Source organism: Pristiophorus japonicus, chromosome 6 (assembly GCF_044704955.1).
Source record: "Pristiophorus japonicus isolate sPriJap1 chromosome 6, sPriJap1.hap1, whole genome shotgun sequence".
Taxonomy (NCBI): Eukaryota; Metazoa; Chordata; class Chondrichthyes; family Pristiophoridae; genus Pristiophorus; species Pristiophorus japonicus.
Window position 1 is genome coordinate 100,953,926 of NC_091982.1, and position 144,179 is coordinate 101,098,104.

A 144,179-nucleotide genomic window follows, 5' to 3' on the forward strand; every position below is an offset into this window, starting at 1 on the left:
CTCAAGCAACTAAATAACTTAAAATATTGAGCAGTTCAGATTGTATACAGCCCCTTGGAATGAATAGACTGACCATTTCTCAACACATGCTTAGTTGCTATATGAACCATATGAAACTTATGCTGGGAAGGATATTTTTGAGCACTAGTTTTTCCCCCATTGCTGCAAGGGAAGAAAGTTGTCCGAGCTCACGTGATAACCAGGCAATCTCTCAAACAGTTCTACCTGCCGGGTGGGTAGACAAAAGAAGTAGAATTACACAGAAATAAAGAGAGATTTTGTCAACCTTGGTATGAGTGCAAACTACTGAGCACAGAATACCCTTGAATATAAACTGTTAATGGTCTCACTGAGAGACCGAAGAGTAAGGGGAGAAGTGGATCTCCAGGTCAACAGGGTCTGGTTTTAGCAGGAAGTTCTTTAAATAAGTAAGTTCTTTACCTTTAACCTAATTTTAATTGCAAATGCCTTGAATAATCTCCAAATATCTGTGTGTCAAAATAAACAAAATTATTGCCATCAGAAAGAGTACATAGATCATTTGACGATTTGAATACGAGGTTGAGTCCACTTTCTTCTTCAGGGAGTTTTCTTCGTATCACTTTAGATTGTAACTATGGCAATGCCCAGTCAACAATTTTTTCCATTTTTCTTACTGGTAAGTATTAGTTTGGATGATCTATGTATTTAAAGAGTAATAAAAGAGAAGGGCTAAAAAAAAATTATTCTATTCTGTGTGTAAAACAGGAATGATGTAAGAACGTAAGAAAATAAGAAATAGGAGCAGGAGTAGGCCATTTGGCCCCTCGAGCCTGCTCCACCATTCAGTAAGATCATGGCTGATCTGATCGTGGCCTAAACTCCACTTCCCCGCCCGCTCCCCATAACCCTTGACTCCCTTATCGTTCAAAGACATTTTGAAGAAAGCAAGGGTTAAGTCGGATGAACTACTTCCAATTAAATGATCTTGTTCGTATCTCCTACCATCCTCAGCCATTTATAGCTGAACTTTCCCTCTTTAGGCTCCCTCCCTTGCCATGTACCCCGAGAGGGCAGGCCGGTGATTTGTTCCTGGGGGTTCTGCGCATGCTGTACATAGGTTGGCCATTCGAAGGTATGTGCAACAGCCCAATTGGACCACATTCAATTTTCCTTCTCTCCCTTAATGAAAGCATCTCATCCAGCTAGTCCAGCTTAGACCAAAACCTCACCATGTATGCAATTGTGGGTGAGAGTTCGCAGCCTCGCCATAACATAACATGCTCACGCACCAACATGCTACATCACTGGACAGTGTGCTTACAGTTTCTATGACCAGCAGCATGGCTCTCTTGAAGGCAAGTAAAATTTTAACGCCAGCTGTAAGTAATATTTCAGCTTCTCCAGGAGAATAAACATGACAGAGAAAACACAAATGAATTTTATTTGATTGCAAAGATGAAAAGACCAACCTATGACTCAGCTTCTTTTTTGAGCTTGTGTTATTCGACATACATCAGTAGGTTTTTCGATTGAATGCTGAAGTCAGGTTCACCAACTGCATTCTTAAAAGGAACGAGTATTCATAAATATTCGCAAAGACAAAAAAGTCATATTTAGGTGGAAATAAGTCTCAAGTATTATTCAGCAAAGTCAAAGCAAATCTTAAATATTATTCAGCAGTGTCAATCTTACTGAGGCAATGGTTATATTTTGAGCATCATAACCAGATTCGCCTATTTAAGTATAGTAGGCTGAGTCTGAGCATCTACTTGCATAACATTATAGCTGATGCATTGCGACACAGCTCACTGAGAATTGTGTGGCAGATACTGAATCACTCCTGATTCGCACCAGGGTAGTTTGGGTCAGGAGTGAGAGAGGGAAAAATAAATTGCAAAATATCACTACTGTGAATTAAGGATGTGCTGTAAATTTACAAAGCAATTGTTTTGAGAACTAGGCAAATCCATTTATCTTTTGAGAATCACTGATTTTTTTTGCTGCCCAGGGAAAGGATAATTAACTGCAGTGAAAAGGTCCATTATAGCTGCAGGATATCTAGTCTAACCATTCTGTAATGAAATATACAGAAATAATTCTCATTTTCAAGCACCAGTTTACTTTCTTACCATTTCTGAAGGGAGGACTCGTTGGAACTGAAAAAATACATCGGTACAATTTCTGGCTAGCAGATTAAGAAATCTTTTGAAAGAAAGACTGCAATGATATGAACTCAGGGCGTCCCAAAGCGATTTATAGCCAATGAAGTACTTTTGAAGTGTGTTCACTGTTGTAATGTAAGAAATGCAGCAGCCAATGTGTGCACAGCAAGGTCCACACGCAAAGAGCGATGTGATAATGACCAGTTAATCTGTTCCAGTGATGTTTGTTGAGGGATAAATATTGGCCAGGACACCAGGACTAACTCCTTTTTGAATAGTGTCATAGAATCTTTCACATCCACTTGAGAGGGCAGACAGGGTCTCAGTTTAACATCTCATTTGAAATATGGCAACTCCGACAGTGCAGCACTCTCTCAGTACTGCACTGAAGTGTCAGCCTAGTTTATGTGCTCAAGTCTCTAGAGTAGGATTGGAACCCACAACCTTCTGGTACAGAGGCAAGAGTGCTACCACTGAGCCATGGCTGATACTTGTTTTGAGGAGCGCTAAAGAGTTCATCCAGTTAGAGAGTGTCTTAGGGCTTTCATTTGTTTTTGTCACAGTGCTAATGAATGTGCCATGACATTGCACATCGAACTTAAATAATGAACAATGTTGATTATTTTGATATTTCCGAAAGAATATCACATCGCTCCACACATAGCGACTGAAAAAAGTTAGTCATATTTAGGAACATAGGCATTGCTAGACAGAAAAAAAACAAGGCTCACCTATTCGCCTTCTACCATACTAAGAGTCGCATGATACAACAGCAGTGGACTTGTTCATAGAAACGAGAAACTAGGTGCAGGAGTAGGCCATTCGGCCCTTCGAGCCTGCACCACCATTCAATAAGATCATGGCTGAACATTCCCTCAGTACCCCTTTCCTGCTTTCTCTCCATAACCCTTGATCCCTTTAGCTGTAAGGGCCATATCTAACTCCCTCTTGAATATATACCACATTGTTTATATACACACAGTGAGAGGAAGGCAGTCCTGCCCAAACAGTTTACCTGGAAACTTTCAGTGTTACGATACACCAAAGACCGCCCTAAGTGGAGGAAGAGCATCCGGGAGGGCGCTGAGCACCTCGAGTCTCATCGCCGAGAGTATGCAGAAACCAAGCGCAGGCAGCGGAAGGAGCGTGCGGCAAACCAGTCCCACCCACCCCTTCCCTCAACCACTGTCTGTCCCACCTGTGACAGGGACTGTGGTTCTCGTATTGGACTGTTCAGCCACCTGAGAACTCATTCTAAGAGTGGAAGCAAGTCTTCCTCACTTCCGAGGGACTGCCTCTGATGACGACACGGGGTGAATAATTACTCACACTTGGCCTTTATACGATTAAATAAATTCAATAATCATAGCAATCAATAGCCATCAATTAGTCTGCAACAGACCCAGAAATGACACAAGGAAACCTCCAATGGTGGAGAGCTTTTGGAACTATAGGTCCAAAGTCACCTGTTCCTCCCAAGCTTGCTACACTTGTCATGTCATGTCTCAAATTACTCATATACTGCATCCTAAAGTGTTCGTTTCTGAAATAAATCTATCTCAATTGTATTTGAATTAGTCAATACCAGCAGCTTCCATCATCTTCCTAGGAAATCTGTTCCATAGATTGACCCCTCAGTCTCTGAAATATTGTTTCCACTGATTTGTTTTGAACTTACCCCTCTTCAAGTGCTCTGGTTTTAATGTTCTGGGCAAGGTGGGAACAGTTTGTTCTGGTCTACATTATCTAGTCTATTTAAAACTGTAAAAACAGCAGTCAAATCACTGCTCAAACTTCTCTTTTCCAGTGAGAACATGGCCAATGTACATAATCACTCCTCATAATACAATCGCTCCATTCCTGCAATCATTTTGGTTGCTTCTGTATCCTTTAATTAGCTGCAATATCCTGTATATTTTAATGCTTTGGCTGAAAATAAATAACTTTTTCATACTTATTGTTGAACGCAATCTGCAGAGAATAAAAACTGAATCCACTCACCAAGTAGATATTAAATGACCTTGTAATTAAATGCCGGTAAATCCAATATACTGTGGGGGATAAAAATAAACAGAAAAGGAGATGGTTTGATTTGGTTCAAATGTAAAATGTAATGAATTTTAAATGATGAGGAGGACAAATATCTCTAATTTGAGAGTTCTGAAATCATGAACACAGATAGTTGTTTAGCACATAAGAACATAAGGAATAGGAGCAGGAGTAGGCCATTCTTCCCCTCGAGCCTGTTTCACCATTCAATAAGATCATGGCTCATCTGATCTTGGCCTCAACTCCACTCCCCTGCCCACTCCCCATAAACCTTACCTTTCAAAAATCTGTCTATCTCCACCTTAAATATATTCAATGACCCAACCTCCACAGCTGTCTGGGGCAGAGAATTCCAAAGAACAGAGGGGAGAAGGACCATTTATCTGTTAAGTGCTAATCACAATGCAATGAATCAAAAGACTCAAAATATGTGCAGCTTAGGAGGCGAGAACACTAAATAATGAAAGCGGCCATTTTTAAAATTTACCATAGCAGGAGAAGCCGATGGATTTATTTACGTCCAACAGAGAGAACTAGCAGTAAAATAATAGATTTAATTTGCTTCAGAAGTAAAGTGTAATGAATAAGAATCAGCAAAATTCTCCCAGGTCTGCATATAATGACCTATAACTAGCCAAACGCCTTCAGATTTGAGTTCTTGTAGAAAGCCAACAGAAGTTCCTGGAGACAGGCTTGAAATGGCTTGGGCTGGTGAGAATAGAAGCATGGCAGTGCCACCTATGGAGGAAACGTGCATTGCAAGTGTTACCCATTGCAACATTAGCAGTTGAAATGAATGTACCGGGGATTACAGGAGCATTACTGAAGCAGTGTCAATTGTCATTATTGTAACAAACACACAACAATGTCAAGGATTTGATATATATTATTACAGATAGTTAGATTGCTAGTATATCATTTTCTGTACTGCATCAGATTTGTTCTCAATATAAAACAAAGGGAAATTCCCTTCCTGTGGACACAATAATTAGCAATCACGATACCAGCATTTGCAATCCCTCTGGGAATATTATGCAAAATTGTTATTCCACTTGCTACATTTATGACCAGCCCCCACCCCCTTCAATTTTAAATGACAAATTATTATTTAAGTAAGGACATACTCAAATTGGGGTTTTAACTGTCATGTCACATGCACAAAAAGACGAGGATATAAAGGGAACATCACCGAGCACCAGAGCTTTAGACGAGGCCAGAAATAGGCATGTGGGAGACGTTGGGGGTAATTATCCATTTCAGCGCCCAGGTCATATCCAGTCGGAGCCGACCATCCAGTCCTTGTAAAAGGCGCCTGATTTTTGCTCCATTGAGATCAATAGAAGGATCATCAGGCGAGTTCTAGAATGGGCGAGGGACCTGCTCCATCAGGTTACCAACCCAGGCAGTGAAGTTCAAAATGAGCCATGGTAACAGGAGTAGGCCATTGAGCCCTCGAGACTGTTCCGCCACTCAATGAGATCATGGCTGACTAACTCCATATGCTGCCTTTGGCCCATACCCCTTAATACCTTTGGTAAACAAAAAGCTGACAATCTCAGATTTAAAATTAACCTTTGATCTAGCACCGTTTCTGTAAGAGAGTTCCAAACTTCTACCAGCCTTTGTGTGTGGAAGTGTTTCCTATTTTCACCCTGAAAGGACTGGCTCTAATTTTTACACTATAACCCCTAGTCCTGGACTCGCCAACCAGCAGAAATAGTTTCTCTCTATCTACCCTATCTGTTCCCCTTAATATCTTGAAAACTTCGATCAGATCACCCCTTAACTGTCTAAATTCTAGATAATACAACCCTAATTTGTGTAATCTCTCCTTGTAACTTAACCCTTTAAGTCCAGGTATCATTCTGTAAACCTACACTGCACTCCCTCTAAGGCCAATATATCTTTCCTAAGGTGTGATGCTCAGAACTGCTCACAGTACTCCAGGTGTGGTCTAACCATGGTTTTATAGCACTGCAGCACAACTTCTACCCCCTTGTATTCTAGTCCACTAGATATAAAGGCCAGCATTCCATTAGCCTTTTTGATAAAAAAAAACAATTTACCTGTTCATAACATTTTAATAATCTATGTGCCTGGAACCCCAAGTCTCTTTGGACCTCCACTGTTTTTAGCTTTTCACCATTTAGAAAGTACCCTGCTCTATCCATTTTAGGTCCAAAATGGATGACCTTACATTTCCAAACATTTAAATCTATTTGCCACAGTTTTGCCCATTCACTTAATCTATCAATATCGTTTTGTAATGTAATGCTTTCATCTACACGGCCTACAATTCCCCCTCTCTTTGTGTCCAACAAATTTGGATATATGACTTTCTATGCCATCATCTAAGTGGTTAATAAATACTGTGAATAGTTGAGGCACCAACATAGATCCCTGTGGGACACCACGAGTCACATCCTGCCAATTTGAGAACCTACCCATTATCACGACTCTCTGTCTCCTGCCGCTCAGCCAATTTCCTCAACAGGTCAATAATTTTCCCTCAATTCTGTGGGCTTCCACCTTAGATAACAATCTCTTATGTGAGACTTTATCAAATGCCTTCTGGGAATCCATATAAATAAAATCCATAGATATTCTCCTGTCTTTAGTCACCTTTTCAAAAAATTCAATTAGATTTGTCAGGCATGGCCTACCTTTCACAAATCCATGCTGGCTCTCTCTGATCAACTGAACATTTTTGAGGTGTCCAGTCACCCTATCCTTAATTATAGACTCTAGCAATTTCCCGACAACAGATGTTAGGCTAACTGGTCTATAATTCCCTGGTTTCCCTCTCTCGCCATTCTTAAATGGTGGAGTGACCTGTGCAATTTTCCAATCAAAAGCAACGGTTCCTGAATTGAGAGAACTTTGGAAGATTATAGTTAAGGAATCTGCAATGTGCTCACTTACTTTCTTTAAAACCCTGAGATGGAAACCATCTGCTCCTGGGGACTTGTCACTCTTTAGTGCCATTATTTTCTTCTTTACTGTTATTCTACTCAGGTTAATTTTATTGAGTCCCTGTCCCCGATTCAACATTAGTTTCCTTGGAAAAAGCCCAATTATACTCCAATGTTGTTGTTGTTCTGACCAGCAACTCCTCTTTCCTTTCTTAATAGGGGAAACCCAAATTTGAATGCCTTGATTGATCATTTACATTTTCGAGGATCAGTCCTTTCATAAGACATAGCGAATGGAATAAACTTACATAAAGGTACATTTTCTCATAGATTTTTACTGGTGTTATTAGTTTACTGTTATCTGTCATCACTGCCAGCGGGAAAGTATTAAATTGGCCGTCCATTTTACATGCCATCCGATCTTACATTTCATGGACTTCAATGGAAAGTAAAATGGGGCCGAGTGTAAGATGGGTAGGAAATCCGATCCCATCAGTTTCCTGCTCGGCAGGTGAAAATAAAATTACACCCATTGTATTTGCATTTCAATTTAAATTGAGAACTATCAACTCATACATAAATTCATTGTGAACACAGTTTCTCATGCAACGATGTATTGATAAATAACCACTGCAGTGATGACATATCCAAGTCTAACCTATCCCATAACTGAACGAATAATGACAGCTACTCAAAACGCAATCCATTGCAAGACCAACGGTATCCATTTCAACCTGGAGAGGCTACAAAAATGACATTTTTAAAGTGGTAACTAAATCGAAACCTAACTTAAGTCATTGAAGCACCCTGGTTGTATGTGCGAAGATGGAAGAAAAATTGCAACCGAGCTTATTATTATTTTAGCAGCAGAGGCAGAGAGATCCAGCTTCTGAAATGTTGTGTTAAAGACTTTTTTAAGTGACAAGGCTTCAAACTGTTCCAGACATAGTAATGGGAGAAGTGAAACAGCTCCTCATAAGATTCTACCTAACATAAAGTCTGTAGGACATGGTACTAGCTCCCCCTTTTATCTAACCTCTTCATGTATTAAGGATCTACTGGTTGTAACATGTCTATGTTGTATAGACTTGGGTAATGTCCAACAAAAGCAAATAATTTGTCCTCAGATTATCTTACTGAGGATGTGTGTTACACCAATGGATGGAGATTTCCATCAAATGATGACTGGTTGTCAGACATGAGTGGAACTGCTACTATGACAAGGATGGCAGTAAGGTATCTGACTGCTCTATCTCAGCTTCACGGGATCATAAACAGATATCTATCACTCTATCAAATGTGTTTTGTACGATGTTTCTGCAAGATCCTACAAATACCCTGGGAGGACAGATGCACCAACATTAGCATCTTTGACCAGGCCAACATCCTCAGCATTGAAGCACTGACCACACTCGATCAGCTCCGCTGGGCAGGCCACATAGTTCGCATGCCAGACACAAGACTCCCAAAGCAAACGCTCTACTCGGAACTCCTTCACAGCAAACGAGCCAAAGGTGGGCAGCAGAAACGTTACAAGGACACCCTCAAAGCCTCCCTGGTAAAGTGCAACATCCCCGCTGACACCTGGGTGACCCTGGCCAAAGACTATCCTAAGCGGAGGAAGTGCATCCGTGAGGGCACTGAGCACCTCGAGTCTCGTCGCCGAGAGTATGCAGAAGTCAAGCACAGGCAGCGGAAAGAACGTGCGGCAAACCAGTCCCACCCAACCCTTCCCTCAACAACTATCTGTTCCACCTGTGACAGAGACTGTGGTTCTTGTATTGTACTGCTCAGCCACCTAAGAACTAATGTTAAGAGTGGAAGCAAGTCTTCCTCGATTCCGGGACTGCCTATGATGATAATGATGATTGTGGATAAATAGAAAATCTCCATATTACCAAAGCAAGTCAATTTCATAACAAGTCAATGCCATGATAGATCAAAAGTGAAACTATCCCTCAATAATAAATGGGGCGAGCATATACTTTTGCTGAGGCATGACAGTGACATATTAAGGAAAGTGAGGGAAAGTGAGGGAAAACAGGGTGCAGCAGAAAACTGCAGCGACCTGGGGAAATGGGAAAGATTGGGGTAAAATGTGAGCTTAGTTTAATATAGCCAGCTCCTGTAAATACTGAAAAGTAACATTTTCCACTTGAATGAACTTACCAGATTTGGTCTCAAGGTCCAACATGATCAGTTGCTCGAGGACCTGTAGTAAAGTCATCTCTAAATCCTAACAGAGTTGCTCATTGCGAGTGGGCATAAATTCAGAACAAATTTCATAATGCATATCGTTTTAAAACTTGAGGAGACAATAAAAATTACAGATGAGTCAAACCACACAGATGAAGATATGACGTCTGGTACGATCATCAGGCCCCATTTTATACCCAACTGCTAAAACAATACTTATTTGGTAATTACTCTCATGCAGTCGTACAACAACAACTTATGTTTATATAGCACCTTTGACATAATAAAACATCCCAAAATGCTTCACAACAATGAAATAATGTTTTAAAAATTGACGCCGAGCCAAATAAGCAGATGTTTGGGCAGATGACCAAAAGATTGGGTGAAAAGGTAGGTTTTAAGGAGTGTATTAAAGGAGGAAAGAAAGGTAGAGAGGCAGAGAGATTTAGGGAAAGAATTTGAGAGTTTAGGACCTAGGTAGCTGAAGACATGGCTGCCAATGGTGCAGCGATTAAAATTGGGGATGTTCAATTGGCCAGAATAGCGCATAGGTCTTTTCAAAAAATTGTTCTTGAGATGTGGGCATAGCTGGCAAGGCCAGCATTTATTGCCTATCCTTAACTGCCCTTGAGAAGGTACTGGTGAGCTACATTCTTGAACCGCTGCAGTCCTTGTGATGAAGGTACTCCCATAGTGCTGTTAGGGAGGGAATTGCAGGATTTTGACCCTGCGACGACAATGGAACAGCGATATATTTCCAAGTCAGGATGGTGTGTAACTTGGAGCGGTGGTGGTGCTCCCATGAGCCTGCTGCCCTTGTCTTTCTAAGTGTTAGAGTTTGGGAGTTTGGGAGGTGATGTCGAAGAAGCCATGGTGAGTTGCTGCAGTGCATCTTGTAGATGGTACACACTGCAGCCAAGGTCCACTGGTGGTGGAGGGAGTGAATGTTTAAGAAGGTGGATGGGGTGCCAATGAAGTGGGCTGCTTTGTCCTGGATAGTGTTGAGCTTCTTGAGTGTTGGAGCTACACTCATCCAGGCAAGTGGAGAGTAATTGCCTGACTTGTACCTTGTAGATGGTGGAAAGGTTTTGGAGAATCAGGAGGTGAGACACTCATCGCAGAATATCCAGCCTCTGACCTGCTCTTGTTGCCATAGTATTTATGTGGTTGGTCCACTTAAGTTTCTAGTCAATGGTGACATCCAGGTGGGGGATTCGGCGATGGTAATGTCACTGAATGTCAAGGGGCGGTGGTTAGACTCTCGCTTGTTGGAGATAGTCATTGCCTGGCATTTGTGTGATGTGAATGTTAGTTGCCACTTATCAGTCCAAGCCTGAATGTTGTCCAGGTCTTGCTGCATGCAGGCATGGACTGCTTCATTATCTGAGGAGATGCGAATGGCACTGAACACGGTGCAATCATCAGCGAACATTCCCACTTTTGATCTTGTGATGTAGAAAAGGTCATTGATAAAGCAGCTGAAGATGGTTGGGCCTTGTACCATCCTGAGGAACTCCTGCAGCAATGTCCTGGGGCTGAGATGATTGGCCTCCAACAACCACAACCATCTTCCTTTGTGCTAGGTATGACTCAGCCAGTGTAGACTTTTCCCCCTGATTCCCATTGACTTAAATTTTACTGGGGCTCCTTGATGCCACACTCTGTCAACTGCTGATTTAATGTCAAGGGCAGTCACTCTAACCTCACCTCTAGAATTCAGCTCTTTTGTCCACGACTATATTGAGGTCTGGAGCTGAGTGGTCCTGGCGGAACCCAGACGGAATGTCGCTGAGTAGGTTGTTGGTAAGTAAGTGCCACTTGATAGCACTGTCAACGACACCTTCCATCATTTTCCTGATGATCGAGAGTAGACTGATGGAGTGGTAATTGACCGGATTGGATTTGTCCTACTTTTCATGGACAGGACAAACCTGGGCAGTTTTCCACATTGTCGGTTAGATGTCAGTGTTGCAGCTGTACTGGAACAGCTTGGCTAGAGGTGCGCTAGTTCTGGAGCAGAAGTCTTCAGCGCGACAGGTGTGATGTTGTCGGGGCCCATAGTTTTAGCTGTATCCAGGGCACTCAGGCTTTTCTTGATATCACATGAAATGAATCGAATTGGCTGAAGACTGGCTTCTGTGATGGTGGGGACCTTAGGAGGAGGCTGATGTGGATCATCCACTTGGCAATTCTGGCTGAAGATGGTTGTAAACACTTCAGCCTTGTGTATTGCACTCGCATAGTGGGCTCCACCATCATTGAGGAAGGGGATATTCATGGAGTCTCCTCCTCCCGTTAGTTGCTTAATGGTCCACCACCATTCACAACTAGATGTGGCAGGACTGTAGAGCTTTGATCTGATACGTTGATTGTGGGATTGCTTAGCTCTGTCTGTAGCATGCTGCTTCCACTGTTTAGCATGCATGTAAACTCTTGTTGCAGCTTGCCCAGAATGGCACCGCATTGTTAGGTACATCTGGTGCTGCTCCTGGCATTCTCTTCTGCACTGGTGATTGAAACAGGATTGGTCCCCTGGCTTGATGATAATTGTACAGCGAGGGGTATGCCAAGCCATGAGTTTACAGAATGTGATGGATTACAATTCTGCTGCTGCTGATAGCCCATAGCGCCTCATGGATGCCCAGTATTGAGCTGCGAGATCTGTTCTGAATCAGTCACATTTAGCACATTGGTAGTTGTAATGTATTTGCTTCATGGGTTCTTTGCTTAAGAATTCATAGCAACATATTGCTATTAAGAGCTAGTTGGTTCATTTTTCTAGGCCACTCAGAACTCAACAGCTCTACAACTCTTTTAGTTCTCAACAGCTCTACAAACCTGTGAGCATGCTCACAGGTGCATACATTACTGTAGCGCTACACATGATGGAGCATGTCCTCAGTTTGAAGATGGGATTTTGTCTCCATGAGGACTGTGCGGCGGTCACTGCTATCAAAGCTGTCATGGACAGATGCATGTGTGACAGGTAGATTGGTGAGGATGAGGTTAAGTAGGTTTTTCCCTCGTGTTGGTTCTCTCACAACCTGCTGCAAGCCCAGTCTAGCAGCTATGTCCTTCAGGACTCAGCCAGCTCAGTCAGTAGTGGTGCTACCGAGCCAATCTTGATGAACATTGAAGTCCCCCACCCAGAGTACATTCTGCACCCTTTCTACTCTCAGTGCTTCTTCCAAGTGGTGTTCAACAGGGAGGAATACTGCTTCATCAGCTGAGTGAGGGTAGTAGGTGGTAATCACCAGGAGATTTCATTGCCCATGCATGACCTGAAGCCATGAGACTTGATGGGGTCTGGAGTCAATATTGAGGACTCCCAGGGCTTCTCCCTCCCGACTGTATACCACTGTGCCACCACCTCTGCTGGTGGGAGAGAACATACCCAGGGATGGTGATGGAGGAGTCTGGGACATTGGCTGTAAATACAAAGCCAAGGATCCCATATGCTTTTAAAAAAAAAACTGCCTTATCAACTTGTCCTGTCACCGTCAAAGATTGCTGTACGTAAATCTCCAGCAAGAGTACAAAAGCAAGGAGGTTACACTAAACCTTTATAAAACACTGGCTTGGCCTCAGCTGGAGTATTATTTCCAATTCTGGACACCACACTTTAGGAAGGATGTCAAACCTCGGGGAGGGTGCAGAGGAGATTTACTCAAATGGTACTAGTGATGAGGGACGTCAGTTATCTGGAGAGAATAGAGAAGTTGGGATTGTTCTCCTTTATGTAGAAAAGGTTAAAGGGAGATTTAATAGACGCATTCAAAATCATGAAGGTTATTGATAAGAGTAAATAAGAAGAAATTCTTTCCACTGGCAGAAAAGTTGATAACCAGACGACACAGATTGAAGGTTATTGCCAAAAGTGCCAGAGGTGAGATTAGGCAGAAAATGTTATACAATAAGTTATTATGTTCTGGAATACACTGCCTGAAAGGGAGTTGGAAGTAGATTCAATAGTAACTTTCAAAGGTGAACTGGATAAATACTTGAAGGGGAGAACAGTGCAGGGCTATAGGGAAAGAGCAGGGGAATGGGGCTAATTGGCTAGCACTTTCAAAGACCTGGCACAGGCACCATGAGCCAAATGGCCTCCTTCTGTGCTGTAACATTCCATCATTCCATAAATTTAAAGGTGTGCATTGCTAATGTTCTTTGTAAATTTGGAGATAGTGAGAATGCCACTTCTGATTGCTGTAGGCTGTGGATTTAGAACATCTCCTTTGAACAAATTTTCAGAGGAATGACAGGGGTAATATTTCAACTGTTTAACTTTTACGTTCATTTACCAGCCCATGAAAATCCACCAGTGTAGGTTTAATATGGCAGTAAATATTTTATGCCAATGAAAATTTAAAAAAACCTAATTGAGGCAGTTATCAAGGCAGATCCATTGATTTAAGTCAAACTACATATTTCAAATTATGATATTGTTACTCACACCAGGCCTCAACTATGCTAGCAGAGCAAAATGGATATAATTGAACTAATTTCTTCAATATGACAAAATAACACCCATCAATTAAAGAAAACAGTCTTTGTGTGAAGTGCAGAGAGACATTTCAGTGTTGGTACTATGTGAATCCATGTCATCATTCGTCTATTTAAAGCAAGGTCGTGGAGTTTTTGATACTAACTGAGAAACTGTCATCTATGCTTCATTTCACCCTTCTGCAACTGGAAGATTTGTTTAGATGCAAATATACCATTTTGGGATTTGATCGACAGTTTCTAAAAAATGTAAACAGATCAAGTTCTTCAAAATATGGTCACCTTTACACTTTAGTATTTACCACCAGGGTTTGATGTCACATCCATTGACATAAGTCGTTCTCATCACTGAAAAGATAGAAATGAATTCATTTCAACTAACATCTATTTAGATGTCTTAGCAAATTGTTGTCAGAATTTGCAGCATTCCCACCTGAGCCATAAAACTTTCTAAAGTGCCTTCTCGCCCACAAATCAGAATATTGCTCCCTTAGTACTAGCAATTAAAATGTGATGGAATCGTGATATCTCCATGGCATTGTCAGCCCTGGTTATAATGATAGAGCCATGGTAACTGCTTAATTAGCCAGGGGCAAATAATTACACAGGATATCATTTTTCTGTTTCTTTTCATTTCCTTTTTTTAAAATGGTTATGTGCATTTATTTTTCATTAGCCAATTTACACAATCCAGTCTCACAGACATGGCCAATCGAGACAAACAGGTTTGAATTTTGCTCATTCCATAGCTTTTGAGCTAAATTGCGTGAACTTAAATTTTTTTAAATGCCCAAATGTGCAATTAGAATTTTGAAACAAATTGTTTGATTTCAGGTTTATGACATAATGTACCGAATAAACATCAATGGTGCTATCAAAGAAAGTTTAATGAAGATCGATGCTATAAACAGCATTGAGACCTTCACAACAGGAAATGGTAGTGAAGAGTCTGTGGAAATCCATGATTTCAAAACTGTGAGTATTTTCTGTTTCTCCCTTATCTTCCAATTGTCTTCAATCGCAAGTAAAAGTAATGCAAGTCATCATCATAGACAGTCCCTCGAAATTGAGGAAGACTTGCTTCCACTCTAAAAGTGAGTTCTCAGGTGGCTGTACAGTCCAATGTGGGAATTACAGTCTCTGTCACAGGTGGGGCAGACAGTGGTTGAAGGAAAGGGTAGGTGGGGAGCCTGGTTTGCCGCACGCTCCTTCGCTGCCTGTGTTTGTTTTCTGCATGCTCTCGGCAACGAGACTCGAGGTGGTCAGTGCCCTCCCGGATGCTCTTCCTCCATTTTGGGTGGTCTTGGGCCAGGGATTCCCAGGTGTTGGTGGGAATGTTGAGCTTTATCAAGGAGGCTTTGAGGGTGTCCTTGAAACATTTCCTCTGCCCACCTGGGGCTCGCTTGCCGCGTAGCGGTGCTGAGTAGAATGCTTGCTTAGGGAGTCCCGTGTCAGGCATGCAAGTAATGTGGCCCACCCACCGAGGCGTACGAAAGCATGGGCCTTACGCTAAACATCCATAAGACAAAGGTCCTCCACCAACCTGACCCTGCCACACAGCACTGCCCCCCGCTCATCAAAATCCACGGCACGGCCTTGGACAACATGGACCAGTTTCCATACGTCGGGAGTCTACTATCAGTAGTGCAAGTAATTAATACACAAATTGGGAAATTTAAGTTAGCTTAGTCAATCAGAAGATGCTAATTAACACAACTTTATTGTAGGCAAACATAATCCATTTATTCATGTGAAAATTATTTTTCTTTTGGCATCTACACAAGTAATATTCTCAATCGCAATTGAGCAGCACTCACATACTGCGCCACTGTCTATGCAAGTGAGTTACAACCTTAAACTCAAATAGCAATAAGACATTTTAGAGAATATATAAATATATATCTGTGATATAAATAGAATATCCATCAAAGATTTCCAATCTGACCTTGACAACCCACTTGTGATTTTGTTGCTTGTGGGTTATGCTGCCAGGCGACCCGTTTAATATTTATAATAATCACCAATTCTTCACTGGAATCTGCTATCCATCTACTTCGGATTTTATGCAGTAGTTCAGATAGATTATTTTAAAAGTGCTCGCACAGAATATAAAGTTGCAGTTATAATGATAAACTTTTAAATGGCAATTGTTATTGATTGAACACCAGGTTAAACAGAAAAATTAATCAAACCCGGGGCTAGGTACTATGTAAATTAAATGCCAATCAAATGCCACATTCTTCCGTTAATGAAGCTATGAAAAAGTAGACGAGCATCAAGAATGGTAGAATGTCAGGAGGAAGTGGCAATAGATCAATTGTCCATGCTCAGAGTTTTTTTTTTGAAGTCTCTCAGAAATAGGTGTTTGAGCAATATCTAAAAACATCTTCCTCTCAGTTCCTACCTTGCGATAGGATTACAAACACAGCGAGTTGTAAGTACAGTGAGAGCGAGTCATTAGTTCTGGAGGCTCTGACCATGAATAGGGTGCAACAGCCATTGCTGCACATGTTGTGGTGGAGCACAAGAACAGAGAGGTCTTCAGCAGGGAAGAAATGGGTGGTTCATGGATTGCAGCAGGTACCACGCTAGGCAGCAAGTCCACCACAATAGAATCCGCTACCCAGCAAATTCTAAGGAGGTGGAGGTTTGCAAGAAGGACTATAATTATGGTATGCCACTTGGTCCACAAAACACTACAGAGACAGTCACGTAAATGCACTACAAATGGCAGAGTAAGTCACAACATCACTAACAAACACATTCTACAAGATGGCTCCAACACAGAAACTGTCATCATGTGACTTGGCCACATGACCCTTTTATTATTTACATCAGTAGTTGCATTAGCACAGTAGTTCACTAGATGGAGCAGTCATCATCATCATAGGCAGTCCCTCGAAATCGAGGAAGACTTGCTTCCACTCCTGAAGTGAGTTCTTTGGTGGCTGAACAGTCCAATACGAGAGCCAGAGACTCTGTCACAGGTGAGACAGATAGTCATTGAGGGGAGGAGGGTTGGGACTGGTTTGCTGCACGCTCTTTCTGCTGCCTGCGCTTGATTTCTGCATGCTCTCAGTGTTGAGACTCGAGGTGCTCAGCGCCCTCTCGGATACACTTCCTCCAATTTGGGCGGTATTGGGCCAGGAACTCCCAGGTGTCAGTGGGGAAGTCGCACTTTATCAGGGAGGCTTTGAGGGTGTGCTTGTAGCATTTCCACTGCTCACCTTTGGCTCGTTTACCGTGAAGGAGCTCCGAGTAGAGCACTTGCTTTGGGAGTCTCATGTCTGGCATGCGAACTATGTGGCTTGCCCAGCAGAGCTGATCGAGTGTGGTCAGTGCTTCAATGCTGGAGATGTTAGCCTGAATGAGGATGCTGATGTTGGTGCGCCTGTCCTCCCAGGGGATTTGTAGGATCTTGCAGAGAGATCGTTGGTGATATTTTTCCAGCAACTTGAGTTGTCTACTATACATGGTTCATGTCTCTGAGCCATACAGGAGGGCAGGTGTTACTACAGCCCTGTAGACCATGAGCTTGGTGGCAGTTTTGAGGACCTGGTCTTCAAACACTCTTTTCCTCAGGCAGCCGAAGGCTGCACTGGCGCACTGGAGGCGGTGTTGGATCTCGTCGTCGATGCCTGCTCTTGTTGATAGGAGACTCCCGAGATATGAGAAGTGGTCCACGGTGTCCAGGGCCGCGCCGTGGATCTTGATGACTGGGGGCAGTGCTGTGCGGTGAGAACAGGCTGGTGGAGGACCTTTGTCTTATGGATGTTTAGTGTAAGGCCCATGCTTTTGTACACCTCAGTAAATACGTCGACTATGTCCTGGAGTTCAGCCTCTATGTGCGCAGATGCAGGCATCATCCGTGTACTGTAGCTCGACGACAGAGGTTGGGGTAGTCTTGGATCTGGCCTGGAGACGACGCATGTTGAACAGGTTCCCACTGGTTCTGTAGTTTAGTTCCACTCCAGCGGGGAGCTTTTTGACTGTGAGGTGGAGCATGGCAACGAGGAAGATTGAGAAGAGGGTTGGGGCGATGACACAGCCCTGTTTGACCCCGGTCCGGACGTGGATTGGGTCTGTGGTGGATCCGTTGGTAAGGATCACGGCCTGCATGTCATCGTGGAGCAGGCGGCGGATGGTGACGAACTTTTGGGGGCATCCAAAACGGAGGAGACCCTCGTGGTTGACAGTGTCAAAGGCCTTTGTAAGGTCGAAGAAGGCCATGTATAAGGGCTGGTGCTGTTCCCCTAGTGAAGCAGTAGTCCACTAGGGGAAGCTATATTACACTTCTCCCTCCTTATTGAAGTAATCATAACAAAACAATCATCATACATAACTTGTATGGTTATACACAACAAAAGATATGGACTTATTTTTCTATTTTTACAAATCAAACTTAATATTAGTTTTTTTGTTTTGAAGAGGATACCGTCGCTCTTGAACAGAACTTTTCAAACTTAGTGACGAACTTAGACCCATTCTCGGCTGAGCCTGAGGAGAGTTTTTCTCCTTGGACAACCCTTGCTCTACATTTGGACTCTCTACAACTTCAGACTGTTTGTCTGCCTGACTTGGACTCAGGCTGAAATTCTGATATTCTCTTGGACTTGTTTCTGGTACATCTGATGTAGGATTTGCTACTGTTACTCTACTTGTAACAAGACAATCTGACTCATCAGAAATAATCGAATCATTCCAACTTTCAATTCCTTCCATAACTGTAGGTAAAATATGATCAATGTGAACAACATAACCTTTCTATGATCAAACATCTTGACCAAATATGTTTGAGGGCCACATATCTTCACAACTCTTCCTGGTAACCACTTTAAACATTTAAGGTGATGGTTCTTCACTCTAACCTTCTGATTCAATTTTACACTTCTCTCTGTTACTCTACCTCTATCATGAGTCTCTTTCTTAATTGTTTCTCTTCGACTGACAATCCCAAGTTTGGCTTTAACAACGAGAACCTGGTTCATGGCTGTCATTTGAGAAACAACTCTGCTGGTGTTCTACCAGTAGTTGTATGAGCAATGAGCAGTATTCCAATAAGTAATCAGAAAATTTACCAGTTTGTGTCAATGACAACTGTTGTTTCTTTGGAATTGGATCCAATATTTGCTTGATGGAGGCACGTCTTACAATGTGTACTGTGCGCTCTGCTGCACTATTTGAAGCAGGGTGGTATGGTGGAACTTTAGTATGTTTCACACTGTTTCTGCTCATGAACTGTGCAAATTCTGAACAAAATTGCAGCCCATTATCAGACACAATTTCTTCTGGAAAGCCATATGAAGAAAACAATCTTTGCAAATGATCCAGTGTTTTACTTGTTGTTATTTTCCACATCAATAACATCTCTAGCACTTCGAATGACTATCAATCACAATGAACAATTGTTGTCCTTCTAGCTCAGCAAAATCTACATGTAACCTATGCCACACCCTGGCAGGCCATTTCCATGGCTGTAATGGGACTGATGGTGGTTTCTTGCTTACTGATTGACATGTTGTACACTGACTAATGATGTACTCTATATCTTTATCTAAACCTGGCCACCATAAGTAACTGCATGCAAAACTCTTGGCCAAGCACATTCCCAGGTGCTAGTCATGAAGATCTCCTAATAGTTTGGACCTGAATTTATTTGGAATAACCACTCTTGCACCCCACATGATACAATCTTTATCCACTGATAATTCATTCCTACGAACGGAGTATGGATGAATATCTTTCTCTGTTATATGGTTTGGCCAGCCATTTGCGATGTAATCATACACCTTTGATTTCACTGGGTCACGTTTCGTTGCTCTACCAATCTCTTCAGCTGTGACAAGCAGTTCATCAATGTATGAAAAATAGAACACTTCTTCCCTATTGAGTGTAACTTGCGATGGGGATGGCAACCTAGACATAGCATCAGCATTACTGTGATCAGCTGATCATCTGTACTCAATATCATACATATATGTTGACAAAATCAAAGCCCATCTCTGCATTTGGGCTGCAGCTAATGCTGGAACTGGGGAATTGCTGTCAGAGGCTTATGGTCCGTAAGGATAGTAAACATACAACCATACAAGTATTTGTGGAACTTCTTCACCCCAAAAATTAATGCCAAAACTTCCCTTTCCATTTGCGCATAATTACACTCACTGGCACTGAGAGTGCATGAAGCAAAAGCAATTGGTCTTTCCTCCACACTATGTAGTACATGACAGATCACTGCCTCAACTCCATATGGAAAGGAGTCACATGCTAGCTTGATCTCCTTAGGTACATCATAGTGAACAAACATGGTACTCTCTACCAATTTGTTTTTACACACCTTGAATGCTGTGTCGCATTCTTCTGACCACTTCCAATGGATGTGTTTTTTCAACAGCTCATTCAGTGGATGTAACACTGTGGCCAAATTTGGTAGGAACTTCCCATAATAGTTCAAAAGACCTAAAAATGATTGAAGCTCAGTGACATTCTTGGGAGTGGGTGAATTTCTGATTGCATCCAGCTTTCCTTTGATTGGATGGAAACCATCTTTGTCGACTCTGTGCCCTAAGTACTCCACTGAGTTTTGAAATAACTCACACTTGCGAGCAGTCACTTGTACTCTGTGCTTCTCTAGCCATTTGAGGACTTCATTCAATATGTTATTATGGATCTGCCTGTTTGGTGCTGAAATTAGTATGTCATCTAAATAACATACTACCCCTTCAATATCTTGCAAAATCTGGTTCATCACCTCTTGGAATATGGCGGAGGCTGAAGACACTCCAAATGGTTGCCTGTTAAACTAATATAGGCCAAGATGAGTTTTTATGGCCAAGCATGACTTGGACTCCTCATCAAGCCCAAGTTGTAAGTAAGCATTTGTCAGATCTAACTTTGAGAAGATCTGGCCACCTGTCAGAGTTGTGAACAAATCTTCTACATTTGGCAATGTATTGGGTAGAATATCCTCTAGAACTTGGTTTACGGTTACTTTATAATCACCACACAACCTTACCTTACCATCTGACTGAGGTACAACAACAATGGGTGTAGCCCAATTACTTAGATCTACCTTAGAGATAATGTTCTTAGTCTCTAGTCTTTAGAGTTCTTTCTCCTTGATTGTGTATGGTACGGGATGTGGCTTTCAGTAAACTGGTCTAGCAGCCTTCTGCACTCTAACACTCGCCTTGAAGCCTTGGATCGGATTGCCTGTTTCACGGAATACCTTCAAATATTGCTTGATAACGTCATCTTTCGATGCAAATCTTGTTTCCACACAAAAAATCTCATTCCAATCCAGCTTCAGTGATCCCAACCAACATCTACCTATCAAAGCAGGCTTTTCTCCTGCAACTACTATGAGAGGCAAGCTCTGAAACTGATCCTTCTATTTCACCAGTCTGGTGATATGTCCTACAACAGGAATTTGCTCTCCTGAGTAGCCTCGCAGCTCCATCTTTGATTTCTCCAGTCGAAAATCACGTAACCTGTCGAGATATAGTGATTCCGGTACTACGCTCACGGATGCATCAGTGTCGATTTCTATGGGAATCCTGGTTCCTGCAACGTCTACTTGGATGTCGATACATCGCGAATCGTAGTTAGGTACCCTCGTGTTCCTGATGATGTGTTCTCCAGAACCTCCTTGTCCTGTTGATTCTCTTCAATGTTATGTAGTCTCTGGCAATTTCTACTTCTCGCATTAAAAGTTGGTTTACTCTTCAGTCGGCATGCCTTCGCAATATACCCAGTTTTCTTGAAGTAGACACATTCTGCCTTCACATAAGGACAGCTTTGAGTAATATGTTGTTCCAAGCACTGATAGCACAACTTCAATGTACTGTTACCTTGGCCAGTTGCTGAGGCCTTGGGGCCCAACTGCCTTTTACTTTTAACCTGCAGGCGATTCACCTCGGTTGTCTGACAATTGGAAATAGCGCAAAATTCTCGGGATTATTGGTCAGCCATATCCTTCAACATAGTTTTGTGACAAGCTAAATCAAAAGTTAAGTTAGGGATTGTCAACAACTTTCTTCTGATTTGTCCAGTTTTAATCCCACAAACAAAGAGGTCATGCAATGTTCATTCCTGAAAGTTTCCGAAATGACAGTGAATGGATAGCTTTTTTAAAGCTACTATATATATTCACTGATACCCTCATCGTTTAATTGAGCTTGTATTCCAAAACGATAACTTTCAGCAATTTCCAGGGGCTCAGAACTGTAGTGCTGAGAATTTCCGTCAGTGGCATGTCCTTCGGCTTGACGGGAACAAGCACATTTTTCAGGGTTTCATAAACCTCTGGGGCCTGCTTCAGTCAATAAAATAGCCTGTTTCCTTTCTAACACCACCTGGTTATGGCTTTCATCATCGGGGCATTCGACGATAGCCTTTGACAATAGTATTTATGGTGAATAACATTTCCAGCCACTCCATATACACTCTGAAAGTCTCTCGATCATGATGGAACTCACCTCAGCAACCTATTATTCCCAACAGTATGGCCATCTGGACTCTGGCAATGTCAACAGTTCAGCCAAGTGTGCTTGTAATTTACCTTGGATTTTTAGCTGTTCTGCAAAACAAAGAACCTCTTAAAGTCTCTCTGTCAGTTGGTTGGATTATCCACCAACAAAAATTTCAGCTAGGGAATCCAGAAATCCTATCCTCATCACCAATGTGATATGTTCTTATGACATCACTAACAAATACACTCTACAAGATGGCTCCAACACAGAAACTGTCATCATGTGACTTTGCCACATGACTCTTTTATTATTTACATCAATAGTTGCCTTACCACAGTAGTCCACTAGGTGGAGCAGTAGTCCACTCGGGGGAGCTATATTACAACTACCTCCGGGTGCTTCTACAGGCTACAGGTCATTTATGCAGTGTGCCTCTCCACTAAGGAGGTAACTCCATCACCACATATACTGCTACATACATTTCAGCAAAAACCAAGAGTATTGAAAATAAAAGAATCCTTTCCTCATATAAGGGAAGTGAGGATTGAGACACAGTGACTTGACTTATGGAAATTGCTTCCTGCAGTATAGTGTCATTTGCAAAGCCCTGTTACTTTCATCCCTATGGCCTTAGTACAATTGATACTCCCATTGACCAGTTCTTCAAGTGAGCTCTTAATTGGACACGATTATTTTCCTTTAGCCATAATTACAATCATAGTATGGCTATTTGCCTTTTTTTTTACTGTGGACTGCCTGGGGTGGATCTTGACCTACTAGTGTAAAACGGGTGACGGCAAATCTCCCGATTTCTATTTCCACTGACTTCAATGGAACATAGAGCCTTTTATTCCCTACAGGGTGAAAGAATGACAGACTGAAATATATAAGAAATAATCCTGCAATCTCATACAGAGTGCTATGATTATGATAACAGGAGGAGCAGTAAAAGGATTTGGGCTGAAATGCTGTTGTCCCATCTCTGTCCCACAATCCCTTCAAGCAAAGCTTCCCTGATGGGAGAGAGTCATAATCATGAAATTACCTCTGCAGTAATGACATTCTCTCCTGGAGACCTTAATAATATGGGCTCAGTGATCTATAGTCGATAGATCCCCTACTGCCTGCCCACCCCGCTTCTTCTAATGCGGCAACTGGCTTTTCCTTTAAAAGGGTAGTGAGGATGCATAGATTTCAGCACAAACCAAGAGTACTGCAATGAGAGGCATTCTTTCCTTTAGTAAAGGTAGTGAAACACCATGACTTGATTCATGGAAATTTCTTCCTGCAATAACTTCCCTCTCCCATCATGACACTTATAATGTCATTTGCAAAGCCCCGCTACTTTCATTCCTAAGCCTTACTACAATTATGTTAACATTTCTCTGCCTCAGTACACTGTATTTTGTATATTTTTTTTACAACATTCTCTTCTATAAAAGTCTGTGCTCTGACTCTGCAGTGCCTTTCAGTGCTCCTCCTTAAACCAGGCATCTTGTTCCTGACCTGCTGCCAAGTCCTCTGAATGGAAAGGACAGCGTTGACGCCATTAGGAACACATTACCATGGTTATTACATGAGTGTCAGCTGTGGCTCAGTGGGTAGCACACTCAACTCTGAGTCAGAAGATTATGGGTTCAAGTTCCACTTCAGGAACTTGAGCACATAAATCTAGGCTGACACTCCAGTGCAGTGTTGAGAGAGTGCTGCACTGTCGGAGGTGCCGTCTTTTGGATAAGACGTTAAACCAAGGTCCCGTCTGCTCTCTCAGGTGGATGTAAAAGATCCCATGGCACTATTTCGAAGCAGAGCAAGGAAGTTATCCCTGGTGTCCTGGCCAATATTTATCCTTCAATCAACATAACAAAACAAATTATCTGGTCATTATCACATTGCTGTTCGTGGGAGCTTGCTGCGCGCAAATTGGCTGCCGTGTTTCCCACATTACAACAATGACTGCACTCCAAAAGTATTTCATTGCTGCAAAGTGCTTTGAGATGTGAAAGGCGCTATATAAATGCAAGTTCTTCTTTATTATTCCCTTCTTTGTCTTTGGGTGACTGTCCTTCCCCACCAGGAACGTGTACTGTGCTCACCAGCACTCATAGAGCTTCCTCACTGAAACCGGCTGTGCACTGCTATCGTTGAGTCCACAGCTCGATTCTCAGAAGTTGTAGTAGTCGGGGTGGAGGGGCTCACAAGCTGCCTTCACTACAGGCACATCACGCTTAGCTGCCGCTTACAAATTTGCAACTCGCGGCCAACACGCAGGAATGCTGCGCCCTACCATTAGCTCATACATTAAAATGTTATATATTAAAAGAAAGCATGCGTTACTTATTTTTTTTGAACTGAGCAATGTAAGGCCAAAGTCTTTATCCTGAACGGCACAGAATGAGGGGAGAATGCAAACAGAGCTGAGTACCGCCACATTGTTTTTTACTATTATCATATTCTTCTTTTAGTTCAGCGCGTTGTGCCAGGTATTGTGTCAAGTTTATCATCTATAACAACAGGCTGGGGAGGAAGCATCAGGCATTGGTGTGCATTTATGTTTGACTAATAAAAAACTGTTACCAGCAATGTTACTTTCATATTTTTTCTTTTGTTTCACTAACATATCACGTCTGTACAGCATGAAGAACAAATTATATTTTTTTTTAGGGACTAACAGGGATACGGTTCGCTGGAGGAGAAAAATGCTACATCAAAAGCCAAAACAAAATTATTCTTCCCAATACCGTGCCCATCAAGAATGATGAAGAATTGATTAGTCTGGTATGTATGAAGAGATGCCACTTTCTGAAGTATTTCTTTTGAGGTACAATAGCTGCTTAACCCTTTCATAGTATGTCCTCGAATAAAATGAGGAAAATAACTAGCTTTAATGACTAGTTTCTCTGGGTCCAAGTTTCCACAAGAAAAAAAACGGGCGCCCCTCCAAACTGGACGCCCGTTTTTCGCGCCTAAAACGGCGACTAAAAAAATCCTCGGTATTCTCCAACTACTTACAGGTCCTGTGGCACTCGGCGCAGCCAGCACGAGCTGTGGGAGGGCGGAGCCAGGTCCCGGCGCTGAAAACAGTGCCGGGACCTCTGCACATGCGCGCTACAGTCGGCACGCAAGTGCAGTAGCTCCAGGCGCCGAACTGTGTGGGAGGGGCCCGAAGCACGCAGCCCCTAGCGTGGGGCTGCGTGAATAAGGCGCCTCCCACGGCCAACTCCTGCTCCCCGCCCCCGACAAGACCCGACACTCGCTCCTCGCCGACCAGACCCGACCCAACACTCGCTCCCCCCGCCCCCCCGCCGACCAGACCCGACCCGACACCCGCTCCCCCCCCCGACCCGACCCGACACCCGCTCCCGACCCGACACCCGCTCCCGCCCCCCCCCCGACCCGAGACCCACACCCGCTCCCCCCCCACCGCCCCGACCCGACACCCGCTCCCCCCCCCGCCCCTCCCCGAGACCCGACACCCGCTCCCCGCCCCGACCCGAGACCCACACCCGCTCCCCCCCCACCGCCCCGACCCGACACCCGCTCCCCCCCCCGCCCCTCCCCGAGACCCGACACCCGCTCCCCGCCCCGACCCGAGACCCGCTCCCCCTGACCCGAGACCCGCTCCCCCCCTCCCCGACGAGACCCGCGACCCGCTCCCCCCTCCCCCTCGCCCCGACCCGAGGCCCGCTTCCCCCCCCCGACCCGACACCCGCTCCTGTTGCCCTCCCCCCCCTCCCCCCCCTTCCTCCCCCCCTCCCCCCCTCCCTCTCCCTCCCCCCCTCCCTCTCTCTCCCTCCCTCCCTCTCTCTCCCTCCCTCCCTCTCCCTCCCTCCCTCTCTCTCCCTCTCTCTCCCTCCCTCCCTCTCCCTCCCTCCGTCTCTCTCTCTCCCCCTCCCCCCCTCTCTCTCTCCTCCTCCCGCTCAGCGACACGAACGGCTGCAGAATTCTCCCTGGCTGAAGCACTTTCACACAGGTAGGAAGATGGTTTATTTAATCTTTTCTTGGCTTATAAATGTTTATTCAGGTTGGATTTATTTGTATAATATTTGTAGAAGTATAAATAAGGATTTATTGTCGAATTTAATGAGTTCCCTTCCCTCCCCCTCCCCCCCCCACCTCGTGCTGGACGCCTAATTTGTAACCTGCGCCTGATTTTTTAATGTGTAGAACAGGTTTTTTCAGTTCTACAAAAATCTTCACTGGCTCCATTCTACTTTAGTTTGGAGTACATTTTCACTGTGGAAACTTTCAAATCAGGCGTCAGTGGCCGGACACGCCCCCTTTTGAAGAAAAAATTCTGTTCTAAACTAGAACTGTTCTACCTGACTAGAACTGCAGAAAAAAAAATGTGGAGAATTGCGATTTCTAAAATAGTCCGTTCTCCACCAGTTGCTCCTAAAAATCAGGCGCGAATCATGTGGAAACTTGGGCCCTCTATTTCTACTTTATTATTGTTTCGAAATGCCTGGAATATTATGTCTGCAGATGGATTTTGACAACAAAAACAAAGTGAATGGTGCCAAGCTCTTTGAGCAGTCGAAGGGGGAGCCATTCAGCACTTCTAAATACTGCAGGTGTTCAATATAATGGCAAAATACGTTCAAAAATGGTTGAACAGATCATCGTTTCTGTAACTATGCTGAGACTGGTTTATGTGAATGTCACTGAATCCCACACAGATGCAGACCAATAAAAACAAATGGTTACCAAGACAACCAGCTTAATTTTGTTCCCAGCAGGTCTTAGGAGGCTAATAGTGGTCATGCATTTCTGGACACTTGTGATTTTTCAGCTCTGCTCATTTAGAATATGTAAATGCTCTCCTAGTGATGTTTGAACATTCGAGCAGACATCTTTGTAGCTCCCATCTGTTTCAGAGACAAAAGAAAATAACATGGGAAGTGGAATAGGGCAGCTTTGCTTAAGCCGAAGGTGAAGACACAGTGTCGGGACAGAGTGAAGGGAATTTTACTAGCAGATTGTTACATTCTGGATATCCTTAACCTAATGCTTATCTGGGTATTCAAAGTGGAAAATTGTTCTATTCCTCAGCATTAACACTTCTCAGGAAAATTGTTTTAAAAAGTGATTTTTTTTTCTTGTCCCACACATTTCGCACACAGAATAGATGTTGGACAACAGTGCATCAGTCCTCTGTCCTCCTTAGACAAGTGAAGGAACTTTAGAATTTGCAGCTATATTGTTCTCTGTTTGATAAAATACATGAAAATAATGCAGATTTGTGTTTAACTGTACCAATTTATTTTTCTGGAAATACAAATCACACCTCAACATGCTTTTATCTCCACTAACTTTTTTTTTAAAAAGCTTTTTCATTCAGGTTTGCTTGCTCTTGTTTCTTTTTAAATTTTTCTTTGTATCTGCTCCCTGTGTCTTTGTGTCTCCCTTCTTTGGGACCTCAAATAGTAACCAAATCAGTACTGCAAAACTACATGCAGGAGTAGAAGGTTCTGACAGTATTTTGCTCCCTGTAGTTTCACCAGGAACCAAGATTTGTTATCATACCAAATCCATCAGGTACTTAAAACAGCTACAAACCACAGGTCAGCCATGGCTCAGTGGGTAGCACACCTGCCCCCGTATCAGGAGGTTATGGGTACAAGTCCCACTCCAGAGACCTGAGCACAAAAATCTAGGCTGATACTCCAGGGCAGTACTGAGGGACTGCTGCACTGTCAGAGATGCCACCTTTCAGATGGGATGTTAAACCAAGGTCCTGTCTGCTCTCTCAGGTGGTTGTAAAATAGCCCATGGCTCTATTTCGAAGAAGTGAAGGAGACTTATCCACGGTGTCCTGGCCAATATTTATCCCTCAATCAACATCACGAAAACAGATTATTTAGTCATTATCACATTGCTGTTTGCGGGAGCTTGCTGTGCGCAAATTGGCTGCTGCTTTTCCTACTTTACAACAGTGACCACACTTCAGAAGTACTTCATTGGCTGTTTCTTTTCTTTTTAGGTTTTAAACCAAAGTTTGATGTCACCTAACCTGATTTAGCTTGATAATTACATTTTTTATCCTACTCATGCTGGTGCCTTGCATTATAAGCTTTGACCTTTCACTTGAACAATTTCCCACTTTTTTGCCATCTTTTGTACATTCTACACCCACAGACATGCACACGCACATATACAAACACGCACATATACAAACACGCACATATACAAACACGCACACATCATTGTCTGTCTGAAATAGTTGTCAACATTGGGAAAATTGCATGTATAAGATTTACAGCTATAATTCACATCACACACACACAGACATCTTGGCTATCCTCTGCTGAGGTGCCACAATTGGGCTGAGGTGTTGGGGGTGGCGAGTAAACAAACTGTCTCTCACAAGGTCGTGGATGTTGGGTCAAATTACATTTTCAAAACTAAGATTGATAGATTTTTGTTGGGTAAGGGTTATCAAGGGATATGGATCAAAGGTGGGCAATGTAGTTGATCAACCATGTTCTAATTGACTAGTGGAACAGGCTTGAGAGGCCGATTGGCCTTTTCCTATTCCTGTGTTGTTATGAAGTCTTTTAACCACATAAGGAAAGACCCCAAAGAAGACAGTGAAAACCAATGGTAAACATCAATAAAAGGTACAAGAGACAGCTCAGCATTGCATTGGATGATTGCACTTGAACCCATGAAAAACAAGTCTCTATTGCCTTAGCTGCAGTTTTCTTGGTTTTCATAGAATCATAGAATAGCACAGCAAAAAAGGAGGCCATTCAGCCCATCGAGTCTGCGCTGACTCTTCCGAAGAGTAATCCAGTCAGTCTCACTTCCCCTGCTCTTTCCCCATATCCCTGTAACTATTTCTCCTTCAAGTATGAGGTTAAGTCCATTCCAATTCAAAACAACTCGTTACATAAAATCTTTTTTCGTCATGTCACCTCTGCTTCTTTTGCCAAACTCTGATTATCGGCCCTTCAATCATTAGAAACAATTTTTCTTTATGTACTCTATCTAATCTCCTCTTAGCCTTCTTAAAGAAAGGTAACTTCGATGGTATGAGACGTGAATTGGCTAGGATAGACTGGCAAATGATACTTAAAGAGTTGACGGTGGATAAGCAATCCAGACATTCAAAGATCACATGGATGGACTTCAACAATCCCTGTCTGGCATAAAAATAAAACGGGAAAGGTGGCTCAAACGTGGCTAACAAGGGAAATTAGGGATGGTGTTAAATCCAAAGAAGAGGCATATAAATTGGCCAGGAAAAGCAGCAAATCTGAGGACTGAGAGAAATTTAGGATTCAACAGAGGAGGGCAAAGGGTTTAATTAGGAGGGGGAAAATCGAGTATGAGAGTAAGCTTGCAGGGAACATAAAAACTGACTGCAAAAGCTTCTATAGATATGTGAAGAGAAAAAGATTAGTGAGGACTAATGTAGGTCCCTTGCAGTCAGAATCAGGTGAATTCATAATGGGGAACAAGGAAATGGCAGACCAATTGAACAAATACTTTGGGTTCTGTCTTCACTAAGGAAGACACAAATAACCTTCCAGAAATACTAGGGGACCAAGGGTCTAGCGAGAAGGAGGAACTGAAGGAAATCCTTATTAGTCAGGAAATTGTTTTGGGGGAAATTGATGGGATTAAAGGCTGATTAATCCCCAGGGCCTGATAGTCTGCATCCCAGAATACTTAAGGAAGTGGCCCTAGAAATAGTGGATGCATTTTCCAACATTGTAAAGACTCTGGATCAGTTACTATGGATTGGAGGGTAGCTAATGTAAAATAACTTTTTAAAAAAGGAGGGAGAGAGAAAACGGAATTACAGCTGTTAGTCTGACATCGGTCGTGGGGAAAATGTTGGAATCAATTATTAAAGATGTAATAGCAGCGTATTTGGAAAGCAGTGACAGATCGGTCCAAGTCAGCATGGATTTATGAAAGGGAAATCATGCTTGACAAATCTAGAATTTTTTGAGGATGTAACTAGTAGTGTGGACAAGGGAGAACCAATGGATGTGGTGTATTTGGACTTTCAAAAGGTTTTTGACAAGGTCCCACACAAGAGATTAGTGTGCAAAATTAAAGCACATGGTATTGGGAGTAATGTATTGATGTGGATAGAGAACTGGTTGACAGACAGGAAACAAAGAGTAGGAATAAACGGGTCCTTTTCAGAATGGCAGGCCTTAGTGAAGACAGAACCCAAAGTATTTGTTCAATTGGTCTGCCATTTCCTTGTTCCCCATTATGAATTCACCTGATTCTGACTGCAAGGGACCTACATTAGTCCTCACTAATCTTTTTCTCTTCACATATCTAATGGGGTACCGCAAGGTTCAGTGCTGGGACCCCAGCTATTTACAATATACATTAATGATTTAGACGAAGGAATTTAATGTAATAGCTCCAAGTTTGCAGATGACACTAAACTGGGTGGCAGTGTGAGCTGTGAAGAGGACGCTAAGAGGCTGTAGGGTGACTTGGACAGGTTCGGTGAGTGGGCAAATGCATGGCAGATGCAGTATAATATAGATAAATGTGAGGTTATCCACTTTGGTGACAAAAACAGGAAGGCCGAATATTATCTGAATGGTGACAGATTAGGAAAAGGGGAAGTGCAACGAGACCTGGGTGTCATGGTACATCAGTCATTGAAAGTTGGCATGCAGGTACAGCAGGCAGTGAAGGCGGCAAATGGCATGTTGGCCTTCATATCTAGAGGATTTGAGTATAGGAGCAGGGAGGTCTTACTGCAGTTGTACAGGGCCTTGGTGACGCCACACCTTGAATATTGTGTATAGTTTTGGTCTCCTAATCTGAGGAAGGACATTCTTGCTATTGAGGGAGTGCAGCGAAGGTTCACCAGACTAATTCCTGGGATGGTGGGACTGACATATGAAGAAAGACTGGATCTACTAGGCTTATATTCACTGGAATTTAGAAGAATGAGAGGGGATCTCATAGAAACATAAAATTCGGACGGGATTGGACAGGTTAGATGCAGGAAGAATGTTCCCGATGTTGGGGAAGTCCAGAACCAGGGCTCACACAGATAAGGGGTAAGCCATTTAGGACTGAGATGAGGAAAAACTTCTTCACTCAGAGAATTGTGAACCTGTGGAATTCTCTACCACAGAAAGTTGTTGAGGCCAGTTCGTTAGATATATTCAAGAGGGAGTTAGATGTGGCCCTTACAGCTAAAGGGATCAAGGGGTATGGAGAGAAAGCAGGAATGGGGGACTGAAGTTGCATGATCAGCCATGATCTTATTGAATGGTGGTGCAGGCTCGAAGAGCCGAATGGCCTACTCCTGCACCTATTTTCTATGTTTCTATGTTTCTCTGCTCTAAGGAGAACAACCCCAGCTTCTCCCATCTATCAATGTAACTGTAATTCCTCATCCTTGGAACCATTCCAGTAAATCTCTTCTGTACCCTCTCCTAAGCCTTCACATCCTTCTTAAAGTGTGGTGCCCAGAATTGGACACAATACTCCAGCTGGGGCCGAACTAATTTTTAAATAGGTTTTGCATAACTTCCTGGCTATTGTATTCTAGGCCTCTATTTATAAAGCCCGGGATCCCATATGCTTTATTAACTGCTGTGTTAACCTGTCCTGCTACCTTCAAGGATCTGTGCACAAACACCACCAGGTCTCTCTCTTCTTGCACCCCCTTTAAAATTTTCAAGACTAAGATAGATAGATTTTTATTGGATAAGGGTACTGAAGGATACAGATCAAAGGTTGCCCTTCGAAAGAGCCGGCACAGACTTGATGGGGCAAATGGCCTCCTTTTATGTTGTATTATTCTATGATTCTATGATAACCATTTAGCATGTATTGTCTCTCCTCAATCTTCCAACCAAAATGTATCACATTCTGCCTTGAATTTCATCTGCCACGTGTCCGCCCATTCCACCAGCCTGTCTTAAGTCCTCTTGAAGTCTATTACTATCTTCATCACTGTTTACGCCACTTCCAAGTTTTGTGTCATCTGCAAATGTTGAAATTGTGCCCTGTACCCCCAGGTCCAATTCATAGATCTACATCAAAATTACTGTGGTCCTAGTACTGCACCTTGGGGAGCTCCACTGTAAACCTCCCTCCAGTCTGAAAAACAGCCATTCACCACAACTCTCAGTTTTCTAACCCATAGCCAATTTTGTATCCTTGCTGCTACTGCCCCTTTCATTCCACGGGCTTCAATTCTGCTAACAAGCCCAGTATGTGGTACTTCATCAAACACCTTTTGAAAGTCCATATACACAACATCAACAGCACTGCCCTCATCCACTCTCTCTGTTACCTCATCCAAAACTCAATGAAGTTAGTCAAACATGATTTGCCTTTAACAAATCCATGCTGGATCTCCCTTATGAATCCATGCATGTCCAAGTGGTTGTTAATTTTTTTCTGGAATACTGGGGCGAAATTATTTAGGGCGCTAAATTTTAACTTTATGAACAGTTACGTCCCGGTGGGATGGGCTGCTAAATTGTGGCCAATTGGGCATTTTTGCCTCAGAAATGATGGGAGGTGGTATCTGAGGCATTAATGACCTCAGTGGGGCACTGCTGCAGCGCTATTACCAGAGCTGTACCCAATTTCCGCTGACTTTTATTCAGCAATAATCAGCCTCCTGCTCATTCCACTTCTTAAAGGGGATGTCGTTTCAGCAGCACCTATTCATTTTCATCATTGCTGGATTTCACTGAGAACTGGAGGAAGTTCTGAGATAACTGCTCCAATGCCTCTCAGAAGGACCACTCGTTTCAATGACCTGGCATTGGAGACATTGATGGGGGCAGTGGAGAATGAGGGATGCACTGTCCCTTCCATCTGGGAGAAGGCCAACGCCGCAGGTTTTTAGGGCCGTGTGGACAGAGGTGGCCGCGGAGGTGTCGGCCGGCGCTGTGGTCAACAGAATCCCAACACAGTGCCGGAAAAAATTTGGGTGGTCATGGTAAGTACATGTTTGCACAACTCTTACCTACCAGCCTCTGAGCCTCTCTCTGTGCACACTGAGCAAACCAGCACTTAACCCAGCAGGCAGCCACCAAGCATCTGTACCTACTCACAGTCACAGTCTAATTTCATGCCTTGCCTACATTCACTGCTATCCAACCACGGCAGGCATATCTTCCACATACATAACTGGACTCTTACTCACACAGGTTCCTTTCTTTTGCAGGCCAAGATGGCACACAACATTCGGGAGCAGCAGCGGACTGGAGGGGGGAAGCTGAACTGCGCCAGCTGACTGACTTGGAGGAGTGAGTGCTGCAGTTCATTGGCCCGCAGGTGGTGGACGTCGTGGCCAGCGGAGACATCGAGGCCACTGGGGGCAACCATGGTATCTTCATCCACTCTTCTCATCCCACTTCCCCATTATACCAGAAGGCCTTATCACTTTCCAGCTCCTCATTCTGTTTGTCTTCCTTGCTCCATTCCTACTCCCCTGCCCTCACCTTAACGCCACTCTTGTGCCATTTATGCTTTCAAATAACCATGCAGCAGATGAGCAGCCTGTCCCTGAATCCCCCCCAACTGAGTCACAAGGGAGAAGAGGGGGACAAGGATGAGGAGGGGGTGGAGGAGGAGGAGCCTAGCACTGTGTCACTGTTTCTCTCACCTGCAAGCATCAGCTCAGAGACTGGCACTACACAGTCCTGAGAGGTTAGATTAGTAGAGGGGTCTGCACTGGGTGATGCACTGGAGCCTAGCGGGCTGCAGCATGGTCAAGGAGAAAGGGAACCTCGGAAGCCATCTCCCCGGAGGGCGAGCTCGCGTGTGAGCTCTGCTGCACAGAACTCAGATAAGGACCTCGAAGGGGAAGCGTTCATACAAAGGGTGATGGCCATGCACTCCGACATGATAGGTGCAAAGGCAAAGGTGCCCGAGAGCCTGTTGGCAGTGGTAAGGAGCGTGAGGAGTCCACCTCCAACATTGTACAGAGCTCTGTGCACACCATGGAACTCATCATTGCCAGGGTGCATCATCATCATCATCATAGGCAGTCCCTTGAATCGAGGATGACTTGCTTCCACGTCAAAAAGTTCACAGGTGTTTGAATGAAATTCCAGGTCTGAACTAAACCTTGAAGGGTGGAAGATGCCTGTGCTTGGATTTTTTTTAACGTGTGGTAGCCATTGCACACCAGCCACCACACAGGCTTGACAGAGCTAGATCTTGGTCCAGTAGCAAGGGTTAACCAAGACGACTGGAGACCTGCTCTGCTGCACAGACCTAGTGCGCACACATATCGCAGTGTGGGCTGGCCCATGCTGCCCCTGGGCACTTGCCTCTCCTGGGCCCCTCTGCAATCTCTCACCGCTCCTTCACCCCGACCTCGCCGCTCCTGCAGTACCTGCCCAAGCTCCAATCACCGACCAGGGTTCAGACGATGGTGGACTCCCAGAGAGACTGTGCGGATCCAGACCACATGATGCATGTCATGGACGATGTGGCAGCTTCCATTCTGGCATAGGCAGAAACAACGTGTCTTGGTGCTGTAATGCAGACAATTGTTGCTGGCATGGAAGCTCAGACTCCTCTCATGCAGTTTCATCTGGATGCCCCACAAGCCCTGACTGCTGCCATTGCCTTTGGTTCCACCACAGTCGACCGGGGATCTCACGGTGTCACTGCAGCCCAGCAATCTGTCCTGTAGCAGATTGGTGGGGATGCTGAGATGCTGCCCCTGGGGAGTGGCGGTGGGTCAGTGGAGCAGGAACCTGCTGTCCTCTCTCAGGATGACAGCATTCCGGATCACAGCACTCACTGCCACTCCGCCATTGCACTTGTCGCTGCCTAGACTGCCAGCGCCCAGCCTGAGGTGGTGCAGTCTACAGTCGAGCCTTCCAGGCCCAGAGCTGGTCGAGGACATCCTGCAGGTCATCTGTAGTCTCTGGCCCTGTCACACAGCAGCCTTCCACCAACCATGCTGCGACCACAGGGAACACACTGCGGAGGAGTATTAGAATAGGTCAATGAAGGAGGGAATATAAGAAAATGCAAAATGGTGATGAATAAATACACATTTATACATTTTATTGTTTTATAAATATTGATTGGAATGTTTAATGTTTGCTGTTGTCACTCACTTCAGTTTTGAGGCTCTGGTATGGAACAGCAAATTGATGTGGTGATGGGGACACCCAGACGAACCAGGAAATGGGATGGAAATCAGTGGAAACGAGTTCTGATGAGACAGTCACGGACCTCCCTTGCAGGATCGCGATGGAGTCGCTGCCTCCTCCATCACGAGTGTTGCGCCTCCTCGCCCCCCTGCTGTTGCTCCTCCTCCTCCTGGTCCTCCTCCTCCTGAGGTGGTGCAGCCATACCTGGAAGCAATGGCTGTGCCCTCGTGATGGGCAGGATGTGCAGTATGCAGCAGACGATGATGAATAGGGACACCTGCTCAGGCGAATACTGTAGGAGAGTGGTCAAGGCAGCGGAACCGTTGCTTCAGCACTGATGGTCTGCTCAATGATGTTCATGGTGGTGGCATGGCTCTCATTGTATGAGTGGTGGGGTTGCGGAGGTCAACCATGAGCCAGGTGGAGAACAGATAGCCCTTGTCTCCGAGCAGCCAACCACGAGCTTCATTTGGGGACTGGAAGAAAGCTGGCACACCGGTCTAGCGCAGGATGAAGGCATCGTGTCTGCTTCCAGGATAGCGGGCATTGACGGTGAGTATTCTGCATGTATGGTCACACACCAACTGCACATTAAGTGATTGGTAGCCTTTGCGGTTACTGAAGATCTCAGGATTGTGATGCAGTGCCCACTATCCTGGCAAAGCCACATGCCGCTCGTGCTGCTTCTCTCTGCTCATGGGGAAGGAAATGTAGTCCTTTCTCTTTCTGTGCAGAGCATCTGTGACCTCGCAGATGCAGCAATGGACGGCAAACTGGGAGATGTTAGCCTTGTCTCCTGTTGCACACTGGAAGGATCCACTGGTGTAGAAATTGAGCGTGATGGTGACCTTGACTGCCACTGACAGAGCCGTCCTTACCGCCTGAGGCTTCAGGTCTGGTTGCAGGGTGTAGCAGAGCTCTGTGACCAAGTCCTTGCTGAAGCGTAGCCTTTGAACACACTGCTCCTCAGTGAAACTGATGTAGGAGAACTGCTGCCAGGGAGGGTAAGGTCTCCTGTTGCCAGCTCTGTTAGGCCTTCTCCCTCTGGCCACATCTTGCTGTCCTTGTACCTGTCTTTCTCCCTCTTTCTCTCTCTCTCTCTCTCTCTCTGTCTTTCTCCCTCTCTCTCTCTTTGCCTTTCTTCTCTCTCTTTCTCCCACTCTCTCTCTCTCTCTCTATGCCTTTCTCACTTTCTCTCTGTGTGCCTTTCTTCCTGTCTTTCTTTATCTTTCTCCTGGTCTCTCTTTGTCTTTCTCCCTCTCTCTCTCTGTGCATTTCTTCTTGTATTACTGCATCTCCTTCTCCCTGCTTTCTCTTTGTATTGCTGCCTCTCTTTCTCTCTGCTTTCTGCCTTTGTCTCCGCCTAAGTAACCTCCAATGGTGACATCACAGCTGGAGTTCGAGTGCCAACATAGCCCCCCTGAAATAAGATAAATGTTGCAGAGGCAAATCTGCCCTGAATTCAACAAAGCAATACTTAAGAGTCTTTGAAGGGTCATCGACCCGAAATGTAAACTCTGCTTCCTCTCCACAGATGCTGCCTGACCTGCTGAGATTTCCAGTATTTTGCTTTTGTACTTAGAGCTAGAACAGTTCTGGAGATGAAAACCACTGCAATTCTTGCAGCAGGCACTCTGCCTATCTGTCAGCAAGCTGGAAATAATAATGGGCGACAAAAAAGTTTTCGCAAGGTGGCGCCTTTAAATAGCGCTTCTCCAACCGTCTCCCACCAGCAACTCGACAGCTGAAGCTGTCATTGTCAATGGCAGGCGGTACCTGGGGGGGGGGGGGCGGTGGGGGGAGACCAAATTTATGGGGAGGATGGTAACGAGGCGGTGCGCACGGCGGGACCGGGGCATTACCTGGCAGCACCTCCGCAAAAAAACAAGAACAATTTTGCTGGTGGCAATCGCCTGGGCAAAAACAGATTTGTGCCCCATTAGCACCCGCAGGAGGTGCTAACGGGAAGTGCAGATGAGGCTAGTTTCAGCCCCAATATTTCTAAAAGTTTCCCCAACACGGACGTTAAAGTGACCAGCCTGCAATTGCCAGGTTTATCCTTTTCCACTATTTTGAACAAGGGTGTAACATTTGCAGATTTGTTTAAGTCTCTGCTCTCCTTCAAAAACTCATTTATCAAATGTTATTTCCCACCACACAACATCTCAGTAAACGTTCACCCAGCCCCGGTGCTGGAGTACAACCTTGCAGAGTATCCCCTGCGGATGCTCACTCACTGGCAAGATTCTGCATGCATGCACAGATTTAACATTGCACCACTTAGAGCGACTCTGCACTAAATATATTAAAAAGTTGCCATGTCGCTGTCTTCTCCCCTTGCACCTCCCCAAATTATTGCATTTGATTTGAAGCCACATCGCTTTACAGGCTTCCACTATTCGTTCCTATCACCGCAGTGCTGATACTTTGAAGTCTTCCCAATCTTTAAACTCACTGATATCAGTTCTGATCTGGAATAAAATATTCACTTTTCAATTTTTCTGTGCAGCTGTGGAATGTAACAAGAGTTTACCATCTGCAGCCTTTAAACCGACAAAAGCATTCTTCTCAGGAATTTTCACTATTTAATTCCTATTGGGATACGAGTCCTCAGATCAGAGTTCAGCAGAGATGAATAGTTCATTCGTGCTTTTTGCTAAATCACATTTTACTTCTGACTATATTATTAACATTTCGGAGAGGGGAAAACATTTTGGGACTTTTTCCACTCGTGAATTGTCATTTTTTCCCTTCCCAAGGGATGAATTGTGGAGGTACGAACTAGTGCAAGTAGAGCCAGTTTACCCAGGTAAGCCCATATTACGTTTTGGTAATTTTTATCATTTGTTTTCCTTCATGGAGAGGGTTTTAAGTGTGAGTTATGTTTAAATGTCGTGGTTTTACACAAAATGAATTGACAAAGGTTTAAAAGGAAAGGGACCACAGGTTGCAGACATTAAAGATGTACATTGAAATCAGATGGTCAGTTTGTGAAAGGTCGCGGCTTGGAGTCTGCTTTGAACTGCTGGAACATGGGTCAATTGTCCCATTCCAGGTCCATTAGCCAAGGCAGAAGCTATTCATTTTGAGAACAGTAGCAGATGCTTTCCTTAAACCGACTCCTCAAGAGAGTAGAAGTCGCCAGTTTTATTGACGTGTCTACTCTTGGATCACTAATGGAGAGGAATTCAGTGTCACAGCCGTCCGCCTTGCTGGGAACATATGAAGGGATACATGGGCAGTCAGCTTTTACATAAGAGAATGTGAGATATAGGTGTGTAATCTGAAACTGGAAACAATAATGTGGGAGGTCAGTGTTTGTTTGTGGCTAGAAGTTGCCAAGAAAGAAATGTAATGCCAAAAAAAAAAATCAAACAGCTCACGAAAGGCAAAGGACACTTGATTTATTATTTTTACACATTTTTCAGGGGCAGAAGTGAGATTTTGATAAGTAACGGCAATTTGCTTTGACTGTTACTTGGCATATTCACTTGCGCTCTGAAATAAAGCAATTTAACATTTTGTATCCAGCCTCGTCTCACCAAGTCTTTCAGTCCTCCTTCAAATAGATTGGTGAAGCACATCCGAGGGTACCAGCGATGGACACAATATCCAGTTCAGATCACAAGGCGCTCTTATTGTCACACCCCTGGGTTATGCTATTGCATCATTTGATTTTTGCAGCACACCTGAACACAAGATGCTCGGACCAATTACAGGGGTGACTATGTCACTGTAGCTGAGAGAACATCGAAAGCAGACCCAAAACTTGTAGCCAACAAAACCAATTTTATACATTTGTCTTTTTAAAAACCTACATACAAACTTACAAAAAGTGACCGATAGGGAATGGCCTACTGGTCTACTCAGTGTATCGCCGATAATTATGACATCTTGTGCATCACAAGATATACAATCCCACCCCATCATGTAACTTACTTGTCTAACAAGGGAATGAAAAACATAGGCCTTGGGGGCAAAATTATCCAGTTTGTATTGGTGTCACCAGTCAAAGGATGCTACTTAAAAAAGCACAAATAATTCAATTTCCCGCAGATAAGCCAACAAGACTATTTGCCAAAATGAAAAAAGTTGAATTTTGCCAAATCGTAGTGGATGAGCAACAAATGCACAACTGAGATCACATAATCTGTAACATTGTGGTACAAAATAAATATTTGTTAAGTAAAAGATGTTTAAGTCTCTAATGTCAATGCCAGAGCACATAAGATAACAAGATGATTTTATCTGTATTTCTAAAAAACTATAAAAGGTCATTAGTTCCAGAATGGATAAATAATACATTTTCCATCTAGCACACCCCATTATAATGACAAACGAGGAGGGGGTGGAGGGAAACCGACGGGATTGGATGCACCCCTGTTACATCCCGCCCAATTTTACTCTTCATTGAAGTCTCGGCGTTTAAAAATCGCATTCCACATGATCCTGTGGGATTACTCCAAGTTCCCCTCTGTTATATTTGTATACTTGTATTAACTCTGTATAGCCACCAGAGGGCTCATCCCCTGGAGTCCCAAGGGATCCCATAATCCTTTGAGGGCACAGGTATTTAAGGAGGCTTCACAGGTTGGCGAGGCACTCTGGAGACCTGCAATAAAAGACTAAGGTCACACTTTATTTTGAGCTCACAGTGTTCAGTCTGACTCTTTCTCCATACACAACAACTGGCGATGAGATACAGATAGTGAAACCAAAGATGCAGAGAACAGTGGACATCCTGGAGAAATTCTTGGAGGGAGATGATTGGGAAACTTTTGTGGGGTGACTCGACCAATACTTCATGGCCAACGAGCTAGATGGAGAAGAGAGTGCTGCCAAACGAAGGGCGATCCTCCTCACTGTCTGTGGGGCACCAATGTATGGCCTCATGAAGAATCTGCTCACTCCAGCGAAACACACAGAGAAATCATACGAGGATTTGTGCACACTGGTCCGAGAGCATTTGAACCCGAAGGAAAGCATTCTGATGGCGAGGTACTGGTTTTACACCTACAAAAGGTTTGAAGGACAGGAAGTGGCAAGTTATGTCGTCGAGCTAAGACGCCTTGCAGGACATTGCGAATTTGAAGGACATTTGGAGCACATGCTCAGAGACTTTTTCGTACTTGGCATTGGCCATGAAACCAAACATCACAAACTTTTGACTGTAGAGACCCCAACCTTGAGTAAGGCCATAGCGATAGCCCAGGCATTCATTGCCACCAGTGACAATACAAAGCAAATCTCTCAGCACACAAGTGCTGCTACAAGTACTGTGAACAAAGTGATGTTGGTTTCGAATCGTAATGTACAGGGCAGGTCACACATACCTGCAGCTACACGTCCGCAGATGTCTCAGAGTCCACCATCAAGGGTGATGAATGCAAGGCATTAACATTTTGTTGGCGCTGCGGGGGTGACCATCGTTTCCATTCATGCTGATTGAAAGAGTACGTTTGCAAGGGCTGTGGAACAATGTTACACCTCCAACGAGTGTGCAGGCGAGCTGCAAAACCTGTTAAACCTGCAAACCACCATGTTGTAGAGGAGAACAGATCCACCGAGGATCACGACGAACCAGAGCCTCAGATCAAGGAGGCAGAGGTACATGGGGTGCACATATTCACCACGAATTGTCCCCCGATAATGCTGAATGTTGAACTAAATGGACTCCCGGTGTCAATGCAGCTGGACACAGGCGCGAGCCAGTCCATCATGGGCAAAAAGACTTTCGAAAGGTTGCGGTGCAACACGGCCTCAAGGCCAGACTTAACTCCAGTTTGTATGAAACTTACACGAAAGAACTGATTCCTGTAATTGGCAGTGCTACCATAAAGGTCTCCTATGATGGAACGGTGCACAAGGTACCAGTCTGGATGGTATCGGAGGATGGTCCCACGCTGCTCGGTAGGAGCTGGCTGGGAAAGATACGGTGGAACTGGGACGACGTCCGAGCGCTATCACCCGCTGACAACACTTCATGTGCCCAGGTCTTAAACAAATGTCCTTCGCTGTTCGAACCAGGCATCGGGAAATTTCAAGGAGCAAAAGTGCAGATCCACCTAATTCCGGGGGCGTGACCCATCCATCACAAGGCGCGAGCAGTACCATACAGGATGAGAGAAAGGGTAGAGATCGAACTAGACCGGCTGCAAAAAGAGGGCATCATTTCGCTGATTGACTTCAACAAGAGGGCCAGTCCTATCATCCCAATTCTCAAGGCAGACGACACCGTAAGAATCTGTGGTGATTACAAAGTAACTATCAATCGTTTCTCCCTGCAGGACCAATATCCACTACCAAAGGCCGATGATCTCTTTGCAATGCTGGTGGGAGGAAAGACGTTCACGAAGCTGGATCTGACTTCAGCCTACACGATGCAGGAACTGGAGAAATCATCGAAGGCCCTCACCCGCATCAACACGCACAAAGGTCTTTTTGTTTATAACAGATGCCCATTTGGAATCCAATCAGTGGCGGCGATACTCCAGAGAAACATGAAAAGCTTACTGAAGTCGGTCCCGCACACCTTGGTCTTCCAGGACGACATCTTGGTCACAGGTTGGAACACAGACGAGCATCTGCAGAACCGGGAGGAGGTTCTAAGTCGGTTCAACCACGTGGAGCTCAGGTTAAAATGCTCGAAGTACGTTTTCCCAGCGCCTGAAGTGGAGTTCCTGGGAAGGAGGATTGCGGTGCACGGCATCAGGCCACCAACGCAAAGACGGAGGCAATCGAGAACGCACCGAGGCCACAGAACGTGACGGAGCTGCGGTCGTTTCTGGGACTCCTGAACTACTTTGGTAACTTCTTACCGGGTCTCAGCACACTGTTAGAACCACTGCATGTCTTACTATGAAAAGGGGATGAATGGGTTTGGGGCAAAAGCCAAGAAAATGCCTTTGTGAAAGCGAAAAAGTTGTTATGCTCAAACAAATTGCTTGCGTTGTATGATCCATGTAAGCGTTTGGTACTAGCATGTGATGCGTCATCATATGGCGTCGGGTGTATATTGCAATAAGCTAACGATTTCGGGAAACTGCAACCGGTTGCTTATGCATCCAGGAGTCTGTCTAAGGCTGAGAGAGCCGACAGCATGATTGAGAAAGAAGTGTTAGCGTGTGTCTGTGGGGTAAAGAAAATGTATCAATACCTGTTTGGGCTAAAATTCGAATTGGAAACTGACCATAAGCCACTTATATCCCTGTTTTCCGAGAGTAAAGGGATAAATACCAATGCATCAGCCCGCATCCACATACAACTATGCCATCCGCCACAGGCCAGGCACAGAAAACTGTGCCGATGCTCTCAGTAGGCTGCCATTGCCCACCACAGAGATGGAAATGGCGCAGCCCGCAGATCTAGCCATGATTATGGAAGCATTTGAGAGTGAGCAATCACCTGTCACTGCTCGGCAGATCAAAACCTGGACAAGCCAGGACACCTTACTATCTCTAGTCAAAAGCTGTGTGCTTCATGGGAGCTGGTCCAGTGTCCCAGCAGAAATGCAGGAAGAGATAAAGCCATTCCAGCGGCGCAAAGTTGAAATGTCTATACAGGCAGACTGCCTTCTGTGGGGCAATCGAGTAGTGGTCCCCAAGAAGAGCAGAGACACCTTCATCAGTTACTTCCAACGAACTCACCCAAGTATCATAATGATGAAAGCGATAGCCAGATCCCATGTGTGGTGGCCTGGTATCTATGCAGACTTAGAGTCCTGTGTTCACAGATGTAATACATGCTCGCAGTTAAGCAATGTACTCAGAGAGGCGTCACTAAGTTTATGGTCTTGGCCCTCCAAACCGTGCTCTTGGGTACACGTCGACTATGCAGGCCCGTTCTTGGGTAAAATATTCCTTGTGGTTGTAGACGTGTACTCCAAGTGGATTGAATGTGAGATAATGTCGGCTAGCACGTCCGCTGCCACCACTGAAAGCCTGCGGGCAATGTTTGCGACACACGGCTTATCCGATGTCCTGGTGAGCGACAACGAGCCATGTTTTACCAGTGCTGAGTTCAAATAATTCATGACCCGTAACGGGATCAAACATGTCACATCTGCCCCCTTTAAACCAGCATCCAATGGTCAGGCAGAGAGAGCAGTGCAAACCATCAAGCAAGGCTTGAAGAGGGTAACTGAAGGCTCACTACAGACTCGCGTCCCAAGTCCTGCTTAGCTACCACACAGGACCCCACTCACTCACTGGGATCCTACCTGCTGAACTGCTCATGCAAAGAGCACATAAGACAAGGCTCTCGTTAGTTCACCCTGATCTACATGAACAGGTAGAGAGCAGGCGGCTTCAACAAAGTGCATACCATGATAGCGCAAATGTGTCAAGCGAGACTGAAATCAATGATCCTGTATTTGTGTTAAATTATGGACAAGGTCCCAAGTGGCATCCCAGTATTGTCATGGCCAAAGAGGGGAGCATGGTGTTTCGGGTCAAACTTTCAAATGGACTTATTCACCGGAAACAGTTGGACCAAATCAAACTCAGATTCACGGACTATCCTGGGCAACCCACCTTGGACCCTACCTTTTTTGATCCCCCAACATACACACCAGTGGCAACCGGCACCACGGTTGACCACGAAGCAGAACCCATCATCCACAGCAGCCCAGCAGGGCGCAACACACGAGGCAGCCCAGCAAGGCCAGCTGCACAGCAGCTCAGCGAGAGACCAAAAAATGTTTCAACAACACCAGCTTTCACATCGAGACAATCAACCAGGGCAAGAAGGGCCACAGATCGACTCACATTGTAAATAGTTACACTATTGACTTTGGGGGCGGCGGGTGGGAGTATTATTGCATATGTATACTTGTATTTACTCTGTACAGCCACCAGAGGGCTCATCCCCTGGAGTCCCAAGGGATCCCATAATCCCTTGAGAGCACAGGTATTTAAGGAGGCTTCACAGGTTGGAGAGGCACTCTGGAGACCTGCAATAAGAACATAAGAACATAGGAAAATAAGAATTAGGAACAGGAGTAGGCCATCTAGCCCCTCGAGCCTGCTCCGCCATTCAACAAGATCATGGCTGATCTGGCCGTGGACTCAGCTCCACTTACCCGTCCGCTCCCTATAACCCTTAATTCCCTTATTGGTTAAAAATCTATCTGTCTGTGACTTGAATACATTCAATGAGCTAGCCTCAACTGTTTCCTTGGGCAGAGAATTCCACAGATTCACAACCCTCTGGGAGAAGAAATTCCTTCTCAACTCGGTTTTAAATTGGCTCCCCCGTATTTTGAGGCTGTGCCCCCGAGTTCTAGTCTCCCCTACCAGTGGAAACAACCTCTCTGCCTCTATCTTATCTATCCTTTTCATTATTTTAAATGTTTCTAAAAGATCACCCCTCATCCTTCTGAACTCCAACGAGTAAAGACCCAGTCTACTCAATCTATCATCATAAGGTAACCCCCTCATCTCCGGAATCAGCCTAGTGAATCGTCTCTGTACCCCTCCAAAGCTAGTATATCCTTCCTTAAGTAAGGTGACCAAAACTGCATGCAGTACTCCAGGTGCGGCCTCACCAATACCCTATACAGTTGCAGAAGGACCTCGCTGCTTTTGTACTCCATCCCTCTCGCAATGAAGGCCAACATCCCATTTGTCTTCCTGATTACCTGTTGCACCTGCAAACTAACTTTTTGGGATTCATGCACAAGGACCCCCAGGTCCCTCTGCACCGCAGCATGTTGCAATTTCTCCCCATTCAAATAATATTCCCTTTTACTGTTTTTTTTCCCAAGGTGGATGACCTCACACTTTCCGACATTGTATTCCATCTGCCAAACCTTAGCCCATTCGCTTAACCTATCTGAATCTCTTTGCAGCCTCTCTGTGTCCTCTACACAACCCGCTTTCCCACTAATCTTTGTGTCATCTGCAAATTTTGTTACACTACACTCTGTCCCCTCTTCCAGGTCATCTATGTATATTGTAAACAGTTGTGGTCCCAGCACCGATCCCTGTGGCACACCACTAACCACCGATTTCCAACCCGAAAAGGACCCATTTATCCCAACTCTCTGCTTTCTGTTAGCCAGCCAATTCTCAATCCATGCTAATACATTTCCACTGACTCCGCGTACCTTTATCTTCTGCAGTAACCTTTTGTGTGGCACCTTATCAAATGCCTTATGAAAATCTAAATACACCACATCCATCGGTACACCTCTATCCACCATGCTCGTTATATCCTCAAAGAATTCCAGTAAATTAGTTAAACATGATTTTCCCTTCATGAATCCATGCTGCGTCTGCTTGATTGCAGTATTCCTACCTAGATGTCCCACTATTTCTTCCTTAATGATAGTTTCAAGCATTTTCCCCACTACAGATGTTAAACTAACCAGCCTATAGTTAGTTACCTGCCTTTTGTCTGCCCCCTTTTTTAAACAGACGCGTTACATTAGCTGCTTTCCAATCCGCTGGTACCTTCCCAGAGTCCAGAGAATTTTGGTAGATTATAACGAATGCATCTGCTATAACTTCCGTCATCTCTTTTAATACCCTGGGATGCATTTCATCACGACCAGGGGACTTGTCTACCTTGAGTCCCATTAGCCTGTCCAGCACTATCCCCCTAGTGATAGTGATTGTCTCAAGGTCCTCCCTTCCCACATTCCTGTGACCAGCAATTTCTGGCATTTTATTGTGTCTTCCACTGTGAACACCGAAGCAAAATAATTGTTTAAGGTCTCAGCCATTTCCACATTTCCCATTATTAAATCCCCCTTCTCATCTTCTAAGGGACCAACATTTACTTTAGTCACTCTTTTCCGTTTTACATATCTGTAAAAGCTTTTACTATCTGTTTTTATGTTTTGCGCAAGTTTATCTTCGTAATCTATCTTTCCTTTCTTTATGCTTTCTTAGTCATTCTTTGCTGTCGTTTAAAATTTTCCCAATCTTCTATTTTCCCACTAACCTTGGCCACCTTATACGCATTGGTCTTTAATTTGATACTCTCCTTTATTTCCTTGGTTATCCACGGCTGGATATCCCTTCTCTTACCGCCCTTCTTTTTCACTGGAAAATATTTTTGTTGAGCAATATGAAAGAGCTCCTGAAAGTCCTCCACTGTTCCTAAATTGTGCCACCGATTAGTCTGTGTTTCCAGTCTACTTTAGCCAACTCTGTCCTCATCCCACTGTAGTCCCCTTTGTTTAAGCATAGTACGCTCATTTGAGACACTACTTCCTCACCCTCAATCTGTATTACAAATTCAACCATACTGTGATCACTCATTCCGAGAGGATCTTTTACTAGGAGATCGTTTATTATTCCTGTCTCATTACACAGGACCAGATCTAAGATAGCTTGCTCCCTTGTAGGTTCTGTAGCATACTGTTCTAAGAAACAATCCCGTATGCATTCTATGAATTCCTCGTCCAGGCTACCCCGTGCGATTTGATTTGACCAATCGATATGTAGGTTAAAATCCCCCATGATTACTGCCGTTCCTTTTTCACATGCCTCCATTATTCCTTTGATTATTGCCCGCCCCACCGTGAAGTTATTATTTGGGGGCCTATAAACTACGCCCACCAGTGACTTTTTCCCCTTACTATCTCTAATCTCCACCCACAATGATTCAACATTTTGGTCATTGGAGCCAATGTCATCTCTCACAACTGCCCTGATATCATCCTTTATTAACAGAGCTACCCCACCTCCTTTCCCTTCTTGTCTATTTTTCCGAATCGTCAGTTACCCCTGTATGTTTAATTCACAGTCTTGGCCACCCTGCAACCACGTTTCTGTAATGGCCACCAAATCATACCCATTTGTAATGATTTGTGCCATCAACTCATTTACTTTATTTTGAATGCTGCATGCGTTAAGGTAGAGTGTTTTAATACTCGTTTTTAAACCATGATTTTTAGTTTTGACCCCTCCTGCAGCCCCTTTACATTCAGTGCCCTTTTTGATTTTTGCCTTGGGTTTCTCTGCCCTCTACTTTTACTCATCTCCTTTCTGTCTTTTGCTTTTGTCTCCTTTTTGTTTCCCTCTGTCTCGCTGCATTGGTTCCCATCCCCCTGCCATATTAGTTTAACTCCTCCCCAACAGCACTAGCAAACACTCTCCCTAGGACATTGGTTCCGGTCCTGCCCAGGTGCAGACCGTCCGGTTTGTACTGGTCCCACCTCCCCCAGAACCGGTTCCAATGCCCCAGGAATTTGAATCCCTCCCTGCTGCACCACTGCTCAAGCCATCTGAGCTATCCTGCGATTCCTACTCTGACTAGCATGTGGCACTTGTAGCAATCCTGAGATTACGACTTTTGAGGTCCTACGTTTTAATTTTGCTCCTAGCTCCTTAAATTAGTCTCGTAGGACCTCATCCCTTTTTTTACCTATATCGTTGGTACCAATGTGCACCACGACAACTGGCTGTTCACCCTCCCTTTTCAGAATGTCCTGCACCTGCTCCGAGACATCCTTGACCCTTGCACCAGGGAGGCAATGTACCATCCTGGAGTCTCGGTTGCGGCCGCAGAAACGCCTATCAATTCCCCTTACAATCGAATCCCCAATCACTATCGCTCTCCCACTCTTTTTCCTGCCCTCCTGTGCAGCAGAGCCAGCCATGTTGCCATGAACTTGGCTGCTGCTGCCCTCCCCTGATGAGTCATCCCCCTCAACAGTACTCAAAACAGTACTTTAAATCCTGTCTGGCGAGTTAATTTAAAATGACCTCCCACAGTGTCGCACTTAAAAATAGCACATGGGCAAATATCACACTTGTATCTGATATATTCATTAAAACAGCAATAAAAGACTAAAGTCACACTTTACTTTGAGCTCACAGTGTTCAGTCTGACTCTTTCTCCATACACAACACCCTCCAAGTCACACATCATCCTGACTTGGAAATATATTGTCGCTCCATCATTGTCACTGGGTCAAAATCCTGGAAGTCGCTCCCTAACAGCACCGTGGGAGTACCTTCACTACACGGACTGCAGCGGTTCAAGAAGGTGGCTCACCACCAACTTCTCAAGGGCAATTAGGGATGGCCAATAAATGCTGGTCTTGCCAACGACGCCCGCATCCCGTGAATTAATTTTTTTAAAATCCTGTCTGGCGAGTTAATTTAAAATGACCTCCCACAGTGTCACACTTAAAAGTAGCACATGGGCAAATATCACACTTGTACCTGATATATTCATTAAAACAGCAACACATTACAACTGAACTGGTAGGAAAAGATGCTAATGAACACATAGCAAGCAGGTATAAAAATTATTGATCAAGAACCAACACTCAGCAAACAGCAACTAATAAAATAACTAGTAAGGATGAAAAGGAAACCAATTAAGTCACTCAGAGTATTTACAGGAAAAGCTTTCAACCGCTATTTTGTTTCATCAGTAACCCAAGAACTAAAAATAAGGGGTAGAATTCCAACTTAATAGAAACTGGTGCAGAAATTACAGATGCTGATTCAGAATTTTCCAAAGCTCTCTAGATTGTGCCTGGTTTACAATCCTGTTCTCTCCTCACAGCCGGGTATCATTTTCTGCTTTAAATATTTATCTTTTCCCTTAAAAGATGCAATGGTCTCTGCCTCAAATATTCCCCGTGGCAAAGCATTCCATGCTCTAACAACTCTCTGCATTAAAAATGACCTCCTGTCTGCTTTCCGCACTCCCTTATTGACAATTTAAAATTAATGACTCTGAGCCATTGCCTTCCCAACCAGAGGAAATGTTCTTAATCTTTACATTAAATAAAGGATTTACGTTAAGGAGTACATTAAGTTTCCTTTGCCCATCTTTATAGCTTAGTGAACTCAAATTAAGAATAGCCTTTGTTTTCCTTTACTGTCTGTTATTCCTATTTTAACCCAGCATGATGAATAGTTCAAATGAAGGGGTTGTGCCATGTTCCAGATGCGTTCAGACCACACAGCATTGTAATCGCCAGGGTTCAGGCAGTAGGATGGCCACCCCAGGCAGGCCTAATTAAAATGGGAAAGTCATGGCCTGATGATGTAATTGATGCGACAACTCGATTTTAACTGCCAGAATCGTGAGGCTGAACCTGCCGGCTATAGCTGCTGGCAATCCACCTTCGGCCCAGTAAGTTTTTCTTGAAACATTTTCTTAAGGTTCCTTATAGCCCAGGAGGAGCAGGAGAGCTCCTATCGCCTCAACATGCAAAACTTGGGCCTCCTCTCTCAGGTTCCCCTCTCCTTCCCTGGCAGCACTTAGCTTAGACTGGAACCCCCTCGCTTACCTTGCCAGGGACTGTTCCTTTGGGACCCCAGTGGTGTCAGTCTCCTGCTCGATTTCCAGCTCCAACATCCCTTCTGCCGGCTTTGAGTTTTTTTTCATTCGTTCATGGGATGTTGGCGTCGCTGGCAAAGCCAGCATTTATTGCCCATCCCTAAATGCCCTTGAGAAGATGGTGGTGAGCTGTCTTCTTGAAACATTGCAGTCCATGTGGTGAAGGTACTCCCACAATGCTGTTAGGGAGGGTGTTGCAGGATTTTGACTCAGCGACGATGAAGGTACGGCGATATACTTCCAAGTCAGGATGGTGTGCGACTTGGAGGGGAACTTGGAGGTGGTGGGGTTTTCCTTCGTGCATGCTGCCCTTGTCCTTCTAGGTAGTCGAGGTCGTGGCTTTGGGAGGTGCTGCCGAAGAAACCTTGGCAAGTTGCTGCAGTGCATCTTGGGAGATAAGGACAGTGTCCAAATAAAAACAAGGGCTTATAATGTGGCCAAAACTAGTGGGAGGACAGAAGATTGGGAAGCGTTTAAAAGCCACCAAAGAATGACGAAAAAAATGATTAAGAAAGGGAAGATAGACTATGAAAGTAAACTAGCACAAAATATAAAAACAGATAGCAAGAGTTTCTATAGGTATATAAAAAGGAAAAGAGTGGCTAAAGTAAATGTTGGTCCCTTTGAGGACGAGACCGGGGAATTAGTAATGGGAAACATGAAAATGGCAAAAACTCTGAACAAATATTTTGTATCAGTCTTTACGGTAGAGGACACTAACAATATTCCAACAGTGGATAGTCAAGGGCCTATAGGGAGGGGGAGGAACTTAACACAATCACAGTCACGAAGGAGGTGGTTCTCAGTAAGATAATGGGATTAAAGGCGGATAAATCCCCTGGACCTGATGGCTTGCATCCTCGGGTCTTAAGAGAAGTAGCGGTAGGGATAGTGGATGCATTGGTTGTAATTTACCAAAATTCCCTGGATTCTGGGGAGGTCCCAGCCGATTGGAAAACTGCAAATGCAATGCTCCTACAAAAAGCAGGAAACGATAGACCAGTTAGCCTAACATCTGTGGTTGTGAAAATGCTGGAGTCCATTATTAAAGAACCAGAAGCAGGACTTTTGGAAAAGCAAAATTCGGTCAGGCAGAGTCAGCATGGATTTATGAAGGGAAAGTCATGTTTGACAAATTTGCTAGAATTCTTTGAGGATGTAACAAACAGGGTGGATAAAGGGAAACCAGTGGATGTGGTGTATTTGGACTTCCAGAAGGCATTTGACAAGGTGCCACATAAAAAGTTACTGCACAAGATAAAAGTTCACGGGGTTGGGAGTAATATATTAGCATGCATAGATGATTGGCTAACGAACAGAAAACAGAGGGTAGGGATAAATGGTTCATTCTCGAGTTGGCAATCAGTAACCAGTGAGGTGCCACAGCGATCAGTATTGGGACCCCAACAATCTATATTAACGACTTTGAGGAAGGGACCGAGTGTAACGTAGCCAAGTTTGCTGACGATACAAAGATGGGAGGAAAAGCAATGTGTGAGGAGGACACAAAAAATCTGCAAAAGGACATAGACAAGTGAGTGGGCAAAAATTTGGCAGATGGAGTATAATGTTGGAAAGTGTGAGGTCATGCACTTTGGCAGAAAATATCAAAGAGCAAGTTATTATTTAAATGGAGAAAGATTGCAAAGTGCTGCAATACAGCAGGATCTGGGGTACTTGTGCATGAAACACAAAAGGTTAGTATGGGGGTACAGCAAGTGATCAGGAAAGCAAATGGAATCTTGGCCTTTATTACAAAAAAGGGATGGAGTATAAAAGCAGGGAAGTCTTGCTACAGTTATACAGGGTATTGGTGAGGCCACACCTGGAATACTGTGTGCAGTTTTGGTTTCCATATTTACGAAAGGATATATTTGTTTTGGCGGCAGTTCAGAGAAGGTTCACTAGGTTGATTCCGGAGATGATGGGGTTGACTTATGAGGAAAGGTTGACTAGGCTGGGCCTCTACTCATTGGAATTCAGAAGAATGAGAGATGATCTTATCGAAATGTATAAGATTATGAGGGGGCTTGACAAGGTGGATGCGGAGAGGATATTTCCACTGATAGGGCAGACTAGAACTAGAGGGCATGATCTCAGAATAAGGGGCCGCCCATTTAAAACTGAGATGAGGAGAAATTTCTTCTCTCAGAGGGTTGTAAATCTGTGGAATTCGCTGCTTCAGAGAGCTGTGGAAGCTGGGTCATTGAATAAATTTAAGACAGAAATAGACAGTTTCTTAAACGAAAAGGGGATAAGGGGTTATGGCGAGCGGGCAGGGAAGTGGACCTGAGTCCATGATCTGATCAGCCATGATCGTATTAAATGGTGGAGCAGGCTCGAGGGGCCATATGGCCTACTCCTGCTCCTGTTTCTTATGTTCTTATGTTCTTATGAGACAGTTCAGAGAAATGTAAATAAGGCCCAGGACTTAAATCGCCTGGGCCTCAAACTAAGGGGCACATGGGAAAATTGCTCCTGCCCCGCTTACCCCCAATGCACTGAGCTAATGTGATGACCACAACTGTATGTGATGCTCTGTGTTTAATTGCAGTAACGTTTTGCTAAGTGTGATTATCATTGCACCGTACATCTATGCATCAAACTCATACATTCCCATATTTAAATTGCCTTTGCACTGGTATCCTACAATGTGATGTTACATTGCCAACTGTCACTCCCGGACCATTTCTAAGTTCACTTCACAACCTTGGTCTGTCCCCCTACTCCTCCTTTGAGCATCTCAACCTATTCCATCCTTCTCACCTCGAATTTAAAATTCTCGTTCTCTACCGCACACCCAAGCACCATAAAAATGTTATTACCGATATTTCTTCACTAATTTCCTCCCTCTGCCTCTGCACCGAACGACATCTCATCCTCAGTGATTTCAACCTCCATCTCAATGCATCATGCTCTCTCTCCTCTGAGTTCACTAGCCTCCTATTCTCCCTGTATCTCTCCCTCCATGTAAACTCCCCAACCCATATTCACGGCCAACCCCTCGACCTTGCCATTCCTCATGGCCTCGCTACTCCCATCGTGTCAGTCGCAGGTAAGGCCATCTCTGACCACTTCCTTGCATTCCTCTCCACCCACATTCCCCTTCCACCCTTCCCCCAACCCTACCTCCTTCTGTGTCTGCCCCTGGAAAGAACTCTCTCCCAACTCTCTTACAACTCACTTATGAACTCCCAACTGTCCAGCCTTTGGCCCTCCATTCAGCATGACATTCCTGCAGCTACCAATCTGCTCAATCACACCCTCAACACCACCTTTAATGCCCTAGTCCCTGTTAAAACAAGGTCTCTCACCTTGGCCGTTCCCCCGGTACAGCCCTGATCTTCGCTCTCTTAAGTCCAAGGGACACAGACTTGAACGAATATGGCGGAGAATTGGTTTAGCGATTCACCGCCAGATATGGATGGACCACATAAAGCATTATCGGGTCCTATTCTCGTTTGCCAAAATTGCTCACTATTCCAGAATCATTCTGGAATGTAAAGATAAACCCCAGCTTCTATTTTCCATTGCAAACCGCCTTTTTAAGCCCCTCTCCCCAGTCTCCACCCTCATCTCTGACAATAAGTGTGAGGAGCTCATGGACTTCTTTAACTCTAAGATTGAGACCATCCGTTCGGCCACCTCTGCCTCTTCCCTTCCTTCCTCTAGCTCACCAGGCCAAACTCCCCTAGCTCACCAGGCCAAACTTCCTCTTAGGAGCCCCCTGACCTCACATTTTCTCCAGCTTCTCTCCGATCTCCCCTCATGACCTCTCCGAGCTCATCCTGTCCATGAGACCCACTTCCTGCTCCTTGACCCAATTCCCACCAAACTGCTAACCACCCATCTTCCTTTTCTGGCTGCCATGTTAGCTGACATTGTTAATGGTTCTCTCTCCTCAGATACTGTCCCCTTTCCTTCAAAAACCAACCTGCGACCCCTCCGTCCTTACAAACTACCGCCCAATCTACAACCTCCCTTTCCTCTCCAAAGTCCTTGACCATGTTGACACCTCCCAAATCCGTGCCCATCATTCCTGCAATTCCATGTTTGAATCCCTCCGGAGTCCGTACCTGCCATAGTACCAAAATGGCTCTCATCAATGTCACAAATTACATCCTTTGTGACTGTGACAAAAGCAAACTATCCCTCCTCGTCCTTCTTGACTTGTCTGCAGCCTTTGACACAGTTGACCACTCTGTCCTCCTCCAACACCTCTCCACTGTCATCCAGCTGCACTCACCTGGTTCCATTCTTATCTATCTAATCGTAGCCAGAGAATCACCTGCAACGGCTTCTCTTCCCACCTCCACATCGTTACCTCTGGTGTCCCCCAAGGATCTATCCTTGACCCCCTCCTATTTCTCATCTACATATTGCCACTTGGCGACATCATCCGAAAACACAGCACAGTTTCCATGTACGCTGACGACACCCAGTCCAACTCTCCACCACTCTCTCGATTCCTTCACAGTCTCTAAATTGTCAGACTGCTTGTCCGACATCCAGTTCTGGATGATCAGAAATTTTTTCCAATTGAATATTGGGAAGACCAAAGACATTGTCTTCGGTCCCTGCCACAAACTTCGTTCCCTAGCCACTGACTCCATCCTTCTCCCCAAATTTTGTCTGAGACTGTGCGCAACCTTGGTGTCATATTTGACCATGAAATGAGCTTTTGACCACATATCCGCAGCATAACTAAGACCGTCTATTTCCACCTCCGTAACATCACCTGTCTCTGCCCTTGCCTCAGCTCATACGCTGCTGAAGCCCTCATCCCTGCCTTTCTTATCTCTCGACTTGACTATTCCAATACCCTCCTGGCTGACTTCCCACATTCGACTCTACGTAAACGAGAGGTGATCCAAAAATTGTCTGTCCGTGTCCTAACTCACACCAAGTCCTGCTCACCAATCAGCCCTGTGCTCGCTGACCTACATTGGCTTCCGGTTAAGCAATGCCTCAATTTCAAAATTCTCATCCTTATTTTCAAATCCCTCCATGGTCTCGCCCCTCCCTGTCTCTGCAATCTCCTCCAGCCCTACAACGCCCTGAGATGTCTGCGCTCCTCTAATTCTGCAATCTTGAGCATCCCCGCTTGCTCAACCATTGGTGGCCGTGCCTTCTGTTGCCAAGGCCCCAAGCTTTGGAACTCCCTGCCTAAACCTCTCCAACTCTCTACCTCTCTTTCCTCGTTCAAGACGCTCCTTAAAACCTACCTCTTTGACCAAGCTTTTGGTCACTTGCGCTAAATTCTACTTATGCGGCTCAGTGTCAAATTGTTTTATCTCATAATATTCCTGTGAAGTGCCTTGGGACATTTCACTACAGTAAAAGCACTATATAAATACAAGTTGTTGTTGTTACACTCCTTACTTTCTAATAATATTTGCAATTTTAATACCAATATATGCAATCTCTTCCATTTTTCAATGCTAAATTGTATAACTTCCTCTAGTAGCCAAGATCCTGCAAATTTCTTTGAATTTTCTCTTTTTCTCAGTCACATAGGGGTAGATGTTTATCTTCACTGCCCAGTCAGTAATGTGATGGAACAGATTGCCCCACACTTTATAGAGCCCGATCAATTTTCACTCTACACAATTTGGTGTCAGCTGTAAATGAAGACATTGTCATTTTAATACTATCATCAAAATCATTTATAAATCTGGTAAACAGAAGAAGCCCAGGAATGATCCCTGGAGTATTTGCTGCTCACAGCTGTCCAACTGGAACTACCTTTCCTCATTCGTCCCCTCCGTTTCTGATTTCTTAGTCCATTTATTATCCAATTTGCACATCCTCCTTTATCCCAAGAGCTTTCACTTTAGCCACAAGTTTCCTGTGATGCATCTGATGAAAAGCCTTTTGGAAGTCAAGATATGGAACACCAACCACATTATCATCATCCATCAATTCTGTTACATCCTCAAAGAATTGCAAAAAGTTATTGCTGTTCTGCGTCCTTCTATCTGATGGTCCACAACAACTCTCAGCTATTGACTGTCCTCCACTTTGTCACTCAGTTGCACTCCTTGTGTCCCAACATCAAACAAATTATTTCCTCTTTCAGATACTCCCTTACTAGTAATGCTGTAGAAACGGGGAAGGTGGCTCAACCGTGGCTAACAAGGGAAATTAAGGAGAGTGTTAAATCCAAGGAAGAGGCATATAAATTGGCCAGAAAAAGCAGCAAACCTGAGGACTGGGAGAAATTTAGAATTCAGCAGAGGAGGACAAAGGAGGGGTAAAATAGAGCATGAGAGGAAGCTTGCCAGGAACATAAAAACTGACTGCAAAAGCTTCTATAGATATGTGAAGAGAAAAAGATTAGTGAAGACAAACGTAGGTCCCTTGCTGTCAGTTTCAGGTGAATTTATAATGGGGAACAAAGAAATGGCAGACCAGTTGAACAAATACTTTGGTTTTGTCTTCACGAAGGAAGACACAAATAACCTTCCAGAAATACTAGTGGACCGAGGGTCTAGTGAGAAGGAGGAACTGAAGGAAATCCTTATTAGGTGGGAAATTGTGTTAGGGAAATTGATGGGATTGAAGGCTGATAAATCCCCGGGGCCTGATAGTCTGCATCCCAGAGTACTTAAGGAAGTGGCCCTAGAAATAGTGGATGCATTGGTGATAATTTTCCAACAGTCTATCGACTCTGGATCAGTTCCTATGGACTGGAGGGTAGCTAATGTAACACCACTTTTTAAAAAAGGAGGGAGAGAGAAAACGGGTAATTATAGACCAGTTATCCTAACATCAGTAGTGAGGAAAATGTTGGAATCCATTATTAAAGATGCAATAGCAGCGCATTTGGAAAGCAGTGACAGGATCGGTCCAAGTCAGCATGGATTTATGAAAGGGAAATGATGCTTGACAAATCTTCGAGAATTTTTTGAGCGTGGTGTATTTGGACTTTCAAAAGGCTTTCAACAAGGTCCCAAACAAGAGATTGGTGTGCAAAATTAAAGCACATGGTATTGGGGGTAATGTACTGACGTGGATAGAGAACTGGTTGGCAGACAGGAAGCAGAGAGTCGGGATAAACGGGTCCTTTTCAGAATGGCAGGCAGTTACTAGTGGGGTGCCGCAGGGCTCAGTGCTGGGACCCCAGCTATTTACAATATACATTAATGATTTAGATAAAGGAATTGAGTGCAATATCTCCAAGTTTGCACTAAGCTGAGTGGCGGTGTGAGCTGTGAGGAGGATGCTAAGAGCTGCAGGGTGACTTGGACAGGTTAGATGAGTGGGCAAATGTATGGCAGATGCAGTATAATGTGGATAAATGTGAGGTTATCCACTTTGGGGGCAAAAACGCGAAGGCAGAATATTATCTGAATGATGGCAGATTAGGAAAAGGGGAGGTGCAATGAGACCTGGGTGTCATGGTATATCAGTCTGTTAGCGTGAATGTTTTCTCAGAAGAATCACTCAACACTCAGAGTCGGTTCCAACGCCAATGCGGCCTTTATTAACGCCAGCGGGAAGGAAGCCTCAGGACTGGATCCAGGTACTTCACTCCGCAGAACAAAGGGTTTCATGGATCTTTATATGTTTTACAACAGTTTACTACAGTTAGATACAACAGTTTACTACAGTTAAATTAGACCAATAGATAGAGTTAGTCTCTAAACATAAAGTGGCTCTTGTGTTGCCAAGAGATCTGTTGCTAAGGGGTGTGTTGCTAGGAATGACTCATGTGTCTTGTAACATGGCCTGGGCCTCCTTATCTTACTGTCCTTGGATGCTGTCTTTGGTAGCCTCCTTATTAGAGTTACATATTCGGTTCTTGTCAGCTCGGGCTGATTCATGCCCTCGTTATGTGATGTAGGCCCCCCTTATCTCTATTTCTTGGGGCTCTGCTGTGTGGAGTTATAATGGTTTGTTATAGTTATCTTGTATCCAAGGCATTCCTGGCAGTGGGCCTCACAGGGTTATTGCTCGGTCAGCCTCAGTCAATAGTTCACAGCTTGACTACCTGATTTCCCATCATGCCTGGGCAGCCATTTTATGTGTGGCCACTTTAAACTTATATGAGTTTAGATATATTCAGCAGGTGCCTAATGCCTAGTGTTTTGATATATTCAGCAGGTGCCTAATGCCTACAACAATTCCCTCCTTTCGGTAAAGGGACTAGTCCTAGTCCCCCTTTAACTGACCGCCCTACTTTTATTAGATGTTGTGCACGGCCCGGTACTCCCTGCCTCAACGTGCTGGCCAGTCACGCGGTTTCAGGAGTCCCGGTTGCTTAAATCAAATTGACAAAGGCCAAATCCTCCTGCCCCTTTATTGTATCCCGACCAGTATGTGTGAAATTATTCGAATCCAGGGATGGATGTTCACATTTACTCCCCAGTCCCAGACCTTTCTCCACCAACTCTGACTTTGTAAGTCTACGTCGATATCTTCTTCCAGTACTTTGATTTTAGTTTGTAGTTGGTGGTAGAGCTTAACGGATTGACCCACCCTGAGCCTCAACTATCGTAATACTTCGGTTAGATGTGGGATAGGGACCTGATCTGGCTCGTCATAATCCTGCAAATGATCATGGAGCTGATCGGTTACATCAATAACTTCGGACTTCCGGCGCCTGACCTGGGTGATAGGCGCTTGCCCGATCGTGACAGGTCGTAGTGGCGTAAAGCAAAAGTTTGACTGTGGTATAGGGCACTGCAGGTCATTATACTGGTATGAACGCTCAGTAGTAGAGACGCAGTATCTTCCTTTCCCTCCGTAGCCTGCCCTCGCAAAGTGCATGTGTGCGGGCACTATTTCTAGTACACACCTGTTGGTTCGGTTAAACCCGCACTCGTCTAGCTCACCTCGGCCTACCGGGTGAGGGCATACTGTGATCCCCCGCCTTTGCTTGCAATCTGTTAGGGTAATCCCGGTAAGTATGTTGTTTCGACGAATGGCGGAAGTGGTGGTCAGATAGTAACGTATGGAGACATTTTCCCGCATTACTCCGATATTCTCGAGTTGGTACAGGGGGAACGGCCCTGAGTCCGGCGTGGCTATAGGGATCATCAGGACTATCCCTATCCCAGTATTCTTACCCATCTGGCAATCTGGAATTGCTGGGTATACTCGGGTCAGTCCCTTCAGAGTACAATTATCCAGTGTCCCCCTCTGGTTAGCCAACTGAGCCAAATGTGAACTGTCTATCCAATCGGGTACTTCCCCGCGTTGGATCTGGTCGAGATTGTGGCGGATCTGCCCCACCATCCACAGACCATAAGCGTGACAGAGTTGCCCCTGTCTTTGCTTTCCTGTATCTTCTTTTTCTCTATCAATGAGGTGATTAATGCTATATGTGAGCTTCCAGGATTGAGATGCCATCCAACTGGATTTCGGCACCCTCCTTTCCTAGGTTGGCATGGTCTTCCTGGTTTTTCTCCACCCTCTCTAATAACCCCTTCATCACTCCTCTAAGCTGTTCCACCCTCTCATTTAACCCTTGTATATCTATTGAGTTTACTACGGAGGTCCCTGTATTGAAACCGGTAGCAACATCATTAACTATTCCCCTCTTTATCCTGGGGGCTTACCCCTGTCCTCAGAATCTACTGGCACCCATTGCATCGGCAGCCTGCTGCATTACAACTTTACTTAATACATTGTACATTTTCCTTGACTGTTCCGTACAGTATTCCGGCATCTGGATACTTGAAATATTGATCAGGACAGGCACAATTTCATGTTTAACATTATCATACAATAATTCCCCTTCGTTGTACATTACAATCCCATTTTCTGGTCCCTTAGTAGTTATGGGACAAGGCAGTTCCTCGGGCAATGTAGTGGTTCTTATGAGACGCGGTGTCGGAGGGGGTGAGAAGCACACATACAATGATACTGCAGCCGCCCCCACCTCCTCGTAGTACCCACACAGCCCCACTCCCTTTTTGCGGATGACTGATTGCTGGGACTGTCCCAGAGGCGCGCAAATTATGCCGAAAGTACATTCATCGGCCCCTTTGACATCCCTCCGTTTAATGCAGCTGCTCCTTATACCCATGGAGCACTGTACACATACCCGGTTCTTATTAGGATTTACTTGTAACCATGCATTAAAATAAGTCCTGTCCTTGCTCCAATCCTTGGCTGCTGGGATGCACATTCCATCCGTTAAATTAAACAAGACACCATAGTTCATGTAGTTGTTTATTTCCTGAGTGCGCTGCAATCCGTTGGTATCATCCAGTGTTTGCGTGGGTCTTGAGGTTCCCAGTATCATGAAGTCACCATTGCGGTCCCATCTTGGTGAGTGTTTTATCTGAAAATTTTAAACAGATAGCCTGGTCGTCACCAGGTGTTAGGTTCTGGTCTACTTGTGTCGCTGTCACTCTGGAATCGAAGGTAAGGATTAGGTTAACCATATTCTTTATAGTCGTACCATCTCTATCACTTCATGTCCCTGTCTGGGCTGCCGTCGGTTTTGCATTTGAGCCTGCTGTGCTCGAGCCTGCACGATGACCCATCTAAATATTATCCAAACTCCAATCAACACCAATGCCACCATTATTCCTCCAAACATTGCTGTCTGCTTTACCGTTAGGTTGGGTTTGTGGACTACACCTACCCACCGTGGGGTACATTGGCTCTATTACCATAGGTGATGGTGCTATGGCTGCGCACTGCACAATCCGTCTAGTCCCGTTTTTTTTTTTAAAACATCTCTTCCAGCCTGTTTATCTTAGCTTAAGAAATCCAAATGAATAATGTCCAGTATAAAACAATGGAAAGGGTTAACTCCTTTACAGGTTTGTAAGAAAGCCTGATGTCATTACGTGACTTCACGTAATCATCCGAAAAATTCTTTTTTTTTAAGTCTTTGTGCCTTCAAAACTTGCTTAGAAATTAGGAATCCGTTAAATAGCATAAATTAGTAAAGTGGTCATAATAAAAATCTTCTCATCAGGGAAGACGGCATTTTAGAGTAAACTCCAATGTTTTCTTAACTTCTAATTCAAGTACTTGCCAAATAATTTTTTTTTTAATTGATTTAAAACGAGACCACACATTTTTAATAGCAATTTTGTTTACTGAAATTCAATTTTGTTTTTTTTTTAATTTCTCTCTCAGTACAAAATCTAAACTTCTGTGCCAGTTCCATTTTGGAAATCTTTTCAAACTGCATTGAAACTTTCTCATAATTTAAAATTCGAATCCATTTTTTTTTACCTCTTCCAATTTTTTTTTCTTCAAATTAAACCAATATCTTTTTCACAACAAACATCAACTAGTATTTAGTAAGTTATGTCTTTTTCCATCACAAACACATTTGTTAATTTAAAATCATTTATTTACTTTCAAAGTGGCGTCTTTATCTTTTTCTTTTCTCCATAACTGGAATGGAGTCTAGCTTTGAGGGTTTGAGGGCTGCTTTTCGTTATCTCAAAATGCTCCAGTTTCAAAGTCATTAAAATGTCTCTTCTAAACTGCTAAAGCTTGCTGTTTTTAACATTTTCCAAAAGTTTCTTTTACACCTTCGCAGATAGCTCGCCACTCGCCCAGGAGTTTGACCTGATCAGATTTAATTTAATAATTTTTTTTTGAATCCACCTCAGTATTTTCTATGCCTTCTCTGAATATCTCAAAGTCCCAATTCAAACTTTGTAATTTCAACTTTTATTTAAAACTTTTTTTTTTGCTAGAAGCTTTTTTTTTAAAGCATTCTTTATCTCATTCCGAGACTAAATTTATGTCTTTCAATCCAATGTAATCAATCATTCCATTTTTTCTTTCGACAAGTAAATTCTTTTTTTTTAGCCACCGGGACCATGTATTTTTTATCTTTTGCTCAACAAACCTATCCTTTGTACATTTCCTAGCTCCGTAACTTATCATCCGAATAAATCCACACCTGCGTTTCTAACTTAAAATGTCTTAAAACTTCCCACATACAGGACAACACTACAAAGGGTTAGCTAAAATAAACAGACACTTGCATTCCTGTTCCAACCAGGCTTTCAGAAATATGACAACAAAAAAATTCATTCCGCAGTCACAAAATCACACAGGGACTCTCACTCAATGACCAGACATTTACAACAGTCTCTCTTCTTTCCTATTAATTGTTTTGGCCAGCTCCATTTTTGGATCCATGATCTTTCAGGGAATTCGTAGTTTTATCTAAATAATTCCTCACATAACTTTTGTAGTGGACTACCGGTATTGGTTTTTCGGTTCCTTCACCCACCATTCCCGTTGGGCTGCTGGCAGGTCCTGAGGATCCCACCCTGCTCTAATCATTTTCTCGATTAGTTTCTTTTGCTTTTCCGCCAGATGGCGGGTAAGGGACCCTTCTGATTCCCACTCGAGTTTACTTGCTTTCAGGGCCATTCCTGGGTAGGACTAGAACCGTTAGGAATCTACTCTCAGAGGTTTGCATTTTACCTTGCACAACTTGTAGTAGACCATCTCTGGGCTGCTGTCAGGTCACAAGTCTGCTGTTACACAAACTTATACAATTCTTAAAATGCGTTTAAGCAATTCCCGCAGTGCTCTACGTATCCTTAACGACTACCTACCACAGCTCTGCCCGTTGGTCCGACCCTGTTCACAGGTTTGGATTCCGTTAGCCGCTGTACACCACTTGGTTCTACCCCGGGGTATATTTCAAATTACTCTGCTGGGTCCGGAAGATATCTTTCAGTATCACGATCCCACGGTCTAAGTGTGTTCCCTACGCCTACTTGGTTCCTGGCGTCACGTGGGACAAAAGTCCTCTTAATTCAGGCTCAGGCTAGGCGTTTGAGATATTAGACCGTCTCCTCGTGTCGATCAACCAGCTTCCACCTTCTGCACCCTTTATAATTAAAAATCGATTTTTATACTCACCTGGGTTTTTCCAAGGGCGTCCAGCGACTCCGGGAAATCCTGCCGTCTACGCCACTGTTAGCGTGAATGTTTTCTCAGAAGAATCACTCAACACTCAGAGTCGGTTCCAACGCCAATGTGGCCTTTATTAATTCCAGCGGGGGGGAAGCCTCAGGACTGGATCCAGGTACTTCACTCCGCAGAACAAAGGGTTTCATGGATCTTTATATGTTTTACAACAGTTTACTACAGTTACATACAACAATTCACTACAGTTACATTAGACCAATAGATAGAGTTAGTCTCTAAACATAAAGTGGCTCTTGTGTTGCCAAGAGATGTGTTGCTAAGGGATGTGTTGCTAGGAATGACTCATGTGTCTTGTAACATGGCCTGGGCCTCCTTATCTTACTGTCCTTGGATGCTGTCTTTGGTAGCCTCCTTATTAGAGTTACATATTCGGTTCTTGTCAGCTCGGGCTGATTCATGCCCTCGTTATGTGATGTAGGCCCCCCTTATCTCTATTTCTCGGGGCTCTGCTGTGTGGAGTTATAATGGTTTGTTATAGTTATCTTGTATCCAAGGTATTCCTGGCAGTGGGCCTCACAGGGATATTGCTCGGTCAGCCTCAGTCAATAGTTCACAGCTTGACTACCTGATTTCCCATCATGCCTGGGCAGCCATTTTATGTGTGACCACTTTAAACTTATATGAGTTTAGATATATTCAGCAGGTGTCTAATGCCTAGTGTTTTGATATATTCAGCAGGTGCCTAATCCTAGTGTTTTGATATATTCAGCAGGTGCCTAATGCCTACAACAAGTCATTGAAAGTTGGCATGCAGGTACAGCAGGCAGTGAAGAAGGCAAATGGTATTTTGGCCTTCATAGCTAGGGGATTTGAGTATAGGAGCAGGGAGGTCTTACTGCAGTTGTACAAGGCTTTGGTGAGGCCTCACCTGGAATATTGTGTTCAGTTTTGTTCTGCGAATCTGAGGAAGGAAATTCTTGCTATTGAGGGAGTGCAGCGAAGGTTCACCAGACTGATTCCCGGGATGGCAGGACTGACATATGAGGAGAGACTGGATCGACTGGGCCTGTATTCATGGAGTTTAGAAGGATGAGAGGGGATCTCATAGAAACATATAAAATTCTGACAGGACTGGACAGGTTAGATGCTGGAAAAAAGTTCCCGATGTTGGGAAAGTCCAGAACCAGAAGACACAGTCTAAGGATAATGGGTAAGCCATTTAGGACTGAGATGAGGAGAAACTTCTTCACTCAGAGAATTGTTAACCAGTGGAATTCCCTACAGCAGAGAGTCGTTGATGCCAGTTCATTGGATATATTCAAGAGGGAGTTAGATATGGCCCTTATGGCTAAAGGGATCAAGGGGTATGGACAGAAAGCAGGAAAGGGGTACTGAGGTGAATGATTAGCCATGATCTTATTGAATGGTGGTGCAGGCTCGAAGGGCCGAATGGCCTATTCCTGCACCTAGTTTCTATGTTTCTATGTTTCTAACACATGGACAGGAGTAGACCATTCAGCCCCTTAAGCCTGTTTTGCCATTCAGTTCGATCATGACTGATCTGTTTCTTAACTCCATCTACCCACCTTGGTACCGCAACCTTTAATACCCATGCCTAACAAAAACCTATCAATCTCAGTTTTTAATTTCCAATTGACCTAACCTTTTTGCGAGAGAGGGGGTGAAATTGCCCTGCACCCCGATTGGGGGCGGTAACCTGATGGAGCCAGGACTTCCTTTAGGGGCAGGTCCCGGGGCGAGTACTGCAGCATTATGCGGATGCTCTGTGCAGCATTGACGTGCTTCAACACCCCTCCCCTTCACTTAAAGGGGAGAGCCGCTGCGTACTCTGCAAGGCATCTGATGGCCTCCACTGGGCCACCAAAACGGAGTGCTGGGCTGCATGAGGATGGGCCGGACCATGCTTGGGATGAGTTGCTCGAATCAACCTGAGAGTCGGCACAATATTCAAGATGGCGGCGCGAGGCACTGGCTACTTCCCCTTTAACTTCCGCCCCGTGAGCAGATGTCCGCCTGCTTCGCGACCTACTAAGTTGGCATTGACATCCGCTCGCGCCAGCCGCGTGGGCCGCGGGGCGAAAATGAGTCGGTGTGAGGCACTGAGGGGTCGCTGCGCACAGCGATGATGTCATCACTGGTTGCACGGCGGTCCAGGGCGCAGCGTTGCCATGACAGCACCTCCACAAACTTCCGGGCAGTTTCCCGGGAGCTGGTAGCACCTCCCCCACCCCCACCCCGGGCAAAAAGTGTCGTCTGTCCCGTTAGCACCTCCCGGAGGCACTAATGAGCCTCTAAAAAGGGGGCAATTTCTCCCCCGAGTTCCAAAGTTCCACTATCCTGTCTTTCTGCCCATTCAATTAATTATTATAAATATTTTGAACCTTGCTAATTAAAATTTATATCCATCCTCCAATTTCATAAACATTAATTATATCCAACTTCTCATATTACACATAACCTTTCAGTTCCTCTCCCTTCCCTTCCTTCACTGCTCCCTTTCATTCATCATGTTATAAATCACTACCAGTTAATTGCTTATCTTTATTCCCTGTGTAAACACCAAAGGGCTTTAAGCAGAAATTGTTCTTTACCCGTCGATTTGGTTCTCTTCCATGATTTTCTTTCTCCCCTCTTTGCTTCCAATTTAAATATATCCCTCTTGCTTAACATAATTTCTCGATTCCTGTTTACTCAAGTATTGTCTTGCCTTATTAAACAGCGATGCATTCTCCAAAGCCCATGTAGTTTTCAGCACACATCATTGTTTTCTCTACAATTATATAACCACAAGTTAATCTCATTTCATGCTATGCAGCAACACAGGACCAGACTAAATTTATACTTCAATCTTCAGTTTCCTAACCAGTTCCTTATACATTGGTCTTCGGATTTAGATAGCTAGAATGGACATTGATTGAAAGCTTCACTGGAGCTCATTCTAATAAATGGCCCACTGCTCCTTAGGACACGCCCCTCAATCACTGTTTACCCCATTTTCTCCACATGCCGAATTATGCCTACAAATAGCTTCTCTTACTTTAAGCCTGATTACCCCTTTGCTGAAGACATTTTGCTGTAAATCCTCCTTGCAAGTTGTTTGCTCCTTTGTCACATAACTATTTCTTCCCACTCACATTTTGTAATACTGTAATAAATCTATTTAATATCTCTATTTGCTCCAATAATTCATTAGAGCTCTCGGCTGTGACGTCTGTAATTTTTTTTCTTTTTGCTTTTCTCCTACAACCCTTTAACAACTTCCTAAGAATTTTTGGGGGTGAAATTGCCCCTCGCAATTGGGGGCGGTAACCTTCTGAGGCCGTAACATCCTTCGCCCGGTCCGGAAGTCCCGCCCCCGATGGGGAATTGGGCCGTGCACCCCTCAAAGGAAGCGGAGCCCTGTCTCCGGCGCTCTGCTTCCTTGGAGAGGCTTAGCCCAGCGGCGTGCAGAGGTGGCCAGCGCTACATGGATGGTCCACGTAGTGTTGACGCGCTACAACGCCCCTCCCCTTCAATTAAAGGGGAGGGCCGCTGCGCACATTACAGGTCCTTTAGTGGCCAGCCACTAGGCCACCAGGGACACGATCGACCTGGCCAACAGCCCGGCACTCAAAATAGAGTGCACGATAGCGGCCTGGTCGCTGCATGGGCCGCCATTGTTGGGCTGAACGCAAGAGTCGGCCAACAAAATAAAATGGTGGCTCAGGGAGCTACAGGCCTCTCCTGTAAGGGGCGCCGCGGCGGTGGATGTCGGCGCACAGTGATGACATCATCGGCAGTTGTGCGCCGGCCTGGGGCGCTAATCGCAGGGTGTGGCATTACCGGCAAAGAGTCCCCCGAACCTCCAGGGCAATTTCCCCAGAGGCGCTCGTGCCCTCCCCCACAGGCGAAAATGCCATTGCGCCCCATTAGTGCCCCCCCAGAGGTACTAACGGGGCTATAAAAGGGGGCAATTTTGGCTCCTTTATTTTTCACCAGATGCATAACTAGTTATCTGGTGCATTCTGCTACCAGCACATTAATACATTTGTCTTCCTTTCTTAATTCTCAGCTCAAGTTCCTATTACCTCATTCTGACTGCTATAATACATTTATTCTTCAATTCTGCACAGACAAAGAAAATATTTCCCCTTCTATTTTCTTGTACACAGCTGCATTTGACAGCCTTGTACATCTTCATATAAGCATCAGTATTCACTGCTTCTCCCAATCTCAAAATTTATATCAATAGATTTATTATACTGATTTAATAATAATCTCCCAAGGCAAACGAAAAAGAAAATTGGAAATATTTTGTCAATTAAGGGGCAAAAAAATCATATATGGAGTTCCTTTCTCTTTCCTGGGGGCAAGAAATTATTATTTATTTGTATTTAACACACAATATTTTATCAGGCATAAATGGTTTGCTTTAATTAATATGCTAGATTCTTACTTATTGCAAGCAAATATTCTCCTGCCAAAGAGAAAACCCTTTATACGTTGAAAATCATTAATCACTCTCATGCAACTGAGGTGCTTCCTTTTGTTTTCGAATTTGCTCAAGTCTCATAACCCCACACAATGGGACGGATTTTTGAGAAATTTGCGACCGAGTTGTCGCCGCGATTTGACCCTCCGCTGCGAAAACACAGTCGCAAAGCCCGGGCGGGATCCTCGGCTCGTTGCTTGCGGCGGCGATGGAAGGTACTGCCGGGGAGAGGTGCGCCGATGTACAACGCTGCGGATTGCGTTACCGTCGGACTTACGGCTCTCTCCCGACCCATACGCTACGCCCAGAATACCGACAGGTCAAACCTGTTGGTGCAACCCTGCCAGCAGCGGTAAGTATGAAAACCTGCAAAAAAGGTAAGTTAAAGTTTCTATTTTTTAAATTTTTTTTCAGAGATTCAATAGATAAGGGGCTTGTAAATATTTTTAGAATATTTTTTGGAATTTTTTTTCTTCCTCCCATGGCCTCTCTTGCAGCACTCCCAGCCCTGGACTAAATTTGGCGAAACTCGTGTTTTTGCACCGCTAATCCTTGTACAACGACTCCACCCTAAAACCTAAAACCCAAATGTTTGCCCTAAAAACAGTAGCGCAGCAAAAATGGTAAGTTTCACGTATCACCACCGTTTTCGCCAAAAAAACCCGAAAGCTGAAAATCTGGCCCAAAGGGTGGAACATTCGATGGTGGCGCAGTGTATAATGGCCGACCAATCAGATAGCGCATGTTTTACATGCAACGCCGGTATTCAAAGTTACGTCCAGTATATATTCTGATGGTTAATGTTCAGGTGACAGTCATAGGCTTTTGCAGTGCAAACAACCAAAGACCAAATGGATGACTCTTTCTCACTGGTGTACCTTATTCTGCTCCTGCCACACCATTACATCGAATCAGACAGCATAGAAAGAGATTATTCGGCCCATCGTGCCTGTGCCAGCTTTTTGAAAGAGCTATCCAATTATTTGCACCCACTAACTCTTTCCCCATAGCCCTGCAAATTTTTCCCTTACATCTCTAATTTCCCAGTCTAAGTCCCTTTGAAACTTTAAGTAAACTCGATGAGTGTGATGCATTCTTTATTTAGGACAGATTCTGGTGCTTTTTCCATGACATTCTGATGCCTTAGTTTTACAATGGTGATTACTGTTCAATGTTATCAAATTTAAAAAATAAATCCTTTGTACATTCATAATAAGAAGCAACTTGGACACTTTTGTTCAACATATTTCCAATTTTTAGTTATAAAAACTAATTTTAATATTCCCAATCTATTTTAATCATTCAGAGACAACTGTTGAAGACTAAGTACTGTCAACCTCCAGAGACTAAAGCTTAAATGAAGCTGAGGAATGCATGCGAAAAAAGTAATGGCTCCTTAAGCTGTTACGGGTCGTAAATTATATAGGTCTGGCAGTTTTAGTCAAGGTTCCAACCAGCCTGAGCTTACTCCAAACAACTGGCTATATTTCTGCTATCTCAGCTGTTCTGGCTCAGAACACAATGTTTAAATGTCATACACTGCAGTGAAGGATGGACCCCTTGTCGTCGGTTGATGGTGCATTGATTGCCCAGACATTTTCTGGATGTACACTATTATCAATAAGGTACACAATTTGAGCCAGAAGTACTTTGTCAAAAAAAAAACATATCCTTAGAAGCACCATGAAAGAAGATCAATATTAGCATATAAAGAATGCGGCCCTTTTAACAAGGAAAGAGATTTAAGAGTGTGAAAATGCTCACCCAACTGGATTTATCAAGCGCCTAGCTGAGTTAGAATGACGAGAAATGTCCTCGGTGGCTGCTGAGTTTTGTAACAAAAAGAAAAATAAGCTTACAGATTTTTTCTGATGACGCTCTGAGAGTGGCTGTTCAGCAACTCATTGCTCAAGCTTGTAGTCATTGACAAACAGTCCCATTGCAGTGCAATAGCAGAGAAGGTAGAGCCTCCAACTTGGAAGACCGAGAGTGAAAATGGGGGATAATTGCATCAACAAATTCAAGAGGGAGTTGGATAAGTACTGGGCAAAAAGTGGGATATGAGAGATTTGTGAGATATGATGGCCTAGAATTTAGATTGCGCATAAAGCAGGCACCTAAAGCAAGCTGTGGGCATGTGCTTATTCGACATGTGTCACCCGCCATATTGTTAAAGGCTCCCCAAACGCAAGAGCCTGCTATAGGCATTAGACCCTTTACAAGTTGATTGCACATGACCACAACATGCAGCGTGCAGGTTGTGGTCTGTTTCTTCAGGCACTTGACAATCAAACTAATGCTCCTCCTTGCTCCACATTAAATCTGCAGCCTGCTCCTGGCACCACTCGTCCCACTCCCATTGCCTCCCCCACCCAGGATGGGTATGTTGCTTCTGGGGCTGCAGCTCCCCCAATACTGTTTCCTGGAATCTAATATGTAGAAATGTGAAGCAGACAGTGCATTATCTTGTGCATTCTGCAGTCATCAAACCAAAGTCCTTTTCAGGATTCCACCTTGGCCTTCTACTTCCGAATTCAATCCCAAACTCCTGCAGACTTGCTTCATTGCAACTTTAATCTGAGATACCTTTAAAATTAGTTGGTACTGTCTGTCACATATTGTTGGTTCACCCCTCATTTCAACAACTGGAGTCCCATGAGCAAATGAGGGCAGCAGACCGATTTGTCCAGGGCCCTGCCTCGAGCTCACTAAGCATTTGCCGCACTGGTTATTGTGCTTCGATTTGGGCACAAACCAATTTCTAGACTGATATTTCTGAATCACCAAGACTGGTCAGATGGATTGTGGTGGCCTTTTCTGCTCTTGTACATTCCTGTGCATCAAGACCCCTACGTGAAGGGCCACCTCGGCAAACTGTAGCCATGAAACTGGACTCCAGCAAGGAGTTGGACTTTCAGAAGGGTGCAGGGAAAATAAGTGAAGACATTTTTTTTTAAGGGGTGCGGCAGCTAAATGTGTGCAGACAAAACAAGTTGGAGGTTCAAAGCTGCCTGGACTCCAGATTTTCGTAAGCTCCTTTATACTGAAATATGCAAACATCTTTTTATAGATGATGGGGAATAAAAACATTGGGGGAGAAATTCACTGTCGCCCATTTGAGGCGATAACTTTTTAAAGTTTGAAAAGCTACCGCCCAGGGGTAACAATTTCAAACTTTAAAAAAAATTGCCATTTGCGCTCCAAGAAGGAAATGGAGAGCTAAATCAAGTGCTCCACTTCCTCCTTGGCGTACAATCTGGGTGATGACTTTAGCAGCACTGCACACTGGGCGGTGCAGCGCAGCCACATTCAAAGGGCTCCATCCCTCCCTTAAAGGGAAGGGCCATCATTGCAGGCTCTTCAAAATAACAAGTACCTGCCTGGACCACCATGGCAGCCGTGATCAGCCCGGCACTCAAGCAGACTGACGGGCTGATCGATCGCGGGCTGGAAGCAGCGGAAACAAATGGAAGAAAATATTATTTTTTTACTATTACCTTAGTCACCTCACCCTTTAAGCATCGTCCACGAAGCGGTGGGCCGCCCAATGCCGCCTCCTGTAGCTGTCGGTGTTTTCGACCGGTGCTGCTGAAGGGGGCAGAATGCAATTTCGGGTCCGGGACGTTACCGGGGCGATGCGCACGATGATGACATCACGATCTCCGGGCGAAGGAGATCGGGGCGCAATGCCTTAACGCCGCCACAAAACTCTGGCCAAATATGGCGGGAGTTAATGTCATCGGCGCGCCCGGTTGAAAAACCATTTGTGCCCTGTTAGTGGCCCCCGGGGGCGTTAACAGGAGGCGCAAAGGCACCCAATTTCGCCCCCATTGTGTATATTTAACCATTCAATCTCGCACAACGAAAGAAGATAATTATAGTTACTAATGGGTACTTTTATATTTTAGAATAAAGTTTACTGTTAAATTCAAATATGAAATCACTCAACAGTAAACAATGATTGTATTTTATTTAACAAAGTAATTATTTTTTTCCCCAATGATGTCAAACTTAATTGAGAATGTGCAAGATGTTACATTTGTGCATCAGAGCTGCAGTGCATGCATGTTGGTGGCATTGGTGGCGATGTGGGACTGGTGTTAAGTACATATAATCTACTCCATGTTTTCTGGTAGATTCAGTCAGCTGAGATGGAAGACCAGGATGCCGTGACCTAGGAAAATGATAATGGAAACAGCATCCACAATATATTTGTGCATTTTTTGCAGAATACTGACCTTCTGATCTTGGCATGCAGTTGGTTAATGTCTTGATGCCTAATCCAGCAGTTTGGATATGACAGGGAGTGTAATTCTCCCCCAATATGCATGCTTTCCTGAAATCTGATATGTGGAAATGTGTGACAGACAGTGAATTACCTTCCACAAACCAAAGACCCTTTCAGGATTCTAACTTGGCGTTTTACTTCTGAATTCAATCTCAAACTCCTGAAGATTTTCTTCATTCCACCTGTAATCTGAAGAAATCTTTAACCTTATTTGGTACCGGCTGCCACACATGATTGGTTCACCCCTCATTGCAACCACTGCAGTACTATTTAGCACTACCACCCTGCACCCAGTAGGAAGGATATGACCAGGAAATCTCACCCAATCCAGGCAAGGCAATTATGACGTCGTCAGTGGCAGAGTTCGAGTAGGCCAGATAGCTAACCCAGGAGTCCTCTTGGTTAGCTTTCAGAAAACATTTATCATCCTGATAGCTTAAATAGGACCCATGTGAAGACCCTTCTGTAAATCATTAGAATATTACAGCTAAGATCTGCTTAATCTAACAATTAGTTGTAATTTCTTAGAATAATAAGTGTCTTGTATCCTACATGGTTACTGTTTGTACTATTACAAGGTGTGCCACCAGAGGACACAGCAGTGGGAGACTTGTAGGTTACCTGTACAGGTGTGCCTGGCCTAGTATAAAAGGCAGGCCGCCATGTGTGATCCTCACTCTGGAGTTATCAATAAAGGACTAAGATCACTACAGTTCAAGCACAACACATTGCCTTGTGGAATCATTATCAGAGCATCTAAAGACATAACAATTGGAGATTACGGACTTTCACTCGAAAATGGCTACCCTTGGTACGTTGCAGCAGTTCGCCAATTGTGATGATTGGGACGCCTTTGTGGAGAGGCTCGACCATTTCTTCACAGCAAACGACCTGGCAGGCAATGATCCGATCACACTGGCTGATAAGCGCAGAGCTATCATGCTAACCAGCCCACTGTCTATGGTCTCGTCAGGGACTTGCTGGCACGAGCGAAGACAACGACCAAGACGTACGAGGAGCTTGTACCATTGATCCAAGAACAACTCAAGCCCAAAGAGAGCATCCTCACAGCTAGACACCGGTTTTACACCCACCGATGGCCCGAAGGCCAGGAAATCACGAAATATGCTGCAGACCTCAGGAGGCTGGGGGCACCGTGTAGTTTCGGTGACCACCTCACCAAAGCGCTGCGGGATATCTTTGTCATTGGAATCGGCCATGAGGGCCTTCTTCATAAGCTACTGTCTGCGGATACCACAGTCACACTGCAGAAGACTATCTCTGTGAGCCAGGCATTCATGACCTCGACCTGCGGTTCCAGGCAGATGACTCATCCTCAGGACTCAAACCCAGCAAGTACTGTGCACAGAGTGGCACCTTTTAGAGGCTGGACTGTAGAACATGAACCTTCTCAGGGAAGTGAGAACAGGCCCCCGAGTCCCTTAACTCAGAGTCCGCCGAGGGGGGCTAACCGAGTAGCTCCATGCTGGCATTGCAGAGGGAATCACAGGGGTCATCAATGCCGCTTTAAAGACTATGTGTGAAAAGGTTGCAGCACAAAGAGGCATCTCCAGCGAATGTGTAAAAGAAATATGACTCACTGTGTTGATGGTGTGTCTGCAGATGGCCATGAATCCAGAGGGGATTATGCAATGATAGTCAGCTCAGCCCCACGATGAAGTATATGGCATATTTACCTGCACCACCAAGTGTTCTCTGTTGAGGATGGAAGTCGAGATAAATGGCATTCCAATCTTCATGGAAGTGGACATGGGGGTGAGCCAGTCAGTAATGAATGAAGAAGCCTTTGAGAGGCTATGGGACAATCAAGCTGAACGACCCGAGTTGATCCCGGTTCAGGCAAAGCTGCGCACCTCCACCAATGAACTTATCCCAGTCGTTGGTAGTGCGGCTGTAAAGGTACTCCATGATGGCATGGTGCACAAGTTACTTCTGTGGGTTGTTGCAGGTGATGGACCAATGCTACTCGGAAGAAGCTGGATGGAGAAGATCCATTGGAGCTGGGAAGATTTCGACATCCTCCGCACTCAGAGGCAAAGCAAGCCCTCACCTGAGGGTGGATCCAGCACCAGAGAGCAGACCAGCACAGAAGCCGAGGCACAGACCATTCAGCACGACTGTGTGGAGCTGATCCAGCTGAGAAGACCCGAACGCACCTTCCAAGCTCCAGTGGCAGGACTCCGGAGGAAGAAAATTGGGTCCAGAGGTGACCTCCCAGCTTCGGTGGCAGAACCCGGGGAGAAGAGGATCACCGCAGTCGACATCGTGGATGGAGGAACGATGGTGCCCAAACCACGAGGTGATGCGCTGAAGAAAAAGATGGCAGCGGCCAGACCATGAGGTGCAGCGCTGATGGAGCAACATGTGGCACCAAACGGAGAAGCGGATTGGGGTAAAGATAGCAAGACTCTCTTAAAGGAGGCCTGCAACCCACCACACTTAAAGGGACAGTTCCACATTCTTAATCAATGTAAGAGTAACTGTGAGTTAGATGTAAAATGTGCAATTGATGATCAGAGTTGTGTACATGCAATAAGCAAAGAAAAGTCATGCGATCGCGATCGGAGCTACTGGTTACTTACCATGAATAGTGAAAAGTTGTGCGATGTAAGATTTCAACTGCATTCAGTCAATGCAACAGGCAGATACCTATTGGGAGCACACAGGTCCAGTGAATTACCCAATGCATCCCTGGGACCAGAGGTATTCACCATGGAGTGCGGCCACAAGCAGCCAATATATACAAGCTGCAGAGCAAGCGATCTCAGGAGGCCAACAGCACCAGTATAGATACCCTGCTCCTGATTGGCTCCACCTCTCAGGCACCCAATGACACCAACCGCCACAAGCCTGAAAGAGCAAACTGTGTTAAGGCGCAGCCCACAGACCCTATCACCACCAAGGCCATACCCGGGAACGAAGGGTCACCCCCAACAGTTCTCCCAAATGGGACCGGGACCAGCCAGGATCCCAAACTAAATAACGCCTAGGCAAGCGAGTCAGCAGTTCCCTGTACACTGCTAGACAACTGTCCTTCAGGGAGCAGCAGGGACCAGGGGTGTAAGGAGAGGACAGGGAGGCCACAGGCATCTGTGAACCTGCCCGACACTAGAAGCAACGGCAAAAGCCCCTAAAGCAGGCAACTTGAGCCAACAGGGTTCCCACTGCCAGCACTGGGCACCGCGCCATCACCAGACTACCCGGACACCATCCAGCAGTCGTGGCACTAGTTTGTCCTCACCAAGAATATTCCAAGCATGCTCCACTACTGCAACACTGTGAATGCAACTTTTTTTTTCTTTGGACATGAATGTAATGAGTCTACGGCACCATCTGTATGTGGGAGGGGAGAGAATGGAGTGGTCATGGACACACAAACAGAAACCACCAGCATTCACCAGCCAACGAAACACCACCCATTCACCCAAGTTGGAAACAACCCGCCTAGGGTCAACCAGATAGAGCTAAGCCCAGAGCACAATCAATGCAGAGGCGATTTGCAAGGCTTGGGGGAGAGTGATGTCATGTATCCATTTGTACTATTACAAGGTGTGCCACCAGAGGGCACAGCAGTGGGAGACTTGTAGATTACCTGTACAGGTGTGCCTGGCCTAGTATAAAAGGCAGGCCACCAGGTGTGATCCTCACTCTGGAGTTATCAATAAAGGACTAAGGTCACTACAGTTCAAGTACAACACATTGCCTCGTGGAGTCATTATCAGAGCATCTAAAGACATAACAGTAAGAGTCTCCAGTCTTGTATAATCAGCTCTGCATCAGTTCTGGCTGGGTGTGGATGTATACACATATATCTTTCCTGTCGCCAGTGATTAAAGCTCATGAACTTTGCCTGATTCTCAGACGATTCCTCCCTGGCTTGTTCTGCCTTACTGATAACAGACCCGAGGCTCCAATTTGGTCTCTAAATAATTGCATCTGCTCTTTCTGAATTCTAAGTAGCTGTTGATCCTGCTCTTGATATTCCATCCTTCGAACTTCATGTAATCATGATCTCAGTGTTCAAATTTTAAGACAGAATATGAGTTCCTCCTAATAGTGAGCTCCAGAAAAAAATCTATATATTTTTCAGGAGTTGAACCTCATTTTACCTCATTAAAATTCCTCTGAATATCAGCCAATGTTATTTGGAAATACTTGTTCTTTCGGGCCTTCTCAGAACATCTGGTTTTCTGTGCAGCTGAACATGCAACTTACAAAGTTGAGCATCATCTTATCCTGGATTAAGTATATACAGCAACATCAAAGAACAACTTGCATTTATATAACACCTTTAATGTAGAAAAATGTCCCGAGGCGCAGAAGCACAGATTAAAAAATTCCCAAGTTTGCATCACTCCCTTTCCAGTCCTGCTGCACATTCATTCAATATCTACTTACCACAGAAGGACTGGGCTGCCAGATCACTCCAGCTGTGCACGCATTAGTATGGGTCGGAGGAATATAGAGGGCAACAGATTCCACTGGTTCTTTCCCTTGTGAAAAGTTTCAGTCACCGAGATTTTCTTCACTGGTGTGAGATGCAAGTAGGTACTGGCCCCTTCTAATATATGGACTGCTAGCTGAAACATCCAGATGGATTGGGTGCTGAGGATTGAATTGCAATTAATCCATTTTATTCTGACTGCTGCTACCTCTGCCTGCCTCACATCTCCTACAGGGTACATTGATAAAATCTATTCTTCGAGTGACTGATTTACAGAAGGGATGATTGGGATTGCAGTGCGAGGAAGGTAATGCAGGGATCCCCTCCGGTCATTCCCCTGCAAAGCAGATACACCGTTTTGAGTACTGTTGAGGGGGATGACTCATCAGGGGAGGGCAGCAGCAGCCAAGTTCATGGCACCGTGGCTGGCTCTGCTGCACAGGAGGGCAGGAAAAAGAGTGGGAGAGCGATCGTGATAGGGGATTCATTTGTAAGGGGAATAGATAGGCGTTTCTGCGGCCGCAACCGAGACTCCAGGATGGTATGTTGCCTCCCTGGTGCAAGGGTCAAGGATGTCTCGGAGCGGGTGCAGGACATTCTGAAAAGGGAGGGTGAACAGCCAGTTGTCGTGGTGCACATTGGTACCAACGATATAGATAAAAAAAAGGGATGAGGTCCTACAAGACGAATTGAAGGAGCTAGGAGCTAAATTAAAATGTAGGACCTCAAAAGTAGTAATCTCAGGATTGCTACCAGTGCCACATGCTAGTCAGAGTAGGAATCGCAGGATAGCTCAGCTGAATACGTGAGCAGTGGTGCAGCAGGGAGGGATTCAAATTCATGGGGCATTGGAACCGGTTCTGGGGGAGGTGGGACCAGTACAAACTGGATGGTCTGCACCTGGGCAGTACCGGAACCAATATCCTCAGGGGAGTGTTTGCTAGTGCTGTTGGGGAGGAGTTAAACTAATATGGCAGGGGGATGGGAACCAATGCAGGGAGACAGAGGGAAACAAAAAGGAGACAAAAGCAAAAGACAGAAAGGAGATGAGTAAAAGTGGAGGGCAGAGAAACCCAAGGCAAAAAACAAAAAGGGCCACTGAATATAAAGGGGCTGCAGGAGGGGTCAAAACTAAAAATCATGGTTTAAAAACTAGTATTAAAACACTCTACCTAAACGCACGCAGCATTCGAAATAAAGTAAATGAGTTGATGGCACAAATCATTACAAATGGGTATGATTTGGTGGCCATTACAGAAACGTGGTTGCAGGGTGGCCAAGACTGTGAATTAAACATACAGGGGTATCTGACGATTTGGAAAGATAGACAAGAAGGGACAGGAGGTGGGGTAGCTCTGTTAATAATGGATGATATCAGGGCAGTTGTGAGAGATGATATTAGCTCCAATGAACAAAATGTTGAATCATTATGGGTGGAGATTAGAGATAGTAAGGGGAAAAAGTCACTGGTGGGCGTAGTTTATAGCCCCCAAATAATAACTTCATGGTGGGGAGGGCAATAATCAAGGTAATAATGGAGGCATGTGAAAAAGGAACGGCAGTAATCATGGGGGATTTTAACCTACATATCGATTGGTCAAATCAAATCGCACGGGGTAGCCTGGAAGAGGAATTCATAGAATGCATACGGGATTGTTTCTTAGAACAGTATGTTACAGAACCTACAAGGGAGCAAGCTATCTTAGATTTGGTCCTGTGTAATGAGACAGGAATAATAAACGATCTCCTAGTAAAAGATCCTCTCGGAATGAGTGATCACAGTATGGTTGAATTTGTAATACAGATTAAGGATGAGGAAGTAGTGTCTCAAACGAGCGTACTATGCTTAAACAAAGGGGACTACAGTGGGATGAGGGCAGAGTTGGCTAAAGTAGACTGGAAACACAGACTAAACGGTGGCACAATTGAGGAACAGTGGAGGACTTTCAAGGAGCTCTTTCATAGTGCTCAACAAAAATATATTCCAGTGAAAAAGAAGGGCGGTAAGAGAAGGGATAACCAGCCATGGATAACCAAGGAAATAAAGGAGAGTATCAAATTAAAAACCAATGCGTATAAGGTGGCCAAGGTTAGTGGGAAAATAGAAGATTGGGAAAATTTTAAACGACAGCAAAGAATGACTAAGAAAGCAATAAAGAAAGGAAAGATAGATTACGAAGGTAAACTTGCACAAAACATAAAAACAGATAGTAAAAGCCTTTAAAGATATATAAAACGGAAAAGAGTGACTAAAGTAAATGTTGGTCCCTTAGAAGATGAGAAGGGGGATTTAATAATGGGAAATGTGGAAATGGCTGAGACCTTAAACAATTATTTTGCTTCGGTGTTCACAGTGGAAGACACAAAAACCATGCCAAAAATTGCTGGTCACAGGAATGTGGGAAGGGAGGACCTTGAGACAATCACTATCACTCGGGGGGTAGTGCTGGACAGGCTAATGCGACTCAAGGTAGACAAGTCCCCTGGTCCTGATGAAATGCATCCCAAGGTATTAAAAGAGATGGCAGAAGTTATAGCAGATGCATTCGTTATAATCTACCAAAATTCTCTGGACTCTGGCAAGGTACCAGCGGATTGGAAAGCAGCTAATGTAACGTCTCTGTTTAAAAAAGGGGGCAGACAAAAGGCCGGTTAGTTTAACATCTGTAATGGGGAAAATGCTTGAAACGAGCATTAAGGAAGAAATAGCGGGACATCTAGAAAGGAATAGTGCAATCAAGCAGACGCAGCATGGATTCATGAAGGGGAAATCATGTTTAACTAATTTACTGGAATTCTTTGAGGATATAATGAGCATGGTGGATAGAGGTGTACCGATGGATGTGGTGTATTTAGATTTTCAAAAGGCATTTGATAAGGTGCCACACAAAAGGTTACTGCAGAAGATAAAGGTACGCGGAGTCAGAGGAAATGTATTAGCATGGATAGAGAATTGGCTGGCGAACAGAAAGCAGAGAGTCGGGATAAATGGGTCCTTTTCGGGTTGGAAATTGGTGGTTAGTGGTGTGCCACAGGGATTGGTGCTGGGACCACAACTGTTTACAATATACATAGATGACCTGGAAGAGGGGACAGAGTGTAGTGTAACAAAATTTGCAGATGACACAAAGATTAGTGGGAAAGCGGGATGTGTAGAGGACACAGAAAGGCTGCAAAGAGATTTAGATAGGTTAAGCGAATGGGCTAAGCTTTGTCAGATGGAATACAATGTCGGAAAGTGTGAGGTCATCCACCTTGGGAAAAAAAAACAGTAAAAGGGAATATTATTTGAATGGGGAGAAATTACAACATGCTGCGGTGCAGAGGGACCTGGGGGTCCTTGTGCATGAATCCCAAAAAGTTAGTTTGCAGGTGCAGCAGGTAATCAGGAAGGCGAATGGAATGTTAGCCTTCATTGCGAGAGGGATGAAATACAAAAGCAGGGAGGTCCTTCTGCAACTGTATAGGGTATTGGTGAGGCCGCACCTGGAGTACTGCGTGCAGTTTTGGTCACCTTACTTAAGGAAGGATATACTAGCTTTGGAGGGGGTTCAGAGACGATTCACGAGGCTGATTCTGGAGGTGAGGGGGTTACCTTATGATGATAGATTGAGTAGACTGGGTCTTTACTCGTTGGAGTTCAGAAGGACGAGGAATGATCTTGTAGAAACATTTAAAATAATGAAAGGGATGGACAAGATAGAGGCAGAGAGGTTGTTTCCACTGGTCGGGGAGACTAGAACTAGGGGGCACAGCCTCAAAATATGGGGGAGCCAATTTAAAACCGAGTTGAGAAGGAATTTCTTCTCCCAGAGGGATGGGAATCTGTGGAATTCTCTGCCGAAGGAAGCAGTTGAGGCTAGCTCATTGAATGTATTCAAGTCACAGATAGATAGATTTTTAACCAATAAGGGAATTAAGTGTTGCGGGGAGCGGGCGGGTAAGTGGAGCTGAGTCCACGGCCAGATCAGCCATGATCTTGTTGAATGGCGGAGCAGGCTCGAGGGGCTAGATGGCCTACTCCTGTTCCTAATTCTTATGTTCTTATGATTGTTTTAAGGTAGTCAATTACAATCTCTCTTTAGTTAAACAGTCATTAACAATTCAGAGAAACATTGCTCACCAAGAACTCATGAGTAAATATTAAACCTCACCTGTATTAGTCCATCAACAATGACCTCATTTACCCTAGAAATTTACAACACGGAAGGAGGCTATTTTAGTCCATTGTGTCCGCAACAGCTGACCAAGAGCTTTCCAGCCTAATCCCACTTTCCAGTTCTTGGTCCGTAGCCATGTAGGCTACGGCAATTTAAGTGCACATCCAAATATTTTTTAAATGTGGTGAGGCTTTCTGTCTCTACCACCCTTTCAGGCAGTGAGTTCCAGACCACGACCACCCTCTGGGTAAAACATTTTCCTTTATATCTCCTCTATACCTCCCTCCAATTATTTTAAATCTATGCCCCCTGGTTGTTGACCCCCTCTGCCAAGGGAAACAGGTCCTTCCTATCCACTCTAGCCAGGTCCCTCATAATTTTATACACCTCAATCAGGTCTCCCCTCAGCCTCCTCTGTTCCAAAGAAAATAGACCCAGCATCTCCAATCTTTCCTCATAGCCAAAATTCTCCAGTCGAGGCAACATTCTTGTAAATCCCCTCTGCACCCTTTCCAGTGCAAACACATCTTTCCTGTAATGTGGTGACCAGTACTGCACACAGTACTCCAGCTACGGCCTAACCAGTGTTTTATAGCGTTCAAGCATAACCTCCCTGCTCTTGTATTCTATTCCTTGACTAATAAAGGCAAGTATTCCATATGCCTTATCTACCTGGCCTGCTACCTTCAGGGATCTGTGGACATGCACTCCAAAGTCCCTTTGTTCCTCTACACTTTTCAGTGTTGCACCATTTAATTTATATTCTCTTGCCTTGCTAGACCTCCCCAAATTCATTACCTCACACTTATCCGGATTGAATTCCATTTGCCACTGTTCTGCCCAATACATTGATATCTTCCTGTAGTCCGCAGCTTTCTTCTTTATTATCAACCACACAGCCTATTTTAGTATCATCTGCAAACTTCTTAATCATTCCCCCAACATTCAAGTCCAAGTCATTGATATATACCACAAAAAGCAAGGGACCCACCACTGAGCTCTGCGGAACCGCACTGGATACAGCTTTCCAGTCACAAAAAACGATCAACCATTACCCTTTGCTTCCTGCCTCTGAGCCAATTTTGGAACCAACTTGCCACTTTGCCCTGGATTACATAGAAACATAGAAACATAGAAAATAGGTGCAGGAGTAGGCCATTCGGCCCTTCGAGCCTGCACCACCATTCAATAAGATCATGGCTGAACATTCACCTCAGTACCCTTTTCCTGCTTTCTTTCCATACCCCTTGATCCCTTTAGCCGTAAGGGCCATATCTCACTCCCTCTCGAATATATCTAACGAACTGGCATCAACAACTCTCTGCAGTAGACAATTCCACAGGTTAACAACTCTCTGATTGAAGAAGTTTCTCCTCATCTCTGGCTTATTTCTTTTCCTGAGACTGTGACCCCTGGTTCTGGACTGCCCCAACATCGGGAACATTCTTCCTGCATCTAACCTGTCCAGTCCCATCAGAATTTTATATGTTTCTATGAGATCCCCTCTCATCCTTCTAAACTCCAGTGAATACAGGCCCAGTCGATCCAGTCTCTCCTTATATGTCAGTCCTGCCATCCCGAGAATCAGTCTGGTAAACCTTCGTTGCACTCCCTGAATAGCAAGAACATCCTTCCTCAGATTAGGAGACCAAAACTGAACACAATATTCCAGGTGAGGCCTCACCAAGGCCTTGTACAACTGCAGTAAGACCTCCCTGCTCCTATACTCAAATCCCCTAGTTATGAAGGCCAACATGCCATTTGCCTTCTTCACTGCCTGCTGCACCTGCATGCTCACCTTCAATGACTGATGTACCATGATATCCAGGTCTCGTTGCACCTCCCCTTTTCCTAATCTGCTGCCATTCAGATAATAATCTGCCTTCATGTTTTTGCCACCAAAGTGGATAACCTTACATTTATCCACATTATACTGCATCTGCCATGCATTTGCCCACTCACCTAACCTGTCCAAGTCACGCTGCAACCTCTTAGCATCCTCCTCACAGCTCACACCGCCACCCAGCTTAGTGTTATCTGCAAACTTGGAGATATTACACTCAATTCCTTGATCTAAGTCATTGATATATTTTGTAAATATCTGGGGTCCCAGCCCTGCGGCACCCCACTAGTCATTGCCTGCTTCCTGAAAAGGCTGGATTTTCGGCTTTGATGTTTTTGGGGCGGTAATGACGGCGGGGCAGGAAAGTTTGTGCCCAGGAACAGTTTGCGGCTCAGTAAGTACACATTGGACAGCTGGGCCCCGAGTCAGGGGGCACAGTGCTAAGGGAGGCGTTGTACACCTCTCTTAGGGTGCTCGCATGGGAAACGCCTGAGCTAAAGAGCCGGGCCGGGAGCGCTCCAAGAGACGCCGGGGGGGAAAAGAAACTAAAGAAAAAGCCACAAAACCATTCCCAAAACTTTGCCCACGCCACCACAACACAAAGTACAGAAAATTAAAATTACCTTAGGAATCCATTACTTACCTCCCCGCTATCGGTATCGTTTCACCGCCTGATTTCCCAGGCGTTCACTGCGGGGCCGCTTTTGGGTGTACGGGTCGGGCAGGAGTCAAAACTCGCGGCGGTGTCGCAACTGGGGCGTTGTACATCGGCGCAGCTCCTCCGGGCGGTGCTGCTCCATGCCGCTGCAAAACCGTACCTGAGGATCGCTGCGGGGCGCTGGAGGCTGACCTCTCGCCGCCACCGTTGCCGCTGCTCCGGGGCGAAAAACGGAGCGAAGAGGAGCCGAAAATCCAACCCGATGAGCTTTAAGTAAAGTGTGTAGGTTTTGTTCTTCACACACTTTTTAGACTTAATTTTTTTTAAATGACTGTAATCTGTAACAATTTCTGTCTCGAAAAGTGCTCGATCTTGATTGACCCTTGCTTCCATTTATTTTTTTCTGGAAAGAAGCAATCCTGTAAATCTCATGACTGACAGCAAGATTCTGAATGATGGATCAAAGCATTAAAGTTTGACTTTGCATCACAAGGTCCTCTTCTGAATAGGATTGCTAGATTTTATCGAGAAGATTGGCAACGTTTATAGAGCTTTCGAAAAGCTTATGGTTGACTACCATTCAATTGTTCTCATCTTCTGCTCTTTTAAAAAAAAATGTATATATTTAACTTTACTTCTGTTGGAGCTTTGCCCTTGATATCAATAGTAAGGGGTCAAAATTCAGTATCGCCGGTTTTGAGGCGGTGACACCAGCTGAGTACAGATTTTAATGCCAAGAGTGGCACCGCGAAATTCAGCTTTGCCGCTTGTAAAGTGGACTGCAGCTTTAAATCTAGGTTTTGCACACTACTCTGAAGGCCGTAAACACCATTAAGTGGGGCAGCCACAGCAGCATTTTTTTTGCCAGGTTTGTCAGTTAATGATTTGTCAATGCATTGAGCAGCATTTGGACCTATGCCACCTGCATTCAATTGAGGCGGTGATTGGGCGCCTCATTGCCTCATCGTTATATTCGCTTCCTACGCACTCAGTCAGATGGTGAAGATGGCAGATGCAGCAGCAGCATGCCAGCGCGCTCATCGCTTCTTGGACGTCGCCATCGATGCACTCCTTCATGCCCTGGAGAGGAGTTGGGAATTACTGAGTACAGAGGCTGGGAGGAGGCCACCGCCACAGGTCATTCGATGCCTTTGGAGGGAAGTGGCTGAGTGTCAGTGAGTGATATTTGCACAGGACAGCCATTCAATTCCACAAGAAGTGGAATGACATGATGCGGCTGCTGAGGGTGAGTACCTTTAACAACAACCTGACCCTGCCATGCTGTCAGCTCAATGTGTTCAATGTGGATGTGTCGGGCCCCATGCTCTATGTGGGTGAAGTGAGATGCAACCTTCGCATTTTCAGCCTCAATCACTCCAAGGGCCTGCAAGCGGTGGTAGCCTTCCTCATCCGTTCTTCACATCCACCCCTCATCTTGTTACCTCCTCACTCTTCATATGCGTGTGGAAGACAGTAGCCTCACCGTTACTGTTAGGTCCTGGCTCCCCATTTAAGCATTGACAAATCAAGGACACACAGCTAATCTAAGTTTCCTTGACCTGTGAAGACTCTCATACAGTAATATGTACTCAACTATGTAAAGCACTTGGGACAGACTGATAGAAGAACACTAATTCTGACGTTCTCTTTAATCTTGCAGGCCAAGCTCGCCCACAATTGAAGGGAGTAGATGAAGACCGGAGGAGAGGACCCTGACCTCTAGCTTATTATTGCGCTGGAGGAACACATCTCGGCCTTGATGGGCCCCCAATTTTGTGTGATGGCGGTGGATGAGGCCGAACCCCCTTGGGACACTGATGATATGTTGAGTTCCTTTGCAGCGTTTAGCAGGCCATTTAGCCTCGACACCACAATCCTTCAACTCTTTCCATGAGACTGGTATTTCCAGATGCCTTTCCCTGTCCTGCCCCCTTCCCCTGCAGGTAACCACTCTCTCTGCCTTTGTGCTTTCAGATGATCAACCAGATGGACCGGAGCCTGCACGTCAGCCTTTGACTGCGGGAGATGTTGCACAGGAGGAGGAGGACACCTCTATGGACGTCACACAGGAGACAACGGCCTCAGAGAGCGGGGTCAGCAGCTTTTGGGAGGAAGACGTGGTCGGGGTGACGGGGGTGGATGATGTTCCGGGACCCAGTGGCCTGCAGCAACGCCACGGGGGAGGAGAACTCCAGGGGCCAGCTCGCCAGAGGGAGAGTGCATGCCCGAATGATGCTCAGCAACACTCTGATGATGAGGCCGAATTACGGGTTGTCGCAAGACAATCATTGCAGTTGCACCGCGATCTGCTTGGTGCACTGGCAAGGGTGCCCGAGAGTCTCGGTGCACTAGTTGTGAGGATGGAGGAGTCCGCCTCAAGGTTTGCACCTGCCTCTCAGCAGCCCACCAAGCCCTTCCTTGGTGGAGACCAACGGATGTCGGATGCAACAAGTGACCATGGGGTCTCAGACATGGTGGCACAGGCTATGGCTGATGTTGCAATAGCCATTGAGCACCAGGCCGATACTATTGGAGTCCTGTATAATGTAATGTCGTCAGTGTGTGGTGGCATCAATCAACTCTGTGGTGTGCTGCAGTCGCAGTCTGTGTTAATGCCAAGGAAAATTGCTGCCACGGAAGCATTGACCACTGCCCTCATGTCTGGGGCCCCATCAATTTAAAGGGGAGCTAACGTTGCCGAAGCTGGGCAGCAATCTATCCTCATCCATATTGATCCAGATGCTGAGGCTCTGTCCCGGGGGAGTAGCAGCATGTCGGGCCTGTTGGAACCTGATGTCCTCTCTCTGGACGACACCATTCCGCCTTTGCATCTGCCACTCTCTGCAATCCATCCATACCAGAGTGCTGCCGCCCATGCTGAGGTGATGCCGTCCGCAGCCGGGCCTTCCAGGGCTATGCCATCTTGTGTGGCAGCGGCTCAAAGTGAGCAACTGACTACCGGCCTTGCTGCAGGCCCTGAGACCCCATTGAGGAGGAGCAGTAGGCAAGGGAGGAGGAGAAAGGAAGGCGTGGGAAAGCTCTCAGCAAAACCCATTAAACAACTGGGGGATGGTGGTCACAGATGCTGTGTGTAAGGCCTCCTGCCCCGACGTCTGGGTCCTCTCCTTTGGTGTGGACACACATTCGCCATAAGTCGTCTCTGTAGCTGGCGCCATTGAAGTCTTCGCTGTAGAACGATGTGGTGTGCCATCACTGTTCCCATTGAGTTGCTGAGGTAACAGCGAGATACGAGTTGCCAATGTCAATGACTTGAAGCCCACCAATGTTTGGGAAATCCTAGTAGTCAAGCTGAATAGTCAGCATACACAGCACACCAAAACCTACGCACTGTGCGAGGACCAAACGCTGCACTGACTGCGACCTCCATGCCCCGACTGCAATTCCGTTTAAATGCCACCCCAGAAACCTAACCCGCCTTGGGAGCAGCAACTTTTTGTGGTGTGTTGGCCACCAGCCGGTAAGTGAGGCGGCAAAAGTGAATTTGGCGAGATTTCATGATTTCCATTGCGGTAGTCGGCAGAGCGCAATTCTCTATGCCCTTGAAAAACCAGAACTGAATTTCGCACCAGGCGTCAACGCAGCCTAGCGCTGGCGCGAAGCCGCTGCCGTCCAGTCAACGCCTACTGCCGGCATTATCAGCTGCGTTAGCAACCGAATTTCAACCCCTAATTGTCGAATACAGATGTTCTTCAATGTTACCTTATTAAAATCAAAGTGTCAGTGAGGATATTACCATGTACCTCTCATTACTGAAACACTTCTAATGGGAAAGTCTTCTTGTATGTTCCTGGCCCATGCAATCAAGAGCCAACTTTCAATCTATTTTACTAAGCATTTTCTATTGTGTTTGAAAATATGATTTACTTGTCCATCCTGTTTATTGTACGATCTGTGCCGCAATTAGCAATGTGCTCTCATTAGCATCAATGTGCATTTCCAATCTGCAAAGGTCCCATACCAAATAGCTAAAAACAGAGTGACTTCAGGCTGGGTTTACTTATAAAATTAGACTTTCTGGCCTTAAAGGGGCAGGTTAGCTTAAACATTGCTACACCTTAGCAGAATAATAATATATTGCGCATTACATGGTATAATATTTCAATATTTATAAGCCAGTGCAGAGTAATTCCATGGGAGTTCCATTAATTTATGTAAACATTTCCAGTCTATCACACTTTAAATGTCACACTTCAGAGTGTCAAAGCTATATTTTTTTAAAAAGAGGGAAAAACAGTAATTTCATGCTGGTTTCTTCTGACCAGCACCCATCAATGTGGAAACTTCCCTCACCAACAGCTATTAACCAGCAGTTGACCTTTTTACAGCAACTGGACTTGAAGCAGAATAATATTGTGTATTCCATGGTATAGCATGATTAACAAATGTATGATCTGATTTACTGTCAGCGATGCTTCAGGACTTCTGCTAGCTTTTGGTTGTGTATTAACATAAAAGTATACCCATAGGCTTTATAAAAATAGAACTTGTTTTTTTGAGTTATTAATGAGGACATAAAAAACTTTATGGTAACAAAAGCACTTAGGTGCCAATTGTACTCTTTTTCATTCGATTTCAGTTTAGTTTTACTTGCTATATGAGCAAAGTAGAAAATAAATGGATGGATTCATACTTTTTGAAGACTTGACATATGCATGTCATAGAGTGTATTGTATCCAGACTTCTAAAATGTTATTCCATAAAAGTTGTGACAGCTTTACAAATTAAGTTCTCAAAAGTAAGGCATAAATATGGATTAGCAACTGCCAAAATGAAAGGAAGGGGTGCTAGGTTGAAACGGGAAGGGGATTAGCGAGAGGCACAGAGTGGGGTGCCTCAGGGATCCATTATCCCCTTGTTCTTGGTATACAAATAGGGTCCAGATGTTCAGTCTTAGAGCAAGGTAGTTGAATTTTCTGGAGACACTGAGTCGGAGCAACTTTGGACCAAGAGAATGTAGTCAGGAGTGCTCGACAGGATAAGCACCACATTGGAAAATGACCTTTAGTACTGATAAATTGGACTGCACATTGGAAGCCGAAATGGAAGACACACGCACATCGTGGGTACATAGAAACTGGGAACGGTAGTATAGCGGCTATGTTACTGGACTAGTAATCCAGAGGCCTAGGCTAATGATCCAGAGCCTACTGTGGCAACTCGAGAATTTTAATTCAGCTAATTAAATAAAAAGCTAGTATCAGTAATGGTGACCATGAAACTACTCGATTGTTGTAAGATCCCATCTGATTCACTAATGTCCTTTAGGGAAGGAAATCTGCCGTCCTTACCCGGTCTGGCCTATATGTGACTCCAGACCCACAACAATGTGGTTGATTCTTAACTGCCCTTTGAAATGGCCTAGCAAGTCATTCAGTTGTACACAATTGCTACGAAAAAACAAGGTTAAAACTGGTCCCACAGACTAGTCAAGCAACAACCTGACATAATCATTTTAACAGGATCGTACCTTTCAACCAATGTTCCAGACTCCTCCATCACCATCCTGGGTATGTCCTGTGTCACCCACAGGACAGACCCACCAGGGGTGGCAGCACAGCGGTATACAGTCAGGTGGGAGTGGCAATGGGAGTCCTCAACATTGACTCCGGACCCCATGAAGCCTCATGACTTCAGGTCAAGCATGGGCAAGGAAACCTCTTGCAGATTACCACCCACCGCCCTCCCTCGGCTGATGAATCAGTACTCCTCCATGTTGAACATCACTTGGAAGTATCACTGAGGGTAGCAAAGGCACAGAATGTACTCTAGGTGAGGGATTTCGATGTCCATCGTCAAGATTGGCTCAGTCGCACCATTACTGACTGAACTGGCCGAGTCCTGAAGGACTTACGTGCCAGACTGGGACTGCGGCAAGTGTTCAGAGAACCAACACGAGGGAAAAACCTACTTGACTGCATCCTCACCAATCTACCTGTCAAACATGCATCTCTCTATGACAGTATTTGTAGCAGTAACCACCGCACAATCCTCGTGGAGATGAAACCCTTCTTTAAACTGAGGATACCCTCCATCGTGTTGTGTGGCACTACCACTGTGCTAAATGGATAGATTCAGGACAGATCTAGCAGCTCAAAACTGGGCATTCATGAGGTGCTGTGATATCAAGAAATGGCTGAATGCACTACATAGAGCAAAGGCTATGGGCCCTGACAACATCCCAACTGTCGTGCTAAAGACTCTTGCTCCAGAACTAGCCGCGCCTCTAGCCAAGCTGTTCCAGTACAGCGACAACACTGGCATTTATCCGGCAATGTGGAAAACTGCCCAGGTATGTGCTGTCCACAAAAATCAGGACAAATCCAATCCAGCTAATTATCACCCCATCAGTCTACTCTCAATTATCAGCAAAGTGATGGAAGGTGTCATCGACAGTGCTATCAAGCGGCACTTACTCACCAATTACCTGCTCACCAATGCTCAGTTTGGGTTCCGCCAGAACCACTCAGCTCCAAACCTCATTACAGCCTTGGTCCAAACATGGGCAAACAAGCTGAATTCCAGAGGTGAGATGAGAGTGACTGCCCTTGACATCAAGGCAGCATTTGACCCAAGTGTAGCATCAAGGAGCCCGAGTAAATTTGAAGTCCATGGGAATCAGCGGTAAAACTCTCTATTGACTGGAGGCATACCCAGCACAAAGGAAGATGGTTGTAGTTAGTGCAGGTCAATCATCTCAGCCCCAGGAGTTCCTCATGGCAGTGCCCTAGACCCAAACATCATCAACTGCTTCATCAATGACCTTCCCTCCATCGTAAGGTCAGAAGTGGGGATATTCGCTGATGACTGCTCAGTGTTCAGTTCCATTCGCAATTTCTCAGGTAATGGAGCAGTCCATGCCCACATGCAGCAAGACCTGGACAACATTCAGGCTTGGGCTGATGTGACAAGTAACATTTGTGCCACACAAGTGCCAGGCAATGACCATCTCCAACAAGTGAGAGTCTAACTACTGCCCCTTGACATTCAACAGCATTACCATCGCCAAATCCACCACCATCAACATCCTGGGGGTTACCATTGGCTAGAAACTGAACTGGACCAGTCACATAAATACTGTGGCTAGAAGAGCCTAGAAGAGCAGGTCAGAGGCTGGTATTCTGTGGCGATTATCTCGCCTCCTAACTCTCCAAAGCCTTTCTTCCATCTACAACGCACAAGTCAGGAGTGTGATGGAATACTCTCACTTGCTTGTATGAGTGCAGCTCTAACAACACTCAAGAAGCTCAACACCATACAGGACAAAGCAGCCTGCTTCATTGGCACCCTATCCACCACCTTAAACATTCACTCCCTCCACCACCGGCGCACTGTGGCAGCAGTGTGTACCATCTACAAGATGCACTGCAGCAACTCGCCAAGGCTTCTTCAGCATCACCTCCCAAACCCACAACCTCTACCACCTAGAAGGACAAGGGCAGGAGGCGCATCAGAACCCAACACTTCCAAGTTACACATCATCCTGACTTGGAAATATATCGCCGTTCCTTTGTCGTCGCTGGGTCAAAATGCTGGAACTGACTCCCTAGCAGCACTCTGAGAGTACCTTCACCACACGGACTGCGGTGGTTCAAGGAAGAGGCTCACCGCCACCTTCTCAAGGGCAAATGGGGATTGGCAATAAATGCTGGCCTTGCCAGCGATGCCCACGTCCCAGGAACTAATAAAAAGACAAAGAAAGTGAAAGAACCAAGGGAATTAATTGACTCATCAATCACTCAAAGAGCGAGAGGCTGCAGATCAAGTCGAGTTTAAGTTCGGAGAATTCATACTGAAATTGCATATACTCTAGTCAGACAATACCTGTAATTCTACTCAATACAACAAAGAGATGTGTTACAAATTGCAGGTCTACATCAGATAATCTCTTGCGTCACTAGTCTCGCCTTTGGGAATATCCCACATTCCCTACGATCAGGAATTATAGTGTGGCCCAGGGATCACAATAATGAAACCTCTCCTCGAATATACTCTCGACAGTAATTCTGCAGATATGCGCACATACATTTCTCCTATCTTCCGGAAGGCAGACTTTCAGCAAACTAATTCATTTTAGGAGGCAGGCTGTTTATTTAAATATTACAATGAGGCTGGAAGCCTCTGCTTTAACCTCCATTTTGAATTTAACTTTAGCTGGTTGGGTTTTGCAAGCCTCGTGATACCCAACAGCTAAAGTAAGGCAAGGACTGCTGGATACTGGAGGCAGGTGCCTTTATACTTAACTCCTGGTTACCGCCCCCGCACCCTCACCGTGATCAGAGACCCTCCGCACAGCCTCCAACCGTAAGGGCCTGCCCCCCCAACCCCCCCAGCCGCCATGCTCCTCCGGCCCACCAATGTCATCTGCCTCCAGGCCACCTACCCCGTTCCTCCTGGCCCCTGATCTGTTGCTCCGGCCCCCAATTGTTGCCACCGCCCCCGTGCTGCTCCCGGCCCCCGATCCTCACCCAACCCCCGCCCGTGCTGGTTTCTGCCACCCCTACTCCCCCTCCCTCACGTGATCCCTCCTCTCTGTGTCTAGTGCCACAGGCCTACCTGACCAGATTGTGAGGCTGGCTGGCTGTGGGTGGGAAGCCAAGGTTTCACATGCAAATCAGGCCCTGCCGTTGAATTCAGCAGGGCCTACTGGAAACCCGTTCTCCTGGATTTGTCGACCGCTACCAAGCCCCGCCCCCCAGCTACCAACCCACCTCCCGATTAAAGTTCAGCCCCAAGTTTCTGCAGACTCGATTTTTGTGTCCCAGCTGGACAGGAAGCAAAACATTTGACGTCTGACACTCTCCCTGCTCTCAGTGCTGGGATTGGCCAATTAAACTGCCACTCAGATCTACTATGCCCGCCCAGGCGTGAGCCTCTGGAAACACCCCTACTTGGGTTAGACTCAATTGAATGAAGCCATTCCAGTATGTTATATGTTTAAGTTACTAATATCTAAACAAATCCCATTATCATGAGCTGATGTGGTATACAGGAAACACCATTTCTGCAGCCATTTAATCTGGATCTAATATGCATTCTCATAATCTTGTGTGTTTGGTGGATTTAACGTATTGTGAGCAGAATTGAACTTAACAGCTTAAAATAAATGAATCTGAAATCCCTCCCGGACCTAATGGACAAAAATGTGATTGGGAGCAATCCATGTCCCAGAATTGGTGCAGAGGACAGCAGCAAGGCTGATCCTTGGAGTTACAGAAGTGACCCATGAACAACAATTAATTAAGTTAAGCGCATCAGCCTGAAAAGAAGTCTATAAAACATATAAAGGATATTAAACTAGAAACGATACTTTCATATATTTCTATGCAGAAGGACAAGAGGGAAAAGGTTCAGAGTTGTGCTTGGAAAGTTTCAAACAGATGCCAAGAAGTATTTCATTAGAGGATAATTAACAACTTCAATGGGTTACCAGGAAGCATTGTTGAGGCCAGAACACATTTAAGAAACAGTTACTAGCTGTAATGCCAAGATCGTGGGGTTGGTTTTCAGAAAGACAAAATCAAATGGGGGAAAGGACCCCCTTTTCTCCACACCCACCCCCCCTGACCGGCACTACTCCCCCGACCCCCAACCATCACCTCGCCATGATAGAATCTTTCAGAATTCACTGTCTCATAGGAATAAACTTAAATGGAATATATATGATTGCTGAAATATGATTGGATATGTTTACGTTGAAGGTGATTTGGTCAAAGGCACGAATACCAGAACGTTTATTCCAAGGTAAAAAGAGAAAATGCTGGAAATACTCAGCCCAGTGTCAAGGCACATTTCAGTCATTCTCAGCTAGTCCTTTGGACTCCTAATCATTTATGAAACATACTCCTCCAATGCTTTTATTGTTAGGAAAACATTCAGGCTGCCACCCGTGCTCTTCGATTCAGCCCCCCTGGGGAAAAGGGCTTTGCGCAATCAGCCAAGCTTACATAAAGCTATTTTTTCAGCATGACATATAGTCAAACGTATAACTTAGGTCTGCCAAATGAACTTCACAGTCTACTCTCAGACTGGTACCTGCACAACAACTGCATCATAAAAGTCTTCATTTCAAATTGCTCTGACAAAAGTATATCGCTGCTGAAATGGCCATTTGAAGCCCTTTTTTGCATTGCCTAATGATGAAAAATAGGTTAGTGCCGAAAGTTTCCTAATGAAATTCTGCTAATCAGTACTTGTGGAAAAACCAATTATACTACACCATATGTTCAAACTGAAGTTGAATTTAATTATTTCTTGTCATTTGCTCTTATTGTACTACTAATAAATTCAGAGTTTTCTACAATTCAACTTTAGATGAAGCCACCAAGTTAAAAAAAATAATGAATTCCTGCTTTTTGTCAGCATTTGACAAAAAAGGTTAACGTACGCCATTCATTTTAACAGCCCGATGACATTACGCCAGTGAAGCTTGATGAGTCTCTTGTTTGGGTGGCAGCTGAACAACCAATTAAGGACCAACATTTTCTGCTGAATTCAAAAGTCCTGGAAGTATGTGGAAATCTTCCTATTTATTGGCTTCGTCCATCATATTTGAAAGGTAAAACAATAGAAGTGAAAGAATCGAAGATTTTGCTTATGGTTTCATGTAGTATCAAAGAGGCTATTTTAGAACATACATAAGAACATAAGAAATAGGAGCAGGAGTAGGCCATTTGACCTCTTGAGCATGCTCTGCCATTTAATAAGATCATGGCTGATCTGATCATGGACTCAGCTCCACTTCCCTGCCCGCTCCCCATAAACCTTCACTCCCTTATCGCTTAAATATCTGTCTATCTTTGCCTTAAATATATTCAATGACTCAGCCTCCACAGCTCTCTGGGGCAGAGAATTCCAGAGTTACAGACCTCTAAGAGAAGAAATTCCTCCTCATCTCAGTTTTAAATGGGCGGCCCCTTATTCTGAGACTATGTCCCCTAGTTTTAGTTTCCCCTATGAGTGGAAATATCCTCTCTGCATCCATCTTGTCGAGCCCCCTCATTATGTTATATGTTTCGATAAGATCACCTCTCATTCTTCTGAACTCCAATGAGTATAGGCCCAACCTACTAAACCTATCTTCATAAGTCAACCCCCTCATCTCTGGAATCAACCTAGTGAACCTTCTCTGAACAGCCTCCAATGTAAATATATCCTTCTTTAAATACGGAGATCAAAACTGCATGCAGTACTCTAGATGTGGCCTCACCAATACCCTGTACAGTTGTAGCAGGACTTCTCTGCTTTTATACTCTATCCCCCTTGCAAAAAATACCAACATTCCATTTGCGTTCCTGATTACTTGCTGTACCTTCATGCTAACTTTTTGTGTTTCATGTACAAGGACCCCCCCCCCCCCCCAGGTCCCTCTGTACTGAAGCACTTTGCAATTTTTCTCCATTTAAATTATAATTTGCTTTTCTATTTTTTCTGCCTACCTCACATTCTCCCACATTATACTCCATCTGCCACATTTTTGCCCACTCACTTAGCCTGTCTATATCCCTTTGCAGATATTTTGTGTCCTCCTCACAATTTGCTTTCCCGCCCATCTTTGTATCATCAACAAACCCGGCTACATTACACTCGGTCCCTTCATCCAAGTCAGTAATATAAATTGTAAATAGTTGAGGCCCCAGCACCGATCCCTGCGCCACCCCACTTGTTACTGTTTGCCAACCAGAAAATGACCCATTTATCCCGACTCTCTGTTTACTTTAGTTAGCCAATCCTCTATCCATGCTAATATACCACCCCCAACCCCGCAAAATTTTATCTTGTGCAGTAATCTTTTATGTGGCACCTTATCGAATGCCTTCTGGAAATCCAAATACACCACATCCACTGGTTCCCCTTTATCCACCATACTCATTACATCTCAAAGAACTCCAGCAAATTTGTCAAACATGATTTCCCTTTCAAAAAAATCATGCTGACTCTGCTTGATTGAATCATGCTTTTCCAAATGTCCTGCTACTGCTTCCTTAATAATGGACTCCAACATTTTCCCAACAACAGATGTTAGGCTAACTCGTCTATAGTTTCCTGCTTTCTGTCTATCTCCTTTTTTAAATAACGGCGTTACATTTGTGGTTTTCCAATTCGCTGGGACCTCCCCAGAATCCAGGGAATTTTGGTAGATTACAACCAATGAATCCACTATCTCTGCAGCCATTGCTCTTAAGACCCCAGGATGTAAACCATCAGGTCCAGGGGACTTGTTTGCCTTTAGTCCCATTATTTTACCTAGGACTACTTCATTAGTGATAGTGATTGTATTAAGTTCCTCCCTACCTATAGCCCCTTGATTATCCACTATTGGGATGTTTTTAGTGTCTTCTGCTGTGAAGAACAATACAAAATATTTGTTCAATGTCTCTGCCATTTCCCTGTTCCCCATTATTAATTCCCTAGTCTCATCCTCTAGGGGACCAACATTTACTTTAGCCACTCTTTTCCTTTTTATGTACCTGTAGAAACTCTGTTTTTATATTTTATGCTAGTTTACTTTCATAATCTATCTTCACTCTCTTATTTTTTTAGTCGTTCTTTGTTGGCTTTTAAAAGTTTCCAAATTCTCTGGTCTCCCATTAGTCTTGGCCACATTTTATGCCCTTGTTTTCAATTTGATACCATCCCTTATTTCCTTAGTTAGCCATGGATGGTTATCCCTTCTTTTACAATCTTTCCTTTTCATTAGGATATATTTTTGTTGAGTTATGAAATATTTCCTTAAATGTCTGCCACTGCTCATCAAAGATCCCACTCTTTAATCTATTTTCCCAGTCCACTTTAGCCAACTCTTCCTTCATACCTTTGTAGTCTCCTTTATTTAAGCTTAGGACATTGGTTTGAGATCCAACTTTCTCACCCTCCAACTGAATTTGAAATTCAACCATGTTATGGTCACTCATTTATTTTTATTAGGAGATTGTTTATTAATCCTGTCTCATTACACAGTACCAGATCTAAGATAGCCTGCTCCCTGGTTGGTTCCGCAACGTACTGTTCAAGGAAACTATCCCGGATACAGTCTATGAACTCTTCCTCAAGGTTAAACTGGCCAATTTGCTTTATCCAATCAATATGAAGGTTAAAATTGCCCATGATTATTTGCTATTCTTTTTTTACAAACCTCTATTATTTCTTGATTTATACTCTGTCCAACAAAGTAGCTACTGTTAGGGGGCCTATAGACTACTATGTGAAGATTACAGTGGGTAATTTTGCAGTTAATAAATTGATATGTTTGAGTCTTCTTGCTCAATCATACAATGCTTATAAAACAAAGTTGCTGCTGCGCTCTCTGATTACTACATCAATAATTTTATATCATTACTTCAGTATCTTGTACAGTTTAAATCGAATGGCTGGCTCTTTCCCTCGTGAATTATGTAATCATGTTAATGAGAAAGTAAAATTATTGACAAAAATATATATATGTAATTCGGAACTAGATTTAAACTTTCATTTTAGCATCTAAAGTGATTGTATTGCAACTCATGCAAAAAAATATAAGATAACCTTCAGTGAATAACAAGTTAAGATAATCAAGGCAGGGCAGCCAAACAAAAATGTTTTCAATAAAATTTAAAGTTATTAAATTACTAGATTAGATTTTAGCATGGAGCTCACTCACGGAAATCTGTTCTTCTTCCTTTTTATGATAGGTAAATATGGGAAGATTACAGTGGGTAATTAGTTTGCAAGCATGCAACATGCTCATATGACAATCCTTTTCCCATTATTTTTGTACAATTGTCATTTTAAATAGGTAACATTTCCACTGGAATAGCGGACAAGAGAATGTTAAATGTTTATCTTCAAATATCACCAACCGTAATTCCAAGGCTAGAATGTTTAGTTTATCTGTAATGGGTTTAGTCGGGTTTTCAAGTGATGAGCACTGCAAGGAGTAATAAGTTGTGTTTCACTGTATTTACCAGAATTTAGCTTATGGAGGGTATACTATTTATTGATGCTATGCACCTCCACAAATGTTCTTATCAAAGCAATGAATGAATATTGACCCAAGAATCACCAATGCTTGACACAAAGCAGAAGATATTGAAAACCGCTAATTATTTTCATAAACCTATAATGTGTGCCAAAGGCAAGTTTTGAGTCTGTATTGATCACAAATTAATGGACATCTGCTTATAGATTGCTATTTGTCTAGACAAAAGTCACTTCTGGTATATCCTTAGGAGAAGTATTTGTTCCCTTGCTCCCTTTTGCAGCTCAATTCCTTGTACTTGCACTAGATGAAATGATTGGCTTTTGTGACTGTAAATGGAATGGGAACAATTCCTGCAAGCAAGCCATACAAAACAAAAATGTCAAAAACATCTTATAAAATGAAAACATGTCAGGTTCTTGTTTGGAGATTGTGATAATATTTTTCAGTACAACAAAGATATTTGCAAATAAAACCCATGATATCTTATCCAGGGAGAGGTAATGACTCTCAACTAAGTATAAATCAATATTTTCTAATTTCTAATGCCCATATTTATATGACCCCAGTGCACCAGTGGAGTCAGCGTTCATTCACATGTTTGCATTGTCTGTGTAATGCCCTGAGGGCACTGAAATATGTATAGTAGATAAAAGAAAATAGCATTGGGGAACCACAGCACTGTTGTACATTGATGTCCAATGGATGCACAGAGACTCGGTGTTCTAATTCAATGTTGTATCTTTTCAGATACAGTGTTTTATGATTTTGGAGATGTAGAGGAAGCTGAAGATGACGCACTCGCTGCCGAGTTGAAAACCAAGCCCAATGGAAAGCGCCCATCACGCTCCGTAAATGACTATGTGAGTGTCTGCGGCCATCTTAAAAGAAAATTGTGTCCATTTTCAAATATTCAGTTGTGCTGAGTGTAAAAATAAGTGTTCTCCATGCTGTGGTTCAAATGGCACGTGAATTTTAAAATTAAGAATAATAGTATGAATGGCCCATCAGTAATGCATTTCTATCAATCCCACCATCACCAATAGAAGTCTGCAATTCAATTTTGTTTTGGTAAAAAACATACTTTTCCATCTCCGTTGGTAGGAACTGGCTCCTGGATGACTAGAGGGAGCAAAGTAAATCTTTCTAATTAAAGCTTGGGGTTAGAACTTTGGAAGCAGATTGAAGGTAATTGCTATCCAGTATATACTTTTTATACTACTATTGCTTCACTCTCCACAAACTCATTGCACCACTGTGTACATGTGGTTTCACTTAGATGTACTGATGTTCAATCTATTTGGGGTTCAAATCCCATTCCAGGGACTTGAGCACATAAATCTAGACTGACACTCCAGTGCAGTGCTGAGGGAGTGCTGTACTGTCAGAGGTGCCGACTTTCGGATGAGACTTTAAACCGAGGCCTCGTCTGCTCTCTCAGGTGCACTACACTATTTAGAAGAGCAGGGGAGTTATCCCTGGTGTCCTGGCCAATATTTATCCCTCAATCAACATAACAAAAACAGTTTATCTGGTCATCGCTATTTGTGGGAGCTTGCTGTGCGCAAATTGGCTGCTGTATTTCCCACATCACAACAGTGACTACATGCCAAAAGTACGTAATTGGCTGTAAAGTGCTTTGAGATGTCCGGTGGTCGTGAAAGGCGCTATATAAATGCAAGTCTTACTTTAGTGACATTGGGCTCAATTTTCCCCAAAGCATTTTTTGCGTACTTGAAGAGTTACGCCAGATTTCTGGTGGCCCGAGTACACCAAAAAAAATGTGTTGTAAATTTCCCCTTAGGTTCTCTTCATTTTGGCGTGGCCCAACCCAAGGGGGGTGGAGCCTTGATCTGCGCCAAAAAGATCAGGCTGCCATGGTAACCTGTGAGTTTTCCTGCCTGCCGGTGAAGTCTGTCAGTTCTCCTACGTGCGTTCTGTGACTTCTCTTGCCTGCCAGTGCGATCTCTTGAGTTCTGTCAGTTCTGCTGCCCACCCCTAGCCCTGGCCGAGTGGCCCCCCGGTGCGATTGATCTCTTAGTGCTCCTGCCTGCCAGTAATTTCTATCAGTTCTCCTGCCCGCTCCTAGCTCTGGCCGAGTGGCCCCCCGGTCCGCTCCCCCGCCCCTAGCCCAGGCTGAGTGGTCTCCCCCCTCCCGGTCAAAAGCTTCCCCCCACCCCCTCTCCCTCCCCCCACCCCTTCTCCCTCCCCCCACCCCCTCTCTTCCTCCCTCCCCTCTCTCTCCCCCTGTCTCTTACCTTTCCTGCTGCTGCTGTCCGGGTAACTGCTGCACTTACCTGCATCGAATTCCTTACATGCGCCGATTTCTTTAATTCTCTGCAAGGGTTTTCTCAAGTGGCCACGTACACTGGCCTAAGTAGAAATGGAGTAACTATTAGCTGGCCAAAGTTGCCAAAAATGGCCAGAACTGGCATAGGTGGCTGGTAACGCCCCCTTTTGAGAAAAAAAACGTAACTAAGTGAGTTGCGCTGGTGCAAATTGATTGGGGAAACTGGGGATTTTTAAGTTAGGCTAGAAAAAGCAGCCTACTCCAAAAAAAACCGGAGCAACTGCTGGGGAAAATTGAGCCCATAAGTCTCGCGACCTTGGGTCGTAAGGATTGGCGTCATGCCAGGAACTCGTTAACGGTGGTTCCAGCACATATTGTGATGTTATATATGTGAGCTGAGCTCTGCTGCAATGTATAAACTGGCTCATTTCCATATCTGTTTCTCTCTTGGAAAGTGCGCTGGAGAGTAAGTAGTTAATTGACTAGTTATTGTCACTTCACCTGTTACTGAATCAGCTGCTAAACATGAAGCAAGAACTATGAATTATGTTTTGAGACTGCTCTTTACATAAATCATCCTCCATTTACAAGAGTAGCAACCACAAGCCAATTTTGTAATTTGTTTAAGAAAGTTGAAATCATCCTAAATTAGGTATCTATTGTGAGTGCTCAAGTTATATAATGGCTAACATAGAATCATAGACACTTACAGCACAGAAGGAGGCCACTCAGCCCATCTTGCCGCTTTGAAAGAGCTATTACCCCCATTCTCCTGCTCTTTCCCCATAGCCCTGCAATTTTCTCCCTTCAAGTATATATCTAATTCCCTTTTGAAAGTTACTTTTAAATCTGCTTCCAGCACCCTTTCAGGTAGTGCATTCCAGATCAGAACTGTAGTGTACTCCGGGTTGTAACTTCTTGTTCATCTTCCAAGTGAGAAAACCTTCATAACCAAAGCCAGTCGAAAACATCGGCACATACCTTCCATAGATAGACAAGATTTTTATCTGGTTCCAAATCTTGAAATAAAATCAGACTATTTGCAGGTAGCACTTTTAAAATAGCCATGACTGAAACTTGTCAGAAACTTGAAACAGCACTAATAAACTGAATGAAATGTCTCCCGTATTACTCAAGAGTGACCATCGGGCCTAGCTATATTAATCAAAAGTTGAAGTAGAATTAGCTGTCTCTTAATCACCCCTGTGGCTCCAGTTGGTAATCAGTGGCTCTGTTGATAATGGTTCTCTGTTTGAACCAGTCAGCTTGCCGTAAACCAATGAAAATGTGACTGACCACCTAACTGAGAGATAGAAATCACCAATATAATGTCAAGTCCATTTATCAAAGACTGTATTCTTGCTATTTTAAATGTTTATGGATAGGATACAAGTGTGAAAAGTGATCTTTCATATGTGTCTTAGTTTTAAATCTTAAAGAAAAACACATTCAAAATAGAGCTACACTTTCATGAAAAACACCATATTAACTCCAGATTCAAACCAGCTACAGAAACTCTGATGAAACGCAGGGGGTGAAATTTGTCCTGGACGGTAATGCAAAACAGGTGATTGTTCATCAATATCCCGTTTTACACTCCACTCTGTTTTCAAAGCAAAGCAGGCAGAGTGCAAAGCAGACAGCCGCTGTGCTATCGCCAGTATTGTGCTACCACCCAAGTCGGATTTCACCCCCCCCACCCCCATCTTTCGTATGCTAACAAGCCAATTGGAGAGTTAAGAGTTCATGGTGGGGATGGAGAGCGTGGGGTCGGGGAAGTAGGGGTCAAAATTGCCCCTTTTTTAAGAGCAGTTACCATCCGCGGTAACAATGGGGCGGAAATGATTTTTTGAGGCCGAGAAAGTAACAGCTCCACTCCTGTGCGAACAGCGATAATGATGTCATTCAAGGGAGCACAGCCTGGTCCCCGCCCCGGAGGCGACATTGCCCTCAAATAGTCCATCGACTGCTTGTCAGTGCCCCCGAGTGCTTCGCGCGGTGGGAAGCTGCCAGTAGCTGGGTGGCGTGTCCACCCTTAAAGGGGAAGGCGCACTGCCACAGCCGCCATTTTATTTTAATTGCCGGCCGACTCTGTAATCGGCCCGACAATAGTGGACACAGGTTCGGCCAGGCCGCCAACAGGCAGCCCGGCACTCCCACTTGGATGTTGGGCCACTGGCTTGGCCGAAACCCTCCCTGGTGGCCAAGTAGGCGCCAGGTAGGTCTCGCAGCATCCCTCCCTTTTAAGTGAAGGGGAGGGATGTTGGTAAGCCTCAGCACGACGCGGCGCTGATAACACTGCCCACCTTCCACCCCGCTCCCGACTCGCTCCCACCCCTCTGCCGCTCCAAATACCACGCCGATGATTTTTGAAAAGAAAAGGGGGCAATTTTCCTCTATTCGCCACCCCATCAATTCGGGCGACAATTTACCAGAAAATTCAAATTATCCGCTCCAAACGGGGCGCAATTTCAGCCCCGTAGACTTTGTATTTCTTGTGCCATGGAAGAATTGGATTGCCTGGACACAGTGAACACAGGAAAATCAAGCAGGCGGGAGCCCACACTCCTAATGGAGCCCACCCCATTTGCCATCCATTAATTTGACAGGACAACAGACTGGCTGCCTGCCAATTTTTCTGTGTTCGCTGTGCCAAGTGGTCCAATCAGCTTGTTTGATTGGTTTGCAATAAGTGCAATGACCTTGTAATCTCATCGGACTGACCAACTGTAAATCAAACAGACTGCTTGGACAGATTTGCTTCAGTACCGCCCAATTGGAGCTAATTCAGCTTAGCCTGGCGATAATCACAAATACATAAATCCTGCAGACTAAGTCCACTGATTCACTCAGAAACTAAAACTACTAACACTAAGTATTCATTTTTATCTCAAGTTTTGCAACGAAGTTTTCAAAAGGATCCGAGCTGTCTACTTTGTTCACTTAATTATTTGTGAACTGGTTGCAGGCTGTTGTTTATTTCAGCACTTATATTAGTATCTTCCTGTTACTGCTTGCTGCTGCATGCAACAACCCATAAATAAACTGATTTTAAGATTTCAGTTTAGAAATGGAAGTATCTGCCATGGCTGATGTGAAGCATCTTCTGAAGTGAGGTGAGACAAAATGGGCCTCCTACCCGATTCTAATAAGTGTTCAGTGTTTGCACAGGGCAGGTTATCCCAACTTCAGTTAATAGCGAGGGTGCAGCTCATCTGTGGAGCACAGGACACGAGAGAGGTGCCTGGAGTGAATTTGAATTATAACAGGAGCTAAATTTCATAAAACACCTCCATCAATTTTGCCAAGCTTTTTTTTTTACAAATTATTGCTCCAACTCATAACCTCTGCAATAGGTCACAATCACAAGGTCACATTTCACTTTCTTTGAATTTAGCTTCCTTGGCAGCATTTATTCTTCATTTTACAAATTATAGCTGACTTTCAGGAAAAAAATATTTAACTGTAAATCTCAGATTTCCCCAGTGGCCCATTGGATAAATGCGCTGAGTAATGTGACATTAAATTATGCAGACAAGAAAGGTCCCAAATCCTACCCATAGAAACAGGAGTAGGCCATTCAGCCCCTTGAGCCTGTTCCACCATTCAATTAGATCGTAGCTGATCTGTACATCAACCCCATTTGCTCCATATCCCTTGATTCCCTTATCTAACAAAAATGTATCAATCTTAGCCTTGAAAGTTTCATTGTCACACCATCCACAGCCTTTTGGGGAGAGAGTTCCAGATTTCGACTAACCTTTATGGGGAAAAAATGCTCCCTGATGTCACTCCCAAACGGCCTGGCTCTAATTGTAAGATTATGCACCCACCAGAAGAAATTGTTCTCTTTATCTACTCTATTGAATCCTTTTATCATTTTTTAAACACCTCAATTAAATCACCCTTCAATACTCAAGGAAACACAAGCTGTGTTTATGCAACCTGCCTTCATAATGTCGGCAGTATAATGTCGGAAAGTGTGAAGTCATGCACTTTGGCAGAAAAAAATCAAAGAGCAAGTTATTATTTAAATGGAGAAAGATCGCAAAGTGTCGCTGTACAGCGGGACCTGGGGGTACTTGTGCATGAAACACAAAAGGATAGTATGCAGGTACAGCTAGTGATCAGGAAGGCCAGTGGTATCTTGGCCTTTATTGCAAAGGGGATGGAGTATAAAAGCAGGGAAGTCTTGCTACAGCTATATGAGGCCACACCTGGAATACTGCATGCAGTTTTGGTTTACATATTTACGAAAGGATATGCTTGCTTTGGAGGCAGTTCAGAGAAGGTATACTAGGTTGATTTCGGGGATGAGGGGGTTGACTTATGAGGAAAGGTTGAGTGGATTGGGCCTCTACTCATTGGAATTCAGAAGAATGAGAGGTGATCTTATTGAAACGTATAAGACTATGAGGGGGCTTGACAAGGTGGATGCAGAGATGGGGGAGACTAGAACTAGAGGGAATGATCTTAGAATAAGGAGCCGCCCATTTAAAACAGAGATGAGGAGAAATTTCTTCTGTCAGAGGTTGTAAATCTGTGGAATTCGCTGCCTCAGAGAGCTGTGGAAGCTGGGACATTGAATAAATTTAAGACAGAAATAGAGTTTCTTAAACGAAAAGGGGATAAGGGCTTATGGGGAGTGGGTGGGGAAGTGGAGCTGAGTCCATGATCAGATCAGCCATGATCTTATTGAATGGTGGAGCAGGCTCGAGGGGCCATATGGCCTACTCCTGGTCCTATTTCTTATGTTCTTATGCTCTTATACACTAATCTTGCAGTTGTACAGGGCCTTAGTGAGGCCTCACCTGGAATATTGTGTTCAGTTTTGGTCTCCTAATCTGAGGAAGGACGTTCTTGCTATTGAGGGAGTGCAGCGAAGGTTCACCAGACTGATTTCCGGGGTGGCAGGACTGACATATGAGAGGAGACTGGATCGACTGGGCCTGTATTCACTGGAGTTTAGAAGAATAAGAGGAGATCTCATAGAAACATATAAAATTTTGACTGGCCTGGACAGATTAGATGCAGGAAGAATGTTCCCGATGTTGGGGAAGTCCAAAACCAGAGGTCACAGTCTAAGGATAAGGGGTAAGCCATTTAGGACCGAGATGAGGAGAAACTTCATCACTCAGAGAGTTGTTAACTTGTGGAATTCTCTACCGCAGTGAGTTGTTGATGCCAGTTCATTAGATGTATTCAAGATGGAGTTAGATATGGCCCTTACGGCTAAAGGGGCCACAGGGTATGGCGAGAAAGCAGGAAAGGGGTACTGAGGTGAATGATCAGCCATGATCTTATTAAATGGTGGTGCAGGCTCGAAGGGCCGAATGGCCTACTCCTGCACCTATTTTCTATGTTTCTATGTTTCTCTGTTTCTAATCTGAGGATCTCAACCACGGTAATGATAGAGGCAGTACCACGGTCCTGAGCATTCCTGGACGGAAGTGCTTGCTCACTATGCAGTGACCCCTGCTGGAAATGAAGAAAGGATCAGATTGGCCTAACATTTTACCCCTCCCCTAATAGCTAGCTAGACCCACACTTGGAAAGTGGACACCAATTGAGGACAAAGTACACTGGAAGACTGCTGGTGCCCATGGAACTGTACACCAGAATAAGTGACTGTCTTGAAGGGTAGAAGAGACATTGTAAATGATCTTCTTGGATTTATCTATTGATAATCCATCTAAATTGAGTTAAATTGTCAACATGTGTAAGCTTTTATCTGGAATTTATATTATAGGCCCATCATATCTTTAAAGAAGAACAGAGCAGGAAATACCAGCTATTTCCCGTTGGTTTTCTGAGCTGAGGAGTGGCCTGAGATTTACAACTACCTCCAATCTATAGAGAAACAATTATGCACAAGTTTACCTCAGATGTGCATAAAAGGACCTGTAATTGACCAGGTTTTGCTTATTTTCAGCAATTAGATCTTGTGACCTTAAAGGGACACAGCCCCATCTTAACAACTAAATCCTGCATTGTATGTTCAGTGGCATAAAAAAGCATGTCCTCTGACTTGAACATCATCATCATAGGCGGTCCCTCGAACGAGGATGACTTGTTTCCACAAGAGTTCACAGATGTTTCAATGAAGGACCCGATATTCCAGTCCTGAACTCCAGTTGAGGGGGTGGAAGATGCCTGTGCATGGATTTTTTTAACGTGTGGTGACCGTTGCACATCAGCCATCACACAGGCTCGACAGAGATAGGCCTTTATCCAATGGCAAGGATTAACCAGGACGACTGGAGACCTGCTCTGCTGCACAGAACTAGTGCACACACATATCGCAGTTTGGGCTGGCCCGTGCTGCCCCTGGGCCCTCGGCTCGGCTCTTCTGGGCCCCGTACCCTCATTCGCTGCACCTTCGCCCATGATGTTCCAGGGCCCAGTGCTCCAGCTCTATTTATAGCTCCAACCTGGGGAGATGTTCTCACACAGGTTGGGGCGGCCCACGTTGCCATGGGACACTCTCTGGTAACTAATCAAATTACATTCATTGGGTTTTTCCCTTTATTTCTAATGATTCTTGCAACAAATATGCACATCTGAGGTGACAAACCACTGGGTCGATGTTTGCCCTCTGTTTTGAAAATATCTACTTAGCACTATAACCCTTTTTAAGTTGCAGACTTTAGCATGAGCCAATCCCTTGGAATTCTTCATCCACTGCCCAATAGCCTCCTGTGGCGGCATCTCCACCTTGTGCAATGTGCGCAGCTACAAGACCAAGCATAGGACAGAAAGTCGGAGGGAAGCCAAGGCCTAGGATGTACATTAAGGGAAGAGGAGTGTCCAAAGGTATGGAGGGTCTGAACAGTACCACCTGTAGCAAAATAGACAACGGTCCACTCAACATCATACGCCACACATACCAAATCCCACATAAGTTCTACACATTTCAGCCCTCCATAACAAAAGACAAATGACTGCCAGACAGACTTGACAGAAGGGCACCCTCCTATATGTAATGTTAAGGTTATGTCCCCACACCCAGCCATTCTGTATAGCAGTTTTAGAGACCACTGGGACCATGATCAGTCTTGCGATCCCAGAGGACCCATCTCAGGGCTGGCTAGGCCTGCTCACTGGAGAGGGGCGGTTCCAACAACACTCATGTCAGCACAACTCTCACTACTAAGCTACAAGAAGGTACATGCCACTTTATGGTGAAGTGCAGCCCTCCCTACAAGAAGCATGCAGCTGAAACACATGTGGAACATGCCAATCAGAACGAGTGATGTTCAGCCTCAGCCTGGAACTGGAGAAATACCAAGCAGTCAGTCCGGATTCCATTCTTGCTGACTCGCTCAACACAAACTTCAGCCACAAGCCAGGAAGGGCAAGGTCTTCAAATGATATGTGTGCAATGCCGTGCCTCGCTCCCATTCCCAGGCCTAACTAACCCCTCGAAACCAAGGTTAAAGAAACTGCCCCAACCCCTGACTCCATTACTCCCAGTGCCAGTACAGTCATACCAAGAGCTCTGGATGTAACAATGCACTCTTTCTGCAAAAACCATGCAATCAAAATGTAAAAGGACTTCATAAGATATGAATGCACACTTAAACATACAAAGGCTTAATGGAAATATATACATGAATGAATATTTTTTTAAAGGCCTTTGGAATTATTATTCTTTTTGTTCCTGGGATATGGGTGTCGCAGGCAAGGCCAGCATTTATTGCCCATCCTTAATTGTCCTTGAGAAGGTGGTGGTGAGCCGCCTTCTAGAACCGCTGCAATCTGTGTGGTGAAGGTACTCCCACAGCGCTGTTAGGGAGGGAGTTCTAGGATTTTGACCCGGCGACGATGAAGGAACAGCGATATATTTCCAAGTCAGGATGGTGTGTAACTTGGAGGGGAACTTGCAGGAGATGATGTTCCATGTGCCTGCTGCCCTTATCCTCCTAGGTGATAGAGGTCATCGGTTTGGGAGGTGCTGCTGAAGAAGCCTTGGTGAATTGCTGCAGTGCCTCTTGTAGATGGTACACACTGCAGCCACGGTGCGCCAGTGGTGTAGGGAGTGTTTAAGGTGGTGGATGGGTTGCCAATCAAGTGGGCTGCTTTGTCTTGGATGGTGTCCATCTTCTTGAGTGTTGTTCGAGCTGCACTCATCCAGGTAAGTGGCGAGTATTCCATCACACTCCCGACTTGTATCTTGTAGATGGTGGAAAGGTTTTGGAGAATCAGGAGGTGAGCCAGAATACCCAGCTTCTGACCTGCTCTTGTTGCCAAAGTATTTATGTGTCTGGTCCAGTTAAGTTTCTGGTCAATGGTGACCCCCAGGATGTTGATAGTGGGGGATTTGGCAATGGTAATGCCGTTGAATGTCAAGGGGTGGTGGTTGTTGGAGATAGTCATTGCCTAGCAGTTTTGAGGCGCAAATTTTACTTACCACTTGTCAGCCCAAGCCTGAATGTCATTCAGGACTTGTTGCATTTGGGCATGGACTTCTTTATTATCTGAGGAGTTACGAATGGAACTGAGCACTGTACAATCATCAGCGAACATCCCCACTTCTGGCCTTACGATGGAAGGAAGGTCGTCAATGAAGCAGCTGAAGATGGTTGGGCCTAGGACACTGCCCTGAGGAACTCCTGCAGCGATGTGCTGGGGCTGAGATGATTGACCTCCAACTACCACAGCCATTTTCTTTTCTGCTAGGTATGACTCCAGCCAGTGGAGAGTTTTCTCCCTGATTCCCATTGACTTCAGTTTTACTCGGGCTCCTTTTTGTCACACTCAATCAAATGCTGCCTTGATGTCAAGGACCGTCACTCTCATTTCACCTCTGGAATTCAACTCTTTTGTCCTTGTTTGGGCCAAGGCTGTAATGAGGTCTGGAGCTGAGTGGTCCTGGCGGAACCCAAACTGAGTATTGGTAAGCAAGTTATTGATGAGTAAGTGCAGCTTGATAGCACTGTCGACAACACCTTCCATCACTTTTCTGATGATTGAGAGTAGACTGATGGGCTGGTAATTGGCTGGATTTGATTTGGCCTGCTTTTTATGGACAGACCATACCTGGGCAGTTTTCCATATTGGCAGTGATGCCAGTGTTGTAGCTGTACTGGGAGGATTCTCCCTGCTGTCGACCACCAGGAAAGTCATCGCAAGAATCCTCTTGAATCATTTACTCCCTGTGGCTGAAGAGCTCCTCCCAGACTCGCAATGCAGATTCCGCTTACTTAGGGGCACAATAAACATGATCTTCACCACGCGGCAGATGCAAGAGAAATGCAGGAGACAGTACCAACCCTTGTACATGGCCTTCTTCGACCTCACAAAAGCCTTCGACACTGTCAACCGTGAGGGATTATGGAGCGCCCTCCTCAGATTCGATTACCCTCAAAAGTTTTTCACCTACCTCTGCCTGCTCTATGATGACATGCAAGCCGTGATCCTGACCAATAGATCCACCACAGACCCAATCCACATGCGGATCAGGGTCAAGCAAGGCTGTGTCATCGCACCAACGCTCTTTTCGATCTTCCTTGCTGCAATGCTCCATATCACTCTCAACAAGCTCCCTGCTGGAGTGGAGCAAAATTACAGGACAAACAGGAATCTGTTCAACCTCCAGGCCAGATCCAAGGTCGTCCCATCCTCCATCATTGAATTACAGTATGCAGACAATGCCTGCGTCTGCGCATACTCGGAGGCCAAACTCCAAGTCATTGTCAACACCGAGGCATATGAGAGCATGGGCCTTACACTAAACATCCGTAAGACAAAGGTCCTTTACCAACCTGTCCACGCCATACAGCACTGCCCCCCCAGTTGTCAAAATCCACAACAAGGCCTTGGATAACGTGGACCATTTTCCATGCCTCAGGAGCCTACTGTCAACAAGGGCAGACATCGCGACGAGGACCAACACTGCCTTCAGTGTGCCAGTGTAGCCTTTCGATCACCTGAGGAAGAGAGTGTTTGAAGACCAGGACCTCAAACCCGGCACCAAGCTCATGGTCTACAGGGCAGTAGTGATACCCGCCCTCCTATATGTCTCAGAGACATGGACTATGTACAGCAGGCACCAGAAAACACTGGAGAAGTACCACCAACGCTGCCTCCACAAGATCCTGCAAATCCATTGGCAGGATAGGCGCATCAACGTCAGTGTTCTCGCTCAGGCCAACATCCCCAGTATCGAAGCACTGACCACACTCGATCAGCTTCACTGGATGGGCCACATCGTCTGCATGCGTGACACGAGACTCCCTAAACAAGCACTCTACTCAGAGCTCCGACATGGCAAGCAAGCCCCAGGTGGGCAGAGGAAAAGGACATCCTCAAAGCCTCCTTGAAAAAGTGCAACATCCCCACTGGCACCTGGGAATCCCCGGCCCAAGACCGCCCAAAGTGAAGGAAAAACATCCGGGAAGGAGTTGTACACGTCAAGTCTCTTCACCGAGAGCAAGCTGAAGCCAAGCGTCAATAGCGGATGGAGCGCGCAGCAACAAAGGCACCCCATCTACCCATTCCTTCAACCACCGTATGCCCCATCTGTGTCAGAGACTGTAGGTCCCGCATCGGTCTCTTCAGTCACCTGAGAACTCAATTTTAGTGTGGAAGCAAGTCATCCTCGACTCCAAGGTACTTTCTATGATGATGATGAGCTATACTGGACATACCTGGGCAGTTTTCCACATTGTCGGGTAGATGCCAGTGTTGCAGCTGCACCGAAAAGCTTGGCTAGAGGCGCAGCTAGTTCTGGAGCACGTCTTCAGCACGACAGCCAGAATGTTGTTGGGGCCCATAGCCTTTGCTGTATTCAGTGCACTCAGCCGTTTCTTAATATCACATGGAGTGAATCGAATTGGCTGAAGACTGTCTTCTGTGATGGTGGGGACCTCAAGAAGAGGCCCATATGGATCACCCACTTGGCACTTCAGGCTGAAGATGGTTAGAAATGCTTCAGCCCTGTCTTTTGCACTCATGTGAGGTTGGGGATGTTCATGGAGCCCCCTCCTCCCGTTAGTTGTTTAATGGTCCACCACCATTCACGACTGGATGACTGGACAGAGTTTTAATCTGATCCATTGGTTGTGGGATCGCTTAGCCTTCTCTATAGCATGCTGCTTCCGCTGTTTAGCATGCATGTGGTCCGATATTGCAGCTTACCTCATTGTTAGATAAATCTGGTGCTGCTCCTTGCATGCTCTTCTGCACTCCTCATTAAACCAGGGTTGCTCCCCTGGCTTGATGGTAATGGTAGAGTGAGGGATATGCTGGGCCATGAGGTTACAGATTGTGATGAAATATAATTCTGCTGCTGCTGATGGCCCACAGCGCCTCATGGATGCCCAGGTTTGAGCTGCTCGATCTGTTCAGAATTTATCCTATTTAGTACGGTGGCAATGCCACACAACACGATGGAGAGTGTCCTCAGTGTGGGATTTCATCTCCACAAGGACTGTGCCCATCATCATATCATCATAGGCAATCCCTTGGATTCGAGGAAGACTTGCTTCCATTCCTGAAGTGAGTTCTTTGGTGACTGAGCAGTTCAATACGAGAGCTACAGACTCTGTCACAGGTGGGACAGATAGTCGTTGAGGGAAGGGCTGGGTGGGACTGGTTTGCCGCATGCTCTTTCCGCTGCCTGCGCTTGATTTCTGCATGCTCTTGGCGTTGAGACTCGAGGAGCTCAGCGCCCTCTCGGATGCACTTCCTCCATTTAGGGCAGTCTTTGGCCAGGGACTCCCAGGTGTCAGTGGGAATGTCGCACTTTATCAGGGAGGCTTTGAAGGTGTCCTTGTAGTGTTTCCGCTGCCCACCTTTGGCTCGTTTGCCGTGAAGGAGCTCCGAGTAGAGCATTTGCTTTGGGAGTCTCGTGTCTGGCATGCGAACTATGTGGCCTGCCCAGCGGAACTGATCGGGTGTGGTCAGTGCTTCAATGCTCGGGATGTTAGCCTGGACAAGGACGCTGATGTTGGTGCACCTGTCCTCCCAGGGAATTTGTAGGATCTTGCAGAGACATCGTTAGTGATATTTCTCCAGTAACTTGAGGTGTCTGCTGTACATGATCCATGTCTCTGAGCCAGACAGAAGGGCAGGTATTACTACAGCCCTGTAGAACATGAGCTTGGTGGCAGTTTTGAGGGCCTGGTCTTCAAACGCTCTTTTCCTCAGGTGGCCAAAGGTTGCACTGGCGCACTGGAGGCGGTGTTGGATCTCGTCGTTGATGCCTGCTCTTGTTGATAGGAGGCTCCCGAGATAAGGGAAGTGGTCCACGTTGTCCAGGGCTGCACCGTGGATCTTGATGACTGGGGGGCAGTGCTGTGCGGTGAGGACAGGCTGGTGGAGGATCTTTGTCTTACGGATGTTTAGCGTAAGGCCCATGCTTTCGTAAGCCTCAGTAAATACGTCGACTATGTCCTGGAGTTCAGCCTCTGTATGTGCGCAGACGCAGGCATCGTCCACGTACTGTAGTTCGACGATAGAGATTGGGGTGGCCTTGGACCTGGCCTGGAGATGGTGCAGGTTGAACAGGTTCCCACTGGTTCTGTAGTTTAGTTCCACCCCAGCGGGGAGCTTGTTGACTGTGAGGTGGAGCATGGCGGCGAGAAAGATTGAGAAGAGGATTGGGGCAATGACGCAGCCCTGTTTGACCCCGGTCCGGACATGGATTGGATCTGTGATGGATCCGTTGGTAGGGATCACGGCCTGCATGTCGTCGTGGAGCAGGCGGAGGATGTTGATGAACTTTGGGGGCATCCGAAATGGAGGAGGACACTCCACAGACCCTCGCGGTTGATAGTGTCAAAGGCCTTTGTAAGGTCGAAGAAAGCCATGTATAAGGGCTGGCGCTGTTCCCTGCATTTTTCTTGTAGCTGTTGCACTGCAAAAATCATGTCCGGTGTGCCCTGTCGGGGGCGAAATCCGCACTGTGACTCCGGGAGGAGCTCCTCGGCCACGGGAAGAAGGCGGTTGAGGATTAAATGGAATCAATCTAAGTGGAATCAAATCCTTCTACACTCCTATCATAGTTTTTTGGAGGCTTTATTGGTTATCATTCTGTGTGAAATGAATTCCTAGTCACTTTTTCATTCCTTCCATTGCTCACTCCAGGCCAGTTAATCCTTTTTAATCACTTGAGTTTTTGAGTTACCCATAGCCTCACCTGATAGTACAGTGAGTTTCTAGTTCTAGGTGCCTTGAATCTACTTACGATTTCAGATTATTTTTCAGGGCAACTTTCCATCATGTTCTATTTTTCTGATCCGCTACATTTTACGTAAAGTGGAACCTCCTGATTTTTCAAGAGCTGAGACATGTCTATAACAATTAGCTCTTCCTGTATAACTTTCCCTGTGAGATGTTGCACTACATTTGTGTGCTTTCAATAATCTTAGTTTTATTCCATCACAATCCCATCTGTAAGAATTTATTCTAGCTAAAGGTCTCTCCACACCTTAAATCAAACTTTATTTTGAAAAAGCCTTGGTTTTAGCATAAGAATGAGGTTTACTTGCATTTTCGATCAATGTACTCAGTTGAGAAGCAAGAACACTTGCCGATGAATGTTGCTAAAATCTTCTGCTAAGAAACTGATTCATGTTTATTGTTTTTTATTATTTTTCTGAATAACTAAAATTACCTCAGAAAGAATCCTATTTCCTTTTTGCAATAGCTGTTCAAAATAAGTCTCACAAGCACTTCAGTAAAAATCATTACCCCGCCACAAAAACAGCACCTTATTTTACCACCAGCCTTTAGCAGTGCCACTCCAATGTACTGCTCTCCAACCATCGAGGCAGGAAGGAGAATAATGTTCTAATTAAGCATTATATAGTGTGGCATGCTTTGTCTCAGCAATTCCATTGAAAAGTCAGTCTTTTAGACTAATGAGCCCTGAAGTTCCATTGGGTTCTCTTGCTGAACCCCCAGAAAAATGGCATAACTAACAACAATAACTTGCATTTATATAGCACCTTTAACGTAGTAAGACATCCCAAGGCACTTCATAGGAACGTTATCAAACTAAATTTGATACCGAGTCACATAGGCAGATATTAGGGCAGGCACCAAAAGCTTGGTCAAAGATGTAGCTATTGCAGGAGGTTCCCCCATAGAATTTCCCGGTCTCAGTGTTTATGAAAGGTCTTGGTGGTGACGTAGTGGGGGAATCATAAGCAGTAGTTTTCAATTCAATCTCGGGATGTAGGCGTGGCTGGCAAGGCTGGCATTTATTGCCCTAATCTGGTGGTGAACCTTCTTCTTGAACTGCTCAGGGGTTTAATACAACTGAATGGTTTGCTGGGCTACTTCAAGGACAGTTCAGAATTTGATGAGGGATTGGAGTCACATATCGGCCAGACCAGGTCAGGACAGCAGGTTTCCTTTACCTAAATGACATTAGTGAACCAGTTGGGTTTTTCAGACAATCCAACACCTTTATCATAGCTTTTACTGATACCAACTCACCATTTTCAGAATTTTTTGTTGAACTTAATTCAAATTCTCAAACTGCCATGGTGGGATTTGAATTCATGTCAAAAATCATGCAATATCAGTAGATGTTCTATGCAATAAAGATAAAGCATATCCACTATATGGATATACACTAACGTTTTGTAACATGCTTCCCCTTGGTGGATGAGGGTTCCACACTGGCAAAGGATGAATACAAATGGAGGAATTTGCCCTGCATTACAGTAACATCACAGTTTCCATTCCATAGGAACTGTCCATGTGACATTTGTTAAATTTCCCTCAAACTAATGGTTACAGAGCTTAACAATCTTTCAACTTGCAGGGATATTACAAGAATCTGTTTTCAATTTAACAAAATACTATCATGGTCACAATTATTCATTACTTTCTTTAACTGTGATTAATCTTTTACACTGCAAGAATATTTTGATTACACAGCAATATGTTGATAAACATCAGGAGCCAGGCCTACTGTTTAGTTGCTTGGGTTAATAATGATGTCAGTTAATGCTAATTCAGCCCCCTCATTCTGTCAGAATCAGCAAATCCTCTCAAGTTAGTACACCCAACGATGTCATTATTGAAACATCAGTACTCATAGAAATTAAACAAAGATACACAGTCAAAAATAAACATCCATTTACGTGAATCTGAATTCTCTGTGATGGTTTGATTTTTGGAAAGGCATTTTTATTTGTTTAGAAACCAAAGATAAAGAACCAAGGTCCATACTGCAAGGTTTGAAAATAGTAGCGGAGAATGTGACTAGAAGTCGTGACTAGATGATGCCAAGCTTAAGGTTGTAAGTGCATATAGCCTGTCGGGGTATCCCAAGGGAAGTAAGGAGCTCCAGATTTAGGGTTCTGGAAAGTCCAAGATTCATCAAGCAACGCAAACCCCTGTGCTCGCCGACCTACATTGGCTCCCGGTTAAAGAACAGCTCGATTTCAAAATTCTCATCCTTGTTTACAAATCCCTCCATGGCCTTGCCCCTTCCTATCTCTGTAATCTATTTCAGCCTCACAACACCACCGCGCTCCTCAAATTCTGTCCTCTTGAGCATCCCTGATTATAACTGCTCAACCATCAGTGGCTGTGCCTTCAGCTGCCTAGGCCCCAAGCTCTGAGACTCCCTCGGTAAACCTCTCCACCTCTCTACTTATCTTTCCTCCTTTAAGACGCTCCTTAAAACCTACCTCTTTAATCAAGCTTTTGGTCATCTGCCGTAATTTCTTCTTATGTGGCTCGGTGTCAAATGTATTTGTTTTGTCTTATAGCACTGCTGGAGCGCCTTGGGACATTTTACTATGTTAAAGGCGCTATATAAATAAAAGTTGTTGTTGTTGTTGTTAAATTATGAGGACTAAGCTTGTATTCCCTTGAATGTAGAAGATTAAAAGCTGATCTAATTGAGCTGTTTAAAATGATTAAAGGAGTTGATTGGGTAGATAGAGAGAAACTGTTTCCTCCAGTGGGGGAGTCCAGCACAAGATGGCATAACTTTAAAATTAGAACTGGACCATTCAGGATGAAGTCAGCAAGCACCTCTTCACACAAAGGGTAGTGGAAATCTGGAACCCTCTCCCCCATTAAGCTGTTGAAACTAGGTCAATTAACATTTTCAAAACTGAGATTGATATATTTTTATTAGATAAGAGTATTAACAGATAGGGAACCAAGGTGGGTAAATTAAGTTCACAGATACAGATGAGCCACGATCTCATTGAATGGCGGAACAGACTCGAGGGTGAATGGCCTCCTCCGGTTCCTATGTTGCTAGAGTTGGAGTTTGATTTTGTCACAGTAATGGCGTAGGGAGGAGGAAGATGATTAAACAGTACATTTGAAGGAACAAGAGAGGAACATTCAGGAAACCACTGACCACAGTAATATTGATAAAATAAAGACAAGATTACTTACAGCAGAGAGATTGGAGTCCAGATAAAGAACTCAATCTTGAAAGAAAATCTCTCTTTCACAAATGCTGTGCACTAAATAAAACCATTATTTACAGCTATTTTGATGTAAGCTGGAATAGATAAGCTCCGTGGTTTGACAGATATATTTCACTGGCATCAGAGCAAAGCCTGACTCAATCATATTTGACTTTTTTCAACAAAGGTTTTATTTATTTTTGACTTTCAAGTCAGGAGCAAATCAAACCAATCAGCAACCTCGGCTTTTTTAGCAATGCATCAGTCAACAGATCACTGAAATAACATTTAAGATTATTTTTAAAAAGAAAAATCACCCGTAGGAAGTAATGGATAAATTCTTACAGAAGATAATGCTATTTTCTATAATTGTCAAACTCGATAAAGGGACACTGAACTGTCTCATTAGATATAAATTAGATTGACTTGTGCATTGTTATTGTGTGTGGACAAGACAAATTGAAGGAAAAATGAAGATGATTAGATAGGCTTTGCCCCTATGAGATTGTTCTGCTCTAGCCTCTCACCACATTGCCCAGTTCCACTATGACTAATGCTTTACACGGATAATCCTAAAGACTGTCATACATCATCTAAAACTAGGAATTACTGTTGATGATATTAACGCACATGTACTTAATCCAATGGGTTAACACTTCCATTAAAATAGCGGACATAGGCAGGTCAAACAAGCCGGTTAAGTATTCATATGCTAATATGACAGTAATTTCTAAGCTCTAGGTACTACCCAATAATGATATATATATATTAGTGTATCTCCCATGAGAAGATAAAGTGTAGTCCTCAGCAGAGTTAGGGGGCAAGGAATAATATGACCAGGATATACAGATGTAATTCAATCCCCATTTTAAAGGCATATGTCATTCTGGCTTGATGTTTGCTCGGACCTGTTCTCCCTCCACTGCACTTCCAGCGACAGAGCGGTAGCAGCTCTGAGGATATTCTGAGCCACTGCCTTTATTTGAATGTACTTTCACAGCACATACAGCAATTTGGGACGCAACAAAGTAAAGTTAATTGCAGGGTGGGGGTTTCTCTGCAGTGTAAGTTGAGGACCTGTGAGGTACAAAACTGAGATGCTATAGTGCTACCAATGGCAGGAGGGTGTAATTACAGTGTGACATGTTTACATAGCCATTTCCCATTATAAATGTGGACATAAGAATTTATAATGGGAAAAATTGGCATGAACTGCATGCAGCCATAAGTTTCTTAATATATTATGTTGACATTTTCTTACCCTATATAAGGAATGTCTAAAGCCAATAAAAATGCTTTTATTCACTCAAAAGCTGAGAAGATTTAATATGTTTATATTTTTACAGAGGGAGAACGGGATCTTCTTTGATCCTATGCTTGACCACGAAGGATACTGCTGTGAAGCCTGTCGCCGTGGACACCGGCACTGCCAGCGAGTCTGTGAACCTCTTGGTGGCTATATGCCATATCCTTATTACTACCGAGGGTGCCGCGTTATCTGTCGGATTATCATGCCCTGCAATTGGTGGGTTGCACGCATGCTCGGGCGGGTATAAAAAGAGTTGTCTGCAAAAAGTGCACCAGCAGACTGGAGCGTCTATTCCAGCCTCTTTGTTTTTCCCTTCTGCAAAATGCTCAGGCCTTTGTGTCCATTCATCAACCATTTTAAAATGATCAGTTAGTGGTTCCATATAAAATTCAAACATTCCACTTTCCTCTGTGTGCAAAAGATCACACACCACATCTTTGGAACTTCATTCTAGTCATCTTCTGTAAGACTTAAGTGTGGGAGTATGTTTAGTTTATGGTTGACAGTCAGTGTTGCTCGGTGAACCCCAAGCTTGTGCCTTTGCTACCACTAGCAAACATCAGACATTCTGATCCAGAGGAATGACCGTTCTTTTTTTTAAATTTCACTTTTAACATAAATTTTCTGGACATTTGCCAAAATATTCAAACAAGAGAATTTAATTAAACAACGTGATAAACAAAAGCTTATTTCTCAAATACAGAAAGTCATTCAGTCCTGTGGAGAATCATGGGCTCAACATAACACATTATAAACAACTACACCCACACAAAAAAACAAAATCAAATACATTTACTGTTAAATATTAAACTTTGTGAGCACTAATCATAGAATCTTTCACGATGCCCACATAAAGGTCCTGTTTAATCAGCAGGGCACAAGTTATAAAAAATATATGTACTTAATCATAATTTGCAAATGTAAAATGATCTTTTCTGCCATTCGTGGTACTGACTTTAGTATCTCACTGTCCTGGTTAAGAAAATAGCATCATCTTCATTGTAAACGTGTTGCATGCCTAATCCGGAATTTCATGTTGCAAATCTTTTAATCCATTATTATATTCTATACACATTATACATATATGCATTATTGTAGAAATATATTGTATTTAGACTGGGGTCTTTTTGTTTCCACAAAATTAATAAGTATATCCTGTCATAAAAAACAAGACGGAATTTCATTTCTTTCAACCTCTCGTGTGTTTCAAGACCTGTATGTCACACTACACATGTCTCACACACACACAAATTTCTGGTCTTTGAAGAGAGAGAAGGAAAGTCAGTCATTTCCAATGTACAGAGAAACATCCTTCCTCTGACCTCTAATTGACCCCTGGTCCGCTAATAGCAATCAGCCTCTAATTGACCCAGGAAGGCACTGCATTTACACTCTAAGGCCAAAACGGGACACAGTGGGCTATACACACATCTGTGCTTGAGCCGCGGAATATTACATTTTCCATTACCGGGGGGTCATTTTAACATAGCCCACCCAACGGGAAACTGACAGGATCAGATCGACCACCCGTTTTATACCTCGCCTGATTTTACTATCCGTGGAAAGTAAACCTATCCTGAGCAGCCCCAGAGGAGAACCACTAACAATTACTAAAAAGCAGGTTTTATTAAAATAGCTAGTATTTTTTAAATATTGCCTGAGCTTATTGTTTAGGTTTACAATTTCGCTATCATACTTAAAATCACCTACCATACAGGTTTAAATCGGGTCAAGAAAAGGCTAGTCCAGCAACTTTAACTCACCCCGACTGCCCACAAATCCAATTAACTACATCAAATGTGCACATCACAGACCACAGCAACATTTTCATGTTCACTGCAGGTAAGCAAGCTGAATTTAAAAAAAAACTTAGCAAAGAAATAGTGCAAAACAAGACAGATACCAAGCAAGTATGCTGCTTACACTGTAACAGTGCTGAGAAAGAGTAGCGCTTTGTGGATAACTAACAGTCCCACTTTTTAACTTTAACTAGATCCTTTTGCAAGTAGCAACTTAAGTAGAAGCACAGTAACATTTGGCACAGTCCAGGGATTGAGCTGAAAGAAGTAAGATTATGTTGGCTAAAGGTCCACCTTCACAGTACAATCTTGGTTTAAATGCAGTGTGGGATGTTGCAAGTTTCAGTGTGTTGTATGATTTGTAGCAGAGTTTGAATTTGCAATCATTTCAGCTCTCCTTATTTATGAGGAATTAAAAGCCATTATATTTCTCCTGTAGAATAGACTAGTGATTGGAAATGGATTAAAGCAGATAAGCCACCCTGATTTCTAAAGCACTGTAATTGGTGTCTTTGTTGGAACTAGATATGATTGAGCTTACATTTGCAACCAGCCCATTTGAAAGGCGGTATGGGTGCCTGAGACATTCAAATCCACAGGATGGGTCATTTTTGACAGGACGCAAGAATTCCAAGCCAGACTGAGTGAAGAACATAATTGAATTGGTTCCATGTAAAATCAGGGCTGTTTATAGCAAATGTGTATTCAATTTTTCCAGTGTTTAGAAGTTAGCATCTCATACAAGCAGCGGAGTACGTGACTATCTCTTGCTCAGCACCAGTACCATCCATTGAACACCCAGCTGAAATCAAAATGATGCCAATTTAGTGCAACCTGGCCTAGCTGAATTCAACATTTTTGTATCCCGATAAGAAATTCCTGGAATTGTTGTGTTCAGTCCCATCAACATTCATGTCACATTTGGGTTTGCTTTGGTTGGCTGCATTCCCCCTATTTCCCTCCTTAGATCAATGGCTGTTCTCCTCCTAACTACAGCTGGAACACCTAGCCTCGTGTTTCACACAAAAAGGGTTTAATACTCACCCTTTACTACTCTACTACACTTCTTAGGGTCCTTGCTGCATACAACTTTCAAAGGCTTATGATAAACACACATCCAACTGAGGGAAAATAACTGGTGTGATGAGTAGGCCTGTGACTTTCATTCACAGCTTTCTCAAATAATAACGTCAAAACATTTAAGTCGTTTCACAGTACACATTACTTTGGGTGAAGTCAAACTGATTACACTGTATGGTATTATAGGATGATTTTAACTGTACCTGTTTATAGTTATCTCAAAAATGTAATAGTGTAACATTGCATGGCTAAATAAAAAGTTTGTAACAAATGTGCAAGAACAGTTTTGTGTTGTTTCCCACCATTATTTACCTTATTGTTAAAGAGAATTTAAGGCAGTCATTCAGAGTCCCATAGACAACTGTACCTCTCTGGACCATCCTCATCTCCAAGGAACATTGAAGAGTGGACTTGTTCACCAGATTTCTTTAATATTTTCATGCATCAAAGATTGACCTGGTGACAACTGTGATTGGTCAGAACAACATTGCAACTCAGGGTTTGTAAATGGTTGGGGGGAAAGGCCTTTAAATTAAAACCAATGGAAAGCCATTTTATTTTTGGAAGTTGCAAATTTGAACTCACAATTCAAACTCTACCATCCGTACATGCCATAGAATCATGGCAAGTATATTTTTGTGGGCCAGGTTTTCCTGAAGAACGTGTGTATTTAAATTAACTATGAAAATAATCAGTATTCATGCATTTAACAATATCTTACTTCTTTAACTAGCTCTAAATGTACTACAAGACATTTAAATTATGTACATAGATGGTTACAAGGGTTTCTTTGTAGCTTACAGTTGGCATCCACACAGTTTTGGGTGGTGCATCTGGAAAACCAGACACAAGGAGGTCGATATTACACCCTCTCACATGACAGATGGGAAAGGATCAGGTGAGGTGGGTCAAATTTGGTATTTTCTCCAAGGAGTGGAGCTGAGCCCACACCTGCAATAGGCACAGAATAACCACTGCCATGGAAATGAGGCAGGAGGAGGTATTCCCAGCTCACTTTCCTATCATTGTCCTGGAAGTACACCCAGACACAGGGCCACCTGGATAAGCTGGCATTGGTGCTTCTGCTTCTTGTTCCAGGGACCCTTTGGACCTTCATGCTTGGGGACCTGGTGGCTGCTGCTGTTCATCAGCAGCCAGAAGAGCCCAAGGCCAGCAGACAGTCACCTGGCAAAGGGCCTCTCGGTTCGAAGAACAAGATCATGCCGGGGGCAGGCCTGCATGGGGAAAATGACTGGGCCATGTTAATGTTCGGGCCTACAAGATTGCCGCACAGATTCCTGGACAAAGAGAGCACACTTTGGCTGCACTCCAACTGTACAGTCATCATAGACAGTCCCTCGAAATTCAGGAAGACTTGCTTCCACTCCAAAAGTGAGTTCTTAGGTGACTGAACAGTCTAATACGGGAATTACAGTCTCTGTCACATGTGGGACAGACAGTCGTTGAAGGAAAGGGTGGGTGGGGAGTCTGGTTTGCCATATGCTCCCTCCGCTGCCTGCGCTTGCTTTCTGCATGCTCTCGGCGATGAGACTCAAGGTGCTCAGCGCCCTCGCGGATGCTCTTCTTCCACTTAGGGTGGTCCTTGGCCAGGGACTCCCAGGTGTCGGCGGGGATGTTGCATTTTATCAAGGAGGCTTTGAGGGTGTCCTTGAAACATTTCCTCTGCTCACCTGGGGCTCGCTTGCCGTGTAGGAGTTCCGAGTAGAGCGCTTGCTTTGGGACTCTTGTGTCAGGCATGCAGACAATGTGGCCCGCCCAATGCAGCTGGTCGAATGTGGTCAATGTTTCGATGCTGGGGATGTTGGCCTGATTGAGGACGCTAATGTTGGTGCGTCTTTCCTCCCAGCGGATTTGCAGCATCTTGTGGAGACATCTTTGGTGGTATTTCTCCAGCGACTTGAGGTGTCTACTGTATATGGTCCACGACACTACAGTGCCCTGAGACGAAGAACAAAAATGGCCCCTGACTTTTTTTCAGCAGCACAAATCCATAATCCATTTACTTTTGGGAAGATTTGCATGGAAAGAATGGGGGGAGGCTTCGACTAATGGGACAGCTCTTTCAAAGAGCCGGCACCAACACAATGGGCTCTGCTGTATGATTCCACTTCTGTGTTTTATCACGTGGAGGCATTCTGTTTTACAACCAGCAAGGTTTTTAGCAGCAGCAAAGTAAACACCCAAATTCAAAACATGATTCCACCCCTGCCCTGTGCTCTATTCTGCCTCCTGTCAGCCTCAAGATGCTTTCGGCAGCAAATGAGTTCATTTGCAACATTTAAATTTCCCACAGCAGTACATAAAAGCCGTCCAAAGGGTGTCGAAATGTATCCCTCAACTACTGAAAATCAGCCAGTCATCCTTTATAAATGATTCTCGATTTCAGCAGCCTCGCTGTGTAAGGCTGGGAAATTATGACAATTAGGCGGCAAGAGTTATTTATGTGTTAGTGAACACGGGCTGCATACACAGCAATAAAAAGATCCATTAAATGAAAGGTACTTGTCCTGGGATCAACACGTACAGTAATAATTCCAGCATCTGCAGTATTTTGCTTTTGTCCAGTAATAACTCCATTAGGTGTTGAATTCTATGGCCTATTACCACACCGTCAAACCCCACCAAAAATATAGAAGGCATAAAATTTAAATGGCATACCGCATACCAGAACTGAGGCAGAGCAGAAAAGGACATTCGCTTGCCTTGAGGGCATAGTGGCGGGGGCAGCTAATCTAAATATATATTTGATATAACGAGAGGTAAGCAGGCAGTGAAGACTTTATGGGTAGAATTAAGAAATAGGAAAGGATTTAAGACTATCGTGGGAATCTTCTATAGGCATCCTGGTAGCAGCTGTGATGTGGTAGAATGTATAAATGCAGAGATTAGGCAAGCATGTAGTAAAGGCAGAGTGATTTTAATGGGAGATTGGGATAAGCAGACTAGTACGTGTCAGAAAGATAGTGAATTTCTTGAGTGTGTTCAGGATAGTTTTCTACAACAAAAAGTCCTAGACCAACAAGGGGGCAAGCCATATTAGATTTAACAATGAGTAATGAGCCAGATTTAGTTAATTGTCTAATGGTGCGTATGTCCTAGACCAACAAGGTGGCAAGCCATATTAGATTTATTAATAAATAATGAGCCAGATTTAGTTAACTGTCTAATGGTGTGTAAACATTTATCTAATAGCGATCATAATATGATCGATTTCAACCTAATATTTGAAAGGGAGAAAAGCTACTAAGTTTAAGGGCTAGAAATTCATGGCCTTAGCACCACTCCGTAGCGCCATAATGGCAGCTGCCATTCTTTCGCCAGTGGCTGGCAGTTCCCATGGCGGCTGCCGTTTTCGTCCTTACTTTTGCGCTGCTGGTAACAGACAACGCCATGCTGAACAAAATGATGGCATTGTGACGCTAATTGACGTGCTACACCGACTTTATGTCACAAGCACAAACTTCGACCCGAGTGCTAAATTCAGCGTTGGGTCCTAAGCATGCTAGGTTAACCTGGCATGCAAGCAGGTTGACAGTGGCAATGTCTGCATCTCTTAAAGGGGCACACACATCGTTCAGGTAAGCATGAATTTAAGGTTATGAACTGGGATTTTCTTTGATTTTATTGAAGTGGTGGCTAGCTGCAGTAAATGTGAAAAGTTTTTAAAGTTTGTAGCGAGTGCTGCTGGAAGCTTGCAAGGGCTCAGATGGTAAATGAAGGCCTTTGAGAAGGCAGAACATGTTGCAAATATTCAGCAGGTCACGCAACATCCGTGGAGAGAAAAACAGAGTTCACGTCTCAGGTCGAGATGCTGCCTGACCAGTTGAGTATTTCCAGGATTTTATGCTGTCATTTCACATTCACAGCATTCGCTCGCAGAGCGAAGAGGAAAATGCAGAAGAGAATGAAGCAGAAGAGAAGGAATCAGACAGAAGAATGCATGCCAGATCGCCACTTTGTGGCCGGGATATCCGGGATGGAATCATCTGCCTCCGGTCCCAGTGACCACAACCTCAATTCCCCTTTAGTCCCACACCTGACCTTCCCTCTGTTACTGACCATCACAGCGTCTTCTTGGCCACATTGCTGAAATAAAACTTTCTAACCCAACTTTATACATCTATCCATCCAATGGACATCAAGAAATCAACTCATCACCACTATGCATTCTCTTAGTGACTGTCTAGTTTGTGGCTTTGCCTGTCCTACTGATGTCATGCAGAGCTACTCTAGTGGTTGCAGTATGGCTGGTGGAAGGTTGCTGACTTTCAGTGGAGGCACTGCAAATAACCTTACTGGTTGACCTTGAGGAACTGGGGCCTCAGAGTGTCAAATTAATCGTCTTCTTCTTGTTCTTTTTCACTATCCTCTCCCTCTTCTTGGTCACACACTGGTTGGGCAGGCTACATTTCTTGTGTGTGTGAAATGAGGAAAGCACAAGGGTAGAGTTGTGGTGAGGGGAAGGCGGGAAAGCAAGAGGTGCATGCCACAACTAGGTTGATATATGAGGAAACATAGAAACATCGATAGAAACATAGAAAATAGGTGCAGGAGCAGGCCATTCAGCCCTTCTAGCCTGCACCGCCATTCAATGAGTTCATGGCTGAACATGCAACTTCAGTACCCCCTTCCTGCTTTCACGCCATACCCCTTGATCCCCCGAGTTGTAAGGATTTCATCTAACTCCCTTTTGAATATATTTAGTGAATTGGCCTCAACTACTTTCTGTGGTAGAGAATTCCACAGGTTCACCACTCTCTGGGTGAAGAAGTTTCTCCTTATCTCGGTCCTAAATGGCTTACCCCTTGTCCTTAGACTGTGACCTCTGGTTCTGGACTTCCCCAACATTGGGAACATTCTTCCTGCATCCAACCTGTCCAAACCCGTCAGAATTTTAAACGTTTCTATGAGGTCCCCTCTCACTCTTCTGAACTCCAGTGAATAGAAGCCCAGTTGATCCAGTCTTTCTTGATAGGTCAGTCCCACCATCCCGGGAATCAGTCTGGTAAATCTTCGCTGCACTCCCTCAATAGCAAGAATGTCCTTCCTCAAGTTAGGAGACCAAAACTGTACACAATACTCCAGGTGTGGCCTCACCAAGGCCCTGTACAACTGTAGCAACACCTCCCTGCCCCTGTACTCAAATCCCCTCGCTATGAAGGCCAACATGCCATTTGCTTTCTTAACCGCCTGCTGTACCTGCATGCCAACCTTCAATGACTGATGTACCATGACACCCAGGTCTCGTTGCACCTTCCCTTTTCCTAATCTGTCACCATTCAGATAATAGTCTGTCTCTCTGTTTTTACCACCAAAGTGGATAACCTCACATTTATCCACATTATACTTCATCTGCCACGCATTTGCCCACTCACCTAACCTATCCAAGTCACTCTGCAGCCTCATAGCATCCTCCTCGCAGCTCACACTGCCACCCAACTTAGTGTCATCCGCAAATTTGGAGATACTATATTTAATCCCCTCGTCTAAATCATTAATGTACAATGTAAACAACTGGGGCCCCAGCACAGAACCCTGCGGTACCCCACTAGTTACTGCCTGCCATTCCGAAAAGTACCCATTTACTCCTACTCTTTGCTTCCTGTCTGACAACCAGTTCTCAATCCACGTCAGCACACTACCCCCAATCCCATGTACTTTAACTTTGCACATTAATCTCCTGTGTGGGACCTTGTCGAAAGCCTTCTGAAAGTCCAAATATACCACATCAACTGGTACTCCTTTGTCCACTTTATTGGAAACATCCTCAAAAAATTCCAGAAGATTTGTCAAGCATGATCTCCCTTTTACAAATCCATGCTGACTTGGACCTATCATGTCACCATTTTCCAAATGCGCTGCTATGACATCCTTAATAATTGATTCCATCATTTTACCCACTACTGAGGTCAGGCTGACCGGTCCATAATTCCCTGCTTTCTCTCTCCCTCCTTTTTTTAAAAGTGGGGTTACATTGGCTACCCTCCACTCAATAGGAACTGATCCAGAGTCAATGGAATGTTGGAAAATGACTGTCAATGCATCCGCTATTTCCAAGGCCACCTCCTTAAGTACTCTGGGATGCAGTCCATCAGGCCCTGGTGATTTATCGGCCTTCAATCCCATCAATTTCCCCAACACAATTTCCCGACTAATAAAGATTTCCCTCAGTTCCTCCTCCTTACTAGACCCTCTGATCACTTTTATATCCGGAAGGTTGTTTGTGTCCTCCTTAGTGAATACTGAACCAAAGTACTTGTTCAATTGGTCTGCCATTTCTTTGTTCCCCGTTATGACTTCCCCTGATTCTGACTGCAGGGGACCTACGTTTGTCTTTACTAACCTTTTTCTCTTTACATACCTATAGAAACTTTTGCAATCCGCTTTAATGTTCCCTGCAAGCTTCTTCTCGTACTCCATTTTCCCTGCCCTAATCAAACCCTTTGTCCTCCTCTGCTGAGTTCTAAATTTCTCCCAGTCCCCAGGTTCGCTGCTATTTCTGGCCAATTTGTATGCCACTTCCTTGGCTTTAATATTATCCCTGATTTCCCTTGATAGCCACGGTTGAGCCATCTTCCCTTTTTTATTTTTACGCCAGACAGGAATGTACAATTGTTGTAATTCATCCATGCGGTCTCTAAATGTCTGCCATTGCCCATCCACAGTCAACCCCTTAAGTATCATTAGCCAATCTATCTTGGCCAATTCATGCCTCATACCTTCAAAGTTACCCTTCTTTAAGTTCTGGACCATGGTCTCTGAATTAACTGTTTCATTCTCCATCCTAATGCAGAATTCCACCATATTATGGTCACTCTTCCCCAAGGGGCCTCGCACAATGAGATTGCTAATTAATCCTCTCTCATTACATAACACCCAATCTAAGATGGCCTCCCCCCTAGTTGGTTCCTCGACATATTGGTCTAGAAAACCATCCCTTATGCACTCCAGGAAATCCTCCTCCATCGTATTGCTTCCAGTTTGGCTGGTCCAATTTATGTGCATATTAAAGTCGCCCATTATAACTGCTGCACCTTTATTGCATGCACTCCTAATTTCCTGTTTGATGCCCTCCCCAACATCACTACTACTGTTTGGAGGTCTGTACACAACTCCCACTAATGATTTTTGCCCTTTAGTGTTCTGCAGCTCTACCCATATAGATTCCACATCATCCAAGCTAATGTCTTTCCTAACTATTGCATTAATCTCCTCTTTAACCAGCAATGCTACCCCACCTCCTTTTCCTTTTATTCTATCCTTCCTGAATGTTGAATACCCCTGGATGTTGAGTTCCCAGCCCTGATCATCCTGGAGCCACGTCTCCGTAATCCCAATCACATCATATTTGTTACCATCTATTTGCACAGTTAATTCATCCACCTTATTGCGGATACTCCTTGCATTAAGACACACGGCCTTCAGGCTTGCTTTTTTAACACCCTTTGTCCTTTTAGAATTTTGCTGTACAGTGGCCCTTTTTGTTCTTTGCCTTGGGTTTCTCTGCCCTCCACTTTTCCTCATCTCCTTTCTGTCTTTTGCTTTTGCCTCATTTTTGTCTCCCTCTGTCTCCCTGCATAGGTTCCCATCCCCCTGCAATATTAGTTTAACTCCTCCCCAACAGCACTAGCAAACACTCCCCCTAGGACATTGGTTCCGGTCCTGCCCAGGTGCAGACCGTCCGGTTTGTACTGGTCCCACCTCCCCCAGAACCGGTTCCAATGCCCCAAGAATTTGAATCCCTCCCTGCTGCACCACCGCTCAAGCCATGTATTCATCTGCGCTATCCTGCGATTCCTACTCTGACTAGCACATGGCACTGGTAGCAATCCCGAGATTACTACTTTTGAGGTCCTACTTTTTAATTTAGCTCCTAGCTCCTTAAATTCTTTTCGTAGGACCTCATCCCTTTTTTTACCTATGTCGTTGGTACCAATATGCACCACGACAACTGGCTGTTCTCCCTCCCATTTCAGAATGTCCTGCACCCGCTCCGAGACATCCTTGATCCTTGCACCAGGGAGGCAACATACCATCCTGGAGTCTCGGTTGCATCCGCAGAAATGCCTATCTATTCCCCTCACCATCGAATCCCCTATCACTATCGCGCTCCCAATCTTTTTCCTGCCCTCCTTTGCAGCAGAGCCACCTACGGTGCCATGAACTTGGCTGCTGCTGCCCTCCCCTGATGAGTCATCCTCCCCAACAGTACTCAAAGCAGTGTATCTGTTTTGCAGGGGGATGACCACAGGGGACCCCTGTACTATCTTTCTTGCACTGCTCTTCCTGCTGGTCTTCCATTCCCTATCTGGCTGTGGACCCTTCTCCTGCGGTAAGACCAACTCACTACACGTGATACTCACGTCATTCTCAGCATCGTGGATGCTCCAGAGTGAATCCACCCTCAGCTCCAATTCCGCAACGCGGACCGTCAAGAGCTCGAGGCGGATACACTTCCCACACACGTAGCGCCCAGGGACACCGGAAGTGTCCCCGAGTTCCCACATGGTACAGGAGGAGCATATCACATGGCCAAGCTCTCCTGCCATGCCTTAACCTTAGATACACTTAAATTGGTAATAACAATGTTACAGTTCACTTACTGATATAAAAAAGAAAAGAAAAGCTACTCACCAATCACCAGCCAATCACTTACCTCATTGGCTGTGACGTCACTTTTTGATTACTTTCTACTTCTATTTTGCTTTCTCTCCCGCTGTAGCTGCCTTTTTATAGGCTGCTCCCACGTCTCACCAACTGCCGCTGGCTCTCGATCTCCCGCTGGGCCTTTTATAGGTCACTCCCCTCTCACCAACTGCCGCTGGCTCTCGATCTCCCGCTGGGCCTTTTATAGGTCGCTCCCCTCTCACCAACTGCCGCTGGCTCTCGATCTCCCGCTGGGCCTTTTATAGGCTGCTCCCGCGTCTCACCAACTGCCGCTGGCTCTCGATCTCCCGCTGGGCCTTTTATAGGCTGCTCCCGCGTCTCACCAACTGCCGCTGGCTCTCGATCTCCCGCTGGGCCTTTTATAGGCTGCTCCCGTGTCTCACCAACTGCCGCTGGCTCTCGATCTCCCGCTGGGCCTTTTATAGGTCGCTCCCCTCTCACCAACTGCCGCTGGCTCTCGATCTCCCGCTGGGCCTTTTAGAGGCTGCTCCCGCGTCTCACCAACTGCCGCTGGCTCTCGATCTCCCGCTGGGCCTTTTATAGGCTGCTCCCGCGTCTCACCAACTGCCGCTGGCTCTCGATCTCCCGCTGGGCCTTTTATAGGCTGCTCCCGTGTCTCACCAACTGCCGCTGGCTCTCGATCTCCCGCTGGGCCTTTTATAGGTCGCTCCCCTCTCACCAACTGCCGCTGGCTCTCGATCTCCCGCTGGGCCTTTTATAGGCCGCTCCCCTCTCACCAACTGCCGCTGGCTCTCGATCTCCCGCTGGGCCTTTTATAGGCTGCTCCCCTCTCACCAACTGCCGCTGGCTCTCGATCTCCCGCTGGGCCTTTTATAGGCTGCTCCCCTCTCACCAACTGCCCCTCTCATCAACATCTTGTATCCTTTCAGCCCAGCTGCTGGCTAAGGGCTTAGCCATGCACTTGCCAAGAATGGCCTGCACCGTCTCTTCCAAGGGGCTGTAAGGTAAGGCTAGGAATGGGAGATGTGCCTCGTGATTGGTGTGGATTGTTGGTAAGTGAGTGATTGGGGTCGTGTATTGACCAGTATTTGAGGCCAATGGTGCAGTTGGTAGAAATATAGAAACATAGAAGAATAGAAAATAGGTGCAGGAATAGGCCATTCGGCCCTTCGGGCCTGCACCACCATTCGATAAGATTATGGCTGATCATTCCCTCAGTACCCCTTTCCAGCTTTCTCTCCATACCTCTTGATTCCCTTAGCCATAAGGGCCATATCTAACTCCCTCTTGAATATATCCAATGAACTGGCATCGACGACTCTCTGCGGTAGGGAATTCCACAGTTTAACAACTCTCTGAGTGAAGAAGTTTCTCCTCATCTCAGTCCTAAATGGCCTACCCCTTATCCTAAGACTGTGTCCCCTGGTTCTGGACTGCCCCAACATCGGGAACAATCTACTCGCATCTAACCTGTCCCGTCCCGTCAGAATCGTGTATGTTTCTATGTGATCCCCTCTCATCCTTCTAAACTCCAATGTATAAAGGCCCAGTTGATCTAGTCTCTCCTCATATGTCAGTCCAACCACCCCGGGAATCAGTCTGGTGAACCTTCGCTGCACTCCCTCAATAGCAAGAACTTCCTTCCTCAGATTAGGAGACCAAAACTGAACACAATATTCCAGGTGAGGCCTCACCAAGGCCCTGTACAACTGCAGTAAGGCCTCCCTGCTCCTATACTCAAATTCCCTAGCTATGAAGGCCAACATACCATTTGCTTTCTTTACTGCCTGCTGTACCTGTATGCCAGCTTTCAATAACTGATGAACCATGACACCCAGGTCTCGTTGCACTTTCCCTTTTCCTAATCTGCCACCATTCAGATAATATTCTGTCTTTGCGTTTTTGCCCCCAAAGTGGATAACCTCACATTTATCCACATTATACTGCATCTGTCATGCATTTGCCCACTCACCTGTCTAAGACATCCTGCAGCCTCTTAGCGTCCCCCTCACAGCTCACATCACCACCCAGTTTAGTGTCATCTGCAAACTTGGAGATATTACACTCAATTCCTTCATCCAAATCATTGATGTATATTGTGAAGAGCTGGGATCCCAGCGCTGAGCCCTGCGGCATCTCACTAGTCACTGCCTGCCATTCTGAAAAGGACCTGTTTATCCCGACTTCTGCTTCCTGTCTGCCAACCAGTTCTCTATCCACGTCCGTATAATCCCACACAAGAGATTGGTGTGCTTTAATTTTGCACACCAATCTCTTGTGTGGGACCTTGCAAAAGCCTTTTGAAAGTCCAAATACACCACATCCACTGGTTCTCCCTTGTCCACTCTATTAGTTACATCCTCAAAAAATTCCAGAATATTTGTCAAGCATAATTTCCCCTTCATAAATCCATGCTGACTTGGACCGATTCTGTCACTGCTTTCCAAATGCGCTGCTATTTCATCCTTAATAATTGAGTCCAACATTTTCCCCACCACTGATGTCAGGCTAACCAGTCTATAATTACCCGCTTTCTCTCTCCCTCCATTTTTAAAAAAGTGGTGTTACATTAACTGCCCTCCAGTCCATAGGAACTGATCTAGAGTCGATAGACTGTTGGAAAATGATCACCAATGCATCCACTATTTCTAGGGCCACTTCCTTAATTACTCTGGGATGCAGACTTTCAGGCCCCGGGGATTTATCGGCCTTCAATCCCATCAATTTCCCTAACACAATTTCCCACCTAATGAGGATATCCTTCAGTTCCTCCTTCTCACTAGACCCTTATTCCCTTAGTACTTCCGGAAGGTTATTTGTGTCTTCCTTCGTGAAGACAGAATCAAAGTATTTATTCAATTGGTCTGCCATTTTTTTGTTCCCCATTATAAATTTACCTGAATCCGACTGCAAGCGATCTACGTTTGTCTTCACTAATCTTTTTCTCTTCACATATCTATAGAAGCTTTTGCAGTCAGTTTTTATGTTCCTGGCAAGCTTCTTCTCCCTATTTTCCCCCTCTTAATTAAATCCTTTGTCCTCCTCTGCTGAATTCCAAATTTTTCCCAGTCCTCAGGTCTGCTGCTTTTTCTGGCCAATTTATATGCCTCTTCCTTGGATTTAACACTATCCTTAATTTCCCTTGTTAGCCACGGTTGAGCCACCTTCCCCGTTTTATTTTTACTCCAGACAGGGATGTACAATTGCTGGAGTTCATCCATGTGATCTTTAAATGTTTGCCATTGTCTATCCACCGTCAACCCTTTAAGTATCATTTGCCAGTCTATTCTAGCCAATTCACGCCTCAAACCATTGAAGTTACCTTTACTTACGTTCAGGACCCTAGTTTCTGAATTAACTGTATCACTCTCCATCCTAATAAAGAATTCTTCCATGTTATGGTCACTCTTCCCCAAGGGGTCTCGCACAACAAGATTGCTAATTAGTCCTTTCCCATTACACATCACCCAGTCTAGGATGGCCAGCTCCCTGGTTGGTTCCTCGATATATTGGTCTAGAAAACCATCCCTAATACACTCCAGGAAATCCTCCTCCACCGCATTGCTACCAGTTTGGTTAGCCCAATCAATATGTAGATTAAAGTCACCCATGAAAAATGCTATACCTTTCTTGCATGCATCCCTAATTTCTTGTTTGATGCTGTCCCCAGCCTTACTACGACTGTTTGGTGATCTGTGCACAACTCCCACTAGCATTTTCTGTCCCTTGGTATTCTGCAGCCATACCGATTCCACATCATCCAAGCTAATGTCCTTTCTTATTATTGCATTAATTTCCTCCTTAACAAGCAATGCCACCCTGCCTCCTTTTCCTTTTTGTCTATCCTTCCTAAATGTTGAATACCCCTGGATGTTGCGTTCCCAGTCTTGGTTACCCTGGAGCCATGTCTCTGTGATGCCAATTAGAAGACAGCTTGTGGAGATAAATTCACTGACCTTGACCAGTGGTCTAAGGTTGTGAAGTTTCTTTGGGCACTGGAACCAGAGGTTGGAGTGACACTGTTGGCACTGACAGTCTCAGTGATGTAGTTCCGCATCGTTCTTTCTGGCCCCTGTGGATCGGGGGCCTGTTTTGCAGTATTGACCCCCTGCACAAAGCTGGGGTGCTGTGTGTGAGACCCTGGGTGACCCTTCCCTGGCTTGCTGAGCCTTTTGTGTTAGTGAGGAGGAATTCCAACCATTTTTTGAGTGTTAGGAAGTTGAAGTCAGCTTTAAGAGCTGAATATTCACATTTGGGACTTCTTTTTAATGGGGAATATTTTTTAAAAGGCAGAAAGAGCTGAAAACTGCATTGTTTCACTTCATTTTAATTTGTACTAGCAGAGATCAGCAAAATATTTGCTGTCAACTTAGTATCTTTATTACAACAGTACTTGTTTAGACTGTTATAATTTACTTCATCGATAGAATCAACGTTGATATCCTCCCAACCTCTCTCCCTCCCCCCTCCCTCCCCCTCCCTCGCTCTCTCCCCTCCCTCTCCCTCCATCTCTCTCTCTCACTCTACCTCCCTGCCCACCCTCCACCTCCCTCCCCATCCTTTCTCTCCCTCCCATCCTCTCCCTCCCTACCTCTACCTCCCTCCCTCTACCTCTCTCTCACCCTCTCTCTCCCTCCCACCCTCTCCCTCCCTCTCCCTCCCAACCTCACCCTCCCTCCAACCCTCTCCCACACTCTCCCTCCCACCCCTCCCTCCCACTCTTCCCCTCTCTCTCCCCCTCCTTCTCTCCCCCTTTCCCCCTCCATCCCTCTCCCTCCCTCCCTTCCACTCCCTCTCTCCCCCTCCTTCTCCCTCCCTCTCTCTTTCTCTTTCACTCTCTCACCCGCCGCTCCCATCACATGCTCTTCTCGGCTCTGCAGCAAAACCCGGGGAGGCCCCGCCCCCCGTGCCCGCACCCATTGCCCACCGCATCCACTACTGCCTCCTCATTGGAGCAGACCTAGCATCAATCAAACTTTTAAAATTCACGCTATCGCTCCCCGTCCGATTGGTTACGAGGCTGGGAGGGCCCTGATTGCCCATTGGTCAGTGCAACTGTCACTCAGTCTGGACCACATGCTCCAAGCCCCCAGCACCACCCCTGGCCCCAAAGAGACAAAAAAAAGCTATTGTTATTAGAGAAGACTAGCAGAGACCCTCAAAACATTTGTGGTCAAATTAGTATCTTTATTGCAGCAGTACTTGTTTAGACTGTTTTCATCATCTTCATCTATAGAATCAACGCTGATGGCCCCCCTCCCTCTCTCCCTCCCTCTCTCTCCCTCTTTCCCTTTCCCTCCGTCTCTTTCTCTCTCTCATTCACTGTCCCTCCCCTTCCCCACTCCCTCTCCCTCCCTCTCTGCCCCTCTCTCCCTCTCTCCCCCTCCTTCGATCATACCCTCCCTCTCTCCCCCTCCCTCTCTCTCTCCCGCTCCCTCCCTCTCTCACCCACTGCTCCCACCATGCACTCCGCAGCAACGCCCGGGGAGACACCGCTCCCCGTGCCCGCGCCCATTGGCCCCGCCGCATCCACTGCCATCTCCTCATTGGAGTAGACCCATCGCTCCCCACCCTGATTGGTCGTGAGGCCCTAATCGTCCATTGTCGGTGCAACTGTCACTCAGTCCAGGCCAAGTGCTCCCAGCCAGCAGCCCTGCCCGTGCCTCAGGATTGACAAAAACTGACATTATTATTACAGATTGCTTCAGTGTGCATGGCCCCTTTAAGTATTAGACCACTTCATTGCCCACAATTCGTTGCGAGCCTCGCAACTTCGCTTCCAGAGGCCGTAGGAAGCTGCAACGTTGCTCCTGCACACGAACGTCACCTCGGATGCCTCCAGTAATGCACCAGGACGACATTGCACAGCAGGGCAGCGCTGTGTCAACAATCTCCATCCCCCCAGATGAATTTTGCCCCATTAACATTGCGGCCATTTTCAGCAGCCGTTTACGCCAGTTGCCAGTGACACCGGCAAGTTTACTGGCTAAAACCAATTTCTTCCCCTAGATCTAGATCAGACTGACTTCAATGGGAGGAGATAGAGACTATCCACAGTAAACTGGACAAATCTGTTAATGGGTAAAATGACAGAAGATCAGTGGGAGATATTCAAAAAATAATTTTATGTTATACCGAACTAGTTTTTACTCCTAAGGAGCAAGAACTCTACTTGCCAAAAAACCCCAGCTATGGACGTCTAAAGAGGTAATGGTCAACATTAAACTAAAATAAAAAGCATACAAAAATGCAAAAACTAGCACAAATCCTAGCAACTGTGAGAGATACAAAGAACAACAAAAGGTGATAAAACAGATAGTAAGACCTACAAAAACGGAGTATGAAATGAAACTTGCAAGGGGTATCAAAATCAACACCATTTTTTTTACAATTATGTTTGGAAAAAGAAGGTAGAAGCAATATGGGCCCCTTGAAAACTGCTGACAGTGATACAGTCAATAAAAATAAGGAAATGGCAGACATATTGAATAATTAATTTGCATCAGTATTTGCTGTAGAGGAAGAGGAAATCATGCCTGAAGAAAATAATGGCATTACCAAAGCCCTCCAGCGATCTCTCCTCGGCCTTGATGACTGATGATGAAATGCTTGGAAGAACTGACATTCGGAATGTATTCCTTATAGAGGAGCCCACAGTACAACCTGAAGGATCAAACCTCCCTCGCAAACAGTGGACAAACATCAACCGCCTCAGAACTGGTCATGGTAGATGCTGCCACCTTCTCCATAGGTGGAAGATTAAAGCATCCCGTCATGCGATTGTGGAGCTCCTCATCAGACCCTGGAGCACATCATTGAGCACTGCCCTCAGAGGAAATTCAAAGGCAGCCTACAAGATATCCACACTGTTACACCGGAAGCCTTTGGCCTGGATATCCAACTTAGATATTGACATTTGATTTGCTTTGTCACTACCATATGAAAGAAGAAGTAGATGGCACTAAAGAGAGACAAATCCCCAGGACTAGATGGTTTCCATCACAGGGTTTAAAGGAAGTTGGTGAGAAATTGCAGATGCCATAACTATAATCTTCCAAAGTTCTCTCGATTCGGAATGGTTCCATTAGATTGGAAAATTGTTCATGTCACTGCTATTTAAGGAAGGAGAGAGCTGGAAACCAAGGAATTATAAACCAATCAGCCTAACATCAGTTGTTGAGAAATTACTGGAGTTTATATTTAAGGATAGAATGTCTGAACACCTTGAAAATTTTCAGTTGCTCAGAGAGATTCAGCATGGATTTGGAAAGGGTAGGATATGCCATGACGAATCTGAATACATTTTTTGAAGAGGTGACTAAAGTAGTGGGCAGGGGAATATCTATGGATGTTACTTAGATCCTACAAATCCCCTGGGAGGACAGGCACACCAATGTTAGCGGCCTCATCCAGGCCAACAACACCAGCATTGAAGCACTGACCACACTTGATCAGCTCCGCTGGGCAGGCCACATTGTTCGCATGCCAGACACGAGACTCCCAAAGCAAGCGCACTACTCGGAACTCGACAACGGCAAACGAGCCAAAGGTGGGCAGCGGAAATGTTACAAGGACAACCTCAAAGCCTCCCTGATAAAGTGTGACATCTCCACTGACACCTGGGAGTCCCTAGCCAAAGACCACCCTAAGTGGAGGGAGTGCATCCGGGAGGGCGCTGAGCACCTCGAGTCTCAAAGCCGAGAGAATGCAGAAATCAAGCGCAGGCAGTGGAAGGAGCGTGCGGCAAACCAGACTCCCCGCCTACCCTTTCCTTCAACCACTGTCTGTCCCACCTGTGCAGAGACTGTGGTTCTCATATTGGACTGTACAGCCACCTAAGAACTCTTGCTAAGAGTGGAAGCAAGCCTTCCTCGATTCCGAGGGACTGCCTATGATGATGGGGATGCATATCCAGAGGACATTTGATAAAGTCCCTCATAAGAGACTGTTAGCTAAAGTTGAAGCTCATGCAATTGAAGGCAAATTATTGACTTGGTTCGGAAACTGGCTGAGCAGCAGGAGACAGGCAGTAGGGATAATGGGCAGGTACTCAAATTGACAGGATGTGACTCATGGTGTCACGCAGATATCTGTGCTGGGGCCTCAACTATTCACCGTATTTGTTAATGATTTAGATGATGAGATAGATAGACATATATCCAAATTTGCCAATGAAACAAAGATAGGCAACGTTGTAAGCAGTGTAGATGGAAGCATAAAATTGCAAAGCGATATTAATAGATTAAGTGAATGGTCAATCCTGTGGCAAATGGATTTCAATGTAGGCAAATATGAGATCATCCACTTTGGACCTAAAAAGGATAGAACAGATCATTAAAGTGTCATAGGCAGGTACAGAAAATTACCAAAAAGGCTAATGGAATGTTTATCTTAATATCTAGAGGCATAGAATACAAGAGGGTAGAAGTTATGCTGCAGCTAGACTATACCTGGAGTACTGTGAGCAGTTCTGGGCACCATACCTTAGGAAGGATATATTGGCCTTGGAGGGAGTGCAGCGTAGATTTATCAGAATGATACCTGGACTTCAAGGTTCAAATTACGAGGAGCGGTTACACAAATTAGGGTTATATTCCCTGGAATTTAGAAGATTAAAGCATGCTTTGATTGAAGTTTTCAGGATATTAAGGTGAACTGGTGGGGTAGATAGAGAGAAACTATTTCCGCTAGTTGTGGAGTCTCGGGGGCCGAAATCACCCACCGCCAGAAACGTAGCGCACCTACCGCTTTCAATGTGTTCTGGCATGGGGCGGCTTAACTGTCGGAATTAGCACTTCGGGGATTTTTTTTGGAGCTGGATGGAAGTGGCTTCATAATGGGTGTGGAAGTGGGGCAACGCGGAGTGGCTGCCACTAGCCGGGCGGGAGTAGCCGAGGCTTCAGTCACCAGCGTCACTGGGCCATCAGGGAGGGGTTTGGCCGGGCCTGTTGGCGGCCCGACTGAACCCGCGGCCATAATTGTTAGCCCGACCTGGCAGTCGGCCGACAAAAAAAATGAACATTGCATCAGTACGCCCTCCCCTTTAAGGGCAACCAAGCCCCAATGGCACAGAGAGTGAACCGACAGCAAAAGCTTTCGGGCACAACAACCGGCGGCGGGGCCGCTCCCGCGGGACACTTTACAAAAAGGGCAATTTCACGAGGAGGTCCCCGCCAGTCAGTAAGGGGTTGGCGCGTGCACACCGCTGTGGAAAAATGGGTGGAGTGGACTCGGACACCGCTCCGAAACTCAGGAAGGGCAATTTCCAAAATGGCAGCCCCTCCGCGGAGACTCGGCAGCTATTCCACGTTGCCCTGTAGCTGCTGCTTTCAGGCAACTAGAGGCTTTATCGGGAGGGGCAATTTCTGCTCCTCGGACTCATGGGCATAGTTTAAAAACTAGAACCAGGCCTTTCAGAAGTGAAGTTAGGAAACACTTCTACACACAAAGGGTAGTAGAAGTTTGGAGCTCTCTTCTGCAAATGGCAATTGATGCGAGGTCAATTGTTAATTTTAAATCTGATATTGATAGATTTTTGTTAAGGGTATGGGGCAAAGGTGGGTATATGGAGTTAGGTCACAGATCAACAATGATCTCATTCAATGTTGGAACAGGCTCGAGGGGCTCAATGGCCTACTCCTGTTCCTATGACAGGTGATAATATGAACATATGAAAATGGCTGATAGGAAAAGACTAATTGGTCCTTCCAGCCTGCCCCATACGGATGTGATGCCTTATGTATCACTATGAAAATACTCATCATCTACCCTGAGCCATGTTATCTCCTGGGAGTGGTGTAAAAACAAATAAAAACCCAGGCCAATTAGGGGGGGGGCGAAATCTGGAAAATTCCTCTCCAAGGGAATGGAAAACTCCAGTACTGGAGAAAGCAAGATGGCTTACTCGTTCTGAATAAGCAGTGAGCGCTTATGAGTGCCACTCTTGCTGCATTGTGCTGTGTGGAGGACAAGGAGGAAGAAGAGTCGCAGGCAGCAACAGCTGGACAGAGGTTAACAGAGCTGCAGTGTTCCAACACCGAGCAGAAGAAGACTTGATAGAAGTTGCCAATAGCGATAAGCGGGTTCCAGACTTTTTTCAAGAGTCTCACGATTCTCCGACTTGTTTGTCTACCATGGATGTGAACTGCAGACCAACGGGCACAACCTGTGTAACTGAGACAGCTACACAATAGAAAGGGATGGGTAACAGCACGGTAAATCTATTTTTTTAAACAGTTGATGACTTTGTCTTGTGACCACTGAAGATAACAACATTTATTCACCTGTTGCATAACCGTTCCATTATTCACCATGCAATATGAAAGTATTTTTAGGGGAATGACACCATCATATAGGATGTGGATCTTATTTTCCATCCAAGGAATCACCCTGCTGATTGTCACCACATTAGATATTTCCATCACACATTTAGTCATGAACTTCCACTTGGTCTGTGGTTGCCTTGGTCCATAGCATTGGACTAACACTTTTAATGTTAAACTACTGCAGGCTCCCCATTTTTTAGTTTTGGTTTAATTTCTTCAGTGCTCACTTCAAGATTGACTTCAGATTGTGAGTGCTGCCATTTCTAACTGTTGGGGTGAATTTTCACATTTACCGCTGGGCAGAAAATGTGCAGTAGTGGATTGGTGACCAAATTATATACCACTGATTTACACTCAGCCCGATTTGCACTCCGCCCGACTTTCGTTACTTCATTTACTTCAATGGAAACAAAAATTGCCCATTACTCACTTGGTGGTGAAAGTGAAAATTCACCCCATTAGGTAATAAAGACAAGAAAGTACCATTACCATGATGTGTCGAGGGTTACAACAATTACTTCCATATATATAGCGCCTTTAATGTAGTAAAACGCCTGAAGGTGAATTGCAGGAGCATTACGAGCAGTTAGTTAAAATTAAGTAGAAGAATTATAGATGGAGTCATAACAAATTGGAATTACTGTGTTAATCTTTATTAGCACTCCAAATCTATTTGACTTGTTTGAGAGAAATGTGTGTAGCAGAGGAAGCCAATTAGCTTGACTTTTCCACATGTTTTCAATTAATCAGTTATTCAATTTCTGACCATTTCAAGAAGCATATGGACCTGATTTTGGAAAGGTAGATGGAAGAACAAGAAATGGGCATTTTATAGAAAGAGATATCGGATGCTGATTCTACGACCAATACCATAAGGAACACTTAAAATAATTGGAATTAACTGGAACAGTCACTGTTAGAATTGAAAGTGTCGATTGAACGATAGAAATAATTGGATATTTAATATTAAGCTGTAATGGTTGCCCTTTGACTATGAATTTGACATGTTGACTTTATTAACACTGGCAGTCATGGATGACATTGCCTTGCCAGATCAAAATTCTCTGAGTACTTAATTGTTAAGGTTTAGATAAAGATGTTGGAAATAGTAACGGTAATGAGAGAAAACAATTTATGTTGTGAGTTAAGAAGTACCAAGGGTTTAAACAAACTAGGCAATAGGCATAAAATCTATTTAGATATATTAGTTGATGGTGTTATATTCGCTCTTGCAAACGTCAAGCTGCCATTTTAAAGATGGGCAAGCTGAGGAAATTAGAGCTGGGTATTATTACCAAACTGAAGCTTGACTGATTCTCCCATGAAGCAGGACTATGGACAGGAGAAACTATCACTTCGATCACTTCACCGGATCAGCTGGGTAAGTTGGATCAACACATTAAGAAACCATATGAATAAAAATGATATTAAAAAACAGCATTTTTCAAAACAACAATAACAACAACTGGAACAGTCACTTTAATGTCGTGAAACAGCCCAAGGCGTTTCACAGGAGTATTATGAGATTAAAATTTGACACCGAGCCGCATAAGTAGAAATTAGCGCAGGTGACCAAAAGCTTGGTCAAAGAGGTAGGTTTTAAGGAGCGTCTTGAAGGAGGAAAGAGAGGTAGAGAGGCGGAGAGGTTTAGGCAGGGAGTTCCAGAGTTTGGGGCCTCGGCAACAGAAGGCACGGCCACCAATGGTTGAGCGATTATAATCAGGGATGCTCAAGAGGGCAGAATTAGCGGAACGCAGATATTTCGGGGTGTTGTGGAGCTGGAGGAGATTACAGAAATAGGGAGGGGCGAGGCCATGGAGGAATTTGAAAATAAGGATGAGAATTTTGAAATCGAGGCATTGCTTAACCGGAAGCCAATGTGGGTCAGCGAGATGGTGAGCGGGACTTGGTGCGAGTTATGACATGGGCAACCGAATTTTGGATCACCTGTAGTTTACGTAGGGTAGAATGTGGGAGGCCAACCAGGAGTGCGTTGGAGTAGTCAAGTCTAGAGGTAACAAAGGCATGAATGAGGGCTTCAGCAGCGAATGAGCTGAGGCAGGGGTGGAGACGGGCAATGTTACGGAGGTGAAATTACATTATACTTCAGTTTAAATATATAAGTCCGGAATTTACGGGGCCTATGATGGTGTACAGCTATCGTAAGTGCTGTGAATGGTCCCACAAGTTCTAGGTTTTGGCATGCGATGCGCATGGGTGAAAATCCGGAACTTGTGGTCTGTCAAGTTTCTGCTCAACAGATTGCATACATCCACTGGAAATTCACTTTCCCTGGCGAAGGTTTGGGCTATTTGCCCAACTACTGCCCAACAAATACCCATGAAACCCTTAATGAGTCAGAAGGTAGTGGATTTAAGTCTCACTCCAGGGACTTGAGCACAAAAATCCAGGCTGACACTCCAGTGCAGTGCAGAGGGAGTGCTGCACTGTTGGAGGTGCCGTCTTTTGGATGAGAGGTTAAACTGAGGCCCCATTTGCTCTCTCAGGTGGATGTAAAATATCACATGGCACTATTTTGAAGAAGAGCAGGGGAGTTATCCCCAGTATTCTGGCCAATATTTATCCCTTAAGCAACACAATAAAACAGTTTATCTGGTCATTATCACATTGCTGTTTGTGGGACTTTGCTGTGTGCAAATTGGCTGCCGCGTTTCCCACATTACAACAGTGACTACAGTCCAATAGCATTAATTGGCTGTAAAGCACTTTGGGACGTCCGATGGTCATGAAAGGCGCTATATAAATGTAAATCTTTTGTTTTAACTCCTGGTAAAAGCAGGAGTATGGCCTCCTTTTACCAGCATAAAGGTTAAAATAAATGTTAAAGTAACATTTTTAAAATTATTTAAAAACTCATTTACATTTAAAATTAGTTTAGGTAAATTTTGTCCCTTTTTAAAAAGTTAACATTTATTTTTCAAAAATATAATTTTTATTTTACATTTTTAATGAAAGGGTATTTTAATTAATTTTGAACCTGCAATCATTTATTTTTATTTAAGTGGTGTGAACATTTATGATTTGGTGATTACGTATGTAAATGGAATCCCCAGAAGCTGAATATGAATCCCCCGTTGTCATGTGTTGGTCTGACCCATATGATCCCAGGGATGACTGCGAACCGCATGTGCCCCTGAAATCCTTGGGCCTTTAAGCAGGCCTATGCCAGCAGGACCAGGACCAGCTGAAGCTCCAGAAACACAAGGAAAGAACGGAGTTTTCTTTCGTTTCGGAGGGGTGCAAGCCTCCGACTGCAAGATCCAGGCCATAAAAGAATTAAGTTTATTGCAAATTAAAACTTGTTATTGCTGTGACATTTCTTGTCCTCCAGATGCAGTTTATAATAGCCAGAACATTTCAGTCAAATTAACTTAATCCATTCTCATCCTGTGCAAACTGGAACTGTCTGTCTTGCTACTCAAAAGACAGACTTGCCAAAAGACGTTTGCGCTATACCATATCGCATACAGAGTGTGAGGCATCAGCCTAAATGAACCGGCGCATGCAGTGCACATCAATAGGCTTCCACATCACAAATACAAGCCCAAGTCACCAAACATCAAATTAACTAAAAATAAGATGTCAATGCATCAATGCATTCTGAAAAGAAGTTGCTGGAGATCTTTTCCACACCACCTGAAACAGCCAACCAATGGTATCTTTCTCATGCGTCACCCTCACATTCTCAAATCAGTTTCACACAGAGACAGAATTGCCAGAGATATATAAATTTAAAAGGACATTAAAAAATTCCAACAACAAGGATAAAACCAATAAATAACTGTAGCACCAACCTGCGACATTAAAATGCTTCTTTTAGACGTATGCACAGAAAAGTCACAAAAATCTTCTGCAGAGCTAAAAACAAGAAGATGATCGATTAAAGCACAAAACTAGTATAAAGCCAGCACATTTCCCAATTCTCTCCCAGCAGAGTCCACTGATGTGACACATAGCTACTGTTGTCAAGGACAACTGAAAGATAGCAGTTCCAGAATGTGAACTGTATCCCTGTCAACATTCTCCAAGAGCAATGCATTTACGTCTCAAAAATTCCAGTCCCAAATTCCTGCTGTCCTCAATTTCAGTCCTCAAACATTGAGCCTGAAATTCTGATGTCCCGGGGCTGTACGAAGTTTCTACGGACCCGGGAAGGCATCGGAAAAGCCGGTTCTCAACGTGCAATGTGTATGCGCTGAAAACTGGCTTTTCCGATCTGTCAAGTTTCTGGCTTGACAGATTTCGCGGATATCGGGAGCGAGAACACTTGCAGGTCAAGATTTGCGATATTTACGCATATCTTGCCCAGCAAATGTCCTCAAAAATCGTGCGCCTGAAAAAGCAGGCATATAGCTTACTTTTACAGGCGCAAGTGTTTAAAAACATATATAAGCATTAAAATTAAATTTAACAAACACATATGAAAACATATTTTATTGTTAACAACCCTCTCCACTATGGTAAGTTTATTTTAAGGCATAATTAAAAAAACTTTTAAAAAAGTCGGGAAAATATTTTTTTTTATAAGAACTTTAATTTAAATGAATCTTAAATATGTAGTGTATTTTTCTATTTTTTTATTAATGTTTTGTGTGTTTGAGGGGGTTTCTCATTCATAATAATGGGAACTCCAACTTACAGAGTTCCCATTATTATGAATGAGAAAATACTGTACCTTGATTGGCTGCCCAGAGCCATGTGACTCCAGCTCCAGCATACGGATGTCCCAATGTGCACGCACTCCGATACGCAGAGAGTGAAGGCTTCAGGATCGGAATTTCGAGCAGGCGCAGCACCTTCAGGTAAGTGCGCATTTTTTTTCTTTTTTTCAGTAGTTTGCCCACGGGAAGACCTCGATCGGAATTTCTGGGCCAGTCTTTTGGAAGAACAGAAAAATAAAGTACTGCTTGATCAGAATTCTATTGCAGTATATTCATTATATTGTACAGGTTGAACCTCCCTTTTCCGGCACCCTCGGCATCTGGCCTGTGCCGAATAACAGATTTTTCCGGATGAGAGGAGGTCAGTTATCCGGGGGGGTGGAGGCGGCCCAAGGTCGGGGGGGGTGGTGGGGAAGGCGCATCGAGGTCAGGAAGGTCTGGTGGCCTGAACGGGCCCCGAAGTGTCGGCGGGCCGGTGGGACGTCGACACGGCCCAAAGAGTCGGCGCGGTCCGAGCCCGCGGCCAGCCAGGCTGACTCCCCGGAGGGAGCACTGAGCGGAGGAGCGGCCGGCCCGAGGACTGAGGCTGCAGGAGTTCCAGCAGGGCAACGAGGAGGAGGAAGCCGAGGAGAAAGCTTATATTGGTAAGTACACTGTATGAAAACATTTTTAATGTGTGTTCTGAGACCGGTCGTGGGAGTCCAGTGGTGTTTCGGAGCTGGCTGGCTGGCTGGGGGCTGGAAGTGAGGAAGGCTGTGGGTGGGGGTGGGGATTGTAAGGTTACTAATCTTCAGGAAGAAAAACACAGACCATGAACTAAAAATTGATTGATACAAGCTTTGGAATTAAACTGGACAATTAAGAACACCCTGTGAGCAGGAATCAAAAACTGACTTCATGCAGAACTTCATGCATAACAACAATGGAATGTTATGTGAAGCCCCGAACTTGATTGACCAGGGTGGGGAAACAGTCATTTGGAGACATCGAGTCTGTAACAACAAAAGACCCCTCCACAAGGTGCACATTTTTAGGCTAACAACATCAGGAGCAATTCAATCTCATCCCCAAACAGTTAAACGGATCAATAATCAACTTTCATCATAGTGGGAAACTTATTCAAAACCTGGATATAAATATACGGACACAGACAAGCAAGAAGAGCAGAGAACGCAGGAAGAAAGCAGAAGCCGCAGGAAGGAC

General features: G+C 44.7%; 1 protein-coding gene across 1 annotated transcript; it reads left to right on the forward strand.

Annotated features, from left to right (window-relative positions):
- Positions 1-14,508: 14,508 nt before the first annotated feature.
- On the forward strand, positions 14,509-116,688 carry tnmd (tenomodulin). The gene is made up of 6 exons (XM_070883988.1): positions 14,509-14,529; positions 14,639-14,779; positions 24,940-25,053; positions 92,902-93,055; positions 97,205-97,317; positions 116,479-116,688. Exons 1-6 carry the CDS (start codon positions 14,509-14,511, stop codon positions 116,686-116,688), a joined length of 753 nt encoding a protein of 250 aa, XP_070740089.1.
- Positions 116,689-144,179: the final 27,491 nt, after the last annotated feature.

Bases quoted from the DNA above. Each gene is read 5' to 3' on its own strand.
- tnmd (XM_070883988.1), top strand. From the start codon at position 14,509: ATGGCCAATCGAGACAAACAG. The intron at 14,530-14,638 runs GTTTGAATTTTG...GTTTGATTTCAG, and splicing joins TGGCCAATCGAGACAAACAG to GTTTATGACATAATGTACCG. The intron at 25,054-92,901 runs GTATGTATGAAG...TCATTTTAACAG, and splicing joins ATGAAGAATTGATTAGTCTG to CCCGATGACATTACGCCAGT.